Genomic DNA, 144,179 nt, shown 5'->3' with positions numbered 1-144,179 from the left:
TTTCTGTAGACAGTGCAATCCACACATATTCTATGAGAACAAGCAATTATGTATAGAATATGTATCTCAGTGTCATCCATAAGGAGAAAAATCTTGGCTGTCAGATCCAGATCTCCATGCCAACGCACTGATGTATTTTCAAAGGAAAAAGACAACGCAGGACTGATTTGCATGAGTGAGGAGTTGCTCCAGGTCTGAAACGACTGGATATGATCCATGGTTCAGAGAAACAGGAAGTATATTCATCAGATACTTGTATTTATTGGTGCTTTTATAACACAATATCGAATTCTGGTGTTTCTGAATGGTTGAAATAACCATAGACTTAAAATAAAGATGGAATATATCCATATATTTCTGACCTGTTGACTTTTAGACACTGTCCAATCTCTCATTCGGGCAACAATAGGAAAATAGTTTGGGTTGTTTCTTATAAGAGCTGTCAGATATTTATAATTACTTCATGCACAAACTCTTGTGTCTGTGACTTTATTAATTAATTGTAATTTTCACACTGTTTCAAACTGTTAAATTCTTCCACCACTGCAAAACTGTTGAAACTGTTTTAACGCCTTTATCTATCTAACAAACAAGGAAATTTGCCCACCCCACCCAAGACCTTTTATACATTGATCACTATCCAGTAACAATTGATCAGAACATTGTTAACGACTCACATGGGACCTCAACAACTGTCAAGATGTTATCAACCTCACAAGAGATAAATTCCCAGAACATCTTAAAGAACCTCACATATTCAGAATATCACGGTGATCACAGACATCTTTTCTCTGCGATATGCAGATGACACCCAATTATATGTGCCCGAAAAGCTGGCGAATGACACCAAATGTGTGGTAATTATAATCTTCTGTGACCATTAATGATCTCTCCTTTTGGAGATAAAAGGAGATAAGTGACTGATTTTTTTATTTGTTCTCTGGTGCTCAGGTGACCAAAAGTGATGTAGATCCAGTTGGACTGCCAGCCCAGGTCAGGTGATTTCTCTCCTCTGCGGTTTTAGGAATGATAATCCAACGTACTTTATTCAGGTATCGGTAGATGAAACATCAACAGACTGCCACTGATTCAAAACATTGGTGCCAAGCTGTCCATATGTACTAAGAGAAGCAACAACATTACACTTCATCCTCGCTGCTTTTCAATGTCGTCCTGTGAGTTTATAGAACTAATTGGAAGATTTTGCCGTTTGTTTTTAAGCATCTTGCTAGCATGTGCAATCTGCTGATTTGATCACCACTTCTGATCCTCTGGCAGGGTCAACCAGTCCTCCAACCCAAATAGTATTCAGATATGGCCAATACAAGTGTCTCCTGATATAGCAACCTGGGGAAGAATGCGTACCAAACTTTCATTGTCTTGGTTACAGCATGTGCCCTGGTTACTACGATAACAATATGGTTATGGTTTGGAAGAGACCGTGATTTGGGTTTATATAGGTACTTCCTCAACATTAGACAATCTTTGTTGTGTGATTGTTACGATATTAATAATGTTAATAATTTTGTCAAACTCTCCTGTCATAATTACTATGCCAAGTAGATGTCATCTAGCAACAAAACATAAGAAGTCATGAAAACCTACTGCACAGCCGACATATGGGTTCATTTTTTGGCAGGACAGTTTCAACAGGGTCCTAATTCACAACTTGTCACCAAAGGTGACCAGGCCGTCGCCAACTGAGCCCCTCAGCAACCAAACTCAGTTTTTCTTTCATCTTTCTTTAATCAGATGTCTTGTGCTCAACTACTGGTATTGATTGAGCTCTTGAGATTATTTTTTATCTTGCCTGTATCTTAAGATCTTGCTTCTTAGTTTCCATTGAAAGTGTCATTGTGTCTTTGCAGCCTTGGTCTTGAACGTTTCAATATAGATGGTTTATTATTATTTTACAGATATTATTACTACTATCAAGCAGACACTGACCTACCTTAACATTCAATTTAGTCATGTATGTGTCCATTTATGGCCTGAAATTTACACTTAAGCGAACTTGTCCCCACAATACAATTGTACTAAACAGATTCCTCTTCCTCTTCTTTCTTCTTCGTCTTTTTCTTCTTTGGTGCGGCTTGAAATTCCTTTTCTAAATCACATTAGCTCCTGTGTCATTGTTGTGTCCTCTGCTCTGCCCTCATGAGCCACACTCAGTTAGTATCAACACACTGATGAATCTGTACCATGGCATGTTGAAAAAATGTCATTCTCAAGGCCACTTACTTTTAATCATCCGCATATTAGAAACATGTTTTGCCCAGTGCCATGGCAGCAGCGATTGAACCACCTGATAGCAAAACAGAACACACTACAAGGCTGATAGGGCTGCAGGTTTAGTGTAATGACAGCAGATTTAACAAGCAGGTTTTGTTTTTGTCATACAAACTTAAAAATATATATATATATCACATGAGATAATCTATAACCAGACTCCTTTTTCCTGGTCGCTTTGTGTTCATAACACATCAGGTAGTATTTGATTTGTTTTTTCATTCATTTAAGCAAGCTAAATGAAGAGTATATTCTTCACTTTATTTATTATTTATTTAACAATAATAGCTTATCATTTTACATGACAATACAGTATGCAAGTTGGATAAGTACCACTGTAGGTAGGGACTTAATGAAAATCTGCTCCACCTGAACAGTTAACTATATCAGTACTAGTCACCTTTAACACAGTTCAGTGTTGTATAATTATTATATTAAACAACTACAACAAAACGTCTTTATGACCTTGAGTTAAAAAAAATCAATCTCAAAACTCTACCAAAGTCAAACTGTTTCACCTTTTCAAACCATCACATTAGAAAAAAAAACAAAAAACAAATCAAAAATCATTACAGGTATTGCAACATTAATCCGTTACAAGCTGGTTCAGGACAATGGAGAGACCTGTAAGACTCAGGATTGAAATAATGACTCCAGGTGAGCAGCAGATGCTGTGTAATGTTGGCGTAAGACTGCCCTCTACTGTAGCCACACCATCTGACTGACACTGAGTAACTCTCTGGGAGGCTGTGACCATTATGTGTTGTTTGACATGTGTTGTTAATGGGATGTTTTAGTCATAAACACTAGATGTGACTAGGTATGAGCAATGTCCATTACTGACAATCTTGAAATCTGTGTTATGTTAAACCTGCTTTATTCTACATCTGTTTAAATATAAAAGCCTGTGAAACAGCAACATGAGACACCAGCACTTGTTGATGACAGCACATAAAAGATTTTAATACAAGCAAACAAATTGAACAGTGTGAAATTAATTATGGCTACTGAAATATTCATATTAAAAACATTGTCAAATTAGAGTTATTATATTTAGATATCAAAATCTATGAAAAATGTATGTACAGTCAATCAAGCCTGAATTTGCCGTCAATCCCTGTTCTTTATCTAGTCTAAAGATGCAGTACGAGTTTCAGAGTAAAACTTGCTTTTCTAACCAATCAGAGATGACCAAAGTCAGAAGGCAGGAGTTTACAGCTGTCAATCATTATGTGAACATGTGTCTGGTGCCCCATGCAGGACATCACTATAGCTGACTCACGTCCTTTTTAAGATGGAGTAAGGGATTTTAATTCAATATGCTGGTGGTCCTGAAGACCAGTCAATGAGAGTTGCAGACATTGCTTTTGGTTCCCTTTGATAGGTGGTAACATTAGCTTTGCCAATAGGTCAGTATTGTTTGACCTAACAGACTTATTAGAGGTATGTCTTTAATGCCTGCCTTTGCATTGGTCATATTTATTAGTACAAAGCCTGGTTACTGATGCCTTCTCTCTCTTTCTCCCACCCTCTCTCCTACTGTGTCTGCTCAGTGTGTCTAATAACATGTAATGAAAGTAGTTTCCACTCCATTGTATTTTATTGGAAGCGCTCCCCCGCTGCCCTGCAGTTCCTAAGCAGCCAGGAAACCAGAGCATCAGTCAGTCAGTGAGGGACTTGTGTGATTATGGTGATGGCCCTGCTGTTGTGGTCCAGCCAAAAAAAACTGATTCAACAGCCCTGAGTCCTAAGGTTAATTCTTGATAAATGCAACTATGACAAAGTTCTTTATGTATATGGCAACTCAGTCGTCTCCTTGACAGTATTGAACAACTTCCAGGGTTGTGCTCAAAAGGTGGGGCCCTGTGTGTCTGTCAAGACGCCACAACAGTCAAACGGAGGTCGTTGTCTGTGAAGGATTTTTGCTCCCTGCCTGCCAACTAACCTCCCTGACAACATACGACTTTTCTCACAAAGACTGGACTTTTCAAGGCTTTGTTAATCAATTGTAACATTAGCTGTGGCGAAACCCAATACTTGCATTTAAAAATGTGATTCTCAGGCTGTCTTAACTCTTCTCTCTGGGCGTTGTTTGCTTTTATTACCAGCTCATGTGATTCATCTTTATATCATTTGGTTTTTCCCAGGTAAGATTGAACCCGCTGAGCTAAATTTTGTTTGAATTCAAAAACAGTAAAAGAGAGAGAAAAAAAGATAATACAGATATATAAATATAAATAAAAGGTTTGTTACTAAAGAAATCATATAATATTGAGTGATTTAAAAGTACATTGCAATTGTAACAGTTCAATTCCAGTGACACTCTATTGTGATAGTGGAAGAAATGTAGGAGCTAGATGCTATTCCTCTGTCTTCAGTGGCAGTGCAGTCTTCTCAACCACAATAACACTTATGCATAAGATGACCACTGAATATTAAATGCAAATACACTTCCTGCAATTGCGGTCAAAGGGCTGGGTAATTGACCAGCCAGCTAATTGATATTCAGAAGTGAAGCCTCATCGGCAGCCGATTGACATTCATTCTCTGCTGCTTGAGAACCAGCGCAGAGCAAACAAAGCCACTGTAAGGCTACATCCCTACGAGCTTCTTGAATAGCCTCATGTCCCGTACTCTCACTTCTTTTTTTCCCCTTAAGATGTCTTTTAATGTATAAGAGTAGGGTTTTCTACAAAAAAAGATCCAAAGGAGCACCTGCGTTTGATTTCTGGGCACGCAATTTCCCTCATTAGCCGTATATTCAATTAGGCTGCGTGGCCCCTGTATTGTTGGGCTGAGATGTGGGTCAAACACTCAGGTCACTTTGAAGAGATTGAGTGCTCTATCCTTGGCCTTCTGTTTGATACCAGACAACTAGCTGAAGATTACCATCAAACACTTGTGACTGATCTCGAACTAAATGAGTGACAATGACTTTCTGATTAAATGTTCCTCGTCCTCTGAGCTGCTGACCTCATCTACTCATCCTCATTGTGCCAGATGTACCAGTCTGCATCTCAATGTTGCTCAAGATATGAGGAATGAACATCAGGCTGAGAACATCCTGTCAGGAAGTTCAAGACATCTTCATCAGCTGAGAGGCTCAAGAGTCTCATCAGAGCAGGGACAAAATCAAAAGCATGAAACGCTGATGAAAGCAAGTCAGAAGATTACAGGGAGATCAAAAGAGACTGCATTAGCTTAACAGTGTCCTTACTCTTAATGTTAGTGTGGACTGAACAGCAGCAACAGGTTAAAGCTGCCACTCTGCAGCACAGTATATGAATACAGACCCTTTTATTCAAATTGCCTTCGGTGAGCTCCATTGTACTTTGTAGAAAGTAAAATAAAAAGCAGTATTAATACTTTCAATCATATTGCACAGTTTTTTTTTTCTTGTTCCATTTTTTTATGCAGTTGAACATATTTTTTTTGATGTGACCCAAAGGTTTCTGAAGAATGATGTGGGAGCTGAGAGGAAGATGATTAACTGCTGACATCTTGGCAATGCTGTGTCCTCCTCAACCCTCGGTAACACTTTACTTGAATACATGTTCTTAAGATTGACATAACACTGTCATAACCATGACATGACACCTGTCATAAACATCAAATACTTATTACAGTTGTCGTTAATTTCTGTAAGTTATGTCACTTTTGATGCAAAGTTGACATTGTTTGAGATGTCCTTGTTATTGACATAAAGACAACATAACCTGTCATAGCAGACTTAATTGTGAAACTTTAAAAATGATGTCAAGTTGTCATAACAAGGACATCTCAAACAATGTCAACTTTGCATCAAAAGTGAGATAACTTACTGAATGACACTTGTCTTAAGTATTCATTGATGTTTATGACAGGTGTCATGGCATGGTTATGACAATGTCAGTTTTATGAACACGTATTCAAGTAAAGTGTTACTCAACCCTCTCTCCCACTTCACCAAACAAAATAAAGTAATGTTTTATTTTTAAATATGTAGTAAAAGATTGGATGGGAGACCTAGTTGCTAAGGGTAGAGCCCTTTTGTTATGTACCTTATACTCCACTATCAGGTCACCAAACACCCTTGATGAAATAAGGATATGTGATGTTAAATGGGGTAAATTAGGCACTATTGTGTCCAATAAATACCTTTACAGATACATGATTGGGCAAAACCAGAAAGAAAACAGAATAGCAGTAGAAGGAAACACCTCATATTCATATCCTATGAAAGAATATACATTTTCTGGGACTCAAAAAAGATAGTGAACAATTTAAGAAAACTTTAAGAAGAAGGCGTAAGAGTGTATATGCGACAGGAAAGTCCACCAGGTGGTTCAGCTCACATCAGTCTATAAAACTCTCCACCACCCTCTGCAGCGTTAGGTCACTTCCAATAACTGCAGAGTGACCAGAGCTCCTGTAGGAGAAGCAGTTCTCTGTTTCACACCTGAAACGGATGCACAGGGTGAGAAGAGAAGGGGACAGGACAGGACGGTCCACCGTGGAGGTCCAATACTGACAATACCAGGACAGTCCTTTTCATGTAAAGATAATTTATGTGGGTTAAATTAAAATGGGCTGTACCAACTCAACAACTTTTTGTTATAATATTATTATTTTATCAAATTTAAGAAATGAAAAATCGCATTGTATGCAATAATACACATGTTGCTGGTCATATGATTGTGAAAAAAAACTGTGGTTATAGTTTCATTGTTGCAATAATAATTAGATAAATAATTATCATAAAATGAATATAATGCAATGTTGTGGGTTTTACTGCTGTGGTTCAGTCTTGGTAAAAAAGCGGAGGCAAAAAAGAAGATGAAGGGGGTAAATTTGAGAGAAAAAAAAGGAAATAAAAAACAAGCAAATCTTTGAAAGACCCCAAAACAGAACAAACAGTGATCTATACCCCCAAACTACATGAGAATAATCTTTCCGGCCTCCACGTTCGCACGAGAGAATAAAGCCAAGCTCATGTGGAGATGCACTTATTTGCAACACTATATTGGTGAAATGAACCTTTATTAAATGGCAATATTCTCCATATACCACCTGCTAGTCTCATAATGAGAAAGGATTCAAATTAGGCAGAGGCGCTCCTCTCTTCAATGGCAGCCTGTTTCTTTTCATCAGTGAGCGCTTCAATAGAATGAAATGATGGAGCAGAGAGGAGGAGAGAAGGGAATATAATGTACAGCACAAAGCAACCATTTTTCAGTGTCAGCTCTTAACAAGGTGGAATTTTCTGAAGCAATAAGCACGTTAAATACAGAAGAGTCGTCCTGTTGTGTTTTCAAAAGAGGAATGAGAGACACAGGTCGACCACAAGACAAAGTCAGAGGCTGTGAAATGACTGCATATTAATGTCTACATCAGAGCCGTGCGAGATGTAATTATATTAGTAATCAAATATGTAATGCGAGGTAGCCTACACTACATATGAACACACGCAGTAAATGAGAGACAAATTTTGTCCTAATAAACAGAAAGGTGCTGCTAATGCCCTGCCCCCCCTCTGAGGTCACAGAGATTTAACAGTTGGTGGAGAAAAAAAAGGGCTCAGTAAAACCAATTCCTGAAGTGAGGGTCCATCTTCATATTAACAAACTGCAGGAAGTCAAATCCAGCAGATTTCAACCAATCAGGTTTTATTTCTAATATCCACAAAGACCTGAATCAACATGACGAGTGGTCACAATCATTTTAAGTATATGAAGCAACAATCTGACACAGATCATTAAGATATGAGGACAATAATCTGAGCAGTCCTCACACACATTAAATATATCATCTATAGACAGAGTCGAATTTCTCTCCTTTCTCTTTGGAATAATACATTTTTATGTCAGTTTGTCTGAAGTTACATGCACATACAAGAAAACAACAATACAATTATGAATCGGCTGATTCACCGCTGTCAAACTCTCTGTTTGTCCAGCTCCTCCACCATCGGACATTTGACATAAGGCAAGTTGTGTTCATATCCAGTCTTTTGCTGAAATGATACTTTATATATCCAAGTTTGTGGACTTTGAGCACGTTTCAGTTTACTCACATAACACAACGAAGGCCTTCAAGCTGTTGTCTGACACAGGGCACCTCCATAACACTGGGAATTAGCTCATATGCAAATTGCATGAAATACTACCTCCAACCCGCCCACCAAACGTCCGCACGGTCAACACCCTGATGCTCCTACGATTTATGTCAGCTCCACAACAGACAGACAGAAAGAAAAAAAGGAGGGGATAAAAATAGAAAAGTGATAAAAATAGACTCAATCAAATATTTTGTCAAATGAGGTAAAGATGTGACAAAAGTGAAGGCACTGGTTAGCACTGAGCTATTAGCATCAACTCACTGTAGCTTAGCTCTATGCTCTACAAGTAAAACATTTATATTCAATATACATAATTTTACACTTTTCCACAAATGATCAAATTGTATAGAGTCCTGCTCCCTCACACACACACAATTACATTTGCACCAGACACACCTCCACTCACTCACAGGACTGTGCCCACTTCCTGTTACATACATTGCCATGTGCTACAGGTCCTTCTGACAGTTATATGTTGCTCACCGTGACATCTAATTTATCCTATATGTAATCGCAATTCCCCCTTTACACAGCCTCCCCTTACACAGGCCCTCCTCCCCTCCTCCTCTCCCCCTCCCCCTCCCCCACTTCTTTCCACTGGCATCCCTCCATCTCTCTAATCCTTCCAGTCCTGTCATGTCAGATCTTGGTGGACGCCATGGGTCAGTGCTTCACTTTCTGAAGAGACTCCGGCGTTCACAGAGGAGCGGGGAGTGGGAATTTACATCTCATGGCAGAGTTTTCCCCTCCATTTGTTATAATGTCAGGTCACTGCACTGCTCGGCTGGCAGAGAGGGAAAGATAATGGCTCCAGCACACTCCCTCCCGATTTATTACACACTCACTGCTTCTGACCTTGTCTGCAGCTTTGGGGTGCACTCAGATTTTTTTGTCAGCCTGCACTACTTTAAGTTGCCACATAGCCGGCTGATGGTGACGGCTGCTTTCTGAGACCCAGACTGCCTCTGTCACTCCTTGGCACCGGAGTGGTTTTAATTCAGCCTGCTGATTTTATTTCAGTGGGTGGACCTGCTGGATATTTAGCTGTAACAAGACCAATAGGTTTAACTTGCAGGACTGGTGGCTTTTAATTTATACATCACAGTACTGGTTTGGTGACAGCATGATCTGTGCCTTATGTTCAGTGGCAACATTTTGGTTTTTGGTTTCAAACATTCAACTTGACTCAAAGACAAGCTGATTCAATTTTGGTGGTCCAAGGCCAAAAGTCAAGGTCTCAGTGACCATTACTCAAGACTTATCTTTTATATATTACAGTAAAAGCACATAGGATGCTGGTGGGTGAGTGGTTTCTTTCCTGTCATATCTCCACTGTCCTATCAAATAAAGTTAAAATTGCCAAAAAAGTAACTTTGAAATATATATATAAATTCTTATTTGTTAATATTTAAACTGTCTGACTGTTATGAACCATTTAAAGATGATGACTTGTGACAAATAATTCATAATATTTACTAAACAGAGGAAATCAAATATTACAACTAACCATAACCCTTGGAACAGTAACAACACAGATCAGAGACAGTTGCAATAAATGAGAAATACGTTTGTAGTAGTTTGAATTACTTTTTCAAACTAGGTTTTTTTTTTCAGTCAGAGGTACTGAACATACACACATACAGTAGTTCACATTTCCTGGTCTCTTTGTATTGGTGTGTTGTCATTTCCTTTTCATCCTGTAATCTTAACTTTTTGACAACTCCATTAACTTCAGTGCTGGTTACTTCTAAACTACTACTACTGAAAATTACAAAAGTTTAAGTATGTTAATTAACAATACCCCTAAAGGGAAAACAACAAGGCATCATGGGGGAAAGATCCAAGCGGAGGGTCTGTCCGTGTCTCATCACCGGTTGTAGATGAAGACAGGCCGGTTGGTTTACTCCGTCAGGGACGAAGGCTGCTGCTGTTCAGGAAATTATCTGGTCCCTTTGATTCCAATCAGTCCCCTGTGTTTACTTTGTTCCTCCTAAATGAGTGTGAGAGTGGTGAGTGGAGAGAGGACCCCCCCACCCACACACACACACACACACACACACACACCAAGTGGGTCCACGGGATTAATGACCTGGAAACGTCTTATCTTTTCATCTGATTAAATAAAACTGAATGGATTTTTACATTTTATAATAAAGTGACTCCACAGGGCTGAGAGGACATTGTGACATGCTTGAGAAGCTCTGTGCGCGCGCGTGTGTGTGTGTGTGTGTGTGTGTGTGTGTGCGCGCGCTTTGCATGCATGTGTACACCCATGAGTGCATGAATGACTGCATGTATTCTCATGTATTGGTGAAGGGCGTATGCAGAGGTGTGTGTTTGTGTGTGCGTGTGTGGATGAAAGTCTGAAAGTGCTCCAGGCTGCTGGTGTTGTGAAGCAGAAAACAACAGTTTGTCATCTCTCAGTGACACTACCTGCCACAACCATTTGAATGCCAAACGAGCCCTGCTGGCAGCATGACCAAACTTTCTTTTCAATTTCCTCACAGTCTAATTGGGCACTGGAGCATTCTTGTGTGACACTCCATCTTGTGTGCGTATGTGTGTGTGTGCACGCTTACATAAGGATGTCCGTCGTTCATTATGGCGATGTTCCAAAGTGACAGCACACACTGCTGTGTGTTTGTTCATAATGAAATGAAAATCTGGCTCCTGTCACGTTTCTTTATAACAAAGCCTGTAGTTTATTTACTGCTGTAAACATCACAGAGGGTAAAGCAGAGATTATTCAACGAACAAACCTCCAAGCAGGTGGTGAACCATTTCCTGCAAAGCTTTTACAATCTCTAAGGCAGGTGAGGAAAGAAGCAGATGTACAGATGTGTGTGTCTTTTGTTTGACCACCATGGTTCTGGGTAAAGTAGTTAGAAGTCCATGGTTTTATTTCTTATACAATGAGGAAATCGAGATGAAGACATGAACAGGACACTGACTGATCCTCACATCATAATGTTCACCTGTTAAAACATGCAGAGTGGCATGAAGGATGCTCAGTAGAGGAGACGATCCTGAAGGACTTTGCAACAAAGAAAGAAGTTTCAGGATAGTGTGGACTGTTTTCAGTGAGTCAGGAGAATCCAGTAATGTCTGTATGGGTTGAATAATTTATCAAAATGATAAGATGGATGTGCACTTAACCACAAAAGTGATTATTTCACAGGAATCCACACAAAAATGAATCAGTTGATCTGCTGTGTTATAAGTTTGTCACCATGGAATCACTCATTCGTCTCTATTCCTTGTTGGATTAAAATTGTAGGTGTTGGTTTCTAACAGGAATATTTGTGATTTTAAGAACCAAAAACCATTTCAATACTGACGTTAACGCCTATCAACATCTCCTCTCTTTGTTGTGACATCATAAAGTTACAGAGGTTCTGACGGCAGGTTATACGGCTCAGTTTCTGGATACAGGCTGTGTGTGCGTTTCCCTTCGGACTGACGCTTTGATACTTTCACAGTATTGATAAAGACCCTAAACCTGATTTATGACCAAACTACACATGGACCTCTACATTTAAACTTTATGAGCCTTTAAAACCATGATCAGAAACATTTTTCATCACATTTCATCAGTTTGAAAAACATAAGAGAAAAGATGAACAAAACATGAATAAAGTCATTCATGTGATTTCAGTTTTTCACAGCTGATTTCACCAAATAAAGTGACCAGAACATTATGGAACAGAAGTGAACGGAGCTGTCACCCTGCTCTCAGCGGGAGAGCGACAGACCACTCCAAGATTACAGTGCACTGCTGAGATGGTGTCGCCACGCCCTCTCCTGCTCCTCCCCTCCCTCATCTCCTCCTGGGGAGTCCGACGTGAAGTCAGAGATATCAGGCGGGTGTATAGTCAGAACAAATACCAGACGTTCTGTAAAATGTCAAACCCAGTAAAACTTGAGGGATCAGTACCCAGATTTCCAATATGATGTCATGGTTTTCGACAGTAAAGTCAAGAGGTCATGCTTTTGTCACTGTGCATATAGAGCTTATCACAGTCATTCATTGTAAAACACAGAGCATTGTGGGTTTTTTATCTGTGTACAGGTAGAAAAATGGTTATTGTGCATGATCATCCATAAGCTTCAGTCTTATTTATAGTAAATCTTGAACGTATGTGTCATCAAAACAAGCTCTTTGACAGTATTTATTTTGAAGGAGGTTTGGAGGTTGGATGAATGGATTTCTCTGGTGTTACCACAAACTGTAGGAAAATAACTTTATACAAACAATGTTATATGCTGCTGACCTGCAGTCACGCTATATATTGATTGATTACTTGATTTCTTACGATTTTATACACCTGCAGCCTTTGAATTTTCTTGTCCTTCCCTTTAGCCTCAGCATATTCATGTGGAAAAATGGAGCACAGAGTGACAAGTTTGTTCTCCATCTTTGTGGAAGAGAAGGTCTCTACCTTTTCCACCACCTCCAGTGCAGGAATAACTACCAACCTTCCTGGGAGCATCGATCAAACACTGTGCATCACTGCACTTTGAGAAGAAGGTCTCTCCTCATCAACATCAAACCTATTTGAGCAGAAAAACTGCAGTGTCCAAATGATGTTTACACTTCTGCTCTGATGTCCCTACTTAGTGATATAGCTGCTCTATCCACTGTATTTCCTTCACCCAGCCTGCACAGGAAAGATTAATGATTCTGTGCTGCCAGAGCCCAATAACATTATGTGACATTTACAGAAGGCTAAAAAGCAAAGGCTTAAACACAGCAATTTTCAAAGGTCAGCCATTTGTGAGTTTAGAGGGAACACAGCTCAGCGAAGAAAGAAAAATCTCCATTTTCAAAGGCTCACTGTTACGTCTTCATCTGTCAGTGTGCAGCTCTGCTAATCTCTAGATCCTCTGGCCGTCACTTCGTTCACTCATTCATAGTGAGCTGTAGATCATTATGAGCTCATACCAACTTCATTTCATACTGTAATAAATGATATATATACTTTAAGGATATTGTAATTAACTATAGACTCATCTGCTCATAACAAAGAGAAACACTAATTTAGTTTCCATTTCTTCTCATTGTGCCAGTTTGGTCTCATCATGGAGCTGCATGCACCAACATCGATCCATATTCATAGATGTATAATTATCCATTTGGCACAGCTCAACTTTTGCTCACTCAGGGATGTGAAATATAGATGTAAGATTAACATACAGTAGATGAAATACCCAAACTCAAGTGTGTTTATGTGTGCATATAGCAATACGAAATGGTTTAAAAAATGAAGGTGTATATGAATTCTAAATGTTTATATCTAATCATAACTTAATCATATATCACATTCACTCAGACTTTGATCCAGCGTGGATCAACACTAAAGCTTCAGTATGAGACTTAGGCAAATCTGACTGTCCTTCCCAGACACAAAGGGTGAGACTCTCCGACACCTACAGTGCATATTTCCTGACATGTTTTTTGCATGTTTCATCATATTTGAACAGGTAACGGCGTGCAATGGGACTGAAGGTGCTGTGCAACCTGATGGCTTAATGGCATCCTGACAAACAGCTGCTCGTCCTCTCTCAAATATTTGTTCACTCTCACTATCTGCCATGATGTCCCCGTATCACTACACAAACAGCTTGTATAAACACCTTCAGCATGACCCACAGGCTGACCACACCACTGAGGATGAGCTGTTCCACTGTGTCCACTCTTAATGGAAGCAGGACGTTTAACAGGTCAGAGAGCAGCGTGGGTTCATGACAGCTGCTCCGATTGGATGTCTGGATGAATCCCTGAACGGACACAAGGCTCAGGCTGCAATTTATTCACACCTATAGTCAAGGTGTGGATAAGCGCTACAGCTAGGGTGACCAGGTTTTCATCCCTTGTCCCACGTTATGTATATTGAGACAATGTCCGGCATTTTGATTAGCTTTTCAAACAAGCTCTACATAGTTTTCAAAAGACAACACTGCAAGACTGATTGTTTTAATAATAATAATAATAATAATATGTTTTGCATATTCTGTGCTATCAAACTATTTTCTTGTCTGTATACAGCATCTGGTAACACTTTATTTTAAGGGGTGCTTGTTCCTGTGTATCTACCTAATTAATTACAGTGTAATTACCTATGTAACCGTATGTAATAACATGTACTTACATTGTAAATACATAGTGTATTTTGGTGTACTTACAGGTCCTTGTTACACTTGTAATAAGAAATGCTTGTGCAGAGAGAGGCCACTTTGGCATTTCTTATTACAAGTGTAACAAGGACCTGTAAGTACACCAAAATACACTATGTATTTACAATGTAAGTAGCCTACATGTTATTACATACGGTTACATAGGTAATTACACTGTAATTAATTAGGTAGATACACAGGAACAAGGACCCCTTAAAATAAAGTGTTACCCAACATCTATTGCACATCTGCCCATCCTGGATGTGGGATCCCTCCTCTGTTGCTCACCCTGAGGTTTCTCTTTTGTCCCTGTTAAAAGGGTTTCCTGGAGTTTTACCTCAGTCGATGTGAGGGTCTAAGGGCAGAGGATGTTGTTATGATGCCATGTAAAGCCCTTTGAGACAAACTGTTTGTAAAAACAGGCTATACAAATAAAATTGCCTTGCCTAAAATCTCACTGTAATGGCTGTGAAGAAAGAGAGACGGCTTTTTTTGCATGAGTGATGTCATCATGTCAGTCAATTAGTGCACACAGTAGAAGCATGGAGTAGCCCATCACCCCCCTCGCCTGTGCCTCCTTGCCATTTTAGTAAATTTGACAAACTTTAATGACTGAAGCTATGACGAAGTGAAATATAGATACAGTTGCATTGAAGAATGGGAAGGTAGTTAACAGCTGGATGAAACCAGAGGAAGGATAGTCAGAGATTGTTTTGTCTTCTCTGCCAGACTGCCTTCTCAGTAGATAATATTTCACCTCTACACCTTCATATTTTAACTTGTTAAAACTACTAACAAGTAGTGTATAGCTAAAGAGGTGTATGACACTATAGTTGTGAGGATCAGCAGCTGTGAAACATGAGCCTTGTTTCCACTAATTAAGTTCCTGGTAAAATTTATTAGGAAGAAACTTTACAGGAACATCCTCTCACTCGACCCTCAAGGCAACTGTGAGGCATCATAATCACTGTGGAACTGTTTCGACCGTCGCGTAATCCTGTGGTTAGGGTTAGAAAAAAAATCATACATCTTGTTTTCTTTTACTGCTCCTGTTGTTGTTGTTGTTGTTGTTTTTTGACAGTGTAAATGCTTTACACAAATGTTTCTCTTCTGTCGAGTTTTAAAAATACTGCTTATTTTGCGCTTTCTGTTGGCGTCACATCCCACTCTGAGCATACCCAATCAGCACCAAGTAAACCTCAAGCCCCACCCGCGATTGGGGCCGCTCAGAGTACCTGCCATTGGGTATGGTTCCTGCTATGACATGCACCAGTGGAAACAGGCCTATATGGTGTACAGTATATACTGTGTAAATTGTGCCATTTGTGGTTAGCACTCTCACCCCCCCACAACAAGAAGGTATTGGGTTAAATCCCAGGCCTGGGGCCTTTTTGCCGTCCTCTCCTGGTTCTCCAGCTCCTTTAACAGTCATGACATGCTCAGTACGTTGATGCATAACTCTAAAGTGCCCATAGTGCAGGGTGTAGACAGCCCTAGCCCATGTCAGCTGGGATTGGCTCTGCCCCCCTCCCCACAGCTCTGCACGGATAAGCGGTATAGCCAATAGAAGAATGGATGGATGTCCCATTTGTATGAGCAGCAGTGCATCCTGTCTCATGTTGTCTGCACCACATGTGAAGTCTGAGGAGGTCCCTGATTTCAGCTTTAATCCTGTATCATCTACAGTAGAGCTCTGCAGTTCACAGAGCAGCCATCTGTTCCACAGAAACCTGACCTGGACCAGACAACCCGGTACACTGGTCCCAGAGGTCGCGACTCGGAGCCGCCTGCATGTTCTGAGGCTCATTTACAGAAACAAGAGGGATTCAGGGATCTGTGTTTTTATAAATCACTGGAAAGCAGAATTATCTGGTTGACTTCATTCAATATAAATTTTGCTTGACTTGCTTGACTCACTCGTATTTGTATAGCACCGTGCAGCATCAGTGATGTAGGGGGTTTTGGATCTGGCAGCCACAGACCCACCTTTCCCAGTGACTTGGTGCATTGATCTGGACCTGACGTTCTCCCTCTATCCAAACCCACCAGATGTTTTTGTCTGTGGTTTCAGTGCTGGAATGTGTGGATCCTCCTCCTCTATGGTATTAATGCACCGTTAAACTGACTTAAGAATTGCTTTAGTGCCACCAAAATGCCAAAAGGAAAATATGCATATATTAATCATTATGCAATTTAATATATAGAGAGACAGGATTCCTACACAAGACATATTTGTACTAGTGCTGCCAAAATAATTAGAAATATTTAAGTTTTTATTGTCCATATAATTCATGAACGTGCATAAAAAGGTTTAATGCCCTCTAAGGTGATTTCAGGTCATTTTAATGACCTTGATGGATTTTAAATTCAACTGCCACTTTACAACATTTAGTCCTGGGTTTTGTTATTATTATGTTTAGAAATATTAGAAATATATATCAGATATATGGCTTTGATGGTTTCATTGAAAATGTGTGGTTCACAGGAGATAATCTGCGTTCAAAATTAAAAAAAGAAATAAAAAGTATTAAACAAAAGTATTTGGGAAAAAAAGTGATTAATTGCGATTACTCAATCGTTTATAAATCCATGACAGTCCTAATTGTGTACATGTAAAATAAAAACACACATGTTGAAATTATATATGAAACCTATTTAAAGTTGGAAGAATTTTACATATTGACATACTGTCTACCCCCATATAATATATGTAAATTGTACAATGGGTATTTTATATATCCAGGGGATGTATATACCATATGTTATATAGGTGACATCACTGTTGATGTCAGACAGAACATGTGTAATGATTTTTGCTCCATACCAGTGAATCCTACAGATCTGCCTCTGTAAACATCCAACACCCCCACCCCTCCTGCTCCTGATCTCTCCCACTTTAACCTGCACATCTTCCAGCCATCAGCAACAGATGCTGCTCCACTGTCAAATGGCCTACAAAGCAAACTGCACTACTTTAATCCTATGTGTAGCCAGCATTAAAAATTGGATTGAGACGGATAAGATTAGATTATGCCTGCAGGATTTAAAAAAAAAAAAAAAATGTAAAAGCCTCATTTAGGCTTTAACATAATCTCCTTTCACTCCCGGCGAGCATCAAGCCTCCCAGCAGATGCCAGATACACTTTGTGAGGATGTTGTCTTATTTTATCTGCTCTTCTTTCAGGATTTGATCCTTTTTTTATTATGAGTATTGTAGGTTTTCTTTTCATTCTGGACTTTGCAGATTCATATTGGAAAACGCTTTCAGGCAACAAGACCAGGCCTACACCTGCTACAGTTCTGGACCAAAATCTGCCGGTATAGGTTTGACATGGTGTTGTATCATCATTCCTACTCATCTTAGCTGGTTTCAGCTCTTTATCCATTATCTGTTTACAATACATGTTCTCATTTATACAGTATGTTTGCCTGTTTCAATGGGACACGTTTGAAATAGTGGCCACTGATGCTAAAAAAAACTTCAGGGTGTTTGACCTCCACAGAGCAGGTCCTCTGGCTGGAGCTGTTACTCTGATTTATATTTCTTCACAGCTGGAAATCTGATTCATACCCAGCATAGCTACATCGCCTGTAACCAAATAAACCTGAGTGCTTTTAGGAGATTGCCCTCTCCTCCATCAGACAGCAGCCTGCACTGTGGGGCTTTGTGTCTGGCTGAAATACTATGTTCATTTCCAAGCAGGTCTACCTCAAGATTCACATTGTGTAATCCTATAGTCAGCAGAAATGCGTCCCATATTAAGTAGATGTGCATGCATAGTTGGATTATAAAGCAGATATAGGTGCTATATTAATACCGTGAAAGTATCAAAGCCTCAGTTCATGGAGAAATTCACACAGATTGAATTCAGAAACTGAGCCTTAAAATAAGCCATCAGGACCTCTGTAACTTTGTGATGTCACAACAACGCAGCATGCCCCCTCCCCCCAAGCCCCGCCCACCTGGACCCACCATCCAACCATGGAGGATTTGATTGGATCACTCAGAAAACAATCGCCCAATCAGAAGAGAGGATCATAGCATGTATTCTTAAATATTCTAATTGTTACAGATTTACTGAATCAATAACATAAAAAAAATAGTCAAAATTAAATTAAATACTATTTTATCAATTTTGAAAGTTACTCCACGCAAACATTACAGTTTTGGTCTGATTAAAAAGCAAAGTTTAAACTCCTCCAGACCAAGCATCCATTACGATGGGCATCAGATATTTCTGGAAAACTCTGTTTTTAAAGAATTATTATCATCATGATATCAACTGATGGCACAGTTGGCAAAGACGAGGAGACAGGAAGTGGAGCAGAAACAGACATCTCTGTCTTAAACAGTAAGAAATATTAACAGGCTGTATCCATCATGAAGTTAATTTAGATTAGATACCCCCAGTGTGGAGAACACTGGATTATTTCAGTCCACATCAGGCCTGAATGATGTAAGAAGGTGGCCATGCAGTGACATCATTATGTAATCTGTGGGTTTATAAATGTAGGACAATCATTTCAGCCATGTAACATGTTGTTTTGCACAACAAATAGCATTTCTAGATATTATCAAGTTACACGGTGAAATGTTATTGGCTAATAAGACCACACCTACGACTCCAGATGAGGTCTGTCGACTCCTTTATACTCTGTAACGTCTAACTGACCTAATGAACAATCTTGAGCAACAATGATCTGCTCTACTGACCTTAAATAAACAACAAATAAGATTCTATATTTGAAATATATGCAGACGAGGTACATATAGAAAAAAAAACATATGTAAAAATTACATTTGAAACCGATGTAGCATGTAGACAATGTTATTAATTTACATTTATTTGTAAAATAATTTGTGAATGACTATAGAATAATAGAAACACCTGTCATGAGATTGATACTGTGTGTGCGTTGTGTGTGTGCGTGTGTGTGTGTGTGTGTGCGTGTCAGATTACAGAGCTGCTTTCATTCCCACACCAGATCTTAGGCAGTTATAAGAAGCTCCAGTAGCTCTTAGCAGGACCATGTCAAAATGGCCTGCTGGTAATGCAGTCAGCACACAGTGGGACAAATCTCTCTATCTCTCTCTCCCCTTCTGACACACACACACACACACACACACACACACACACACACACCAGGCAGTCATTTGTTGTTCAGGCCTTAGCTGGTGCTCTTGGGTAACATCTTTATCCTTCCAGCTCAATCTGCCCTGCATCTGCCAGGGAGGCATTACACTGCCCCCTCACCCCACCCCCCTCCTCATCCACTACACCCAGCCCAATCTCCCACCCCCACCCGTGCCTCCCCTGCTATTATACCCATAGATATGTACTTCTCAGAAGACCCAGAGTCGCTAACATACTGTACATGTCAAACACCACATGATGCTTTACACAAACCTCTGGTCATGACAGAGTAAAACAACAGGGTTCAGTTTAGAGATGTGGGGACGAGGATAATAAGGGTACTGGCGGTAAAAGAGCCCATATAAACCACAAAATGTTTGCTATTTACTATTTATATAGGCTATACGTATATTCAATGTTTTTGTTATAATTTTTTTTTGCCATATTTTAATGTTTTCATATTTTTCTACAGAGTAAACATGAGAGCACTATGACAAATGTGTAGCATGAAGACTAGGATACCAAAAAAAAAAAAAAAAAACGACAGGGGACCAAGCTGTTGCCTGTCCTGTATATTGATCTTCACAAATATATAGAATGGGATATGATATATGGGAACTGCTTCCTGGCTGTTGAAATCATTCATAACAGACAAGGTCAAAACAGGTAGAATATCAGGAATCTGACAGCAATACGCCAACAAAAGTTCAGATTTAAGTGACATATAAATTAATACTGTTATTATACTTATACAAAAGGTTTTTGTTTTGAAGAGAGAGGAAATGACCAGAGGCTCCTATCTACCTATTTCAAAAAGTGTGTTGGAATAAAGTCAAGAAACCATAAAAGTACGAATATGATCACATGCTAAATTATTAATCAAATACACGTATAGATATTTTCAGACACTGTCTGAAAGGCCTACTTACACATCACAATAGAAAATAAGCTCTTGCACAATAACAACACACTCAGCAACTTTATTTGTTGATAGTTTTACCTAATGACAAAGGAAAAAAATCCTTATACTTGCATCTTCAAGTTTAAGAAAGACAGAATTTAACTTAGGTGAAATGAATACATCCTGGTGTGTTTTCCAAAAACTGAAAGTGTGTTTTTGATTGTGACAGAATTTCTCAGTAAGCCTGATCTGAGATCTGAAGGATTGGGGTTAGTTTTCAGGAGCTTTTCTTGCAGCTTGATATGAGCCGGGATAAATATATCCACACTTTCTCTCTTCGTCTATAGCTGCTAATCCACCAGAAGCTCTGCCATTTAGCAGCACAGGGCCGACCTCTCAACCTGAAGAGCAGCATGCTGCGGAGGGACAGAGGGGAGGGGGTGTGAACAGCTGCTTGTGGAACAAGACTCTATACACACACACACACACACACACACACACACACACAACACACACCACCACCCCCATAGCAAGAGGCCAGATGACAAAACCTCAGCCAGGGTCACAGTGGGTACTGACTTATCTGTTTTCATGGGTCCACTCATCAGAGGATTAACACCACATTGTTTATGTTTTTATGACAGTGTTTTTTCAGTTTGACACAGGAGCAGCATGAGGACTTAGATCTTCTGAAAACACACAAAACATCCTCAACAAAAGTACAAAGAACTACTTTTTCTGCTGCAACTGTCTAACGTTATCCATTGGTATATGTACTATTCTTTCAAGGTTTACATCAGATACCCCCAAAGCCACTTGGTTCTGATATCAATCTACAAGTCCCAGACAGACAAATCACCCTCATCCTTACGTAAATCCAGGGGTCTCTACCAGAGCTCAGACCTCTTCCACAGCCTGATCCTGCTATGCCGTCCCAAATCTTGTCACGCTTGACACCAAGCTGGACACAGTCAACACAACTCTGTGGTCCGATAGCAAGCGCTGAAAAATATCCCTGATCAGGTTTAGGGTTACACACCAGCTCTGCAGACATGTCAGGTTGGTGAAGTCATGTGACTGTTACCACACATACAGAATCTCGCAATCCTCAAGCCAACGAAGACGCCTGGTGTTCTTCCAGTCGGCGCCCTGTTCCAGGGAGTTCAATCTGACCATGGATGTGTCCTGTCTCTTACCAGAGAGGACAACATCCCAAAACAAACTCACTGCCATGTTCACTAAGGGTGACATGATCATGTACCTTCATGACTCAGTGAAGAGCCACAGTTAACGATGAAGATGGATGATAGATAATGGATGATATGTTGGTGATAAAACCCATCCATGACCAGAGGAACTTTACCACCATCTGAAATCAATCAGCATCTCATGAAAGTTAAAGGGATACTTCACCCAAAATCGATAATTCACCAATCATCTACTCACCGTCATGCCAAGGAAGGGTTCGGAGAACTTTCGGAGTCATACTGTAGCCTACATCCAATGGTTTACAACGACGAATGAACATCTCTCAGCAAATCTCGCACATGCGCACAAACATCAACAGAGCCACTGGAAGCTACTACTACAACAAGGCTAAAAACAGAGCTCAAATTAATTTTTTCCGAGCAACTTTTTCATGTCGCAGCTTCAGGACACTTGGGTCAGTACAGACGAGCAGTAGATATTTGGATGTTTCATAGTGTGTGAGTGTTATGGAAGATTCAAAAGTGAACTCTATCCGCCGCCATTATATGAAAATCCATTGCCAGCCGGGGTGGGGGGGGGGAGTCATCAAAAGCGTTTTGATGACTCCGAAAGTTCTCCAAACCCTTCCTTGGCATGACGGTGAGTAGAAAATTGGTGAATTATCGATTTTGGGTGCAACTTCCAGCCTTTCTTGAAAGACTCCCATGACTGTGGGAACACTGATCTCCACACCGTGTAAAACCCTAACGTGTTACCCATTTGTTTGCTTGTAGACAATTCATGTCAATATACATGTTACAGGGTGCATAGTGCTGCTGAAGGCATCGAGCCTGAGCTAAGAGGATTTGAACCACTCAAGACATCAATGATCCAACAGGAGTGTTGGAGCCTCCTGTGTGTCTGCAACTTCTCCTGACACTTCATCGAGGACCATACAGAGATATCTAGACCAACACAGAGCTCCTTCCGAAAGATCGGTTCTTCAAATGGGGAGAACCTCTGTCAGATGAAGAGTTCAGGTGATAAAAAAAAACCTCCCAGGACGTCTGACCTGCTGCCAGTTAGTATCTTCTTTATTCTGCTTTGCACATTTCTCCCTTGCTCTCTCTCTCTCTCTTTTTCTTTTTTTTGTGCAGATAGCGTGGTAGCATCCCCCAGTTTGCCCCAGGACACATGCTGGATCACATCTGCCTCTTTTGTCTTTCACTTCCTCCCGTTCAAGTCTTGTGGTTGAGCCGCCCGTGTTGAGCTTGACTGAGCATCTTCATTCACATGCTCTCTCTTTTCCTCTCTCTCTCTCTCTCTCTCTCTCTCTCTCTCTCTCTCTATACACACACACACATACACACAAAATGTATCTGCTGGTTTGTCTTCTCTTCGCCTTCACTTTTCATATGTTAATACCGACATACATAAGTGAATACACATTTAAGACTACATAACAGTTTGGTTCTTGGTCCTTGATATTAGAGGGGTGCCCTGTAATAATTAATTAACAATAATAATTTTAATGATTATGGTTGAAAATTATTAATAATTCGCTAATCATCAAACTCCTACCAGTGCACAACAGTAAATCTTTATCCGCTCATACAAAGTCATGTATAATGAGGACTACAGCAGGTAAACACAGTGTGATCCTGTTTTAGCCAGTGTAAGTCTTGATGTCATCCACAGAGATATCAAACAAGCTGCTCAGATTAATAACAACCTGTCAGTGCGACCAGATCCTGGATTTATGGGATGCAGGCAGAGCAGAGATGTTGCCTGTGGCCATCGGTGCACTGGGAGCGCTGCCATTACTTTGAAGTCGATCTTGCAGAGAGATTAGTCCTGGACAAAGACCAGCGGCCAATGGCGACGCGTCCCACCGCTGCCTCAGTTGTGACAGGCAGATTTCTCCTGTGATTAATCACTGCCTGTTAGCTGACAGACAGGCCCTGTGTGCCTCTGTGCAGGATCCTGTTCACAGATTCTATCTGTAATAATGAGAGCTGCACACACCATCCCACAGAGACTGATACCGCTGATAGACCATAGAGACTATGTTTTGTTCCAGTGCACAGTACTATTAAAATCAATCAGTGTTATTAATGACTTGTGACAGGACACAAACTCCAGCTTCCTGCATGAATCCTCTGAATAAATAATGAGGTCCAGGACAGTCCAGTCTGAATGTTGGTCCTGAGGATCTTTGGACATTTCATTATGACATAAGTTTAACTTTCTGCTGGCACTTCACTGGCACCTCCGTACAGTTATCTTCATATATATTTTAGTCTGTGCTGAGTCGTGACCACGTCAACACACCAGCATTATGCTGTGTGAAGGTCCACAGATGTGTTTTCTTTATGGAGCCTGAACATTCAATCAGTTTCATGAACAGCTACTTGTGAGGTTATGAGGTCAGAGCAACACAGGCAACTATCAGTAATACAGATGTGTGTGTTCAGGGGAAGACTTGTATGATGGCACAAACACATCTAATAGGAGAAACCAGCTGCACATTCAGAAACGATGCAAAAACGGACACTCTCTGCAAATGCAACTGAGGTTAACCTTAACCCTTTTCGTTTGCATTTCTTTGGGGGATTTGAGTGTTTTTGTTTCCATGTGTTTTTGCATCTGCATTGTTTTGGGCCATTGCAGCAAGTTTGCCCTTGTCAGCCATGTTGGTTTGACTTGACTGAGGCACTAAAGGACAACTAAAGATGCTTTTGCAATTATGAGTATCCACCGAATTTCATGACTGGTCACAGTGAAGATATCTCAGTCTGAACCAATGAGTGAAATATCAGACTGATGCTATCAGAGGAGAAAAACACTCCTGAATTATTACTAACCAGGAAGGGGAAAAAAACTAAATTATTGAGCGCACACATTATATATGCAAAATTATCAAGACTTTACCAGTGAGTGTGGTCAGACCAGAGCATCCATGGATAACGTGACTGGCCTGTGAGCATGCAACATTTAACAAAGGCCCAACTTCTCTATCAACCCAGCGCTGGAAGTGTCTGCCGGTCAGATCAATAATCACATCCACCCAGCTGGAAAATTCACTCATGTCATATTCAGACAGGGCCTCAGACTGCCTGGACTAACTTGTCATTTCAATTTAATCTTAATCTGAAATTCACAGCCACTGGCTACTGCACAATTATTCTCATGGTGAACGGCGAACATCAATCGCATATGGTTTTTTTAAGCATTTTACTTTTTGGCTTTTACACTTGTGCTTCTGCATCTTTTCTGCATGAATGTGACCAAACCCACACTAAGATCATTATTCAAGAACAACAACTACAGCAAAGTTACAAATCTGGACACCTAACATTTTAACGTTTTTGTTTGTTTTTTTCAACCAAAGGACAGAGAACATGTTGCTCTTCTAATTTCGATGGAGAAATGTCCTTATTTCAAATACATGAACCTGCATTTATGTGAAACAGGCATCAGCTATTAAAATCGAAATCCTTTTGGATAGATAGGTAACACTTTATAATAAGTACACACTATTAAGCATTAGTTAACCATTAAATACTGAATTCTATTCATTTATAACACATGAATACTCATTAGTATGTAGTTTATAAACACAGTTAAAAATGTTTTACTCGTCATTGATAAGCACTAACTATTTATAAACTATACTAATGAGTATTCATGCATTATAAATGAGGAAATCAGTATTTGTTAATGTTTAACTAATGCTTAATAGTGTGTACTACTTATTATAAAGTGTTACCAATAGATATCTTATTATTATTTCATTTATTTTACCAGAGCGTTCCTTTGAGATACAAAAAACACACTCAAGTGAGACCTGGCCAAGACAGCAGCCGTACAACCAAACTTATCACACATTAAAATAAATTAAAGATACATAAAGTGGCAGTGGCACAACATGGAATTTGACCTTGATGGTTTCTCCAGAAAAACAACCAACATCTCATTCACCACATTCAGTGGATGCAAACTTTTATTCTACATTTCATCTCTCTGCCAAAGATTCCTCATCCAAGGTTTTACGTACAATAAGAAAATGCAGTTTTCAGAGACCTGGTAAAACTGCTGCTCATCCATCACAAAGCAACCAGCAACCAGAGGAGTGTAGCTGAGAGCTGCTGAGGCAGAGGAGGGTGCAGGGGTGAGCTGCAACTTTACCCAATATCATTTTGTAAATGAAAATAAAATACACCAATGCTGTTGTCTCAAAACGTACGTTTTAGTAAAAAGCATTCTCAGTCGTCCACCTGCTGAGCAGCAAACAGCTCACAGACACAGGCAGAGAGCAGCTGGAGCATTTAGCAGCTACAGATGCAAATATTAATCTTTTTATCCTTATTATTTCAGATTTTCTTTATTTTCCTATTTTCCATCTGTTCTTCTCCTGCGTTCACATTCAAGTGTAAATTCCTGATCAATGCATGTGTTCCTCTCTGTTTATCCCTGTGATGATTTCCTGCAGATTTCACATGTTGTGCGTGCCCCATGTTAATTATTACCATCAATGTAGCTGATTTGCAGACAAATTGCTTTGCGCTTCTCCACCTTCCCGTCACGCTGCCCCATTTGCAGGTTGTGTTTATGAGCAATGATAGTGGAAGGAACCTTGATGTGTGCCGTCACAGTGACATGCAGTGAATCATTGTTGACCTTTGTGTTTACCTGTGTTTTAGCTGGAGCTTTTAAGTAACGTGGTACAGTCCAAGGAGTGGAGTCTTGATTGATGCCATTACTGAAACAGTCAGTGTACTGAGACTTTCAGAGAACGGCTCTGGACTCGTGGCTGGAAGCTTCTGGAAGCCGTCCAACCAGCCAACTTATTGGTGAGAGAAAAATGAAAGCATAACCAGTATTTCTTCTGGTCTTAAAGAAACAAGCCCACATTTGTTTCTCCATATTTTATGGCTTTGTGTTTTATGGATTGTAGTTTGTTTGGTTTTTGCTTTGTTTTTTTCAATTGTCAGGCAGCAATTAATCCCTATTTTGTTTCAGAACACAGGAAATGAGACAGGGTCAGATAAAGTACATAAATAAGAAGCTAGTTCATAGGCCTACTATATAGCCCATACACATACAGTATGTGCCAGTATATTGTTTCTATGACATGAGTAGTTACGTAAGCCTCACATCCATACACCTGACACGAGTTTTACTGTATTTTGTAATTATTTTTTCATCTGTATGTGTTTTACAATTATGATATGAGTGAGAGTTCATTTTTCATTTTCACTTACAAAAATATATAAAGGACTGATGATGTTATACCAAACAATTATGTTCCTTTACATCTGGAAAATATGATCCATATAGGCAAACGCATCTCTAGCAACACAATAATTCATTTATGGCGTGTTGTTGTGAAACATTTTACCTACAAAATAAAAAGAAACTGCGGTTAAATGATTTGTTTATTGAATATTGTGTTTCTGAGTTCTATTTTGATTGTTTAGCCCTAGTTCCTTTTCTTGTGAGTAGTTGCTGCATTTACCTGGAAAAGAAAAAGCAATTCATACTTACTGTTAAAAAACTGTGTCAATTCGAGTGTGTGTGTGTGTGTGTGTGTGTGTGTGTGTGTGTGTGTGTGTGTGTGTGTGTGTGTGTGTGTGTGTGTGTGTGTGTGTGTGTGTTGGAGTTCCCCTTCATTACCCCACAAACTGCTGCAGGGAGGAATCATCCTCCTCTCTCTCCCTACATGGCCGAGGACGTTCAAAAGAGAGATGCCTCCAAGGGAAATGTTTGAAATCCACTCAAACATACTCCGATACATTAGACGATAAACATGTGGCAACCATCTCTATTCCCTCACCCTCCTCAGCACACACTGGCTCTGTGGGACACGAGCCTCCTGCTAGGTGTGGTGGGGTGCTACTGCCCCCTCTTGGTCACAGGCGGAACTTCAGGACTTCCTGCAAAGGTGAGCAATTTGCTGATGAACAAACAGCATGATCACAAATTGCAGCTTGTGACACTTGGTTTCTGTAATTACTCTGTTTATTAGTTTTCTCACTTCAGCTCATCTGAAAGCTTCATCAGCAGCAGGACGTGTCAGCGAAGGCGCAGACCAATCACACAACACCAACTCCATTAAACCAATAACCAGCGGAGCATCAGGGCTCAGTAATGAGAGAGAGAGTGAGTGGCACGGGTACATGGGCGTGTGTGTGTGTGTGTGTGTGTGTGTGTGTGTGTGTGTGTGTGTGTGTGTGTGTGTGTGTGTGTGTGTCATCAACATGTTCATAACTGATGTTTTAGTAGCTGTAGCATATGTAAGATAAAGTGTATATATCTTGTTGATCAGTGATCAGTTCAGGCCACGTCCTGCTCCATCACTGGTGCTGCTGTGGTTATGACTTATGGAAACATTAAAAAAAATATGAAGTATAATCTATAAAAACTTGTTATTCTTGGCAAAGTTAATATTCATGAGCCCAAGAAGCCCAGAGAGGTAAGTTTTGCCTATTTTTTTGTCAGTATACAGTATATATAGATATATATATAATGATAATGTCTTTTATCTGATTTTTTTTGGTGGGAAGAAAAAAACACACTTCAATTCAATTCAATTCAAAGAACTTTATTTGTCCATTAGGAACTTCATCTGTGAAGAGCGACAGTGCATATTTAAACAAAATAAATACAAATAGATCATTACAAATGTTAAAAAATATAAAAACAAATGTTAAAAGAGAGAAAAGGTGAGAAAAAAAGTGAGAGATCTGTATCTCAGACCTGAGGGTGGCTGTGCAGTGTGTGAGTGTTATCTGAAGCTATCTGGAAACCTTTTTGTTTAGTCGTTCTGTTGTAATGCTGAGAAGTGGTTCTTGTGCCAGTCCAATTATTTTACAGCATTCGATAGACATAACCCAATCTTGAAGAACCTCAATCTTCAATTTTTTACATTTTTAGTGTATTCTTTTAAGATACAATGGTATATTTATTATAATTATTTGTTCCCTGGTTTTACAGACACATCTCCATCCTGTGTCTCTAATACAACTTGATGAAGATGGTTTGTGTTTAACATGTCAGAGGGAACAGGGCTAACTGAGACTGAGCCACTTTCCAGGAGACCAAATGCAGATGGAAATGCACTCAGTCTCCAGAATTTCTGACACAGTACACTACATCCTATATTCTGTTTCATTTCTGTTCAGCTCTTTGTTGTATTGACTCCTGAACCTTTTGCCTATTATGCTTTTGCTCCTATTTAAGTTTCAAATTTAAAGATGCTATGTTAATTAGGTAATTTTGAATAGTATCAGTGAAGCTCCTGTAGTGTTTTGCACTGAATGAACAGCAGGGCAACCGATTACAGACGGTAAATAAAGGTGGATGTATTGTCAGTGACGCCACCCACACGTTTCAGAGGAGCGGTTTGTTCTGCATCTGCCTCACCATGTTGACAGCGTCCCACTCTGACCCTGTATGAGGACCTGAGACTTAAGTGCTGTCATCTCCCATCATAGCTTTAAGCCTTAATAAAATGTAAACAGATGAGTTATATTAATAAATCATCGCAGCACAGTTTTCATGAAGGAGGAAATTGGCTGTAGAGACCAAAACTGTTTTCGTAGCAGGCTCTAAACATGTTTATTTCTGCTGTAAAGTTGGTCTTTTTGTCATGGGAGTCTATGGGGACTGACTGACTCACTGTTGGAGCCAGACTCTAGTGGCCCCTGCTGGGTGTAAGGCTTCAACAGTGAGTACTGAACGTTAATTGACTGAAGATGACACACAGGACCTCATCAGTGCAGCTAATGCAGCTTAAATCAGTAAATCAGTAATATTTTGACAACATGAATTACAATCAGATACTGCAATGCTCTGTTTGTTTTCTATGTCCCTGTATGTGAAAAAACATCACGTTAAGACAAGGGCACACATATATGGACATTATGGACATCATCATAGTAACAAGTGATGATATATGTTTGCAGTAGTGCAATGGAGAATACATGAAAATGATGGTTAAAAATTATATTTATCTGTTTATGTTTAGCCATGACTTAAGTTCAATTGTATCGTCTTCGTTAATATGTCATTCATATCTGAAGGCACGCCCCCAGTGTAATTAATAAAGCAGAAATCACCTCTTAACCATGTTTCCATATAATTATGAGCAAGTGCAACTAGCAGTATCATGAAAGTATAATAATGTTTTGTACTTTTCTTTCAGAGATGAGTCATGACCAGAACGTATGAAACAGTCACACTGTAAAAAAAAAAAAAAAAAAAAACTGGTTCATTTTAGGCCAAAAACACTGGACACCATATCCCAAGGAGGACATAAAAACATAAAAACAGGAAAACATGGTTCATAATTTGTGGTTTGTTAACATTGTTGAAGAGAGAGTAAAGAGAAGGGATATAAAAAAAAAAAAACATTACATTTTCTGCTCATCGGTTATATTATTAAAAGAAAAAAAAGAAAATGTTATGTCAAAATGTAAAATGAAAAAGAAAAGATTATGATGAAGATAATTATTCTGTGGGTAATGGGGGCGGGACTAGATAAGCTTTTGCTTCTCCCGCTTTCCCTTTCGGCCATGTGTATTGTATTATTTGAACTAAGATGAAGTGTGATGATGATGATTTAATTGACATGCCCGAAATAAACAAATAAATGAATAAATAAAAAGAAATAGTACCCTACCCAGAATTCATTGTTTCACAGTCAGGCTCAAGATAGTCAAGAAACAGGTTTCTGCAGCAGATGAATTCAGACATTCAAGTCTGACTGTGTGTTAAATCAAAGCCACAGTTAAAGTCTGTGATGTCTCAGCCTGATGGTGGACAGTAATATGCATTGTCTCGTAACAGAGGACGGGGGGACAGGGGGACGGAGACTGACCTGTCCCGTACAAAGCTCTACAGAAAGTCGGGCCCCTGTGGAACTGTTTGATTCAGTGGGCCTCTCTCCAGCTCCTATTGATTTATTAATCACTCCACCAATGAACTAACAGATACTGACCTTTTCATAGTCCCTGAGAAATCCCCCCACCCAGCCCCCAAACCAGCTGAATCGATCATTTAATGGAACATCAAGGCCGCACAGATTATATGTCAGCATTTTGTCATGCATGCCCCCATATCCAAGATAAGTCAATACATTGACCTTCCCTAAGAAGAAGAGTGTAAACAACAACAGACGAGGCTGAGTGCCATTATTAACCTCCGTCATCACGTTTAGCAGCTATTTAGACCGTAGGCTAACAAGGCCCGGCCAGCTCAGGGGGGAGGTGGAGGGGGGGGGGCACTCACTGATGGATAATCAACAATCAGTCATTAGTACACATTTGTTTGTTTTGTTTATGAGATCATCAATATCTGAAAATAAACTTCTAATGAATACACAGTTTCTCTCGTAGTGTGTTTTTGTCAAGAACAAAGACAGGAAACTCACAACTGGTGTTGTTTATTGTACATCACTGAGGTCTGAGATATCAATCAAAATCAAAATCAGGTTTATTTCAAAGTATTTTCACAATGAAGGAATAAATTGCTTTGGTGTCTTTGGTAAGTAAGAGGAAAAAATATAAAGATGAAATAATGTACCCTACTGCAGGTCAGGTGGATGAAATATAAATAGGTAAAATGTACAATAAAATGTTTGGAAAATTATGTAATATAATGTAAATGTGAAAAATGTGCAACAGTTACCAAGTGGAAAACAAGAATGCAGGAGAAAAGTGCAAGTGATCTAAAGAGGATCAGGCTGGGGAAGCTGGGGTCACTGCCAGCGACAGTAATTATATAAGCTGATCCAATATAGTTCAAAAAATATAATATATATGTTTAATGCGTGCAAATGCATTACTATCAAAATACAGCTGCACATCTAACGGAAATACTATCAAAAATTCAAAACATCAGTGTAAATATCCAGAGATGGGGTTTTCTGATGAAGGAATAGTTTGTTGAAAGCAAAATCGTGACTCATATCACAATTTGCCAAAGTATTTGGAATATGATTCTTGTTCAGCAGTAGGACACATTGTTACTGCATCTTAATGAAGTTTTACTTTAGTAACCAAAGAGCAATATCTTTCTGTCTTTCTGTCTTCCTCCTTCCAGTCACACGCTGAACTTTTCCTCTCTGTCAAATCATTTAAACGGTGCAACTATAACTCATATCATCCTGTAAACATGACGTAAACAGTCTACAGTAAATCCTTCTGATGTAGGTAACCCAAGTCTGTAGTGTCCTAAAAAAACAAAGTGGAAACAGGCCAGCTGGAGCTTACTGTGGAGCACAATGGCCACTATGAGGGCTTGGAGGCTGCAGTATTGTCCCCTGATTACTGCAGGCATGAACTCGACTGGATGCACAAGGAAAAGAGAAGAGGGGAGGGGGGGGACTGGAAACAAAACAACAATGCGGCTGTATCCTACTCGGAGCATGCCACGCTGGCCCTATCAGCCAGCCTGTGTCAGAGAGCATTGGCTTTCTCAATGGATGTCAGTCACTGCTCCACTAATGGCGGATGACATGGAACATAATGCACCAACTAGATCCCGGGCCGGCAGGAGTAATGGCTCATAAATTCAGCAGCCCCGGAGCAGGGATCTGTCAAAACTCAGCAGTGCATTGTGGGTTAATGTTTTTCATACACCTCCCCTCACCCCACAGTCACTGCAGTGTGCCAATCAGCTTGTGTTTGTGTGTGTCTGTGTGTGATTGTGTGTGTGTGTGTGTGTGCACCACCCCCTCCCCCTGCTCTCTGCTGCTGCCACTCTCCATGCAGCCAGCCATACTAAAAACCATTTTCTTTTTAATTAATCACGCCAATACTATGCAGCAGCTTTGGTCGTGGTCTGGCCGTGAAGCTTAAGCTCCAATCAATGGTGTTGGGTTGAGAGCTCAGGGGAGTGTCAATATTTTCCGAAAGTGCAAAAAAATAAAAGTCCTAGAGGCGCCGGCTGCCCCAAATAAAGTGCCCTGGGGAGGCAGGCGGCCCAAAAAGCCCCTGACTGCTGCAGACTGAGCCCACCGTGCTGCTCTGCTCTTTTGTTCCTACTGGCTGCTGGGTGTGGAGAGGGGCAAGAGGGGCTGTGACCCACAGAGCTGAGGTGGGTCTGCCTGTGGCCTGCCTCTCAGACGCACCCGCGGCACATTTCAACTGACACAAAGAGCACGAACAAAAGTCACATTACGACACACTTACTTGCCTCCATGTGATAATGAGGGATAATGTGACATTTAAATGGAATTAGATGTTAAACTCTTGGATCCTGTTGCACCACTCTGACTCCATCTTTACAAAACAACAAATGTCCCAACTCACTGAATTATATATCATTATATACTAACTACATTGTTTATATCTATAATTATGTTTTAACTTTGAGACAAAAAGTTTCTATAGACACTAAAAAGGAACATCTGTTCTCTATGAAACATGTTTATGAATATATTTTTCACACTGCAAGGTAAAAAGTCAGTTTTAGGGACTGGTTATAAGTATATAAGCTCTTTATTTCAATATGTTACATAAGGATAAATGCAGTTTCAATTGCTTTACTTAAGAGTTATTTTACAGAAAGAAAATGTACATAGAGTTGGGTTTGAACATTGCAGGTTTGGACAAAGCAGACGGTGTGTGTGATGCTGTCAGTGTATTAGTAATGTTTGGGGTTTTTTCTCACTTAAAAGGAAATCTAAAAAGGGGGGTTAAATAAAAGGAATGGGGAAAGTATTTGGGCACTAGTGATTTCCAATGAAACACAGCTGGTGATATATTTTCCCTCCAAAGACAATCACGAGTTTCCACTAAAAATAATCACATAATAGTCTCCTGACAGTTTCCTTCCTGGCAATTCCAAATCAGTCATTTCTCCTCACTAAATGCCGCCAAACACTGATATTACCAGCACCGAGCAGCAGCATACAGTAAATTGCCATTTATAAATGTGTTTGGTCATCGGCCTGAACTGCTGTGGCTGCTCACTGCTCATTCTGCGTATCCGCTCGCTGTCAGTCCAATTCCCAAAACGCCTGCAATCAGTGATGCTGAGCGCTTCAAGGCCTAAAGATGCAAATGGCTCCGATGGCTCGTGGACCATCCCAAGTGTGAAAAGCTTTGCCATTATCTAAAGCTAATGGGGCAGATGTGGCCAGTGAAAATGATCCAGTGGACACGGTCCTTCACTTCACATCCTGTGTATCAGTTAAAGAACTGTGCAGCTGATTAAAGGAATCCAGTCGCTGCTGGTGCGACTGGTGACCTGTGATGATCCACATTTGTCTTATTGACTTCGGAGTGAAGCTCGGTCGCATCACAACTGGTGAGTATGTGACCATTTGTTGGTTTTGTGCATGAGAGTGTTTACACACCAATTTGAATGACCTAAGACAAAGGTGTCAAATGTGCAGCCCGTGGGTCAAAACCGGCCTGCCAGAGGATCCAAGTGTGAATCCAAGTGTGAAAATTATGTAGAAGACAGTAGTGGCATAATATTGTTGCAATTGCACATATTTTTCTCAAGACATTTCAAGTTTTTCATAATATGTTTTGTAAAATACATCATTTACGTAAGGTAAACATCTTAATAATGTACTTCTTTGCACTAAAACAAAGGGAAAGTTTAGAGTTCTTGTTATTTATAGGATATTATGCTATTATTTTACCACTTGAGATCAAATTGTGCTGAACTAAAATAAGTTTGACACCCCTGTCCTAAGACATTTGAACCATCAATGCTTCCATGTATGTTGGGCTACATTTCATATATTATTGGTCCGTGTGTGTGTGTGTGTGTGTGTGTGTGTGTGTGTGTGTGTGTGTGTGTGTGTGTGTGTGTGTGTGTGTGTGTGTGTGTGTGTGTGTGTGTGTGTGTGTGTGTGTGTGTGTGTGTGTGTGTGTGTGTGTGTGTGTGTGTGTGTGTGTGTGTGTGTGTGTGTGCCTGCGTTGTGGACTCTTGCTACAGCACGTTTGAGCTACATATCTATCATGTATGGAGCTGTTGATCCAGTATTTGAGACAGTCCTATTGTGCGGAGCGAGGATTAAGAATAAGTTAAAACTTGTGAAAGACAAGCTGAAGCATTGCGGCATAGTGGGTGGTGAATTTGAGTGGGTTTGAGCGACATCTGTTTAAATTTAGAAAAAGAACCAGTGGGAGGAAAAGTGCTTCTAATCACAGCTGCCATCAGTGTATTGTGTCTTTCTTTCTCTCTCTCTGTTTCTCAGCGTGTCTTCTTGGATGAACAGATTAACTTGTTCTGAATGTGTTGTTTTTCTAACTTCAATAGATATGGATGTTCATTGTAATTTCATTGATGTTTGTTTTACCTTCCACACACAGCTCTGCTCACTATCCTGCTCTAGACAGTGGCCTTCAGCACTAGTAGGCTATTATTCGTGACATGTATGTCATAAAACTGTTTGTGACATAAAAGATTAAAGATGTGACATAATTTTGGGCATTTTCTAGCTATCTCTTAGTGGATATGCAACATATACCTGAGTATCATCACATAGATTATGGCAGAGAGAAAGGTCGTAGGGATAGGATATCTTTCTTATTGTGACTCTCACACTGAGGTCAGCCTCTCTCTAGGAAATAAATTGCTGCGGCAATAGCTAATCTTAAAAGTCCAACACTGCCAACCAATGGTCAGATGTGGACAAAGTCACACTCATACAGATCCTAATATATGACGCCAATAGGAATTTCAGTCAAATTTTTACACAAGTACTGTACTGGAGTACTTGATTGATTTTAGAAATACTTAAGAATTCAAAAACACATTGTCTAAGCTGCATTATTCCATGTTTACAGAAACAAATGACTGACTGACTGTGAAATAAAAAGACAGCAGGATATGACACGACAGTCTATAGAAACTGTCATAAAAACACTATTGAATGAACAAAAGGCGTCAATGTTGTTTACATGTATTTGTATGTCGGGCAGCGATAAAGTTTGGTTGTAATAAACACAGCAAACCTTCAAAATAAGATGCATTTCTAAAGCCTAAAACAGACCTCAGATCAGATCACGGTCTCTGGTGAAGAAGTTTCTGTCTCTTTATCTAACATTTTATCGTTAGGACACTGACAGGGTCAAACATGACTGACGGTGAAGGAGCTGGCTCTGATACGGTTGATCACACTTTAAAATAAAAGTTAATTAATTATAATAAATCAAAAAATGTAGAGCAGGCAAAAATACAATAATTTTCTTTTAGGTGAAGTGAAGTCACACGTTTCTAAATACATACATACAGTACAGGGTTGTTGTATAGGGGAGAAAGGTGATGATAATTCTAGGGGCCCAGCGCCCAGTATGGCCCACAAAAAACCACTGTAGTCTAATCTTTGAATGACTGAATAATCTTTGAATGACTGAATTATTCTGCATAAGACCCTGACTAGTACTCATAGTAATGCTGCATAGCATCAAAACAAAGTAGGATAAATAAAAAATGATAATACATAGGCCTACGTAGTCTAAGAAAAAAAGTGAGGGGGCAGGGGCCCACTTTAGTATTCTTTCAGGGGGCCCAGAATTCCTAGTAACGGCCCTGATACAGTATAAAGCAGCAGCAAACACACCAACAAATCACTGTTTAAATTTGTCATCCATTGTTAACTTTATTTTTAATAAGAAATAGCCATTGATCAGTTTGAATATCTGTGTTTTTGACAAAAAGGTTTAATAAATAAATATAAAATACCCTTGAAAACTCGGAACAAGAACATGGGGCTGATTACAGTATCTGTGCATATAAAGATAATACAAGGTAAAAGTCCAGAACCAGGTCCAGGTCCAGTCAGAGTCTGGATCCCGTCAGAAGCTGCATCCTGAATCCTGAAAAATCTCTGACTTTCTGAATCTGAAAGACTCTCAACCTGAGCAACACAACGCTTCATGAATGGATAAGCGCAGAGGATTCATCATGATGGATTTCACTGTAGCTATGTACAGTATGTGCACTGACAGCAGCCACTCTCGTGCTGTAGACAAACACTGCCCTCTGCTGGTCACTTCCTGTACAACATGCTGTCGCTCAACCTCACTGTCATCTAGGAACAGTGAAGACAGTCAGGTCCAAGCAAATAACAATAAATAAATAGATAAATAAATATTATATTGTTGGTGGCTGAAGCCGTGACTGAAAATAGTTATCTTAGATCCTCATCTGGAAGCCAATCAAAAAAAACACCTACTTCCTGAAGTTTGATGATGAAATTATCCAGGTAGCTGGCGCTAGGAAAAAATGAATATGTTTGTCTAACAAACACTACCCCCCTCTTTCCTAATAAACACATGCGTTCATTGAAATGTTCTTGTTCATTTGCAGACAAATGAAGGTTTTCTTTTTACCATTACGTTTCCTATGGCTGTCATCCATCTTCGTCAGAAACTGGTGACGCTTCTGATGAAGACAGGTGACAGCCTTTGAAACATGTAAAGGTAAAAGAAAACCTTATTTTGTCTTTGATAAATGAACATTTGATAATCCCAAAGACATAATGAAAACGTTTCAGTACATGAATACATTGGTAACATGACTGGACAGACTGTCACTGTAGTTGATTTTTAAAACTGAACTGGGATTTTTCTGACATCAGTATCAGCTTGTTCAGAAACTTCCTCTCAGGTTTGGAAACTGTCAGCCAACAGTATTTTCTGGTGTTTCACGTGTTTCTCTTTATATGAATGTCATAACAAAAACAGTTTGTCAGATATTTGTGGAGGTGGATGTCTCAGCTTGTCCCTCCTCAGCCTGTCTCTACAACCCTACCTCCATATTTGGGTGTTTTGGCTCAAGTAAACTTAAAAAAAAAACTTTAAAAGTCCATTATTGTCCTTATGGAAATGTGTGCTGCACAGCAGCTCCGCACATTTCCTCTCATCGCAATTCATACATTAAAAAGAGAATTTGGTTTACAACAGATTGATAAAGTAACTGTCAAGGCATGTAAAACGTCTCAGGGATCCTGTAGCGTGTGAGTGTGTGTGCATATGTGGTGGTGGGTCAGCGCAGCGAGTACCTGATGGGACAGCAGAAAGTTGTCAGGGTGTATCCCCTCCGTCTTCCTCGTGTCTTTCACAGTCACAGGAAATGCTGCCTGAGGTCTGGACTCTGGTGGATCAGGACTCTGACTGGTCTGATTGTTGGATTTCACACCCACAGCTCTTGCTGTTGTGGTTAGAAAGGTGCTGGTCTCTGGTCTGTGATGAGTCTGACAGCTCCTGTGGTTCAGTCCTGGGCTCAGACAGATGTGGTGGTTGCTCTAGCAGCTCTGATTGTTGCTCTGCTTGGACGTCGGACTGTAACGTTTGATCTATTTGTTGAGACTTGTTGAGGCTTTGAGTCTTTGAAGGGTCCTGTGGTTGCTTTGATGGGATGCTGGACTCTGGTTGATGTGACGACTGGCAGTCTGAGTCTCTGTGCAGCTGTCTCTGTAGCTCCTCTGCACTGTGAGCTAGCATGATGCTGACCTTCCTCTGGTGGGCCAACTCCTCCTCCTTATCGTTCAGCTACAGCAGGAAACACCAAGTCAGAGCATTAGTTCCATCAAGTCCGCCAACAATCATCAGGACACAGCAGTGAGTAAAATTATAGATCATGAGCCCCTGACTGAAGATGCATGAATTTCTTCAAATTTGGCATAAATGTGCACTAGGAATCACAGAAGAACAGGTTTGATTCTGGTCACCGCACCCTGTAACTCCTCTTATAAACAACCAAGATCATCCCCATTAATGTTCCCAATTAGTACAACTGATTGTGGGACCTGTGACTGTGGGACCCAGGAGGCAGTGGGATACACTGAAACTTTGTGATCAATTTGCTGAGGCTAACAGGAGGAGACTCAAGCAGAAGCAGGGGAAGATTTGCCATCATGTATAGCAATTTAGCCCCTTGGAGGTAAGGAACTAGTTAATTTAAAGAGGAACTATGCAGGATTGTTTAGCTTAAAGCAGATATCAGCTTCACGGCCGTTTCGGCTAATGCTGCGTTCAAGGCAGGCTTTTGAAACCGTAAGTTACAGCTTCAAGTCACAACTACGACTTGGTAGCGTTCCAGGTAACCCGTAGCTCGTGTTTTTACCATCCTGTTGTCTGTGAAAGTTCCCTATAACGGCCACTCGTAACTTCCGACCCGTGAACTCGTACCAGATCGAACTGGTATGACTTCACAGGAAGGAAAAACACAAAGTACGAGTTTCTTTGAACGCACCATGAGTTAGCAGCCCCCGCCCTTGTCAGGCATCAATTGGTCCTCGTGCTACGTCACCACATTCACGCGCATCCCTTGGCTGCACACACAGCCCTTCATGCCGTTCTCTCTCCTCATTGGATAACACTTGTATCCCACAAGGAAAATTTTCTCCTCGGGTTACAGCAGAGCAGAGTGACGGAGAGACTCGTGTTTAGGCTGAAATACTTCATGTAAGTGATTGCTGACGGAAAATAGGACTATTTAGGACTTATATTAACAAAAACATTCCACTGATATCTGCTTTAACTATGCTACATTTTAATTTATTTAAACAGCTTTGGAGTAATTGTGATGGTTTCATAAATGACATGTAAATTGTTAAGAGGGAGAATAGAGAGGCTCTCTGCCAAACCACGTGGAGTCTCTTAGCTGAAAAACAACTTTGAAAGATCGGGGCCCCGGTGTCCCAGCTCTCGTCTCTGCGGCACGACGACACAAACCCGCCCTGTGACCTGCAATCTTTTGTTTATCACAGATAAGACGACACAGATCTAACATCTTATATGATATATAACGTCATGCACCGTTCTACTGACTGATTTCTCGCCAGCTTCGTTGTAAACAAACGCACATGGCCAGGAGGAGGGTTGGCAAAACAGCGTAAAAGCAACCGGACTGTTAATCTGTCCAGACTTTAGTCCATATCACTGCTCTTTTATTGCATTTACACAATCAGCAGACCAAACTGATCCATTGAAAGGCTCATGACCCAAACACAATAAACACTCATTAGAGGATACAGACCACCTCGGGCCATGATCCTGCAGTTAAGCGAGCAGCTACGACCAGATGTGGTAACAACAGGCTCAGGTAGGATTATTGAAGTGAGTCAGGATGTGCTTCTGTGATACCAAACTGAGGAAAATAAAACATCTGGCGTCCATGTTGCACCTGCAGATATCTAGACTACAGGTCTGTAGGTGTTACGAGTTACTGACCAAGTCCAGCAGTCTGTAGAGCGTTTCCAGAAGATCATCAGGCATCTTCAAGTCCAGACTGGAAGGCAGCAACCCTTTCAGTCTCTGGCTGACATTCATTAAAGGAGTCTTGTTAGCACCTGGGAGGAAAAGACAGATGCTTGTCAGATGGGGATAGTGAAGGAACTCAAATCAAGGATTACTTGCAGCTTCAAAGACATTTTTAAAACAACGCTACTTCCTATAGTACCTATAGTATACGCACGTTTAAGAAACTCTATCCAAGAAAAAGCTCACCTGAGTCCCTCCTGTGTTTTACTTCAGTGACATGTCTCCATCATCCTTTCACATGTAGTGAAAGTGTTACTGTTCTGTACACCAGAATGCATTTATAAATGCTATGTCATTTTAAAAACAACCTCAGTGATATCATAATAAGTCTGTGACTGAATTGCCTTGTTGTGCCTTTTTCTTTTCCATCAGAAACTTAGCAAATCAGTTAAAGCTAAAAATACACATTCATTCAAATGATACTGAAGTGGAGGTGATATGTCTCCTTACATCTGATGTCAGGACAGGGTTCTGTTTCATAAAGGATCTAAAGTTTATGTTTATCGTGTAATTGACTGCCCTCTAGTGGCAGCAGCGAGGTGTTGTCTCTTGACCACAGCCGTCTGATCTCCAGGTTCTCGCACCATTCAACTCAGGACTGGCTACAGGAGCCGCTGGATAAATGATGTGATGTAACAGACTCACCTTCACCCTTGCAGTGATGTGATTTCAGGATGTTGGCCTCAGCCAGCAGCAGGAAGTGTTCACTCCGTTTCCTCAGCTGCTGCTCGAAGGCGATACGAAAAGCATCCGCAACCATCATTGCCTCCTCTCTCCTGGACCGCTGAGCATCAAGCTAGAGAGAAACACACACATCTTAACATTAGATTTGTGCAACAGAATCGTCTCAAAAGTGTTCCTGTCCCTGATTTACTGTGTTTCACATAAATCTCACTTTTAGAAAGAGACATCAAATGTCTTCTTTTCTTCAAAACTACATACACCATATATATTGGCTTGTGGAGTCACAAGCCCAAAGGCAAGAAGTCACAAGAAAGACTTGCTTCTTGGCACTGACATGGGTTAATATTAATTAAAGATGACAGAAATACATTTAGTCCTTTTGCACGCAGATCAGAAAACAACATTGTTATTAACATCAGATCAGGTCTGAGTTAGTAGTGTTTTTTTGTGGTTCACCTCCTGTTGCAGCTGGACGAGCTGTCTCCTGCTGGCAGCAGCAGTTCGACTGCATGGACACGCTTCTGCAGCTCCAAGACAATGACAGGCCCCTAACACTGCAAGCTACAGAACACAACAAAGACCAGAAAAAAAAAGCTTTTTAATCAACGCCCCTGTACAAGTACAAGTTATAAATATATTTAGAAACACTCAATATTAATGTGAGAAATAAAGAAGAGTAAAGTAAAGTTTATTTATTCGGCACCTATCGCAGAGTCACAAGGTGCTGTACAGGTTATAATGCAAATATATGGTCAAGACATGTCATTACTCAAGCTGACATATTTTATTTGCACAGCTTTTGATACATTAATGATAAAGACTGAACATTCATTCATAACTAAATGTGGAGCAGGAGAAACATGTGTGAAGCACCACAGAGGCCCACCACACCACAGTGATTGAAAATAGTTCTTGAACATGTCCAAGGCTTTTAAAAAAGTCAAATAATTGTTTTAAAATTACATAATTTCATCAAAATTGTACAGCAGAAGTAGGCTACTGGCAGAGACAGAGGATGAACAACATGGATGTGCTTTGACATCACAGTGTGTGAGGTTAGTGACCTGAATGGTCCTCATTCCTGACCTGACTGCACACATTCCTCCTCTCTCTCACTTTCTGTAATGTTCAGTCTCTCACCTCCAGGACACTTGCATCTCTCTCTGGGCTGTAGTGCGGTTTGGTTCCTTGGTAAGTTCTCTGCTCCTTCACATTTAACATAGAAAGAAGCTCCACACACTGCCGACTCAGAGCTGCAAACACACACACACACACACACACACAGATGACTCAGACCACAGGATGCATTTTAAAATACTGGGGGGGGGGGGGGGGGGGGGTTTGTTAACTCAGATTCACTTCACTTCACAAGTGGAGATGATACACACAGACATGTTTAGGTCACTCCATGTTGCATCTACATTATTCAGCATTTACCATGATTCTCTGCACGGAGCTGCTGGAACTCACTCTCTCTGTCCTGCAGGTTGTCAGTCAGGATTTTGTTCTCACTCACAATGCTGAAAAACAACAATAAGCTTTAAATACCAACCAGGTGAAAATCCCACAGTCAGGGGTGAATGTGGAGTGAATCTGACCTGTTGTGTTTCTGCTCCCAGGACTGCTCAGACTTATTCATCTGGACCTGCGTGAAGCTGAGCTCCCACTGCAAACTGTTCACCTCCTGCAGGAGACAGAAACTCAGAGGGTCACTGAAGTTCACATTCAGTATTCAGATCGGGACTAATTGGTATTAAGAAGGAAATATTCCCTGGACTGTTGACACAAGGCAGGTCGGCTCCGCGGATTCAGGTCCAGTTGTTTACTGTATATATGAGCTAGCATACACAGCGTCATGTGAGGGAGAGGGAGAGTATCGCCTGAAGCAATGAAGCAATGGAACAACAACTACTCTGGCTCCAGCTGAAAGAGGTTCAGCATCGAGGCAAAGCTTTTACAGGAGGCTATACTGTATTTCACTCACTGCTGATGCTGGGTAGTAAATCTACACCATTTAACCCATGTCACTATCACCAAACAAAGTGAAGAGTTCATGTTGTAGGTCAGATATCACCTATCAATCAGTTTGATTCTGACCTCTTTGTCATTATTAATGCCTCATTTTTTCAGTTAACCTACAGACATATGGCAAAGACTTTCTAACTTTAGCCTTAAGCTACACTTAGGCTAATTAATGTTAGCCAGCTGATAGCACAGCCACTTTCATTTCCAGTGTTAGCCTGTCTTTTCATTACCAATGGAAAACAAACACTTGTGCAGTGAGACAATGGAGGATTAGTTGTTTTAGAGATAGTTTTGGCATTAATATATAAATGTAGCAAGTACATTTTGATATTGTATTAGCATCAAACAGTTACCTGATTTGTTTTGCTGCTTTTTTTGACCTGTTGCGTCACTGAATAATATTAAAATCTATGTTTGCCAAAGTCTCCGTAATTGTAGGCTTATTAGCAGTGCTGGAAAATAATCAGTACTAGGGTACCGTAATCAAGTACAATTTTATACACTTCAGTATTTCTACTCTTGCTCTTTTGCTAATGACATCACATTCATTTGCCAGCTTTAGGTAAACAAGATACCTGTTCACTAAAGCCCTGCATGTGCTATACTGTTTGTTTTTTTAACCTTGAATAGAAAGTTGACCCTCTGATCATCACTGTATAATTCAAACTAAAGAAAGGTATCTTTATACAACCACTTCTTGTACCTGACCGTTTGTCTTTGATAAACAGGTAAGAAGCAATTAGTTAGTGACTGTTAAGCAGGGACCTGCTGAAGCATGTGAAAGCAAACAAACCAAGCCCTTGTTTGAGCAGGCTGCACTGACTGGAGCAACAGACGACAGAGAAGCAGTTACCTTCTCCAGAGCTTTGGCCCTCTCCTCACTCTTCTGCAGCAGACTTTGAGTGTGAATCGTGGCTTTGTCCAGGATGGCCTGTGTGAGGAAGAGACACGTTCAATCAGTGGTCGACGAAGCAAAGACTTTAATCACTTTATATAATATTAATATAGGCTACAGGATATGACACTGTTGTCATTCTGACTCAACATGAATATGAGGTCATTAAAGTGCCCATATTAACAATGCCACGTCAACCAGATGATCATGTGGTGTCTGTATGTTTAACTGAGCCCAAACTGATGACAATTTTCTGTCCTTGTGACAGACAATAAAGTTTTTTGAATTGAATTGAATTGAATTGAAGATATCATATGATCAAATGCTCAAGAACATCTTAACAGATTAACTGATTGCTCTAACAAACTACTATTAAAACACATCAGTGAACTCTATAAACTATTATATATACTGTAAGCTTTTTTTGAAAAATGGTCACCAAAGAAAGACAAACTTGCGATTGGTTGTGTAAGACACAGCACTTCAGCATGCGTTGACCTACCTTTCCCTGTAGGATCTTCATTGCTTCGTATTTGCCTTCAAAGTAACGATGTGCCACCTCCAGCTCGCAGCATAACATGTCTATCGCCTGTCAACACAGCAGAGGCCTCGGTCACACTCTGCGAGGATTTCACTGGACAAACATCTACACACAGTTGTTGTGTTTGACTCTTCCTACCTCACTTGCTTCCTGCAGTCTGTCTCTGAGCTCCTCTTTGGACAGGTCATCCAGGGAGCCTACTGATTCAGAGAGAGACTCATGCATTAGAAGTCATACAGGGGGGACAAGATGTGTATAGCTTTTTGTTTGTGAGAGGCATCTGGAGCTTTATACAGTCACAATACAGCAGGGACAAAGGGACTCGTTATAGGATGTTCTTCGCATTAGTGCGGGAAAACACCCTTAGCAAGAGCCATCTCTGACTGAACACTGTTACTTTAGCTGTGATTGAAGATGAAGGACAAATTGAAGTTGGGAAAATTATGGAAAAAGATAAGTAAGAGTGTATTCAGACATGTTCCTCGTGGTTTATTAGAAGAACCTTTAGCAGTGAATGATTGCAGCCTCCAGACTTTTTGGGTCTGGCACAAGACACATTGCACAACTGGATTTGTGGATTTTCTGCTGTTACTCTCCAAATCGGTCACATCAGCAGACAGATGTTCAGGTCTCTCTCTTGTGTCCCAACAGCTTGATGCTGCCTCCACCACGCTGCCAGTCTATACCTCCCCTACATTCACCAGCTGCTCTCTTACTGACTGAGTGTGTTTGCTGCAGGTCACTTGGAGCCTTTTCTCTGACAGCAGCTGCTGCTGGAAATGATGAGACTGAACCTAAACATTATACATGATGAAAAACCAAAACTATGAGCTGTAGCTGCTAAAATGCTCAATGAGTCGACTCTGTGATTTGTGCATCACAACATGTAGTACACAGAGAGGAGTTAGGGTGCATGCAGAAAATGATCTGATCATGAAGACTATTTCATTTATGGAAACCATCTGTCAGTTATTAAAAAAGTAATGAATTTGAAAAACTATTTTATAGAAACATGTCAGCCCAAACTGTATTACATTACTTTTCTATTACAGAGTATTATATCTTAACATCATGTTGTGAACAAAAATAAAATATCCCTTTAATGATAGGAGTCTTACCGCATCGTGGCAGCGTCCATCTTGCTCTCTGCTGCGTGTCTGTAGTCTTCAGTCCAGGGATCGAGACCAGCTCTCCCGCCTGGCTGCTGCGTCTGAACAGGGTCTCAGAGAGACCGGTGAAGCTTTGGCTTCTCTTTCCGCTGGAGAGGGGTGCTGTTCTGACTCCCATCCCGTCACCCAGGTCTCCATCCACCATGTCATCGTCCAGGCTGCAGGCCTCGCTGACCTCTGGCGTCTGAACCAGGTCAGACATCACCTGGATTAGTTAAACCTGTCAAATCAACCAACATATTGATGTGATTTCAAATCAGTACGATTAATCTAAAACATGTATTTTCATGTCAACATCTGGAGCTATAGCATGAGATGATGCAAGTCACCCTCCATCACAGATTTTAAACATTGGGACGTTTTTTTTGTGGTTTAATTAGACCAGTGTGGACGGGACTGTTTCATTGTCATATAGCCTAAAACTTTGTTAAAATCTAATTCATTGATTTATATTAAGTTCCTTTGTTGTATTTTAAATAGTTGTCACCTTCTTCAGCTACACACAGATCAAGCTCCATTCAAATCATGTGCATAGTCCTTTCTTGTTAACATTTCTATGTTTTCCATATTCTGTGTTATGTAGGCCTATACAACATCTATTGCACGTCTGCACATCCTAGGTGAGGGATCCCTCCTCTGTTGCTGTCCTGGAGTTTTTCCTCAGGCGATGTGAGGGTCTAAGGGCAGAGGATGTTGCTGTGATGCCATGTAAAGCCCTTTGAGACAAACTGTTTGTAAAAACGGGCTATACAAATAAAATTGCCTTGCCTTGCTTTATGACGCAAAATACTCCACCCAAAAATTCATCATCCTAAATTTGGCTGTGATAGCCTACCTAATATCCTGTGATGACAGGATATTAGGCCTATAGGCTCCAGTGTTATTAGATTGTGTAGTTTAATCAGTTTGTCTCCTACAACAGTCTATAACCTAGGCTACTTTTCATGTTTCTTACGTTTATCATGTTTTGGTTTTGTTGACCAAATTATTTAAAATACCAACTATCAATGAGTTAGAGGGTTTATTGACCTGTAAAAAGCCGATTTGAAACCGTTCATTTCACTGAACATTTTCACAACATTTGTCAAATTATTTAAAAGAAAAGATTTATATTTCAGTTAAAACATCCAGCTGTGCTGTCGTATTGATTATTGATCACTAGCTACAATACCCTGTTGATGATCTAGATGAGGAAAGACTAAATGAATGATTAGCCTAAATATAGCAGTTATGTTAAGACGTGATGAAACAACGCCAACTTGAATAGAAATAACCCAAAAACTAATTAAAAGCGCTATTATTGCTCTTTAATGTAAAGTGGTTGTTTCCACTTCCTCTTACCGGCAGCTCTGAACTGATACACCTGTTCCTCGGTCCTCTCCGGTTTCCACCGACACCGACGAAAACAAAAGTTATTTAACTAAACTTTAACCACTAAAGTCTGAACTAAATAACTTCTATCTCGTGTTAATGTTTCTAATTAATCCGCTCAGAGTTGAGAAACACGCTCTGCTCCACCGGTCCAGCCGCGTACATCCTGAAGTCCTGTCGTCAAGCTAAACCAGCACCACGCGCCACTTCCGGTCATTGCCTTCAAAGTAAACTACCCTAAGTAACTATGTTTATAATATAAAAACAAAGCGCAGCGCGGGAATAACTTCATAACAATGTTTGATAACAACAAATATATATTTTATTTCTTATTTTAAAACTTAAAAACTTGTTAAACAACAATTAAACTATGAGGAAGGACATTTAACCAAACTTTTCACAATAAAATGTTCGTTCTTCAAATACAGTAAATTTCCTTTTTCTTTTTTAAGAGTTTATGGTAGTAGATAATTTGTTGAATTTACGTTGAAAGTCAGTTCAGGATCCAGTTGTTGTCAATCAGTGAGTCACTATCACCAGAGGGAAAGCTGCTGCATGTGAAACTGCTGAGTAAATATTGGATGTGAGGGTGTGTGTGCGTGTGTGTGTGTGTGTGAGGGGGAAGAGATAATGTTCAGGTAAAGAGCCACATGTTAAGCTTTTCACACAGTATTTTTTATTCACACACTTATTTGGATTTAAACATTTAACCCTTTAATAAGCATTAATTAACGTGATGTTGCCTGTCCTCCACCCACGAGACAGAGTAAAGACAAACATTGGCTACAGGCTGGTTTACAGGACAGTTCACCAAGAAACAAAACAAGAAGATGTACAAAACAAAAGGCTTGCACATGAAGACTAATAAATACTGACAGTTGGTAGAACTGAACTGTTAAAGGTCACTTTGCGAGATAATAAGAAAGAATCCCTGTGCGTCGTTCATTGTTACAGCCACTTAATCACATTCAGCTCAGGCTTGAAAAAAATGTCTACAAATGAAACCTCAATAAAACAGAACTACCTCCAGAACTATTATCACAGTCAGTAATGGGACGGAGGAAGGTCAGGACCAGGTGGAGAACCAGCTCAGTTCACACCATGACTAAAATTAAACTTAAAGAGGACTGTAACATTTCTCCTCACATCAAATACCTGATCTCAGAGCTCTTATCTCTTCACCTGGTGCTCACCTTCCTCCAAAACTAAACCACAACTCAGTGTTTAAAAAACTGGGCAATAGAAAAGTGAAAGTGAGTCACAGTATGACAGTGGATGTAAAGATGGAAAGCTGTGTTAGTCACTGATATACTCCTCTATGATCAGGTCCTCCTCCTCCAGCAGGACTTGGTTCGTAGTAGGTGGAGGCTGACTGGCGGGCAGACCCTCCTCAGCTCCACCCTGACCTTCTGCTTTCTCCTCCACCTCCTCACTGTCTGTGTCCAGCTGGCCTGAGTCTTTGTCCGTTAGAGCCTCCAGTTTTAATCTACACACATTAAAATTCAGGTTCAAAGAGAGAAATAAAGACAGAGCACGGAAGGTACAAATAAACTTAAATAAATACTTGCAACAGTGTATTGATGTATTAAAAAAAATCAAGAATAAAGCCATATCATTACGTAACATTATCATCATGAACATGAAATTTTAACATTAAAAGTTTATTCTCATAACATAAAAAAATGATGATTTGATTGTTAATATTACAACTTAATTCTCAGTTACAATATTATTACTTTATTCTGGATATATTTTTTCCCTTCAGTGGGGTCATGACTGAGGCTCTACTCCGTCAAACTTTCTGTTCACAGTGAGTGAGGACAGCCTGTCAGCAGCTTTTAGAAATTAAAAAAACAAGTGCAAATTCCCTACATAGTGGACCACAGAGGGCGACAGACACACCCTGTTCATTCTTTGTCATAATTGTATTGTGGGGGTAGATAAAATGTGTGCTGTACCTGTTGGCGAACCTCCTCAGTGGCATCTGACCCACGTCTTGGATGAAAGCTATCTGAGCTGGGGGACAGAGCGAATCACACAGGTAATGACATTAATACAACTGACTCATTTACGTGAGACCACACAGCTCAGGTGATTACAGAGAGATGCCATTATCACAGCTGAAGGTTTTAATAATCATTATTAATTAACATCAGGTAAATTGACATAATCTAATTCTAGTTTTAAGGTTAGAATCCGGTTCAGTTTACATTTGATGAAGTGAGGAAGGGGCTGGGTAAAGTGCCATGTCAGTGAGTGTCCTCACAGCTGTACTCAGACCAGCAGATGTGCGTTACCTTGGTTCCTCATGGGGTTGGTGAGCTTGGCCAGGTATGGCAGCAGCTCGGTCTGCAGGCTGACTGGAGACAGGCAGAAGCTGCTGAACAGACTCTGGGCCGCCAGGCAGTTCTCCCGGTACTGAAGGAACAACATCAGTCTCGTTACAGTTTATTTTTATAGTCTGTCTCACATGAGACACATGAGAAGCAGCTGAACAACAACAATCCAGACTGAGACGCTCTGAGAAAGTAACTGTGGATTAAAAATAAGTTAGTTGATAATTTGTTGTTAATCAGACAAAAGAATATATTTATATGTAATTTCATGTTAACAGAATATAACCTGAAACAAATTAAACTGAATCATACCAGGTATGGGGCAGGTAAGTTATACTTTGTGAAAACAACACTGACAACAAATCAAAGACCCAAGTCTCTTTTGACAGTAAAACCAGAATTAAAACAGGCTCAAACCAGTCTTAGAGGAGAATGTAAGCCACCATCAGGCTACAGCCTCGGTAGGTCTCACCTTTTTGCTGATGAGCAGCCAGCCGGGTTTGTGCAGAGGTCTGAAGCCGACAGAAACTTGCTGAGAGTTGGAGTGAAGGATCCCTCTAGTGGCCACTGAATACCCATAATGCACCATCGTGCTGCGGCTCTGAAAACAGCACAGCGCTTTAAACACACTCGATCCATCACTGACCATCTTGTTGATATAATTACACGGACTAAACTAAACAGATACATGGCAATACAGTTGTGTAAAGTCAGAGGCTTCCAGTCTGTGTGTTACAAGCGACTAAGTGGAGGGATAGTGAACTGATGGGATGTTATATGTATTTATGCAAAAGCAACTCCTGAAATATAACATCCAAACAACAGTAACACTACATCTAGGGAGAGACTGACCGTCCAGTCGGCAGTGAAGAGGTCTGCGTCAGACAGGTACTCGCTGGCCCGGTCCACGTCCTCCATCTCGGAGAAGAAGTCCAGGTAGTTCTGGTGGAGGTAAAGGTTGAAGAACTCTCCGGACATGTGTGAGCGTTCAACGACCAGCTGAGCAAAAGAGACAGGCGGATTCTGAGTGTGAGACTTAAAGGAGACAAAGTGTTTGTGTCCTGTTATGAGCTGCAGAGAATCATGTGTTCACCTCAGGGTCCACTAGTAACGTTTCTCTGTGATGATGAGACAGGTGAGATGCTAGAGCAGGTCCAGAGCTTCCTTCAGCTGCTTCACCACCTTCATGACTCCCTCCTGTTGATGACAAGCAAACCTGTATTCAGACTATTTCCCTTCATGTGGCTCAGTCAAAGCCATCACAACTTGGTTTGACTCTTCTGACCAGAGCAGAGGCTGGAAACTGGAGATCCGACTCACGTTTGCAATGCAGGATCTTTCCTAGAGCTCTGAACAGGAACAGAGAGGCATCTTTCCCTCCAATCGCCATCTCCACTTCATGCTCTTTTGTCTGTTTCGACCTCTTCTTCTGGTTTGTCCTGGACGTCACGGGTTTGTCTTTCTTTATCGGCCACAGCCTCTTCTCCAGCGATGTGTCTGCAGAGTTAAAATGAAGACAAACAGGTGTTTTTTGAGGTGAGCTGGTGAGACAACATCTGCCCTGAGGGGTTCGCTGGTGTGTGGATGAAACCTCTGACCTGGGAGCGAGGAAAACTGGAGGCTGTTGATGGCGCTGCGGATATCTCCTGAGCTTCCTGAACACAGCGCGTCCAATACTGTCTGGTCTGGGACACATATCCTCCCACAGCTCTGCTTGGATGAATTAGGAAAATAATATACTCTAGAAACATTTAAAAAAAAAAACATATCTAAATGTATAGTCATTTGGAAGATTTCCTCTCACCTTTGCTGCCTCCACAGTTGAAATACGGGTCAGGACTTTCATCATAGCAGTTGGAGCCACTGGATTAAAACTGGAAACAGAGAACAACATTCAGGAATACATCGATTTGCCACAAAATATTGTCTTCTAATAGCAACAGTGAAGCAACCAGGCTGTTGAGCAATGAACAGCTGCTTGACCCCCATTCAGATGTAAAGTCACCACAGGTTGCAAACTTTTGTTGAGAGACTTCTCAGACATGGGTTTCACTTCACGTCATTTCACTGTGCACAGCAAGGGCTCATCTACAGGGCTAAGGGATACTTCACCCAAATTCAATAATTCATCAATTTTCTACTCACTGTCATGCCAAGGAGGGGTTTGGAGAACTTTTGGAGTTATCAAAACGTTTTTGCAGTTCCAGGGGGGGGGGTCCGGCTGGCAATGGATTTTCATTTAAAGGCGGTGGATAGAGCTCACTTTTGAATCGTCCAAAACACACACTATGAAACATCCAAATACCTCCATACTGCTCGTCTGCACTGACCCAAGTGTCCTGAAGCCGCGACATGAAAACGTTTTTCGGAAAAAAAAAAATTTGATCTCTGTTTTTAGCCTTGTTGTAGCAGTAGCTTCCAGTAGCTGCACCAGATGCGCAAGATTTTCTGCGAGATGTTCTTCCGTGTTTACATCATACATCCGAACGAACATCTCGCAGAAAATCTTGCGCATGCGCACAAACATCAACAGAGCCACTGGGAGCTACTACAACAACAAGGCTAAAAACAGAGATCAAATTAATTTTTTCCGGCTTCAGGACACTTGGGTCAGTACGGACGAGCAGTATGGTGGTATCTGGATGTTTCATAGTGTGTGTTTTGGACGATTCAAAAGTGAACTCTATCCGCCGCCATTATATGAAAATCCATTGCCAGCCGGACCCCCCCCTGGAACTCCAAAAGCATTTTGATTTTGGGTGAAGTATCCCTTTAAGTTTAAGGCATGAGTTTGACCCTCTGAGTAGGATTTGACATTACACAAGTGTGATGTCTCTGGGGACTGATATAAAGGTCTAACATCCATGTCTCAGCCAGCAGTAAAGTAAAAGTGGGAACCTGATGCTGCTGATGTCCAGCTCCTCCTGAATCTCTCTGGGAAACAGAAGGCGTGAGCTGCTGTCTCCGCTCAGACTGTCTGACACAATGAAGACCAGGGGACATCGACCGGTCTTCACAAAGCGCCTGGAACACATACACACACACAGCAACACAGAGTCACACACACAGTACACACACTGTATAGTTCAGAGTACTGAATGCAGTCGGTCAATTCTGTCTTAAAGAAAGGTACACCGTGATTCTGACTTCACTGGTGGATTAATATCTGTGTCCTCATAAAGTGTCAGATCATGTGGTGTTAAGTTTTGTATGAAAGGTAGAAACCTGAGCTCCTCTCACCTCAGGTTATCATGCAGGCTACCTGGCTGCCTGTAGAACTGGTTTGGCAAATCCTGAGGAAGTGATGAAGATGAAGATGATGACGTTAGCTCAGGTGAACAACCAACTGAATACTAACAAACTGACACTGAAATGTTTAGTTTATTAAGATCCCAAAGAAACTATTCTTCCTGGTGTCTTTTCATTTTCATAAGTGACTATACATATCAAATACTTAATACATACAAAACGAAAATACATATAAAAGACACACACCTAATAGGCTCTATGCCGAGGGTCACATGACCAAACCGGAAAACGGGTAACTCCACTTCCGCTTAGATTCTGACAAGCACAACGCGCGGTAAAAACAAATCAAACACACCACAGCCAGCTACTTCTACGCGTTCTTTTGCTACAGGTAGTTATAACGTTATAGTCTCTTTTATGTTGTATGTAATGTATAATGTTTTTTATCGCTTTTATGTTTTATGTTTGAAAAATGTCGAGTAAAGACAGGGAAAAGAAGGTGAAGTGCTAGCAACCACAGCTTTTGCTGTGTTCCTGAATGCCCTATGTCAGGGAGATTCAACAGCTCTGTCAGTTTACATTCGTTCCCCAAGGATGTGGACCAAAGAAAGAAGTGGATTCACAATATTAAAAGAAAAAACTTAATAATAAAAAAGAGCACCACCGTCTGCAGCCGGCACTTCCTTCAGACCGACGTCATACAAGGAGGTTACAAGTTTAATGTTTTTTTTATGTTAACAATGGACATTGTTGAATAAACTTCATATTTCATTCCTTTGTGTAATCTTTTTTTCAAACTGGTAATTGCAAAGTATACAGAAATATAGAGAAGGCATTTTTTAGAGCTTTTAACCTTTTTACCATGTCCACAAGATGTTTTTTACATTATAGGCTACATTACATATGAGGAAAATAAGCAGTGGAAGTCTTAAATGTTTATTTCCATGTTGGAATAGCAGTGAACCGATGACAGGCTCATAAAAACAGATTAACTCAGCCAGTAATCAATCGTGAGAATTTGCAGGGAACAAGTAGTCTATAACCTGGCAGTACAGACAGCGAGAGTTAGCATTAGCACAACTATTAACATTAAGCTTGTCCATTTTCGTGGTAGGAGCTTTAGATATGATTCGATGGACGTCGGACATGCTCAGATTGGGTAATTCCTGCAGGCATCGTGAATAAAAAAGTTGTTGTGCCATCCTGGGAAGAGCAACTACAAAATCGTGGAAAAATGAAGTGGGTTTGATTAGTTTTTACTGCGCGTTGTGCTTGTCAGAATCTCAGCGGAAGTGGAGTTACCCTTTTTCCGGTTTGGTCATGTGACCCTCGGCATAGAGCCTATACATACAAATACACACAGAACACCCAAGTTGAACACTAAACATCAGAGTAACAAGCTCCTACATTGAATCATCAAAACATTTAATGTATATCCTGGCTCACAAAGATGCCATGACTCAACACTGAGATCAAGTATTTACAAATTACCTGTTTGTAAATTTGCACTAAAGGTCGAAAGTATGAGTTAAATAATAATCGCTTAGTTTTATTTTAAAACTTACTATGTTTTTCTGTTGTGTAACATAAATAGGAAGGGCAATCCACTCCTTCATAGCTCTGTATATATTACTGTACGTTGAGAAAGTCTCCTAGGTAAGATAAATAACCTCCAGCAGCATGTCGAGTAATTATGCGTCTCTGAACTAAAGGATCATTTTCTATGAAAAAAACATTTGGCATCTTAGTTGTGATAATATTTCCAATAAATACCACCAAAAAAAATATAACAATCTATTCTTAACATCCAACCAACAGAGACAAATGACACCCTGGGGAACACGTGAGAATAGATGTAGTACATACCTCCACCAGTATGAGCTTCCTGTCTGCAGCTCCTTCATCACCCGTCATCCTCAGGCAGTTATACTTGTTGGCTCTGAGGAGGAAGTCCTGGAACTGGGCTAACTGGGAGCTCGGGTAAAAACCATTCGTCCTCCAATCTGTGAACCCAGGACAACAGGACAGTGGTGTGGTTACCCGTGATTATTCATCACATGGAAAACTTCCATCTGCATTCACATGAAAAACATTAATCCTCATTTACAAACATTAAGTGGACAAAATGTTAGGGACACCTTTCAAAATAAAAACTCTGACACAGTCCAACAGAAGCGTTTTCTCTGGTCATTCAAGTTCAGTTTTGCATCATAAAGACCAGTTTACTTTATGGGTCAGTGACAATTTTTTTTAATAAATGAAAATAAACAAATTATAATTGTTTTAAAAGCATGGATCAGATTTGTTAAAATGTACATTTTGTATTCATGTTGGTTTTATGTAATTTGAAATTACATTTGAACCATTTTTTAACAAAATGCTCTGAAAATGTCAAATGGTGTAATCACAAAAGAATGATAAATATTAAATGTTTGATCCACCTATGCTGGATTTAAGTGTACTTATAAAAAGTATACTTTCTTCTGAAAAAATTCAATTGAAAGAGATTTTTTTGCTGTTTCTATATTAAACCACCTTTTTTTTCTAAATAATGTGACAGATTATGTAAAATTTGTCAAGAAACATAGTGCTGCATTGCAAAAGTGAATTACATTTATTCCACATTTTATGAGTCCCGATTTATTTTCCTGTATATAATCAGATTTGTATGAAAAAATACCAGTTACACCACTTGACATTGTATTGCATCACGTCATTGACCCTTGTATCACTCGGTCTGACGGAGACAGGTACGACAGACAGGGATTCTCCTGACCGTTCTGACTGCTGCTGTACGTCTCCAGGTTCGTGGGGTTGATCCACTCCTGAATCCTGAAGCCCAGCTCCCGACACAGAACCTGGACGGTAGCGGTCTTTCCACAGCCCGATGGCCCCGTCAGCAGTAAGATGTCACCCTGCTTATGACAACAGAGAGGTGATGCTTTATCCTTTTACATACAAATTGTAAACTGCAGATTTCTGATTCATTAGAGCACAGCTTAGTTTTCCACTGGTTATAAGAAATAGATGAGTTTTTATGACATGACAGTGCTACAGATTAGTGAAGTTTCCGAATATTAAAATAACAAACACTACTTACCTTTGATGAGTTTGTGTGCACTTTCATCCAATTCTCCACCTCCTCAATCTTCTTCTTGTGCACAGCCAGCTCAGCCTGCAAACACACACAGTGACTAGGGTGATGAGCATAACACAACCCTTCAGACCTTTCAGTCCCTCTGAAAGGCTGCTCACATTTGTCTTTACACCTGTTGTATGTGATAACTAAATGTGGCAACGGAGAGAAATGTGCAGAGAAGAGCCATCACATTCAGAGTGGCTGAATCCAAATGTATTTATCGATACCAGAACAAGTGTCTAAAGTACTGATGCTGACCTGTGAACGGGGTAAATATCTGTCCACCCAGGGCTCATCCTGGTCGCTCTGGACAGACTCTTTCAGTAGACAGGACGTGTACGGGTCTGAGCTGCCGGTTTCTCCTTTCCTCTTCCTTCCCCCCCTTTTGGATTTAGCTGCAGCACCAGAAGCCTGGCTGCCTTTTCTCCTCCCAGACAGAGAGAAGCTTTCCCCGGTCAAATCAATGAAAGATGGATCCACCCAGCGGTTCACCTGTTGTAAATAAAAACAAAACTGATTAGATATTCAGCACGAACAGTTTCACAATGTTCTTGCTGCCACGTTGTAAAAGACACACAGACACATCCTTCAACACCAAATTATTAATGCTCAGTTACATCAGATGTGCTGTAGACAATATGTCATGAAAGCAACTCTGTTGACACAAACTACACTTTGTCAACAAACAGGAAACATGTTGCTACTGATAGATTGAGATAAACCGTGGGTTTCCACTGCAGCATTGTGTTTAGCCCATGTTTGTTTGCATTTAGGAAAATGAGGTGTAGTGAATTATCAGTTTTAAGTTCCTGTTCTGTCTGAACCACTGAGGAGCTTCTTCTCTCTCTTTGTTGTTTTTTTTCTCTCGTTTCTGTGTGCAGGTGTGTTTATTTGCAGTAATGTTCATGTCGTTGTGCTCAGCTGTGACTGACTTTTAGATGTGGATTTTTGATGACTCAATGACAAATGATTTAGTTTGAAGAGCAGTTTAAGTGTCTTGATACGATAAGTGAATAAATGTAACTAGTAATTTAAGACATACGGAGCTCTCAACACCTTTGACTTTGTTAAAGAAGGAAAAAAAAGTTGGAGAGCTCCATATTAGAGAGACTTCTTCAACAGAGTTGGTCCAGTGCTTTGAACAAAGCTTGATTTCCAATGCAGAAAGAACAGAGATCAGATTACTGCGTTAAAAACATTGCGTTGTTTAATAACAACAGGCCTACAATAAAATGAAGGCGATGGTGTTAACCTGCGTTAGAGAATGGACAGTAGTTTGTGTTGCACTGTAATGTTTTGAGGTAGCTATGTTATGTGGCTCCGTATTGATATCAATACAGTGAACAAAACAGAGATTCTGATCAAGGAAGAAAAACAAACACGCGATGTAATTATCGCTTTACTGAACTTACCCTGCTCGAAGCAGCTTTATCTCCCAGAGAGAGCTTGTTCATCCTTCACCGTGGTGTTTCACATGGAGGGGAGCAGCTCAGCGGGGACCTGGGGACCTGCACAGCAGCGGGAACAGGGGGTGATGATGATGATGGTGGTGATGGAGCTGATACCAAGACAGGTTGGTGGGTGTTTCGGGTGCATGTTGCTTTATTTATCTGGGGCTTTTGAACTTTTCGCTGTAATTGTGCTTGAACTCAGCTACAAACATGTTAAACACATTATGTTAAACTTTTTAATAAGCCAATAACGGGGCATTTTTAACCTGTGGACGAGGGGGAAATGTTGTGAAACTGGCTACAAAACACAAAGTGACAGTGAGGAGTCGGACAGTGAACTAGTTTGAGGAAAGCTAACATGATGTGTGTATGTGTTAACTCACCGTGCTCCACCATCTGGTGTGTCCGAACCGGACCGCGGTGGTCTCGTAACTTCAATCCCCGGTTCGGGTGTAAATAAACAGCGGACTTGTGACTCAAACCGTGAGTAACGTCGCAGTTAGTCAACAGTTAAACCATCGCATTTAAACTCCGTGGACACCGAGTGCCGCAAAGTGGCGCGTCACTGACGTAAAAGCGTCGCGAAGCCTCGGGTTGGCGGTAGTGTTTGTGTATGTATGTGTGTTGGTTGATCCGCTGCTGGTACTGCTGAGGCCACTGTGACGACAAACGGCGATTTATAGAAGTATCTTAATTTCTTGTCAGCTTTTTGTTCAGGTTTGTTTTTTTTTAACTCATTTGATACGAACAGTCGCAGTGTAAAATGGCGGAAAGAAATATAACAGGGCCGCTCTGTGTTTTCAGGTGGAGTCGTCCAGACACGTGCTGCTGCTGCTGAAGAGCTATGAAGATGAGGAAGAGACCGAACATACTGCTCACAGGTGACACACCTCCGTCCTCCCCACCAACCAGCCGATAAGATTACATTTAATTCAATTACAGGAGAACAAACCAGTCACTAGCCCTAAGCAGACGTCTTAATTAATGGCATCAACCGTCACGTCATGGTGGCGGAGATGGATGTGAGTGACGTATCACGTTGTCAGGGCAACTCTCTCCTAAAGTACACATTAATCTACTGTAAAATGAAAACAGCTTACTCCTTCAGTGTTGGCTGCTTCCTTGATAACACCAAAGTCCAGCAAACAAACTGTCTCCATAGTATTTCACTGTTTTAAATTACTTAACTTAAAGGGATAGTAGCATTTTTTTGTGGGGTTGTATGATCTACAAATAGCCCCTATAGCTTGTTTTCAGTCACGTGGTTATGATGACGCGAAGGGGGCGGGGCGATGTCAGATGGAGGGCAGGAAGTGGAGAGCGGTGCCTGAAAATAATGGAAAGCGAGTACTCCGAAGCTTTTGGTCGAGCCTGCACGTAGCAGGTATCACCAAAAATTTGAGAAATATATCGGATACGATCCATACAACCTTAAATCGGGAGAAAGGAAGCAGTGAAACACACCGCCTCGACCAGAGCGATTGATATAACAGAGTGGCGACACTCCCATAGGACTCCCATAGAAATACAGAGTAATTTTAAGTCATAAAGTGGTAATAATCTTTGCCATGTACAGTAACCATGTCGATTTAACAAAATAAAATTTATTAGACTGATCGGTTCATTGTAAAAACATTTATTCATTTACGTAAATGTGGTGATTTCAGTCCGTAGCCCAGAAGCAGCCCTGCTCACTTTTCATTCAAACAAACTAATGCCACTGCCACAGTTAAATTTCATCAATGAGACCAACATTAATCTCCGAAAAATAATTTAACCAGCCAGCAGTAAACCTCTAAAAGCGTGCGGATACGTTACTTGGCTCGTTTCCTCCTCCGGGAGGAGGACGGTCGGCCCCGGCAGATCAGCTCAGTAGAGCGGCTGCTGCTGCTGTGACAGCCGCTGCCCTGGTCCCCGGTCGGGGCTCACACAGACTCTGCACTTCTCCCAGAACAAACATCGGAGCAAATTCCCCAGCGTTATAAACTGACCACAGACTCTGGATTAAACGGTGACGTGTTAACAGCGCTAAAGCCACAATTAAAACAGTTTTTAGCAGCTTTACTGGCTGTAAACTGCATGCTAATTTCTGTTAGCCCGTCTATGGTGTTTTACATATACGTTAGCATTAAGCTAGCGGGCTTTATATGCTTAGTTGTGACACTGGCTGTGTGTGTTTTGAACGTTGTTTCAAACTATGTGGGTTTGGCTGAACATCGTTGATGCTTAAATATATATTGCCGCTTAATATATTGCTTTACTCCTCTTTCTATGTGCCAGTTTTACTGTAGGAGGCTAGAACACCGTTTGTTTACTATGGTCACTTCCGTCCCTCCCACACACCGTTTTACGGTCAGTTGTTGAAATTTGAGTCCTTTATGTGTTACTACCTTAGGAACTCTCAAGTAACTTTTTTGATTTTCCCGGTTTGACCGTTTTGAACAGCCGTAGACAGAGCAGACCGTAGGCATTTTCCTATTGTTTTCCTGCGGGCAAAACACTTCCTGCCCTCCATCTGCAGTCGTGACGTTCCACGTGACGTCATCTGAAAACCACTAGAGATTGCCAAGACACGTGACCAACTGGGCGGCAACGTCATCAGAAACGCAAAGGATTGTGGGTATCTTTGGCCAATTTCCCCCGATCTACATAGCGCGCTAGACACGGACGATTGATACACAGCGATTTCCTCGAAAACCACACAAGCTTGAACCGTCAGATTTTGTCACTATGTTCAGCACTCAACACCGACCAATCCTGGGAAAGCTTGTGAAATTACGTCACGCCATTCAAAAGTTATTAGCGCGAACCTGTTTTTGACTACGGAAAGTAAAATGTTAGGTGCTGTAGTTTTTTTGTGATCAAAAGTTGTATTGTGTGTTTCATGCAATAATAATATGACCTAACAACAGATGAATTCGTACATAAACAGGTCCTAATGTATGCAATGTCATAGTTTTGAAGTTTAGAGGCAAAACAGGTTGAAGTGTCAGTAGTCGCTGCAGGGACGATTGATACAGCTGTTTCAAATGTCCCTCACGCCACCGTGCGTAGTGATTGTGGTCACATTGCGCGATCAATATCTGTATATAAATCACCAAATTAATACCCTAACTGTTTTGCAATGAACAACAACCGATTTTAATGAACAACATGTATTTTTAATAAACACCACATATTTTTAATGTTCGTGTTTATGACGTGAATCAACAGATATTCAGCAAAGTGAGGGGGAAATGCCGAGGGTAAAATGACAATATGTTCAACTGTGTATCCATAAACATGACTCAGGACAGGGAAATAAGTAAATGAAATGAAAATGCAGTTGTCCAACAACTCGTACAAAAGAAGAAAGGCGAGTTTAATCGAAATGCGGATCTTGACAATTACGCACGGGACAAAAATATTTATTTGACCTATTTATATTGTGAGAAATTATGTGACATTTTGGCAATAACTAGTACACTAGTATGTTGTCTGATATGCTGCATAAAAACGAGAGTAATGTCAGTAGTTTCTGTTTAAAACATGCTGTTTCAACCGTCCCTCCTCTGTGTCTCAAACGACCCGCATAGGTGGGGCGTTTGAGACAAATGTCAACTTACGTTCAAAGTTATAAAACAGCGCGATCATCCAACATATGTGTTAAATTACACTTGTAATTAAGAGAATACACATGTGAGTTGTTGATCACATGATAAAAATGTTTGTGTACATAACGTCATCTTTGAAAAAGACGTCTAAATGAAAAGTGTATCAATCGACCCGGCGCTCCCCTAAATAATAACAAAAGTACAATAAAAAAAAACAGAATTAACTGGCACAATGCAGCGGGCAAAGGGAAACAACAAAGAACCATACCGCCTAAAACTAAATCCAGCCGCAAAGAAACGATACGAGGACAAAATAAAGACAATCAAAGGGCTGGATCCCTATGAACATAAGGTGTGGTCCGCTGACATTAACCTGCTGCCCAACTTTCCATGCTGGTAAACAAAAAAACGAAAGTCCATTGCGGATCTTTTTGCCCTGTCTATCGTGCGAACGACTGTTGCAATTCACAACACAGCAGGTTGACGGCATCTTCAAACCAGAGCAGTAGATATTTGAAACTGGCGTTCTTGCCTCCACAAATTCAAAGTCTGGCGCGTTTGTTTGTGCCATAGATTCCCACAATGCTTTGCGTTCCCCGCCGGGAATACGTCATGATGACGACACGCTGGCAATCTCTATACTTTAATTGCAGTAGAAGACTCTCTACACTCCTCCCGTTAGCAACGCCAGCCCTAGCCCTGCCCAGAGATTTACAACATAGTACATTGTTGTGAATGGACCCAAAGAAACAGCCTATTTTCGGGGCCTAAAAGCGGTTTTACTTGAAAAGAAATACACAGTTCCATTGTTCGCTATAATATAATTTTTTCCAGCCCTTCAGTGCAGGAAAAACGCAGTTTTTATTTGGACCTAACCAACTCACGTATCCCTCCGCCCAGGGTTAGCGCCTGCCGATCAACAGTTGGGTAGCTGAGCTCCAAATAAAAACTGTGTTTTTCCTGCACTTTGAGCGGCTGGAAAAAAATATTTTATAGCGAACAATGAAGCTGTGTATTTTTTTTCACGTAAAACCGCTTTTAGGCCCCGAAAATAGGCCGTTTCTTTGGGTCCATTCACAACAATGTATGTTGTAAATCTCTGGGCAGGGCTATGGGCTATGGGCTGGCGTTGCTAATGGGAGGAGTGCAGAGAGTCTTCTACTGCAATTAAAGTACTTAGGGGCTATTTGTAGATCATACAACCCCACTTTAAAAAAATGCTACTATCCCTTTAACCTTAACTAAAGGAGTTAGTGGTTTTGTACCACCGACCCCTGTATCTTCACACCTGAGCAACACGATCCATCTATAGATGACTCAATATAATATGTGGATACAGTCAGTCCAAATATAACAACAAAGTATTGTAACAAGGGGTGTTTTTTATACTTTTTGATCAAATAAAAATGATTGTACATTAAGGGAAATATGACAATATCCACTGTTGTCAGATATCATTCCTGCTGCCATCAAAATGCACAATGCCTTTTGTTAAGTTACAGGCCTACCATGGATCCATGGGTTATACAAGTTTACTTTTTATATCATTTTCTATCATTTATATCATATTGTGCTGCTGGACAATCTGAATTTCCCTCCTAGGGATTACTAAAGTATTTTCTATTCTATTCTATCTGTCTAGGCATATGGACGGCAGCTGGAATGATTTGTTCTTGTCACTCTGGTTTCCTCCATAACATTGGGATTTTTTTCTAGTTATCTTTTGGAATAATACAAACGAGGCAGGAGTCATTGGCAGTGTTCAAAAGCCTGATCAGACCTCACCAGATTATGTTGCATGCATGACCTCACCTTTAGTCCTACTCCAATATTTAATGTATCTCACAGGAACCCCTGGTGTTGGAAAAACCACCTTAGGGAAGGAGCTCGCCCAGCGGACAGGACTTGAGTATGTCAACATAGGAGACCTGGCCAAGGAAGGTAAATACTTCAACTGACAGAAACACATACTGAAGTAAATCCTATTGTGAAACCGCTACTGGTCATTGTCCTTGTGCATTGTTGGTGTACAAATGAATGCAGATTAAAGGATGATCCTGATTCTCTGTCCCCAGGAGAACTTTATGACGGTTATGATGACGAGTACCAGTGTCCCATTCTGGACGAGGACAGGGTGAGTTAAATAACTCTTTGGGTTGTGACACGTTGATCTTTACTGAACACAAACAGAAACACACTGCCAGAAAACAGGCACTGTGCCGGTCCAGTTCTGGGCAGATAAGACTATCACCACAACTGAGCAGCTGAGTCCATGTGGTCTGTGAACTGAGGTGTGTGTCTTTTTTCCCAGGGCTGAGTGGATTTAAATGTTGTAACACTGTGACTTGCTATGATCCCTCAGGTGGTGGATGAGCTGGATGAAAAGATGATAGCAGGCGGTGTCATTGTCGACTATCACGGCTGTGACCTGTTTCCCGAGCGCTGGTTTCACATCGTCTTTGTTCTGCGCACAGACAACACTCAGCTGTTCACACGGCTAGAGAACAGGTAACCTCATTTCAGTGTGTGTGTGTGTAGAGTTTACAGCACTTAGTTAAGGGTCAAACTCTAGCCAGGATGGAATATTTCAAATATAAGTTATATAGTTATATAATAACAGGACTGATAAGATTGATTATACGCATAAATAATCATTCTCCAGTCAGTATAATGACTTTCTAAGACATAATATACATATTAATATAAACATTTGATGGTATGTTATTTTAAGTCACACTCAACTGCGGCATATTTATTTGTATTGTAAGTTATACATACAACAATATACAAAAAAAATGACAAAAACAATCCACGATAACATTGGGTGTTATTTAACACTACTAGAGGATTTAAAGGGGTGGTTATTGACTGGAATTATATTTTTAGCTAGTTTTGCATGGCAGTCAAATTTCTTGTTTACCCTAACGTAGTCGCTACCTGCTGATGAAAATGACTGTACATTAACTGACCATAAGTAGCATGACATTTTTACACTAACAGACGCCAGCACCAGCAGATTTGACAAAAATTCACTGAACCAACTGTGGCATTGGCCACTTTTTAATCATATCATCACTTTTATTTCCATAAACTGGAGAGGTGCTTGATAAATCCCATCATTGTACCTGTTTTTAATGGTGGTTAGTTATCACATAGTCGTTCCAGTTTGTCTCTCTGGTCCTGGTCTGAAGTGGACTCTGTCCTCTGTGTGACTGACAGGGGTTACTCTGGGAAGAAGCTGCAGGACAACGTGCAGTGCGAGATCTTCCAGACCATCTACGAGGAGGCCATGGAGGCCTACAAAGAGGAGATCGTCCACCAGCTGCCCAGCAACACTCCTGAAGACTTGGACCGCAACATGGAGCAGATAGTGCAGTGGACTGAGCAGTGGATGAAGGACAACAACTAGAGGCTGTTGGCAGAACTGTCAACAAACACTATTTGGACAATTATACATGAATTGTTATTTTCCAATCTGCATTTATTTTCATAAATTTTGACGACGGATGATATAAAGTATGAGCGCTTTCTTCAGGGGCCTGTTTTCCGAATCTGGAGCCACGAGGACCAGGACTTTGTTACACTAGCTGATCATTTACCTATTGTATACATTTTAAATTGTGAAAGCTGGTGTCATATCAAAATATCACACACTGCTGCATGTTTGTCATTTAAATTTGTATAAATAAATGTGCAGTGAGAAAGAGTGTCACTCTGGCTGAACCTCACTGAGACAGTACAGCACAGCCATTTGTTATTACACAGACATAACACAAGAATTGCCTAAACATTATTTACCAGAATGAATAAACCGATAATAACACTGGATCGTACCGTAAAATATGGGGCCGACCTGTATTGAATAATAAAACGCGGCTGTCCCTTACTGAATCAGTACAAGATGCTCACCCTACTATGATGCTACACCAGTTTTTCACATGACTGGTATGACATTTAGAAACAAGAAAACCAAAAGTTTCATCAGACATAGGAGTGGAGGAGTATTACATCAGAATGACAGGCATGTTGTCGTCTGTTACTGTCACTCACCGCCATCGTTGCCCTGGTTGAAATGATTCAAATACGATAATAGTTTACAACAAAGTGGTGATGAAAAGTTATTTTTTCTTCAACCAAGCAATTCATACCAATACCAGTTGACCGGTGAACCCACACAGACACAGGGAGAGTATGTTATCTCCACATAGAAAAGTCTCAGGCCCTAACCTTCTTGCAGTGAGGCACCAGATATACCACCATAGTGCCGCTAGATGACATTTGTGTGACATGACATTGATTGTTTTGGCCTGTCTTTGCTTCCTTTGATCAGGCTCTTCTGCCTGACCGGCCTCACCTGTTTAGAAACAATTTAATACATTATTTTTAGTTTTATTTAGCCCTATCTAACACCTACACTACACAACTGACTATTGACGTAATGTTTTCCAGTTTGCGTTTGGTTACCTCTATTAATTGAGATCTCCTCACTGTATGGACCTCTCTTCTTTGCTTATGGAAGCCCTTGTTTCTTTTCTTTTCAGGCACGTTAATTAAATAAATAATATGTTTTATTTCGATCTGGAGAAACTGAGTGTTGGTCGATTTATCATCAATTCTTCTAATACTATAAATATTTCCCAAGCATGACTTACTGATTATTTTTCTAGATTTGACTGCTCAGGTTTTCTCTTCTCCAGCCACCTTACGTGACACCTGTCCCCTGGACTCCTGATCACCTGTTGAGAGATAGAGAGATCTCTGTGTGCTGGATGTTATGTTTTGTTTTTTTTAACAGCTGTCAGCCTCTCAGGCTTTGTTTTGTTGACACAGCCTCCACAGAATTTGCATTGGCCATTTATGGTCAGGTTGTGGGAGTGTTTTCAAGTTGATTATCATTTATAAAGAGTAATTTCTATAAAGCCTGTGTGCACGGGTTAATACATCTGATCAATCTCTTTCTCTTTAGTCTTTTGTGCTTCTCTAGGTCTCTTGTTTTCCTCGTGTTCCTGGTTAAAGGCCCCTGGCTGCAGGTGCTGGATCCGTGTGACCAAGGAGTCTCCAAGGAGTCGGTGACGTGCACACTTGAGGGAGGCAACATCTGTACAGTACACATGTAGTAGCACACAGTCAGCACTGAGCTCAGTGTTCAGTGAAGCTGTGCCTGTGGAAGGTATGTTCAAAACCATTGGTGGTGTTTAAGGTGTTGGTGCATGTCGTCATTGATCATGTTAATGATAGCTCACTTTTAAAATGTTTGACTTTAGTGCCTCAGGTGTTCCGGGCTGTAGTGAGACAACCGGTTCTCGTGAACATTTCTTCTTATGAACCCATGTGGTTTGTATGACGTAAATTGTATGTTCTCCCCGGCGAAAAGGACAAACTTTTAGTAACTTCTCGAGAGTAACGCGAACAGTTGTCATTTCTGAACAGAACGTGTTACGTCAACTTTCCGTTACCATTCTTTTTTCTTTTTCTTTTTTTTCAGAATAAAAGCTTATTACAGTGCTGCGGTCCTACCACATGTAGCCTACAGTAGTCGCTACAAAATGGTGTTTCATTTTTAATCATGTTTTTAAAAAAATCACACGCTATGTAGGCAATTTATTCAAAAGTTCGATTCAATAAATAGGATTATTAAGAGCAAATTAAGTGATTATCAACTATATCAAATCAAACATATCTTTATGCGGTAGAGACAATTACACTAAAGATATGTTAACATATCAAGATGCAGTTTTGTAGTTTTATATTTTATATATCCTAGCCTACCGGTATAAAATCTGAAACACTACACTGTCGTTTTATTTTGAAGGACAGGAGCCGCCGCCATGTTTCTTTCTTCCAGCAGAGGGCGTCGTGTTGTAGTTAACTCCAGCCTCCACTAATGCGGGTTTGCTAGTCGGAAGTACTGCTAATTACTGTCACTGTCTCTGTGGCGTCGGACATATGGATAGACGTGAGTGATACAATGGGTAAGACCGAGTTTTACTTCCATTTGTTGAGCAGACAGGGTCGAGTCCCTGTTTAGGTCCGACTTGTAGCTGTCGATGGTCTGTACAGTTTTAGCCGGTCTCTCTCTCTCTCTCTCTCTCCCCTCCCACGGTGACACTGGGAGGAGGGCAGAGAGCCAATGTCGTCTCAAAAATGTTCACGACTATTTAAATAAATGAGAGTGGAGTTGGTTTAGCTCCGTATGAACTGAGGACACATGGTTTGTGGAGAGGTATTTAGATTATGACCCCATTATTGTATCACATGTAACGTTCACTGACCAAAATATAGTCCAGAAGACCAGCTGCACCACTTACAACAGCTTCATAATCCTTTGACATGAAATGTTACAACAATAATAATGATAAAGTAAACAATTATGTTGTATGGAGGGTGTATATTGTTGCAACTACTACTGTTACACTCGATGGCTATAATGGTCAGACAGACATCCACCCCGGATCCCGCTGCCGGTCAAGTTTCACCTAGTGTTTAGTTCAAGGACCCGATCCGATCCGTACTTGGACCACATGCTTGTTGTGTCCTGGCCCGGTATACAACCGGTTTCACGGCCCCCAAGACTGGCCCCCCATGTACAGCACGACTGTCAGATGTTACTTCCACATCTGGGCCAGCCAACTCACACAGAACATCTGACAACAGCCAGCCTCTGCCAGATGTTGGAGGTTATTGAATAGGCTATATGGATAATACTTTGATTCCTACTGGATAGCATTTTTTCATAGTTTCATTCATAATTGTTATAAGATGATGTTTTGGGTTAGACAGATTTAACATAACAAGTGGTTCAGAGGGGACGTCAGTGACACTTTATATTAATACTTCAATATCAATTAATAATGTTTTCTAACATCCATTTACACATTTGTTCACTGTGTATTATCAAATGGCAGCCCTTTGTTTTGCACTGTAATCAAAGTTGCATCTTAGAACAGTATTTGCCTGATAAATTGCCTTATTTTTGTATCCTGCAGCTTAAAAAAAGCAGAAAATCCATACCTTCCCTGTCACTTACGTCAGCCAAATTTCCACTTTAGGTGACTTTACATGTCAACTGCATAATGGAAACATTGTTGTTACTTTAACAATGAGTCATTAGTCAACAGTTACAAGTCACATGCATGTGTGTGTTGCATCAGCTGGTTGCTGTTAACGGCCACAATAAAAAGTGGTGAACAGTGGCATATCTGTTCTCAGTTTGTTTCCCACCTTGGCATGTGGACAGAGGGAACTGAGGATAAAACACTTCTTAATTTCATTTCCTGCGGATCCTCCACAGAGACCAGCAATTATGCCACAGCCCAGAGTGAAGCTGGTGGTCACAGGAGATGATTTCGGCTACTGTCCCAGGAGGAACCAGGGAATCGTGGACTGTTTCCAGGCTGGAGGCATCTCCAATGTGTCACTGCTGGTTAATGCCTCTGCCGCCAAAGAGGCAGCTGATTTGGCTAAAAGGTAGAGTATGGTACTAAACTGGTGGTAATATACTGATACAGAGATGAGGGGATAAGATCCATGTGTAAATTTCTAGGCTCAGCGTTTAGACGTTTACAAGCCATGCTCTTGTTTTTTTGTCCATTTGCTTTAACAACTTTGTTTGTAAATGAAAAGCACAGTAAATACAGAATTTCACAATAAAAGCACTACCAGAGCACTAATTCATTAAGGTGCTCACATACATTTATCTAATCGCACTCTATATTTAAAGGAACAAGATTCATTTTTTAAAAGCACAGGGTCCTTTTTGTCAAAACTGTGAAAATATGAAGTTGTAGAGCTTGTTAGATACTTGTTCACACAATATGATGAAGTTTTTCTTTTTTGTTTCAGACACAACATCCCCATCGGTCTCCATGCCAACCTGTCAGAGGGTCTCCCAGTGTGTCAGAGCCTCCCGGCCTCCACGCTGATAAACCAGCGGGGCTTCTTCCTTGGGAAGATGGGTTTCCGTCAGGCCCTGGAGCGAGGGCAGCTCAGCATGAAACAGGTACACTGCTCCAAAGCCCGTTACATACATGTGTTATATTCTTTGTTGTTTTACGCTGTGGTGCAAATGAAAGAAAGACAATAATGAGGTCTCATGTGTAGAAATCAATAACAACAAAGAGCTATTCATTTCACACTATAAAAAAAATACACTGAACAACAAGAATGATGATGATAATCTTCATTGATAGCTTAAAAGGCATCATAAATCAGGAAGCAGTCAGTGTTCAGTTAGTTTGTTTTTCAGCTCATTTGTGTTATCTCAACACTTGGTTGAATAAACAGAGAGCTTCCACTCAATTCATTGTGTTTACTTTATTGGCAGAGAGCTTTTTATTTCTCTGGATGGATGGATGGATGGATGGATGGATGGAATAAAACAGAATTTAATTGAACTGAAACTTCACCATTGCTAGTGTGACAGTTGAGGTTCCTGTCACTATGGCTGTATTCGAAACCGCATACTATACTGCTAGTACGTACTGATTTGGCCAAAATGTAGTATGTAGTATGCAGTATGCGAACAAAAGCGAAATCTGCAGTATGCGAAAAGTTCCCGGATGTCGTACTGATTCGGAAAATATCTCCAGTATGCATCTGACCAGTCTACATCGCCTACTGTATCCCACAATGCAACGCTCCCCTGCCGTCCTAACGTAACCAGAGCGTAACCAAAGACGGTAGTGTAGCCGTGTACCGTAACTATAGTTTAATAAAATAAAACTTCATGCAGACTGATCGGTTCATTGTAAAATATTTATTTATTTTTGGTAAATGTGGTGATTTCTGTACGTAACGTTAGGCTCCAGAGCCCCGAGGCAGCGCTGCTTACACACAGGAAGCTTCACTTTACATTCAAACTAACTAACTTAATGCTACTGCCACAATTGAGATTTCATCACTGAGACCAACATTTTTCTCCTAAAAATAATTTAACCAGCCGGTGGTGTCTTTAAAAACCTGTGGGTAAGTTAATTAGCGATGGTTTTCTCCTCCGGAATGACGTCGTAGTGCTGGCCGGCCGAGCAGCTCTGCAGACCGGCTGCTGCCTCTGTGATGTCCCGGTCGCTGCGGAGCTTCACTTCTCCGAAAAACATCGGATCAAACTTTTAAACAGCCGTCATTTGGATAAACTGGCCGTATATTTGGGGTCTTAACAGTTACTTTCTCGCATGAAAAAATATTAAAACTTAACTAGAAAAAACATTTCCAAGAATGGAAATGGTGTGAATGCTGAAAGCAATGCTGAATGAGCTGAAGAAATTGTTGAAAGAAAGAAAGAAAGAAAGATTGAAACAAGAGAGAAAAAAAGAAAAGGACAGAAAGAAAGAAAGAAAGAAAGAAAGAAAGAAAGAAAGAAAGAAAGAAAGAAAGAAAGAAAGAATCAAACAAAGAAGTAAAAAGACAGAAATGGAGTGAAAGAAAGAAAGAAAGAAATGGAGTAAAAACAAAGGAAAAGAAAAGGAGTAGAAAGAAAGAAAGAAACAATCAAACAAACAAAGAAGTAAAAAGACAGAAATGGAGTGAAAGAAAGAAAGAAAGAAATGGCGTAAAAACAAAGGAAGAGAAAAGGAATAGAAAGAAAGAAACAATCAAACAAACAAACAAAGAAGTAAAAAGACAGAAATGGAGTGAAAGAAAGAAAGAAAGAAGAAAAAGAGAGAGGGGGATGATAGATAGAAAGAGGTAGATGGATGGATGGATGGATGGATGGATGGATGGATGGATGGATGGATGGATGGATGGATAGAGAGGGAAGGATAGAAAAAGTTACGTAAAATACAAATGAAGGAGTAGAAGGAAGAAAGAAAGAAAGAAAGAAAGAAAGAAAGAAAGAAAGAAAGAAAGAAAGGAGACAGAGGGGTTAAAAAATAGGGAGGGGTATAGGAAGAAAGAAAGAAAGAAAGAAAGAAAGAAAGAAAGGAGACAGAGGGGTTAAAAAATAGGGAGGGGGATAGATAGATAGATAGATAGATAGATAGATAGATAGATAGATAGATAGATAGATAGATAGATAGATAGATAGATAGATAGATAGATAGATAGATAGATAGATATTATTTAAAGTGCAAAATCACCATGGTACATGGTCTCAATACACTTTACAATAAAAACAAGTACAATAATAACAACAGATAAATAAAAAAAACATTCGAAAAAACACCAGAGGAAAAGGATAAAATAGTTAAAAGTTTGTTTACAATAATGACAGTCAATAAAACAATTGTAAAGCCAGAGAAAAATGCTAAAATAAGTTAGTTAATCAAAGTATTGGGTAAAAAGGTACGTTTTAAGACGGGATTTAAAAATTGCGATTGGATGTGGCGTTTCTAATATCTTGTGGGAGGCCGTTCCATAAAAAAGGAGCGCTGTAGGAGAAGGCCCTGCCACAAGCTGTTTTTTTATTGACGGATGGAATGACCAGGAGGTTTGAACCAAGGGAACGAAGAGGACGTGACGGAGTGTAGGGAGTGAGCAGTTGAGACAGGTACAGAGGTGCAAGACCATTCAAGGCTTTATAAGTTAAAAGAAGAACTTTAAAATCCGCTCTAGCCTGAATGGGCAGCCAATGTAGTGATGCTAAAACCGGTGTTATGTGATAAAATTTACTTGTTTTCATAGATAGATAGATAGATTTGACACATGTTAAAAGCTGCGTCCTATATCCTAGGCTCCACCTGTAATTACACTACTATTTATAGAGGTGGAAAGGTTAAATGTCTGAACTGAAATTCATGAGAAACAAATAAATTGTTGGAGATGTTTACATCAAAAGTATAAAATCATTGAGAGGCTGATGAATTTGAGCTGAAAACCTATGTGTGAGTGTGTGTGTGTCTGGGTGTGTGAGTCTGACGGTCTCTCTGTCTGCGTGTACATGTGCAGAAAGTAAAACTGTTGATAAGCGCCACAGAACTCCTCTCTCCCTAATGATCTGATTGATTACACCTGCGTGGCAGCCTGCCCTCAGAAGTTACCATGGTGACTACCATGCTTACATTTTACTGTGTGGAACAGTGTTGTGTTTGTGTGTTTGTCTGTTTGTGTATGCGTGCATGTGTGACTGTGTGTGAGTGTCTGTGTGTGTCTGTCTGTGTGAGTGTGATGCCTGTGTTTGTGCGTGGACATCCTCTGTCAGTCTGGTTTATCATGTGTCTGTGTGGGGCTGTGTTTAAAAACATCTTAACGAGCGGCCAGGCTGCACCTGCACTGTTCTATTTATAGACGTTGATAACGAGCTGGCCGCTACAGCTGCCACTGCACTACACAGAGCAGAGCAGAGCAGAGAGATTTGGGCTCTGAGCAGCTTCCGAAAACAGCCCAGTAAAAGAGAACCGTACCTTTTATCAGAATGTGGCCATGACTACTGGGGCAAGGAGACCTTCCTGAGCACATTGATGTGCATTAAATGTTTGTAGGGCAAAAACTTTTCTCAGGGTCGCAAGGTAGAAAAGGGGGGCATTTCTGCTTTTCTAAAAAAATCAGCTCCTACTTTTATATTGAAGTGGATGAGCCACTGGAGCGGGTCTAGCTGCACAATTAGGCTCATAGAGACAATTCTGTAAGTCTGTCTGCTGTTTTGAGCACATCAAATGAGAGACGACAAGTGTGGTACAAACCGGTGAGGAAATCATGTGTCTAGAGTTTAATTTGTGGCCGTGCTGGCAATTTATCCAGAAAAAATCCTGAATGTTTTTTCGATACCTCTCACTCTAACGATGATGTCACTCACTCTAAGCCCTGCTCGTTAAGCGCAATACACAACCATTATAAAGTTGGATTTTGTCGAATATTTTAATGATTTTAAAAAGGCCACATATCAGAAACTGTTGAAGATATTAATAAGCTGAGTAATATGTGAATAGATTACAAGTTTGTCTACAATTTAAAAGACAAATGGAGTCTGTGGGAGAAAGTATGCTGAAGCTTTAGAGGTTCAAAGTAGTAAGAAGATTTTAAAAGTTTGAAGACGTTTTCAATGCATTCCTATGGGAAAAAATTTGCAATAAAAGTTAAATATTTTAAAAAGTATAAATAGTTAAAAAGAGAAAAGTAATGCCGATAAAGTTCAAAAAAAGCTGCACGTTTTGATATATGAATTGTTGAAATCGCACAAAGTATGAAGGACTAGTTTAAGTCCGTAGAAAGGCGGAAAGTAGTAAGAACTAGAAAAAGCATTTCCAAGAATGGAAATGGTGTGACTGCTGATAGCAACTGAACGCTGTTGCAGAATTAGCAAATAGTGCAAGAAGTGATGACCATACAAATTTTTTACCAAGGTCGGAATCGAACCCACAACCTCATGGTCATTAGACTTCCACTCTGCCTCTAGGCCACAGTGCACACACAGTTAACACCAAGAAAGCTTGAGAGTCAAGCATGAATGACTTAGAATGAAAATTTCTGTGAATTTCAGGCTGAGAGCAGCAGTTTCAACATGAAGCAAGTTATCAGAAGTCAACAGAGGACAACTGGGAAAATAATTCACTATAATTGTTGTTGAGGCAAGATTTGAACTAGCAACCTTCAGGTCTCCAGACCAGCAAGCTAACCACTAGGCTACAGACAGAGACAGTATGTGAGGGGTAAAGAAAACCTTTGATAAGAGGATCACTGGCTTCTGCTTAAAAAAAAAAGTAAGGAATCGTGGCAGAAAAAGTTAAATATTTTAAAAAGTATAAATAGTTAAAAAGAGAAAAGTAATGCCGATAAAGTTAAAAAAAAAAGCTGCACGTTTTGATATATGAATTGTTGAAATAGCACAACACCTAACACACTAACCATATGGCCACAGAGAACCTGAGTTACAATGAGCTTTATACTATGAGGAATCAAAGACTGTCCAATGACAGCTGAATAATTGGAATCAAAAGTCAAGCAATGATGTGAAATGACTGAGGCAGGAATCGAACCCATGACCATATGATCACTAAACCTTTACTCTGCCACTCAGCTACAGAGAGCACACTGCTTTCAAGACTGTTGTCATTCATCGTAATGTGATGATGTGCTGCAAACTGGTATGAGTAATCAAGGAGATAACAAACACCTGTAACCAATTGAAGGCGGTGGAGGAGAGCAGAATTCAACATAACATAACAAGAGTTCTTCCCTTGGATTCGAACCAGTGACCTTGGGGTTGGCAAGCGGCCACCCTACCCCCTACACAACAGTGGAGTTGTGGTGAAGAGAGGTTGAGACTTTGATGAATGTGAGATTTTTCAATGATTCTTAAAATAAAGAGAAATTAGTATAAATTAGCCACACCAAGCAAGAAGAGGACTTTTTTGTGACCTGTGACTATTTTTTGGTGAATTAAAATGAATTAAAAAGCACTTAACAGCAAGTTACAAAGTTGAGCTCCTTCTCCTGCTGATGTGAAAAAAATACATTGAGCTGAATGAGAGCAGAGAGCTCCCTGGCTGCATTTAAAAAATATTTAAAATTATTATCTAAGTCTCTTTGCATTTTTGACCAGAATTTTAGCCAGAAGACAAGTGTGGCTACAAAACTGGAGAAAATAATTTGTCTAGAGTTTAATTTGTGGCCGTGCTGACAGTTTAGCCAGAAAAACTCTAGAATGTTTTTTTGCCTCTATCCACTCTGACACCACTCTGGCTCTGCTCGTTAGACGCAATACACACCCATTATAAAGCTGAAAAAAATCAGAAAAAGTTAAATATTTGAAAAAGTATAAAGAGTTAAAAAGAGAAAAGTAATGCCAATAAAGTCCAGAAAAAGCTGCACGTTTTGATATATGAATTGTTGAAATAGCACAAAGTATGAAGGACTAGAAGAAGACCGTAAAAAGGCGGAAGAAAATGGCCAAACAGAAGAACAATAGTGTGACTGCTCAGCAGTCACACTAACTAGAAAAAGCATTTCCAAGAATGGAAATGGTGTGACTGCTGACAGCAACTGAACGCTGTTGCAGAATTAGCAAATAGTGCAAGCAGTGATCACCATACAAATGTTTGACCAAAGTCGGAATTGAACCCACAACCTCATTGTCATTAGACTTCCACTCTGCCTCTAGGCCACAGTGCACACACAGTTGCAGAGACTGTTGTCTGTTAATGATCTGCACACTGTCAACATCAAGAAAGCTTGAGAGTCAAGCTTGAATGACTTAGAATGAAAATTTCTGTGAATTTCAGGCTGAGAGCAGCAGTTTCAACATGAAGCAAGTTATCAGAAGTCAACAGATGACGACTGGGAAAATAATTCACTATAATTGTTGTTGAGGCAAGATTTGAACCAGCAACCTTCAGGTCTCCAGACCAGCAAGCTAACCACTAGGCTACAGACAGAGACAGTATGTGAGGGGTAAAGAAAACCTTTGATACAATGAGCTTTATACTATGAGGAATCAAAGACTGTCCAATGACAGCTGAATAATTGGAATCAAAAGTCAAGCAATGATGTGAAATGACTAAGGCAGGAATCGAACCCATGACCATATGATCACTAAACCTATACTCTGCCACTCGGCTACAGAGAGCACACTGCTTCCAAGACTGTTGTCATTCATTGTAATGTGATGATGTGCTGCAAACTGGTATGAGTAATCAAGGAGATAACAAACACCTGTGACCAATTGAAGGCGGGGGAGGAGAGCAGAATTCAACATAACATAACAAGAGTTCTTCCCTTGGATTCGAACCAGGGACCTTAGGGTTGGGAGGCGGCCACCCTAACCCCTACACTACAGTGAAGTTGTCAAGACGATTGTTGTCTGTTAATAATCTGCACACTGTCAACATCTAAAAAGTTAAATATTTTAAAAAGTATAAAGAGTTAAAAAGAGAAAAGTAATGCCAATAAAGTCCAGAAAAAGCTGCACGTTTTGATATATGAATTGTTGAAATAGCACAAAGTATGAAGGACTAGAAGAAGACCGTAAAAAGGCGGAAGAAAATGGCCAAACAGAAGAACAATAGTGTGACTGCTCAGCAGTCACACTAACTAGAAAAAGCATTTCCAAGAATGGAAATGGTGTGACTGCTGACAGCAACTGAACGCTGTTGCAGAATTAGCAAATAGTGCAAGCAGTGATCACCATACAAATGTTTGACCAAGGTCAGAATCGAACCCACAACCTCATGGTCATTAGACTTCCACTCTGCCTCTAGGCCACAGTGCACACACAGTTACAGAGACTGTTGTCTGTTAATTATCTGCACACTGTCAACATCAAGAAAGCTTGAGAGTCAAGCTTGAATGACTTAGAATGAAAATTTCTGTGAATTTCAGGCTGAGAGCAGCAGTTTCAACATGAAGCAAGTTATCAGAAGTCAACAGAGGACAACTGGGAAAATAATTCACTATAATTGTTGTTGAGGCAAGATTTGAACCAGCAACCTTCAGGTCCCCAGACCAGCAAGCTAACCACTAGGCTACAGACAGAGTTGTGGAGAACTCTCAGCATTGGGCTGAATGAGAGCAGAGATAAATAGTTAAAAAGAGAAAAGTAATGTCGATAAAGTTCAAAAAAAGCTGCACGTTTTGATATATGAATTGTTGAAATAGCACAACACCTAACACACTAACCATATGGCCACAGAGAACCTGAGTTACAATGAGCTTTATACTATGAGGAATCAAAGACTGTCCAATGACAGCTGAATAATTGAAATCAAAAGTCAAGCAATGATGTGAAATGACCGAGGCAGGAATTGAACCCATGACCATATGATCACTAAACCTTTACTCTGCCACTCGGCTACAGAGAGCACACTGCTTTTAAGACTGTTGTCATTCATTGTTATGTGATGATGTGCTGCAAACTGGTATGAGTAATCAAGGAGATAACAAACACCTGTAACCAATTGAAGGCGGGGGAGAGGAAAAGGATAAAATAGTTAAAAGTTTGTTTACAATAATGACAGTCAATAAAACAATTGTAAAACCAGAGAAAAATGCTAAAATAAGTTAGTTAATCAAAGTATTGGGTAAAAAGGTACGTTTTAAGACGGGATTTAAAAATTGCGATTGGATGTGGCGTTTCTAATATCTTGTGGGAGGCCGTTCCATAAAAAAGGAGCGCTGTAGGAGAAGGCCCTGCCACCAGCTGTTTTTTTATTGATGGATGGAATGACCAGGAGGTTTGAACCAAGGGAACGAAGAGGACGTGACGGAGTGTAGGGAGTGAGCAGTTGAGACAGGTACAGAGGTGCAAGACCATTCAAGGCTTTATAAGTTAAAAGAAGAACTTTAAAATCCGCTCTAGCCTGAATGGGCAGCCAATGTAGTGATGCTAAAACCGGTGTTATGTGATAAAATTTACTTGTTTTCATAGATAGATAGATAGATTTGACACATGTTAAAAGCTGCGTCCTATATCCTAGGCTCCACCTGTAATTGTACTACTATTAATAGAGTTGGAAAGATTAAACGTCTGAACTTAAATTCATGAGAAAAATATAAATTGTTGGAGATGTTTACATCAAAAGTATAAAAGAATTGAGAGGCTGATGAATTTGAGCTGAAAACCTGTGTGTGAGTGTGTGTGTGTGTCTGGGTGTGTGAGTCTGACGGTCTCTCTGTCTGTGTGTACATGTGCAGAAAGTAAAACTGTTGATAAGCGCCACAGAACTCCTCTCTCCCTAATGATCTGATTGATTACACCTGTGTGGCAGCCTGCCCTCAGAAGTTACCATGGTGACTACCATGCTTACATTTTACTGTGTGGAACAGTGTTGTGTTTGTGTGTTTGTCTGTTTGTGTATGCGTGCATGTGTGACTGTGTGTGAGTGTCTGTGTGTGTCTGTCTGTGTGAGTGTGATGCCTGTGTTTGTGCGTGGACATCCTCTGTCAGTCTGGTTTATCATGTGTGTGTGTGGGCCTGTGTTTAAAAACATCTTAACGAGCGGCCAGGCTGCACCTGCACTGTTCTATTTATAGACTTTGATAACGAGCTGGCCGCTACACCTGGACCAACTGCACACAGAGCAGAGCAGAGCAGAGAGATTTGGGCTCTGAGCAGCTTCCGAAAACAGCCCAGTAAAAGAGAACCGTACCTTTTATCAGAATGTGGCCATGACTACTGGGGCAAGGAGACCTTCCTGAGCACATTGATGTGCATTAAATGTTTGTAGGGCAAAAACTTTTCTCAGGGTCGCAAGGTAGAAAAGGGGGGCATTTCTGCTTTTCTAAAAAAATCAGCTCCTACTTTTATATTGAAGTGGATGAGCCACTGGAGCGGGTCTAGCTGCACAATTAGGCTCACTGAGACAATTCTGTAAGTCTGTCTGCTGTTTTCAGCACATCAGATGAGAGACGACAAGTGTGGTACAAACCGGTGAGGAAATCATGTGTCTAGAGCATAGACTGTAAAAAGAATGGACGTAGCGTCCGTGACGTCACCCATTGGTTTTGGGGAGTCTGTTTTGTGCCGCTACTACGGGGGTTAGAACCGCGCCATGTTGGATTCTACTTGCCATATTTGGAGCGGTGCGGCCGTTGGCCGGCCGAGGACCCGCCCACTGGCCTCGTAGCAGCGGTCGCCGGACCTGTCACTCAACGGTTCTGCGCCCTGATTGGCCAGAACTTTAACCCTAATAATAGTAAAACGGTAGAGTTTAAAAAAAATTCACCCCCCTCAGAGTGTGTGCGGGGGTAGAAACTATCGATTGAGACCAAAAAAATAAAATGTACCAGGCTGTAAATATGTTTTTTTAAGCTGTAAAATCGGCTATTTTAACATGGGGCTCAATTGGAGTTGCTCCCTTCTGGAGCCAGCCCCCAGCGACAGCCGAGGGGATTGCAGCTTGTTGAATGCGGAAGTGAGCTTCACTTCTCAGACCGACAACTGCCCCCTTGGTCTAGAGTTTAATTTGTGGCCGTGCTGGCAATTTATCCAGAAAAAATCCTGAATGTTTTTTCGATCCCTCTCACTCTAACGATGAGGTCACTCACTCTAAACCCTGCTCGTTAAGCGCAATACACAACCATTATAAAGTTGGATTTTGTCGAAAATTTTAATGATTTTAAAACGGCCACATATCAGAAACTGTTGAAGATATTAATAAGCTGAGTAATATGTGAATAGATTAAAAGTTTGTCTACAATTTAAAAGACAAATGGAGTCTGTGGGAGAAAGTATGCTGAAGTTTTAGAGGTTCAAAGTAGTAAGAAGATTTTAAAAGTTTGAAGACGTTTTCAATGCATTCCTATGGGAAAAAATTTGCAGAAAAAGTTAAATATTTTAAAAAGTATAAATAGTTAAAAAGAGAAAAGTAATGCCGATAAAGTTCAAAAAAAGCTGCACGTTTTGATATATGAATTGTTGAAATCGCACAAAGTATGAAGGACTAGTTAAAGACCGTAAAAGGGAGGAAAGTAGTAAGAACTAGAAAAAGCATTTCCAAGAATGGAAATGGTGTGACTGCTGATAGCAACTGAACGCTGTTGCAGAATTAGCAAATAGTGCAAGCAGTGATCACCATACAAATTTTTTACCAAGGTTGGAATGGAACCCACAACCTCATGGTCATTAGACTTCCACTCTGCCTCTAGGCCACGGTGCACACACAGTTAACACCAAGAAAGCTTGAGAGTCAAGCTTGAATGACTTAGAATGAAAATTTCTGTGAATTTCAGGCTGAGAGCAGCAGTTTCAACATGAAGCAAGTTATCAGAAGTCAACAGAGGACAACTGGGAAAATAATTCACTATAATTGTTGTTGAGGCAAGATTTGAACCAGCAACCTTCAGGTCTCCAGACCAGCAAGCTAACCACTAGGCTACAGACAGAGACAGTATGTGAGGGGTAAAGAAAACCTTTGATAAGAGGATCACTGGCTTCTGCTTAAAAAAAAAAGTAAGGAATCGTGGCAGAAAAAGTTAAATATTTTAAAAAGTATAAATAGTTAAAAAGAGAAAAGTAATGCCGATAAAGTTAAAAAAAAAAAAGCTGCACGTTTTGATATATGAATTGTTGAAATAGCACAACACCTAACACACTAACCATATGGCCACAGAGAACCTGAGTTACAATGAGCTTTATACTATGAGGAATCAAAGACTGTCCAATGACAGCTGAATAATTGGAATCAAAAGTCAAGCAATGATGTGAAATGACTAAGGCAGGAATCGAACCCATGACCATATGATCACTAAACCTTTACTCTGCCACTCGGCTACAGAGAGCACACTGCTTTCAAGACTGTTGTCATTCATTGTAATGTGATGATGTGCTGCAAACTGGTATGAGTAATCAAGGAGATAACAAACACCTGTGACCAATTGAAGGCGGGGGAGGAGAGCAGAATTCAACATAACATAACAAGAGTTCTTCCCTTGGATTCGAACCAGTGACCTTAGGGTTGGGAAGCGGCCACCCTAACCCCTACACTACAGTGGAGTTGTCAAGAAGACTGTTGTCTGTTAATGATATGCACACTGTCAACATCTAAAAAGTTAAATATTTTAAAAAGTATAAAGAGTTAAAAAGAGAAAAGTAATGCCAATAAAGTCCAGAAAAAGCTGCACGTTTTGATATATGAATTGTTGAAATAGCACAAAGTATGAAGGACTAGAAGAAGACCGTAAAAAGGCGGAAGAAAATGGCCAAACAGAAGAACAATAGTGTGACTGCTCAGCAGTCACACTAATAACTAGAAAAAGCATTTCCAAGAATGGAAATGGTGTGACTGCTGATAGCAACTGAACGCTGTTGCAGAATTAGCAAATAGTGCAAGCAGTGATCACCATACAAATTTTTTACCAAGGTCGGAATCAAACCCACAACCTCATGGTCATTAGACTTCCACTCTGCCTCTAGGCCACGGTGCACACACAGTTAACACCAAGAAAGCTTGAGAGTCAAGCTTGAATGACTTAGAATGAAAATTTCTGTGAATTTCAGGCTGAGAGCAGCAGTTTCAACATGAAGCAAGTTATCAGAAGTCAACAGAGGACAACTGGGAAAATAATTCACTATAATTGTTGTTGAGGCAAGATTTGAACCAGCAACCTTCAGGTCTCTAGACCAGCAAGCTAACCACTAGGCTACAGACAAAGACAGTATGTGAGGGGTAAAGAAAACCTTTGATAAGAGGATCACTGGCTTCTGCTTAAAAAAAAAAGTAAGGAATCGTGGCAGAAAAAGTTAAATATTTTAAAAAGTATAAATAGTTAAAAAGAGAAAAGTAATGCCGATAAAGTTAAAAAAAAAAAAGCTGCACGTTTTGATATATGAATTGTTGAAATAGCACAACACCTAACACACTAACCATATGGCCACAGAGAACCTGAGTTACAATGAGCTTTATACTATGAGGAATCAAAGACTGTCCAATGACAGCTGAATAATTGGAATCAAAAGTCAAGCAATGATGTGAAATGACTAAGGCAGGAATCGAACCCATGACCATATGATCACTAAACCTTTACTCTGCCACTCGGCTACAGAGAGCACACTGCTTTCAAGACTGTTGTCATTCATTGTAATGTGATGATGTGCTGCAAACTGGTATGAGTAATCAAGGAGATAACAAACACCTGTGACCAATTGAAGGCGGGGGAGGAGAGCAGAATTCAACATAACATAACAAGAGTTCTTCCCTTGGATTCGAACCAGTGACCTTAGGGTTGGGAAGCGGCCACCCTAACCCCTACACTACAGTGGAGTTGTCAAGAAGACTGTTGTCTGTTAATGATATGCACACTGTCAACATCTAAAAAGTTAAATATTTTAAAAAGTATAAAGAGTTAAAAAGAGAAAAGTAATGCCAATAAAGTCCAGAAAAAGCTGCACGTTTTGATATATGAATTGTTGAAATAGCACAAAGTATGAAGGACTAGAAGAAGACCGTAAAAAGGCGGAAGAAAATGGCCAAACAGAAGAACAATAGTGTGACTGCTCAGCAGTCACACTAATAACTAGAAAAAGCATTTCCAAGAATGGAAATGGTGTGACTGCTGATAGCAACTGAACGCTGTTGCAGAATTAGCAAATAGTGCAAGCAGTGATCACCATACAAATTTTTTACCAAGGTCGGAATCAAACCCACAACCTCATGGTCATTAGACTTCCACTCTGCCTCTAGGCCACGGTGCACACACAGTTAACACCAAGAAAGCTTGAGAGTCAAGCTTGAATGACTTAGAATGAAAATTTCTGTGAATTTCAGGCTGAGAGCAGCAGTTTCAACATGAAGCAAGTTATCAGAAGTCAACAGAGGACAACTGGGAAAATAATTCACTATAATTGTTGTTGAGGCAAGATTTGAACCAGCAACCTTCAGGTCTCTAGACCAGCAAGCTAACCACTAGGCTACAGACAAAGACAGTATGTGAGGGGTAAAGAAAACCTTTGATAAGAGGATCACTGGCTTCTGCTTAAAAAAAAAAGTAAGGAATCGTGGCAGAAAAAGTTAAATATTTTAAAAAGTATAAATAGTTAAAAAGAGAAAAGTAATGCCGATAAAGTTAAAAAAAAAAGCTGCACGTTTTGATATATGAATTGTTGAAATAGCACAACACCTAACACACTAACCATATGGCCACAGAGAACCTGAGTTACAATGAGCTTTATACTATGAGGAATCAAAGACTGTCCAATGACAGCTGAATAATTGGAATGAAAAGTCAAGCAATGATGTGAAATGACTGAGGCAGGAATCGAACCCATGACCATATGATCACTAAACCTTTACTCTGCCACTCGGCTACAGAAAGCACACTGCTTTCAAGACTGTTGTCATTCATTGTAATGTGATGATGTGCTGCAAACTGGTATGAGTAATCAAGGAGATAACAAACACCTGTAACCAATTGAAGGCGGTGGAGGAGAGCAGAATTCAACATAACATAACAAGAGTTCTTCCCTTGGATTCGAACCAGTGACCTTGGGGTTGGGAAGCAGCCACCCTACCCCCTACACTACAGTGGAGTTGTGGTGAAGAGAGGTTGAGACTTTGACGAATGTGAGATTTTTCAATGATTCTTAAAATAAAGAGAAATTAGTATAAATTAGCCACACCAAGCAAGAAGAGGACTTTTTTGTGACCTGTGACTATTTTTTGGTGAATTAAAATGAATTAAAAAGCACTTAACAGCAAGTTACAAAGTTGAGCTCCTTCTCCTGCTGATGTGAAAAAAATACATTGAGCTGAATGAGAGCAGAGAGCTCCCTGGCTGCATTTAAAAAATATTTAAAATTATTATCTAAGTCTCTTTGCATTTTTGACCAGAATTTTAGCCAGAAGACAAGTGTGGCTACAAAACTGGAGAAAATAATTTGTCTAGAGTTTAATTTGTGGCCGTGCTGACAGTTTAGCCAGAAAAACTCTAGAATGTTTTTTTGCCTCTCCCCACTCTGACACCACTCTGGCTCTGCTCGTTAGACGCAATACACACCCATTATAAAGCTGAAAAAAATCAGAAAAAGTTAAATATTTTAAAAAGTATAAAGAGTTAAAAAGAGAAAAGTAATGCCAATAAAGTCCAGAAAAAGCTGCACGTTTTGATATATGAATTGTTGAAATAGCACAAAGTATGAAGGACTAGAAGAAGACCGTAAAAAGGCGGAAGAAAATGGCCAAACAGAAGAACAATAGTGTGACTGCTCAGCAGTCACACTAATAAAAAAAGAGAATAAAAATTGAGTGAATAACAATAGTGTGAATGCTTCCAGCATTCACACTAATAAAAATAAAAAAAGAGAATAAAAATTGAGTGAATAACAATAGTGTGAATGCCTTCAGCATTCACACTAATAAAGTTACATAATTACAGCGCTAGAGCGAGAAATAAAACAGCTTTTAGCCTGTTTACAGCTGCTGCTACCGGTTGCCGTGAAATGCATTCTGGGAAACTCGTATACTGCATACTGCGATGATAACGGCGTCGGTCTGCTGAAGCAGCATACTGAATCCCACATTCAGTATGCAGTATACAGTACATATAACGCAGTATGTAGTAGGCAGTACGGTAGTATGCGGTTTCGAAAACAGCCTATGCCTCCAATTGATGATGTGCCCTGGCTACTTAGCCAAGGGGATGTCCCTTTGGGTGACTGGCAAGCGCACATGACTCTTACCCGGGAGGTGTGGGTTCAATCCCCGCCCGGGCCCTCTTCACCTTGCCACACTAGTTTGGAAACTGGAGATTTTAGGTATTTCTTGAATCAGTGATAATTTTTTGTTTGTTGAACTCTGGACTCTTTATTTTGGTGAGTAACCTCCATACTTTGTTTGTATATGACACTGGGTGGTCTGATTATAGAGTTGTAGCCTCTTTGGTGGTTCAGATTTAAGTGGCCTCATGAATCTCAAAGATTTACATGTGAAATGTCAAGGTTCAATGTCTCTTCAGCTCTCTTTAGTTGGAAAGCATGTTAATCTTTATCAATATCGCAAACACAGCATCTTTAATGTGACGAATCAAACTGTCACAATGTGTGCTGTGTGTATGTTGAGTCATATAGCATGAGAAGAAAGCCACATGAACATTGTTTAGTTCTGTATTTGACTTCCAAGTGACTCAGTGTCTCTGTGGTTTTCATGCTAAACAACAGCTCATCTAGTGACGTACCTCATGTTGCCTTTCAGCAGAGAGAGAAGAGAAAAACTCAGCTTCCTCCATCTCCTTTAACATTCAGGTGTGTTTTTCTTCCCCAGGTGGATTTGGAGTTGAGGGCCCAGGTGAGGCTCTTCAGGGAACTGACAGGTCACCTGCCGCACCACATGGACGGACACCAACACGTCCATGTACTGCCAGGTAAAAGACTCAACTCTAACTGTTGCTCACTCTTTCACTGATGCCAATAAGGACATGATTTAAATTCCACTGTATCTCCACTTTCCTCACTGAATGAATGAATGAATGAATGCTTTATTTCAAACATATGAATAATATATCACACTTGAAGCACTTTAGTTGATACAACGCGTATGTTTGAAAAGGAGTAGGAAGAAGCATTAGCTTATTATTCACTAACATAACACTCACTGAGCATAACACCTGTACAAGCAAAGCAAAGTTTATTCATATAGCACTCATCACGTAAAGTGCGTCACAATCATATTAATGAAATAAAGTGAAAGAATGAAACGATGAACAAAATACAATCAAGAAAAATACAGGCTACTGGATAAAAAACAGAAAGAGGACATCGGTTTGAAGCATAAAATACCATATGCTGCCTAAAAGCCTGTCTTGAGCCGATGTCCTCTGGTTTTTTTTACACTTTGTTTACTACTGCATCTCTCCTGATGTTGGAGTCGGTCTGTCATTCCCTGGTTTGTGTTGTTCTGGGTGTTGCAGAGGTGCGCGAGGTGTTTGCACAGGTCCTCTCAGACCTCAGGATCCCGTACACTCGTGTCCCAGTGGAGCCAGGTTTACACAGCTGCCCGTGGCTGCCGGCGCACATCCAAAGATTCTACACACAGGTGGAGAAGGACGCTCTGGACTCCATCCCCGTCTTCACACGCTACGGAATCAGGTCTGTTTGGGTGTGTGTTAGTGTGGACAAGTGATCAATTCTTTGATTCTACTTCTGGGTCTAGATGTTTAATGACATACTGTGTGAAAACCTCTCCTGAATGGTATTCTTTATGCTGCATTCACGTGGAATCGGGCAGACGACAGACGGACGTCAGCCGCTGCACAGAACGGGATAAACAAACAAGTGGACCGTCAGAACGGCACGAGGCAAAACGCACATACCCCGTGTGTTATGGCGATGTCGTATTGTTTACTTCAACCATGCTTTACCAGCCTTCTCTCGTCGACTAAAATTACATCCGGTTTGTTTGCCGACTGCCGTCTGCCTGATTCCACGTGAATGCAGCGTTAAGTGTCACCATCCTTTCTCACACTACACCGCGGTGAGGGTTTTCAAACAGACGCCACCTGTCTTCTCCGGTGTCTCTCTTTGTGAGTCAGTGTTTCTGTGGTCACCTTATGGTCACACACTGCCACTGAACATAAAAGATGGCGGCACAACATGGCAGCCAGCATTAAGCTCTCCAGATCTATGTATATAGTATTCATGGCAAATTCAAAGCTTACCAGAACACTTCAGTTTGTTGATGGGGGTAATTACTTGTTAATTAAACACACTTTTGAATGAAATAATCAAATTTTGTTAATGGACAACATGGACTGGCGAAGATGCCCGCACACTTTCTTCTTACTTGCAATATTTCTTATTGTTAAAAGGCCAACGTTTGGGTTGTTTAACCTTCTTCTGGGTGTCAACAAAACGCCCTTTTAACGTTGGCCTTTTAACAATAAAAAATATTGCAAATAAGAATAAAGTATACGGGAGTTTCTTCGCCAGTCCACGTTGTTCTCCTCCTCCGACACACCTTTCTGTCAACCAGTGTGCAGAAGTGTTTTCACTGCAGTTAATGGGCAACATGAAATGTTACACACAATAATGCATCTGCACAAAAACCAGGCATACACAGGAAGAATTTGCAGTGAGAATGTACACACCTCACAGAGAGCAGCAGGACAACAGCTAAGAGTAGACGTCCGTCAGTCAGCTGTTGTACTGAGAGGTCTAATATAGTAGTATAAACCTTTTCCATTGTCCACAGGTGGCCAGATGTGTACCTGGGACTGACCACCATGGGCCAGCACATGTCCGTCCCCAACCTGCAGAAGGCCCTCAGCCACGCCCTGGCCGCGGGGCCTTCGGGCACTACCTCCAGCAGCGCATCGGGCTCCAACCAACCCGTGGTCACTGCAGAGCTCATGGTCCACCCTGGTTACCCCAGCCACCCGCAGGAGGGAGGCTGCGGCGAGGGCCCCGACGACTTCTCCCAGTCAGCCGATAGACAGCACGAGCTGAGCGTGCTCAGAGACCCGTCCCTGCTGGCCCTCTACAGCCAGGAGAGAGTGCAGCTCTGTGCCTTCAAAGACCTCTGACCACTGCACAAGCACCTATTTATACTGTAGTGAACAAATTTGGACCAAGATCTGTTCCAGTGGTTTTAAAAACAGCATCATTCAGAGTGAAGCTGACATTTGCAATAACACAACTAGCTCTAACAACGACAACCCTGTAATTATGATGAGCCATCTGTGATGTGGGAGCTATTGGGAAATGGTGAATTTTCTAACAAATAAAATAGTAATATGCATTATGCACACCATTTCCCATAATTATGCCCAAGACACAGGTGACAATTTTCAGACAGTGTTCACTGCCTCACTTTTTAAATGTTACTAATGAGTCGCTGACTTATTTAAAATCATGAAGGACCTAGGAACACATACTAGTTTTTCATAATAATAATAATAATAATAATAATCGCAAAGGAACCCTCAATGACAGACTGAACTGAATCAACTGAACTGAATCAAACAGGAAGTAGCATCACAACCACAGCGCTCTGTAAACAGGAAGTAACGTCAAAAATGTAGTTCTCGGTAGACAGGAGGTAATAACGGGTCTATGGATCTCAGTAGTACGTGAAATTCTTCTGCTAACTATTGGATCACTGCATTTGAGCCCATTCACATCGACTGGTGACCAGCTGAAAGAGAAAACACTACAAACAACAGTAGTGACCTACAAACTGGAACATGTTGAGAGGTGAACAGGTGTTTGTTATAGAAGCCATACTTACTGTTGTAAGTGCTGCTGTACACAGACCACTGTACTGCACTACTTATAATGACGCTCTTTCCTTATATTTATACTGTAGTTTTGTCCGTTATCATCCACTGTGACTGCTCTGTGATCAGTCTGACCCCTTTAATGAATGATGTCACCGTGTTTGCACATCTGAGCTTTAACTTGGTGATGGAAACATTTCTAATTGCTGATAAATGGAGTTACAGAAAAAAACACTTGTGTTGTAATAATTTCCTTTACTGTGAGTTATTATCTGATCTTGAGGTGCGTGTCTCAAATGACCACACAGCAGTTTGGGGTCAGACGATCCTGCGACATAGAAGAATGGTCTCTGCCTTAGGGGCCTTAAACAGGTTAATGAAGCCATGTTGTCTTTGTTGGTTGGAGGTTGGAGGGATGGTTTCCAGTGATCTCAGGTCTGTGTAGCACAAGTAGCACTGAACATCTCATCACCTACCAATCACATGTAACAATACAGTTTATGTGTAATATTTATAGCCATTGTCTGGGTATTTAAAATTTTATATTTTGATTCAGTGTCTGTTGAAACTTTTTATGCGCTGCTGTTTGAATGAAAGGTTATAAATGAAAAGCTTAAGACGGAGTGAGCTAATAAATGATGTCAAACTAATGTCTGATCTCTCTCCTGTTGTTTTATTTTTCAAATCTACTAACTCAAATAGCAGGAAAACTCTGGATTTTATTACAAGCATCAAATTAGTTTCTAAGTTATCTGTTCTGAGTGAGGCTCTCCATCACAGTGACCACAAACACACATAATAATGCTAATTGCACCTCATGGCCGGCTGTAAAAAGTGTTGCGGTCATGTTACACCAGTAGAAATAAAACATCTTATTTCATTATTGAAAATGTGTTGTTCCCTGATTCTCTAATAACTTGAAAGGATGAATTATGTGTGTGCTAATTGTCAGGGAGGCCTATGACTCATACTTTAATTTCCCAGTTACGAGTCAGGCCTGACAAGGAAATGTTATGTACTACTAAGTCTAATCATCAAATATCTTAATATAGATTTGACAGCATATTTTAGTGTAGTTGTGGGGAAAACAATTCTTTCTTTTTAGAGGGAAATGTTGGACCTTTTCATTCCTCACTATAGTTCCTGGAGTGTTTGCAGTAAAACACCTCTAATACACAAATGCATCAGTATTAACAATCAAATAATAGAAAACTCAAATGGCTGATAACAAGTGATTTCATTTTCACTTTCACCAACTTAGGTACTTTTTGCTGACATTATCACCAAGCATACTCTTTGATACCATTTTGACTTTGGGCTTTTAACTGTAATTAAGTATATAATATAATGTGTTTCTGTCAATATTCCTCAGTAATAACTTCCATGAGCTGAAGAATCTTCTGGGCTTTTATTCAGCTTCATCTGACCCATCATCAGTTATTAGAAATGACTTCAGACCTTTGTGTTGGATGGATCTGAGGCCACATGTGACCCTTTTTAACCCGGTCTCTTCCAGATTTAACAGGATCCTCACTCACATGTAGTATCACTGTAAAACTACAGCGGACTGGAAATCCTTGATTTTTTTACCTTGTAAACTCAAGGTCCAACTATCTTTCACTCTGAAAACGAGACGCTGTTAAAAGCCCCCCCCCAAAAAAAACTAATAGGTAGCTCATGAGCTGAGGTTTGGAGCAAGTGTATAATTGTGACACCAGGTTAAACACCTTTGTAATGTTTAGTAAAAGTTAAGTTAATCTGGGATGGAGCTTTAAATCATGTGGGTGGGTCTGTGTTAGCTCTGCTCTGTCCAGTCAAACAAGCCAAACATGTGAAGATCCAGTTGACCAGCAGGCAGACAGTGAGGCCAAATGGTTAGCCATCTTTATTATGAAACAATATTGGGACCAGATCAAACAGCTGTTACATGGTGGAGTTTTGGCCACTGCAGTCCCTTCCCATGTCCTGACACATCCCCGGTCAGCCAATCCGCTCCCAGCTGCCTTCAAGGTGCTTGCCCCAGGAGCCGCGCTCCCTTTCCAGCCGAGCGCCTCTTCCTCCAGCTTCTCCCTCCCCCTCCCGAGGAGCCGGGTCCCTTTCAACCGGGCAGCTGACAACCTGCTGCTGGAATATGTCTCAGTGTGGAAAAGGGCTCTGCCTCTGATGTGACAGGTGGGTTATACAGGTGGGAGAGGAGACATGCGTGGGAGATTCAAATTAAATGAACAGGTTCTTCCCACAATCCCATCAATTTAATACACCAAGTGCCGAAAGCAAAAACATGTGGAGGTGGATAGAGGAGGAAAATTATCATTACTTCAGGGAAAGAAAGTGACAGCAGCCGTTTGTGATGCAGGAAACAGTTTAACAGCATCTCAACGTACATCTGAGAACGTGTGAACATGTGGACGAAACTGCTGCTGATGAGAGCAGCAGGTTTGGAAATGGAACTGATTTTACTTCGTCCGTAGCATTTTCAGCGATAACTATTTAATTCACGGTATGTGGCTTGTCAGAGTGTGTTTCTGCTGAGAGGATTACAACCTGTGTGTGTAGTTGTGTGTGGGGGATTGTTCCACAGAGAAGAACAGTGCAAGTCTAGAAGCAGAGGAGGGGAGGGAAACGCCTCCAGGTCCTAACTACAGCTTCTAACGTCGGTCACGTTTGATCATTGGTGATGGGGCAAAAAAAAACAAGAGTAAATCAATCACTTCTCCTGCTCTGCAAAAATAAAATACTTGAGAAAAATCATGTCTAGTGAGATCTATTTAACACAAGAGCTGTTTATATGAAGGAAAAGCCAACAGAAAATCAACACATTACTCTGAGTATTTCCATCTAACTTCATCTGAACATCGTGTTCCCTTAGCATTTCAATTTCCATTTTTCACTTTAAGAAAAGAGTAGAAAGTTAGAAATGGTCTGGATATTTATGGCCGAGGAGGAGAAGGAGGAGGAGGAGGAGGAGGAGGAGGTAGAGGAGGAGGGAAGAGGAAAGGGAGGAAGCTGTCTGATCCACAGAGAGTCCTGGATGGGGAGGCTGCCGCTTGCCGGGCTTCAGCTGGGCAGCTCCTGGGCTGCAGGGAGGACTGGTGTGGGGCAGTGGGGTGGGTGGAGGGGAGTGAACGAGGAGGGTGGCGAGGTGTGGAGGGGGAGGGGAGCGAGAGAGGCGAGAGGAGGTTTGGTATTTTGGTCGGGCAGGTGAGATAAGAGGAGAGGGGGAGAAAGAGACAGAGAGAGAGAGAGAGAGAGAGAGGGGCTACACGCTCGTCAGGTGATCAGTCCATTGGCCGCTTTTCGCCGTGTTTCTTTGTAAACTCTTCAGCGTTCTTAAAGAATTTTTTACGGTCCTTTGAGTATTCTTCTGCTAGGTCTGCCCTCAGGGGGTGCTCTGGCTGGGGGTCATTCACCAGCGCGATGAGGGACTGAATTACTGCAAGACACACACAGCCACAGAAACAAGTCAGATAGGAACCATCATTAACGTGAAAAAACAGAAAAGGCCAATATGGTTCAACAACCATCTACAAGAAATCACAAGAGGCCAATGGGTGCAGGTCATTTTTTAGTTACGGTAAGTCCTTTTACTGCCCCAATCAGACTGGATGCCCGCTCAACAGACATATTACACATCAGAACTTAATATCTCTTACACTCTTGCGCAGACTTTGGCCATGGTCACAGAGCAACACTACAAATATGGTCCAAAAGTCATAGCTGAACATTTGAAGTATACGTCTGTGCATGTAATAAACACCTGATAACAATCTGCTCAACAGTGAAAAGAGTCCATGAAATGACACTCGCACTTCTTAAGACAAAAGGTGTCGCTCAGTCAGTGAGCAGCGAAACATGAGCAACATTTTTAAACTATTATTTTTAAAAGTGACTAATGACTAGATGGAAACCTCTTATAGTGATCAACACTTTCAATAAATGACTCATTGTAACCCAGTACTCAGCTAACTGTGTTCATTTTTGGTCTTATCATACATGAAAACATGAGGAATCAAATTGTTCAAATGTAATTAACCTGATTATTTTATTATTATACACTATGGCCATATTCAACTTACTGATTTAGCTAATTAGTTTGTAATTCAAGTAGGGTCTGATGTTCTTTCAGCTGTCAGTCTATCATAATAAATTAAAACCTATCATCTATCTGATAAAAACAGGCGCATGCTGAACTCCGGCAGCAGATATAACAATCAACACAACAAACTTTGCTTCAGTCTGGGGGTTAAAAGCCGAAGTTTTTTCCTGGAGCTGAAATCAATCATGTCAAAACAGACCCAGGCAAGAGGGGGCGGCAGTGGCCCAAACTCAGCAGCCTCTGCCTCCTCAGACAGCTGCTGCTGCTGGAGAGGACGGGACCGTGTGTAGCAGCAGCAGCAGCAGCAGCAGGGTCGGTCAAAGTCGAGCAGTGATTGAGGGGATGAACCTGCATGTGTGAGCAGCTGTGTTGCCCTCCTGCAGCTGCATGCCAAAGGCGACGGCTGTGTTTCCCTCCTCACTGAGCTGCTTTGGCCACATGAGTTTCATAAGGAAAACTCTGTCCAATCAGAACTACTCATAAGTGGGACATTATAAATGCACAACTGTGTTTTTGTGGGGAATTTTAGGTGAATGTCTCACCTGGACGTTTTATTTTGAAAAGAACTTGCTCTCGGAAGTGACCGTCACCAATAAACGGTGTGAAAGCAGACAGTAGTCATTTGGCTGTAACGTGAAAACCACTGGTGTGACGTTAAAATACAGCGTTCACAGCGCGATCCATCAGCACAAACTCATATTTATCTCCTCCATCTATCAGCTGAGAGTAAGAAACACATATCAGTACAATTACCTTCACTGGCTAATTTCAAAGGTTCATAATCCTGGAACAGTCTACAAAACATTTACTGTCAGACCATGAATAGTGTGATGACAGTTCCTACTGTATGTTATAGGCTGGTACTATTCTGCACTAGTGACTTGTGACCTTGGTGCAGTTTATTCTGCAATTTCCTGAACACCACTTGCACTTGTAAATGAATGTAGATAAACAGCACATTAGTATGACACCAACAGCTGATAGCTGTGTATATATCTGCATGTTCATTGTCTAACCAAGCCACAGTCAGACACCGAGTATAGTTTCAGTTTCATCTTATTCCCTCCTCTCTACCCTTCAGTGAACGTGCGGTAGCCATGTTGGCAAGTGTGTGCAGATCTCTTCACAGCATTGTTACCTCCTGTGGGTGTGTGGATGCTTTTGGTTTCACCTTGTGAGTCTGTTTGTCTGTCTCTCTGTGTGAAGAAATCTGTGTTTTACATTTAACTTAATGCTGCACGACGATCTGTACACAGATGAGGCTCAACCCTGTTTTGACTATCAAATTTGATCTTGTCTCATTTCTTTTATAGTGGGTTTCATTTAAAATATAGGTTTAATTCCTGATAGGACAAGGTATCTACAGTTTGTCTTTAACTCAGAGTACTGGAATACACAGATGCTTTTGGTATTTGTTCATATATTTCCATTTTTTAATGAAAAATGGTTAATCATGATGACTGACTGCTGACCACCAGGGCATCTCTATGTGTCAAGCATGACTCAGCTTTAAAAAAAAAAATGTTTTAAATCAGTTGACCTTACCAAGTGGAAATGTCTAACTTTGTTATTAAAATTAAAGCTTGCATTAGCACCATTATGGAAGAATTTCAAAGGCCCGTTCTGTTGACACAAATGTAATAATGTGAGCTGTAGCAACACCTTACCTCAGCTGTGGTATACAATGCTAACACACCCACCTTGGTCAGTTTTGGTAGCAGGCTTCCAGTTCTCTGCACTGATCACAGGCAAGCACACCTGCCCCTTCTCATCAATGTTGGGGTGATAGATCTTTGTCTTGAATGTGATCTTGGGAGGCTTGAAAGGGTATTCAGTGGGGAAAATGATTTCGATCCTGAATGCTCCTTTGTCATAGGGAGGGTTGTCCTGAAAGTGAGAGGGTGGATGTCAGTAAAAAGGAACCCGTTGGCCTATAGATTTGTCCGGCATGTCAAACAAGGAGGAGGAGCGGTTACTTACAGGAACGATGAGCCCTTGCCATGACAATAGGTTTGACTCCTCGACTTGAATGTTTCTGAAGTTCTTCATTCCAGACCTGCGAATCTCTTCAAGTTCCTGAGGAAAGAGGCAGACAGTGAATATTACACATACAAGCAAGACAGCAAAGCAAGACAGAATAGAGACATAAAATACCTGCTTTTAGTTCATTTACAGTCCAAGTCCATTTAGGAAATAAAAAAATGGTAGAACTTTTACTCATTTTATTTAGCGTGACGTTGGTATAAAAAAAAGAGTTTGGGAATGGTTTAAAGTCTAGCACCAGGAATTTATATTAAACATACATTCAGTAGTGCTGAAAAACAATGAAGTACTGGAATAGACATGCATTAGCCTATCAAATTCTGTGATCAGTGGCATTTATACTGTGATGATACAGTCTAACAAACAGCAGCCTGATAAGTCATCAAGACACTGGTGCTGTGTGGGACACCTGCAGAATTACACACTGTAAATCCTGACATACTGGTTCGACCAATTCCTACAAACCAAAGTTGCGTTGTTTAAGCCTGATCTTCAATCGGCTGGATGAGTCTAAAGTGGCTTGACACTAGTCTAAGTCAGTGCTGCTGATAACTATGGTCATAATTTCCTCATGCTTTAAGTTTTTTTGTCAGGCTGATTTCCTTATTGTATTCGGGCAACCAAGTTTACAAGCCACATATTTTATTGAGTGTATCATCGGATTCAAAGTAGCTTCTGTGCAAAGTGTCACCGTCGTGTCTCAGTTATGACACATCCTGCGTTATGATCATCATCGCACACATAAAGTGTATGATACTTTACCAGAGTAATCTGTACTAATCATACAGCGTCTATGAAATCAACTTTCATTCTCTAATCTATAAAAAAGGAAGTATATTGGAGTAATAATGGCAAATCAAAAAGAAGTGGAACGTTAATCATTAACACAGCTCTTTGTTTCCTGCTTCGATGGCAGTGACATTTCAATTGACTTTTACTTTCACATACGACCGTTCCCATTCTGTGGGTGGCAGCTTTAGCTTTGTGACTGAAATAAACACTATAATGTTCAAACACTGTGCGCTATAACTGTGTAATTTACCGACTCTGGTCATTGTATGTGGCCTACAGGGAACAAGGGGCTGAGGGAGAGGCACACAACACCCGACGTTAATCACATGCAAACGGGTAGGATAACGCGGACCTTGCGTAATGTTCTATCGTCGTTCTTTCGAATCGACGTTAAACCGTTTAATGAATGTCGTTTAGTGTGTAACGGCCGTGACTCATGTTGGAACCGTGTGGATTTACACCACCGGGCTCGTGCTCAACCGCGCCTTGACGACGGTCTCCATGAAACCCGGCTGCCTGTGAGAGTTCTGTGGCTAACGCTCGCTGGCTAGCTAGCTGGCTACCTAGCTCGCTAAAACGCAGCTAAGATCCGGGGCTAGCGTGTTAGCTGATTAGCAAAACGCCTTATGCGGTGGAAACGCGCCCAGGATCTTTTGTTATAGCCACATCTTGACCCACTACATCGATCATACAACCCTTAGCTGCCTGGTAGTCAGTATTGGTCGGTACAAACGAAGCACCAACACGGCGGTTGTTGTTTTTTTACGGAGGGGTTGACTCCAGACTAGACTCTCTGGCCTAATTTGCCGGTGCTTGGCTTCCTACCGTCGGCTGGGTGAGCAGTAGTGACCTCTCGTTTTTAACAAGTTTTCAACCTAGAAACCGCCCCCAAAACGCGTCTTCATTCAGTAACATTGCTTTGTAAGAGTTTAGGCGAATGAAGAAAGTGGCGTAGAGCTGCCAACCCGTCTAGACACTGAACAAATAGAATGAAAATAACAAGATCGGGAGATTTACCTTGGCCAGCCTCCTGCTCGCCGCCATCTTGAAATTACTGTGTGTTCCCAGAATACACAGCGCGGGGAATATGGGTCTGGTCCATAGGTCTGACTGTGGGGCCGAGGATCGGCCATTAGCCCGTCAACTAGATCCCTGAAATGGACATCTCGGGCAAACGCCCAGTTTTCTGTCACTAAAAAGCCCCATAAGAAAACCTTTAAAGTGAATGTGTTTTATGACTCCAGACTGCTTTCAGACTTTTGTAATGTAAACTCTACAGTTTTTCCTATTAAAGTAGAAGAAAACAGTTGATAAATTTACAAATTTCTGCCATGGCTTTCCCTAGGAAGTTTTAGTCCTGTTTTTAGCATGGTGAAAATGCCATTTTCACCATGCATCACACCATCCCAAATCTGATCTAACTGTAGGCTATTCTTCCTAAAGTTTTGTAGTTTCTGCAACAGGTTAGATTTTCTTAGACTCAGCCTGAAATTCTGGGAGAAATATATTTGTCAAAAAATTCCAAATTTACAGTGGTGAAATGTTCATGTGACCGTTTTTTTTTTTTAAATCACTGGTTGAGTCTCCAGTCCATGGAGTCAGGGGCAGTGTGGCACGGGGAGAGCACATATCCTGCTAAAGAAAACTCCCTATGAAATAATGACAGTGCGTGCTCAGTTGAGATAGGCCTACATGTTTAATGCAATGGATCGCTGATAAAAGAAACAGTTGGATGGAGACAGATAAAGTTTTCAAGCAGTAGCTTTACTTAGCTATACTTATTCTAAGGTCAAGTGTCACAAAACTAACCAAAGCCTAGGAGGACTAAATTCATGAGGTTACTGTGACAGTTTTTAAACATGCACATTTTAACATTTGAAAATGTAATGGTAAACAGTACATAATGGACTGTATAAATTGTGTAGATTTCTGACACATAGCCTACTATCATAATTAAATGTTAATAGCATATCCAAACCTTACACATCTGCCAGTGCATTAAGTGAAGCTGAAGCCGTTTTCAATTTTCTTCTGGTTTTGAAAAAACAGTCTGAGCCATCCTTACCACTGTTTGAGCTGAGTTACAGTAAAAGGACATGATGTGCCACAGCATAGAAGGCATCAGATTCGTGTGCAGTCCCTGCAAGGTGGTATTTCCTAGGTGACAACGGACAGTATTTTGTCACCTTGCTACATTACATGAACCCTTTTACTGTAAATGAATCAATAATCCAATAATCTCATTGGTATTCATGATAAAACATGTGGTACGGTGTTATAATGACTACTGATAGGGGAGGACACCGCTTCATGGGCGAGGCTGAAAATGACCACTGAGATTCAATTCAAGATTCAAGATTTTTATTGTCAATAAGAAGACAAGACTGCAGTGGCATGTTAGCTTGACCCTTTTTTACAGTAAATTCTGTCTTGTGCCTCATGGTTCGTGTATATTTATATAAAATGTTCTTTTAATGGCAATGACTTATGGTAGGCTACTGCACAATCATGTATTTCCCCCCATTCTCTGTCTGTCTTTTAATGTTCTTAATTGTCAGATGGACTATGTGTCTAAAATAAAGAATACAGATAGATAGATAGATAGATAGATAGATAGATAGATAGATAGATAGATAGATAGATAGATATATAGATAGATAGATAGATAGATAGATAGATAGATAGATAGATAGATAGATAGATAGATAGATAGATAGATAGATAGATAGATAGATAGAGTCCATGTCCATAGACCGTAAGAGTAAAACACATAGCCTACAGGAAAAGAAAACATCAGTAGCCTAATATAGGATACATTAAAAAACAAATAAAAAACATGATAATCTTTAGGAAACCTCAATATGAGGCAGGTGAACAGGAAATAGACAAAAGAAAATGCTGTAGTTTGGAGGAGGAGGCGGGCGAGGCAGGAGATGCCTCGGCAGTTTCTTTAGAAAAACTAAAGAAAAAGAAAGAACAAGAAGAAGCAGGAGGAGGAGGGAGTGGTGGAGGAGAAGGAGGAGGAGGAGGTACCGGATCTCCGGTGCGCAGCTGCTGTGGCGTCACCCGGAAGTGCTGCGCGCTGGGCGGGATGACCTGAACAACAAGATGGTGGAGAATGAGGAGTTTCGGGTAGGCGAAGAGAAAAACACTGATTGACACTTGCTTGTGTGAACACTGCGCCGTGCATCGATGACTTGTAACGAACACAATAATCTGTGTACAGTTTCCTGGGCCGATGGGCCGAGAGGACAGAGCACTGCCAGGACAGGAAAGGAGCTTTTTTTTTCCTTCTTCCCCACAACAACAGATCGTTTACGACTCGGTAGTTAGCCTCGATGCTAACAGTTACTTAGCCAATCGCCTAGAGACTGTTGTTGTTGTTGTTGTTATTAGCTCGCTGCACACACAGCTGGGATTACACAAAAACCATGAACTAGTTACTGCAGCCAGTATCTAAACACGTTGATATTTACTGTTGTTATTAACTCGCGAGTTATAAATCGACTTGTGTAGGGAAACCGAGGTCGAGCAGCTAAAAACACCATAAACACCTAGCTAGTTTAAAAAAAAAGAAGTTAACACAATGTGCATTGGGTGTCTGGACCAGCACAGTTTTTACAGTTTAAATTCATCGTTTTAGCTTTTTTTTTATTGATCCCAGTGCGCTGTCATGTTGAAAACAGTGTTTTTTGTGTATTTGTTATCGAGCTGCTGAGTGAATTGTTGGTGCTCCCACAGAGAAGTGGATGTTAGCAGGTAGTTAATTCAGTCATATAGTTGCACTAAACCAGAATCTGATTGATAAACAGCTGTATAACTAAGTCAGACAGTAGGGAAAGGTGGGTTGTTTTGATGTGTGTGCTACAAGGAGGATAACAGCTGCTCTGAGCTGGGACAGGCTCCTCGGGCGTTATGTAGGTTTTGTAAACACACGGGAGCTTCTACGGGTTGTAATAAGGGCCAAAAAGGGTTGGCGCTTGTTAAGTGGGAGTGTAAAGTTTGGTAAACCTGTAAGTAGGGGGGATCTGCAGGGCTGGAGAAGAAGGTCAAGTCTGAACATGAACATGAACACCTGCATGAAAGGATTTGCTGCAGGTGTTAACAGGACTGACACATCATTACACACCCAGATGTGCAGTTTATAGCTTCCCTCTGTGCTCAAGACAGGTTGAATCCAAGACCTTTACACTAAAGCCATTAAAATCCATGTTGTACCTTATGACAAGACAAATGTTTTCTAATTTATTACAGCAACAATTTGTGTGTTTTCTATTGGTGTTACGTGAGTTTATAAAATGTCCTGCCATCATGTACTTCTTCAGGGCAGACCAGATGATTCAGTGCAACAGTTTCTGAAAGTTAGTCCTTGTAAGCGTGGTTATCAGTAGAGGAAAGGTTTCATTTGTTAAGGAATCAAGTTTGATGCTGAAGTAACAACCTTTCTTATAGACTGTATGTAACTAGCTGTTAATGCTGAAGTTAGCTATATGGCAATTTACAAATAAAGGGCATAAGTATTAAGATTATTTGATATGATTTTTGAAATTTAGCTTAATGTATGGGATTTTAACAGATGATTAAAAAAAAGGTGAAGTTTGTATACATAGGTGAGAGTTTTAACACACCTGATTTCAAGTTTGCTTTGACGATAGTAACTGTGAGTGAATATCTCTTTTAGCAGGAGTCAGTCCTGTAACGCAGACTTGAGCCTGTTGACCGGTGAAACAGCCGCTTGGCCCAACATCGAAACCAGTATGAATCTCCAGCAGTCGACCCCCCTCATCCCCCCCGTCCACCCTGATGTGCAGATGAAGCCCCTGCCCTTCTATGATGTGCTGGACGTCCTGATCAAGCCTTCAAGTCTGGGTCCGTGCTGTTTCCTCTCTCTTCTGGTTTAAACTTATTTAACTCTATAGGTTCTGCCATAATGGTGTTGTTGTAGATATGGCATCCCAGTTGTAGATGGATAACAAACGTTATGTTCTCCAGCATAATAGCTTTTGTATTGAGTAAAAAACATTATTTTTCAGATATTTAATAATGTTAAAAAAAACAAGTCAGGACTTCATAATTACAAGCTATGGACTAGCAACAGCTTTCATATCAGCTGTCTCAGTAATCAATAATATATCCTCCTGACATGATTGTCATTCACATGGGAATCTTTTCTGTCTCTGTCACCCTGTGATGTGAATGTGGCCGAGCTGTTTCCTAGGTCGTTTTATCTTCAAGTGTTGGTCAGAGAAGTCAGCAGGATGTAGAGTCAAGGAAATTAACCGTGTCCTGTTACTACAATGTTACAAAAATGTAAAACAAGTACATACAGTATATGAACAATATACAAAAAGTCATATTGCAGTTGTTTTGACAGATACAGATATTTTTTACATTTCACAGAAAAAATATACAGATATGACTATAAACATACAAACAGTCCTGATGATATTTAATTAATTGTTCAGCTCTATCTCTGTATAAACCACATACAACAACGTGTATTACCACCGCTGATCAAGGAAGAGGCAACGCGTGTGGGGAGTGTTGGTGCAGTGGGATCTATATAAAGGGAAACAATGGTGAATTACAATCTGACAAGGTTTAATCTGAAGTTATACCTTGTGGGTTTGTGTGTGGGTCGTGGTAATTCAGTTGTGTGAAGAGCAGCGGTGTGTGTGTGACCCCTCCTGGTTGTCATGTGTGTCTGCAGGAGCGAACACTGCACAGAGATACCATCAAGAAAAATATTTCATCTTTGCCTTGACGCCACAGCAGGTTCGAGAAGTCTGCATATCCAGGTAGGACTGGTGACGGTGGATGTATGACGATCACTGAGGAACATGTGGCTGTGTGTGATGGAAAAGACAACACAGTTTGAACCATGTTTGTTTTACAGGGACTTTCTACCAGGAGGCAGGAGGGACTATATGGTTCAGATTCAGCTGAGGTGAGATTTTCTGGATCTTTAAAGTCTTTGCAACTTCAGATGATGCATCCTGAGAGATAGCTTGATGAATGTTTTCTTGTTGAATCTGGTCTGAGTCAAAACACTTAAAGGGACAACGAGGAGTTTCTATTTGGTCATAAAAAAAGTCTCACGTTAATGTGGATGAATCTATGCTACCCACACTTGTTGATGGCTCCATTTTCGATAAATATATCGTTTTGTCTCTATCGTTATTTTGTTATTTTAATTAATGGTGGAAATGCTGGGCGAGCCGACCAGCGTTTCCTTACTTTCGATTTCGCGGACGCCGTTTATGGTCGGAACTACGACGGTAACTGAACCTCTTTGAACCTCTGACTTTAATTCTTGATGAATGAAAACATGAGTCCGTCTTGCGCCGGTCGAAGAATTCTACGGTGCGCGCGGAGGCTCATAAATGTAGTGTGAAAACGCTTCGCTTTTCCAAAACTCCTCGTTGTCCCTTTAAATCTTTTGTTAATTTAATTTTAGTGAAGAGTTAGTTATAAAATGTATTCAGGTTCTTAAATGTCCCTCTTTGTCATCAGGTTTTGTTTGTCAGAGACGAGTTGCCCCCAGGAGGATAATTACCCCAACAGTCTGTGTATAAAGGTCAATGGGAAACTTTTCCCTTTGCCAGTAAGTACTTGTCTCACAGACCAACAATAACACCAGTCCAGCGTCAATGCTTCACAATGAAGACACTAACCATGTGTTATATTCCTGCAGGGTTACGCACCGCCGCCAAAAAACGGTGTGGAACAGAAGAGACCAGGAAGACCCCTGAACATCACCTCCCTCGTCAGACTCTCGTCCGCAGTACCCAACCAGATCTCAGTGACGTGGGCACCTGAGATTGGAAAAGTGAGAGCACACGAACCTACCCGAATCTATGCAGCTATTTGTTGTTGTTTTTTTGTGTGGGCTCGGTAACAGTTTGTGTGACTGACTGTTTTTCAGACCTACTCCATGTCCGTGTACCTGGTGAGGCAGCTGACGTCTCCGCTGCTGCTGCAGAGGCTGCGGATGAAGGGCATCAGGAACCCAGACCACTCCAGAGCACTGAGTAACTACACAGTCGCCTGTCACCAACACACCTGACTAGAGCTGCAACCATTAGTTTTTTGATTGATAAGTTGATCAACAGGAATTTAATCGGGTACTATTTCTATGACTGAAAAGGCAGTAATGTCAGATATCAGCTGGTCTCAGTTTCTCAGACTTGAGAATTTGATGCTTTCCTTTATTGTAAGTGAGAATAAACTCAAAACACAACAGGAAGACAAGATAAAACCACAGACTGTGGGACATGATGTCAATATGTTTTCATAATAGATTTAATCAGGAGGATAATAAGCATATTATGGGAAAAAAAAAAAAACATTTACAAATCTTCACGAATCTAAAGATTTTTTAGAGCATTAACATTACATAATACTGTAGATGTCACTCAGGTCACATGCACTAACCTGGTTCCCCTGCATCTTATTTTGAAAGAATGTACTTCCTCATTTTAAGTCTCTGCTGTAGTTTAGTGTGCTTTAGTGGACAGCACATGGGAGTCTTCCTCACATTCATACCTGCGTGACAAAAGTCAGAAAACATAAAGAAATCAGGTTTCACTAATTCCTTTCTTTAAATATAGAAACCAAGTTTCTCACATATTGGTTCACAACATTAGTGGAGGCAGGTCCTCTGCGTGTCGTTATCATTTATCAGTTACTTTCTTTTTGGTGCCGTAACTTGTTTTTGTCAGATGAAATGAAATGTTTCCTCTTCCTGCTTTGTTCCAGTTAAAGAGAAGCTGACAGCAGATCCCGACAGTGAGGTCGCCACAACGAGCCTCCGAGTCTCACTCATGTGTCCGGTAAATGAAGCTTCTGTCTCATGTTCATCTGATTATAGTTAACGCTGTTGCCTGCTTGTGTCTGCGTCTATACGGTTATGGTATTAGGTAACTCTAGGTGTTACTGTTTATAGCACTTTTCGCTGTGTGAATAAAGGTGTGTGAATGACCATATTGACCCAAATATAAGACAGTATTTTCCCCCCCTCGAAAACACTCAAAAAAAGTCTCAACATTTATACATACAAACCAACGGGTGACGCCAAACGACTTCTCACTAAGCAAGTCAGAGCTTTTCTTCCTCTCACTCACACACGCCAGTGATCTGGAGAGAAGCAGCCGTGACACAAAGACCCACTGGGAAAAAGTGGTTCAAAGGTCGGACAAGTTAGCAAACAACAGAGGAGTTATGATGCCAATTTTAAGAATGGTGATGATCAGTGTTTGAAATACCCCGCAAATATTTTTCTTGCGGCACACACGCACACGCTAACCCTATAGCCCAAGGCAGGTAAACAGTCTAACTGGACGGAGGTTCAGATATGGTAAAGTCACATTAGTTTTTAACCGGCAAGAGGAATACTACGTATATTACAGTTACAGTTACATAATGGTATTATAAATATTTCAACCACTGCTGATTTATTGCAATCTACCAGTTGTTATTTCACTGACACTGAAAACATGAATTTAAAAAGATTCAGTTCATCTTTGATTTTGTCTTAAAAAAGTATTTTTTCCAAAAACAGATTTTTAAAAAAGGCTGGTCGTCTTATATTCGGGTCAGTACGATAATTTCAGCTCTTGTGCTCATGCTAACCTTAGTGTGTCTCATCCTCCTCCAGCTGGGTAAGATGCGTCTGACGGTGCCATGCCGGGCGGTGACCTGCTCTCACCTGCAGTGTTTCGATGCCGCCCTCTACCTGCAGATGAACGAGAAGAAACCCACATGGATCTGCCCTGTGTGTGACAAGAAGGCCGCGTACGAGAGTCTCATCATCGACGGGTACGTTTTCTTTACTTCACACCCCTCTAACAGAATAGTTTGGTTTTATAAAACTACCAGACGTGAAGTGATCAGTGTTTATAACAGTGGCTTCACACATTAATGCATCTACATCTGTATATCAAAAGGGGGAAAGGCAGGAGTTCAGTTGTGCCATCAGGAAAGGAAAGGAAGGGGGGATGATATCAGTAAATACGGCCCCACCTCACCAGAAAACCAAACTGTATAGACAGTGCAGACATGTGGTGTGATGGTCGACCACTGAACACCCAGAGCCACTCAGTATTAAAGGGCTGGACCATAGCTAAAATACTATATACAATAAACAGGTTTGAATTGATTAACTTCTGTAGAATTTCTTCATGTTTATATCAAACTCCTCTGAACTGAGGGACTCGCCAACAAACTCAGGGCCTGTCCCATTTCTCCACACTTGGCTCAGTGCGCTTGGTTACGCACACACTTTGGTGACGTTTTGCCGGCGGAACGTATATTTGCATATAGTGTGCAAGCATGGATTAAGTGGCCAAGCGTGTGGGTGGAGATTTAAAAGCAATCGGGACATACTTGACAAGTGCAGCCTGTGCCATTGCGCACAGTAGCACAACTACGACACACACACGCACACAGCACAGCAACAGCTTTAATAAACAGTGCTGCTGGATCACAGTCTCATCTACTCCTAAAGTGTCTCTATGCGCAAGATTCAAATCATAAATGTATAAGCCCAACTATGTAAGTAAATAAAACAAACAAGAAAAACGAAGAAATAAAAACATGAATAGAGCATGATGAATATAAAATATGACATTAAAAAGTCATAATTATGAGATAGAAAGTTAATTTCATTTTATGGAGATTAATTCAATCGCATTTCCTACGTGGCTTGTGCCTCCCAGTGACGGCGGACTTCACCGTGGTGCATTGTGGGATTTATACTTGGCCAAATACCGCTCGGATGCGGTCTTACCTTAAGTGTGGGTTGTTGGAGAAATGGGACACACTTGCGCACTGACACTAAGCCCATGAACGCGCACGCCAAGTGCCCAAGTGTGTAAGTGTGATCGAGTGTGCATATTGGGACAGGCTCTCTGTCTTCCTGTATGACCAGTTCAAGTACACTGATGACTGATGTGTTTTATTCCGTGTCCAGTTTGTTCCTGGAGATCCTGAACGACTGCTCGGATGTGGATGAAATCAAGTTTCAGGAGGACGGAACCTGGTGTCCCATGCGGCCAAAGAAGGAGGCGGTCAAGGTCCCGTCTCAGTCGGTTCCTAAAGTGGAGGGTAAGTTTATCATCCTGATACCCATCCACCCCTGAATCATCTGTACCGCTTATCCGTGCAGGGACGCACTAACCCGGACTCTAACCTTTGCTTGCTTGCTTGCATCCTGCTAACATGTTCTGTGTTCTCTGATAAGGTTCATTTCATAACCCCACTGCAAATTTAATAAAAAACATCAGTGGGATATGCAGAGGCTATAGTCCTCCTTGGGAAAAAAAGCTATTTTACATTTCACCAGAAGATGGCAGCAGACCTGTGGCTGCACTCTGGCCGCACAACCCTTGACCCTTTCCAGCCCATTTCTAATATAGTATATAATATAATGTGTTTGTTTAAGCTTCCTGAAAGTTTTTTTTTTCCAGACAAACTTTTTTCTTCATTTTATGTGGTCTTCAAATATGAAAAGCAGAGTGATTTCGGTAAAAACCTGTTTAGATTTACTTATATTCCATATGAAGAAATGAAAAGAATGCCATTTGCAATAAAAACATGTATTAAATAGTTAATTTGTTATTGGTTCAAAGGATGTCAGACTGAATGGTCGGCCCCCAACACATTTTCAAATCACCAAATCTGGCCCTCTTTGCAAAAAGTTTAGACACCCCTGTCCTAAATACTTTGAAAAACAGTCCTCCTGTTTAAATAATGCTTGTGAGAAAGAAGTGACTGAACATATAAAAATGAAACTCTGCATTTGCGTTATTTTGATTAATGTAGTCATCAATGGAAACCAGTGCCTTGTGGCTGAAAGTCAAGCATAGAAAGTCACTCTAACGGATAAAACAGCAGATTTATCCTTTAACCTTTGTCTCCTTTTACTTCAGCTCCTATGCGCCAGCTGTCGGTGGTCCCTCACTCGACTGAGCCCAGCTCCACCAAGAAGGCTGACGTGATAGATCTCACTCTGGAAAGCTCCTCCTCCGACGATGACGACGACGACGACGAAGAGGACGCCGACCCTCCGCTGAAGAAACGCTGCGTTTACATTACCAAGAGCGAGGAGATGCATGCAAAAGGGTGAGCAGGCGCTTCGCTGAGGTTCTGTATAGCCACAGACAGATCTGCACCACTCACATCCATGTGTCAGTCTCTTTGGTTTTCTGTCAGAGGTCACACAGCTGGTTAAAGCAGAAGTAAGCGATCCAGTCGTTTTGGCTAACTTCTTGTCAGCCGATGGCGTTAGCAGCCCCCGCCCTCGTCATGGATCTATTGGTCCTCGTCCCTACGTCACCACATTCACGCGCATCCCTTGGCTGCACACACAGCCCTTCATGCCGTTCTCTCTCCTCATTGGATAAAGCTTGTAGGATACAAGGAAAGTTTTCTCCTCAGCTTACAGCAGAGCAGAGTGACCGAGAGACCTGTGTTTCGGTCCAAACACTCTATGTAAGTGATTGCTGTCGGAAGATATAACTATTTAAGACTTATATTAACACAAAAATATTGCTTACTTCTGCTTTAATGTGGTGCAGTAACAGATGTTTGTAAGCGAAGCCTCCGAGTCACCGCTCCGCTGTCTCCTCCTCAGCGTGTTGACCTACCAGCCCACTGTGCGCATGCCAAACATCCAGTCTCTGGACCCGTCGTTTCTGACCTCCACACTGGCCGACTATGCAGTTCCCTTCCACCCCTCCACCCTGGCCTCCATCCCCACGGACATGCAGAGTGAGTCAGCCACACAAGGAACGACTGGGAGCTTTCTGCTACCTCACACGCTGCTGTGCTGCTGATTAACTGCTTTTATGCTCTTTCACATGCAGGTCTGGATTTGTTTTCATTAATTCAAGCAGATCCTCAGGTATGTTTGTTTGTAATGTGTGTGTTTGTTTTCTCTTTCCATTGAATATTACAACTTATTTGTAAGACTATGACTTTTTTACATATTGTGATTTTATTCTTCACAGAACTTCATTCTCATATGTTTTTCCCCTCAGTGCTTAATCTCAAAATGAATAAATAAGGAAAGGATAAAAAAGAATTCACAAAAACATTTTCAAACACCCCTCCTGGGGAGGCACTCGTGTGATTGGCTGTAAAGGAGAGACATCTGATTGGCTACAGACGATCCCCTCTTAGAAAAAACACATTTGTGAATCGAGTCATGTCAGGGGAGTCTCAAAACGGGCAAACACAAATGCAGGGAAGTTTACAAATTAAAAGCACTTAATAAATGCGGGTTTGACAGTTCATATATCAGTGCAACAACCTCCAAATATGTATTTGATGAAGATCGCAAATACTTTTACATGTGTACATTTGTGGATTGCACATATTTAAAATAAGAAATATTTGTGTGTGCATCACAAATATGTTTACTAATCTTATTATTTAGTATATGTCCTTACAATGAGATGAAACATATTTCTGCGTGCATTGAAAATGTTTTTGTGTTTTAAGTCACATATACATATAAATCCCCAAATACATTTGTGACTCCTTTTTTTGTGCATTCATGAATTTCTGTGTATATTTGTTCATTTTGAGCTTTCTTCAGTTTAAGCTTGTGGACGGTGGTGTAACATGTTGATGAGTTCACACCGTGTGTTCCTGTGTGACTGAGGCCATTAAATATTAGCTGATCAAATGAGAAAATGAATATTGTAGATGTCCCGGTGTGTGTATGTGGTAGTTCACGGATGATCTTGGTCCTGATCGGTGTGTGTGTGTCTGTGTTTCTCCCCGCTCAGCATTACCGGCCTCAGATGTTCCTGGACAACCTGACCAGCAGCATGCAGAGCGCCGCCGCAGCCAGCACCAGCTCCGCCCTGGTCTCCTCCAGCAGCCACTACGACACCAGCTCCCACGCCACCAGCTCCATCCACGAAACCCGGGTCATCACAGGAGGAGGGGGAGGTGGAGGAGGAGGGGGCGGCGGGGGAGGGGGAACGGACAGTGGCATCTCGGACATCATTTCTCTAGACTGAGCCACGTCTCTCTGGACCTTTTCAGGCCTGGTTTCCGTGGCCGTGTTTTAACATGGAAGCATCCAAATTGGTATAAATGAGCTCTTTGGTGACCCGAGCAGCCGGAGCAGGAGCATCTCTGGGGTTTTTATCCTGTGGCAGGATGGTGAACGGTTTGAAGTCGTGAATCATGAGGACAGCTTTCCCAAACGCCTTGTTGTCATAACTTTTATTACAATGCAGCGAGACAAAGGTTTCTGGTGGTTCTGGTGTGGTTCGACCTGTCACTCTTCACCTATCGCTCGCTGATGCGGAGCAGACGAACCCCTCCCACGTCACGTCTGTGTTCATATCAGAGCAGAAACGTTGCCTTAACCAGTCGGTCGTCTCCCTTGTGTTCGGTTTGTACAGTTTCACAGTGACCACGCAGCCGCTCCTCAGACATACAGAAACACCGTAGTAACCCATCCTCGCAGTCGCCTCACGAGAGGTCAAGAGCTCCTCCCATGGCATGAACTCTTCATTTATACCAATTTGTTTTGCCTTTCACGTGCGAATCTGACTTCAGCGTGTTCAGGCCGTGGTCGACCGAAAACCCCCGGGCCTCATCGTTACGGAGCAGAGTCGGGGCTCGAGGGACGAAGAGCTCGGAGCTCGGACTCACGGCATCTTTGCATGTGACTGACTGACTGACTGACTGACTGGCTGGCTGGAAGGAGGAGCTCGTTTTTACAGGGCAGCTTCTCTCTGTCGACACCAGTGTAAAGTTTGTTCCTTTGTTCCGCTGTAATTTAGTCAGAGCAATAATAATTTAACTAGTGTTAGTTTGAATTAACGGTGTAAATGTAGTTCAGATACTGGTCCGCACCACTCTGCCTCCTCCTGTTTCTCTGTTCGTCCGATACGTCGATACGCTCACCTGCTTCTCTCTGAGTCACATGTTCAGATATGAGTCCGTGCAGAGCGCTGGGGGGTCAGGATGCTGTTCACCTGACTGGACAGGACGCACAGGAGGAAACGGTGAGGTCACAGCTACACCTTAACGTCATCAGATTATGCTAAACTAGGCTCATCCTGGCTCCATCTTGTGAAATCAGTGAGTCCATTTCCCAGAGTATTTAACTCGTCTTTTGATTAATTCCCTGCACAGACAGTTCAGAGGATTTTCAGTGTAAAGGTTTGTTTTCTCCCTGTGTGACCTCTGACCTCTCTGCCCTCTGTGGCTCACGCTGTGTGTTGCTGATGTTGGTGATGGACATGAACCTTTTTTTTTTTTTTAACGCCATCATCATCCTTGTTCTTCGTGTTGCAGCTACAGTGTCATAACTCTCGATCTCAGGGACCCACACTCCTCTGTTCTCACTCACCACAGACGCTGATGTCGAGGTCAGGCCGGCCGCTGTCGGTTTGATTCAAACGTCGTGTTGATATTTATGAGTTGACGTTGAGACGGTAATAAGACAGAGCCCTCCCAAATTTTAAAATTATAATTTTGTTGTGAGTATGTTTGTTTTTTTTAACTACAGATTTTATTTCTGAATTGAAAATGGAAACAAATACATTTTAAATCACAGTTTGTTGTTTGTGTTTCAAAAATCTGGACAAATAAAACCAAAGTATCAGTATAAAGAGGAGTCAGCGGTGGGTGAGAAAATATGCTTTTGTCATTTTTGGTTCAAACCAACATTGAATATGAGGTTAAATAAAGTCGAACACAGCAGCTTCAGTCATGAGAGCAGAGTGTTTCAGGAGGTCGGTGTCTCTGTGACCTCAACTGTCTCTCTCCACCTGCAGGCAGATGTTGGTGATGTGGATCCACAGGGTCTCGTGCCATCGTTTTCTTTTATTTCTTTCTTTTAATTTTTTTTTTTTTTTTACTCTTCATGCTTTGTAAACAGACTGGTTTCTCTTTGACTCCATTTTCACCAGGTTCAAGTACAATCGGTTCAGTGCAGACTTGTCTGTTTTTCTGTATCTGTGAACTTGAAGCAGTTTGAATTGTGTTTCCATGTGTGGGTGTTTTTTATTATTATTATTATTATTATTATTATTATTAAAATGTGCTTTTTCTATTCCAACGAACTTGGTTACTCTTTAGGCAGCATGCCCCAAAAGTGTAATTATGATAAACCTGTGTCTGACGCCAGGTGATGTGTTCAGGGTCTGTGGATTGTGTCATACTAATTTCTCCAAGGTCAACACAACTCATTATGAAGAAACAGCCAACCAGATTAAGTATTGTCCACCACTTTTCAAAAACATTCGTAATGTTTCTCTGCTGTGTGTTATTCTGAAAATATTCAGGGATTGGATGATTTGATCAATTTAAATTGTTTGAAATCGCCAATCAATATATATTAATGACATGAATGCATGAAATGACAGAAGATTGACTGGACTCAGAATCAGAAATACTTTGGGAATAGTTTGAATACAAAAAACTGGGGCATGAGGAAGAAGGAAATCACAAGACACCTCAGAAAATGAAGATGAAAATGTTTTTTATCAGTGCAAAGCAGTTCAGCTTCTCATCCACAGGGGGCAGTACAACCTCAGTCAAAAACTCGACACGGCTCAGACTCAGAGACACTGGCCATGGATCTATTATAATATATCTATTGACACTGGCGGACAACTACAGGCTCAACTACACATAGTGATGCCGAAACGTTTTACTTTCAGTCCAAAAGAAAAACAGACCTCTGACCAGATCAGCGGAGATTGACAGCTGTCATCCTCACTCCTCCTCATCCTCACCTGAGCATAAAGAGACATCTGATGGATGAAGACAAAGCTGCTCTGGACCAAAACAGTGCAAGTGGGTGTTTTTGATTTGTTTCCTCTCCCTTCTTAATAGACTATATATTTATAGATTAAATAGAATGACATTGCCTCATGGCTTGGGAATTAGTTTCAGCCCTACAGCCATGCACATGGACAAAAACAATTTACCGGCAACTCAATTAACTTAACTTATGACTACGTGGTCAATAAGAAAAATATAACCTGTAGCCTACCACTCATCAAACTCTTTTCTGACGTCCTAAAGAAATCCAATCTATTTTAAGAAGTATCCTAACTAATGTGATAAGAAGTTAGTCCTTGGGCCAGACCAGATATCGGTATCACTTAAGTGGGCAAAACCTTACCTATACTAAATTGTTTTTAGGGTCAATATAATTAAAATATGATAGCCAGGGCTTGAAATTTGCGGTCGCCACTCGCCATTTGCGACCCAGATTTCTCTGTGGCGAGACAGATTTTTAGCTGCTAGGCGAGCTAGAAAAAAAGAGACTCCCAATCTGTTTCCAGGGTTTCCCCCAGTGTATTATAAACTTATAGTCACCTGACAACGTCACAACTTCGTCGCGCATAACGGGACACGTGACGGACATCATGCTCATCAGACCGCTGCTTCACAGCTGACCGAGAGGAACGCACCGAGTCCCCGTTAATGTGAGCCGAGCCGCGGCTCCAAAGGGCTCAGTCAGCTGCTGTAGCACAGCTGGTAGCTGGTAGCTGTTAGCACGCTGGAGTCGGTGGTCGGACTATCCGAGGACGGGGGGGTGGGGGGTGGTATTTGAACACTGTAGCCTACAATCAGCGCGATATAGCGCATTTCCGAGCGGCAAAGTGCCAAGTTGCCAACTGTCCATGCGCCCTTCTTTGTGTGTGTGTGTGTGTGTGTGTGTGTGTGTGTGTGTGTGTGTGTGTGTGTGTGTGTGTGTGTGTGTGTGTGTGTGTGTGTGTGTGTGTGTGTGTCTCGTGCGTGCGTGCGCGTGCGTGCGTGAGAGACGGCAGGTGGACTGACTGACAGACAGAGATGAGAGTTGGTGAAGCGCTGTAAAAATTATTAGGGCCACGGGCAATCGCACCGGGCACTGGTCCCAACAGCTATGAAATAGCTGCAGGGACCAGTGCCCGGGCGAAGCCCGGGCACTACTGTTATTGTGTGGATTTTTTCCTAGTTTTTATTATTTTTCATCTTCCGGACGCTTTTTCGATTCACGACTAGTCCTGCAACTCGAAGAGTTGCAGGACATATTATATATCAAAACGTGCGTCTTGATCGGGATCGCTATGCTATTACTTTTTTCAACAGTTTACGAATTTTTCGCGACGTAAGTCGCGAAAAACTGCGCAAAATTTTGCATGTAAGTCAATGGGACGGGCGGGAAAAAAAGAGCGAAAAAGACCAATCATTGGAGTTTAACAAACGTCTACTGCTCAGGCATACTTTCACCTAGAGACTCCATTTAAACTTTAAACAGTAGACACAAGTCTTGTGTATTGTCGTATTACTCCACGTTTTGATCGGTCATATAGTTTTTGATCAATCCCTGTTCAATGACCATGATCATTTTTGGAGAAATTATGAGATTATAATGGGTGTGTATTGCACGGAATGTTCGTGTCAGAGTGCGTGACATCGTCGGTTAGAGTGGGAGAGATGCCAGAAAAACTCCAGATTTTTTCTCTTTCCAAACTCGGCCCGGCCACAATTTACACTCTACACACATAATTTTTTCAGAATTTGTAAGACAAACTTGTCCTGTCACTCATCATCTGCTCAAAATATCAGAGAGACTTACAGAATTTAAACTCTGAGCCTCTAAGTGCGGCCACGTCTGTCTCTGCTCCTCATTGAGTCCAATACAAATATTTTCTGAGAGAAGCAGAACGGCCTGATGTTTTAAAACTGCCAGCGTCGCCAAAATATTTACTGTAGAAACACCAAATCGTACCAAAATTTTCAGTAAGTCCTTAGAGCAACGTTGATCTGTGTTTTGTTCTGATAGGAGTTACCGTTTTGTCATGCTAAGCCTAAATGTGAGACCGATGCAGAGGCAGAAAATGGCTCTTTTTCTCCACGTTTCTGTCTGTCTCAGCCTGCGGGGGCCCCTATCGCCATGGTAACCACCTGGAGTTGCTGTGGTAACCAGGCCAGAGCTTGTTAACTTCATAAACAATCCACCTGGCGCTCGTTTAAATGTTTATAAACAGAGACACAGCTAAATCAGACTGACACAGGATGCAGCTACTAACTAACTATGTGTCAAGTCAGTCACACACACACACACAGACTCTAGAGCCAGCTTCATGTGATTACAGTTACACACACATCAAAACACACAGGTAACATACAAATGCGCGCGGAAGCGCGCACTCCTCTCCCACACTCTAACACACACAGGTAACTTCATGTGAGACACACACACACACACACACACACACACACACACACACACACACACACACACACACACACACACACACACACACATAATGTGATTACAGCTCCTCCATATCAGTGCTTATAGAAAGATGATCATGTGTCTGTCTGTTCAGCTCTGTCTTGACCTTAAGATCGTGGGTTTGATTCCCATGTTGACAGAGATGGCACAACCCGCAGTAGCTCCCGTGGCCCATTCAAAATTTCCCGAGAGGAAATTTTCTAGTTATTATTCTTCTTCTGAGTGGGGTGGGATTGTGGGAGGGATAAAAAACTGGGGGAATAACGGAAGAATGAAAGTCTTCTCTGTCATGTTGTAGGCTACTGTCATGTTGCTACCTGTGAAATTGCTTCCATTAAAGAAAGTCATAAAAAAAAAAAGTTTCTGTGAGAGCCTGGCAGGCCGCCACACATAGCTAAACTACTATTCCAGAAAAGTTGAAAGGTCATCGTCTACAGAGCACAATTGATTGAGAAGAACAGGATGACTGTTATGGTACTTTTTTTTCTTTTCTTTTTTTTTTCATGTGCCACCAGTTTTTTTTTTTTTTTTTTTTTTTTCAAACTTTATTTAAAAGTTCCAATCACAGTCAGAACATTGACCGTGGACAATACAAAACAGTCAGGCATCAAGGAATTAAATAAACAAATACAGTATGAGACATAAAGTGGATGAAGTGCATAAGTCATTACAATGGTAACATAAATATACTGTTATATGGTACTACTATGACTGCTATATAACTAGTGACGTTGAAATACAATAGTGAAGCAACTTGTTGGTTTTGGCTAGTAAAAAATCTGTCTGGCGAGTAACTTGTCAAAAAGTTAATTTCAAACCCTGATGATAGCCTTTTCATAGGGGCAGCTTTTTAAAAAAATTCCGCATTTTGTTATTTTCCCATATAGGCAGATTGTCATTAATTCTAAAAAGAACACAGATAGCCAATAAAACATTAAAAGTCATTTAACACTCTTTTTGGACATCACACATCATGTCACAGGGGACCCCAACCATGGTCAAGAGAAACCAGTACCTTTGTAAACACACCCACACAGGTACTCTGGTGACCACAGAGGTTAAATACCTGGGTCTTACTCCACTGTCTTTGTCTAGCTAGTGCGGACTAGTGAGACTTGTTGCGTATAACTGATGAAGCCCCTTGGATAAGAGGCGAAACATCTTCCAAGATAAATATAAGACCAGTTGCCTACGATTCAGTTTGCCCAGAAAAGAACGATGAACCTGGATGAATGAGAATATCCATAGACATCACACACAGTTTTTTCATGGTCCTTCGAGCCGGAGCGAACACCCATGCTGGAAAATGGACCCATGACCTGTTCAGCAACATGATGGGAGAGAGCAAGGAGAAAGGCCACAGTGGGAGAGAATGCCTCCAAGATATCTACAGACTTAACTTTATGGCAGGCCTCCCCAACAACCACAGGCCAGAGCAGCACCTGTATCACAGCCTCCTGAATCTGAGGCTGGAGTGGCACAACTATAATGGTTGGTATGGTTCCAGTCTTGATTGACAGAGTTGAGCAGTATGAGCAGGGTTACTCGGAGGGAGATACAGAAGAGGAATGTAATATAGAGCCCCAACAGACACCATATGCATCTAACGACCCCTACTGCCCCCCCAATGTGAGAAAGCCCAGTCTGAACCTAACCTATCTGAATCAGCACCTGTACCTGCTCCGAACCCCAGAAAGGTTTCCCTGTCTTCCAAACCATTTGCTTATCACCCAAGCAGTGTTGTTCCATATCAGTTCCATTACATGCCCCCTCAGCCTGCACAGCAACCTCAAGGTCAAGGTGCTGTGTCTCAGCCAGCTCCACTTTCATATGCCCCACCCTTTACTGGAGCTTTCCCCCTGCTAATCCGAGCTTCTCTTTACCTGTGGCTCCTGTGCAGCAAACTATGGGCTCCAGGTTTTCAACATGAGTAGAGGGATCTTCATTCCCATATTTCAACCATGATGACCCTCATGGGTAGGCTACTGCTGAAGATGGCTCTGACTAACTTGTTGCCAACAGAGGAACCTGAACTGTAAAAATTGTATATCCTATTAGATTAGTTACAGCTCCTCTCTGCTCGCCATATTGCCCTTTCCTATGCACATGATCCACAACCATTCACTGTGGCATTAGCAGCCTTAGAGTGACAGTATATGGTCAACCACACCAGCTGGCCCTGAGAGAGATGCAGACCATTTTAATCTTCCTAGAGCAATTTCTGGAGGCTTTCAGAATTTTGCAGTCAGAGTGAGATCATTGGTGGGAATGTTAAAATCACTATGATCAAGAGAACGCATCGTCTCAGCATTCTGTGTACCTGTGATCTCCCAAATGCATTGTTCTTTGCATTCTTGGTATTGAGAATTTAACATTGTTAAAGTGAGACTCTCTAGCAAGGACAAAACCTTTGATACCTATGCCATCTTAGATGATGGATCTGAGTGCACAATGTTGTTACCTGGTACAGCAGAATATCTGGGCTTGGAGGGGGAGGCTGAGCCACTTGAGCTTCGTACAATGAGGCAACAGACTGAGAAACTTGAAGGAAGAACCTTAGATTATCCGCTGCCTCAAGCTTAATTGACAGCGCTTTCACATCCACCACCTTTTGTTCACATTTTGTTGATCTGCGTTCATCATTGTTCAGTTACCAAAATAAAGAACTGATCCAATGTTTTAAAGTGCACACCACATGGTTGTTCTGTGAGCCGGCACCACCACCACCACCCCACCCAGCAGTTTTTTCATTGTCAATAAAGGTATCTATCTTAATAGCATAAAATAAGCTGAAATATGCAAAAGATGGGTCGGGGGGAGCCATAACTAAATTTACAAAAAAAATCGCCAACAGTATAGTGTCCGTGGGGCAAATGCGCATTTGTCTTTGTTATGATCCAAGCCGGCCCGGCGCTTGCTGCGTTAAAATGCACTCGGAACTCGCAAATCCGACCTCCGAACCGGACAAATATGCAACAGTAAGTAGGCTAATGTAGCAGTGTTAGGGTGCTCACAGTCACTGAATCGCTGGTAGAACACTTTGTCTCCACGTCCCTGTGTCTTTCTTCAGCTGTCCTCTCAGCGTTTTAAGGAGGAGGACGTTTCAGTTGTTGTTGTCGTTGTTGTGGTTGTGCGCGACGTAGAGCTGCCGCTTCCACTAGCGAGTTTTCTTTTTCCCGCGATTGCACGTTCATTCGGCCTGGTGAGGGAGGAGGAGGGGGGAGGGAGAAGGAGGGGGGGGGGGGGGGGGGACTAAACGAGGCTGCTCTCTCTCTCTGACAGCTGCCCACTTGTTTATATCTGATAAGCTCCGCCTGGCTCCATCTAGTGGCCGAATTTTGCGATAATACTCCTTTAAGTAAAGTGCTAGAGATATTTAGGCCTATTTATCATTGTGTAATTTACAGTTGCAAAACTACTGGGTTAAAAGTAGGTTGAGAGAATTTGCTAACGCAGCTTGGTCCAAAAGGGTCTGAGCCAAGGCTGGGTTATTTATACCGAGCACGTTACAGAAGTTTTTTACTCAAAAATGGTTAAAAATAATTATTTTTTTGTTGGCTTGAATCTATGAAGAAATTGGTTAAAAAATCCAGCCCTCCTCCAACCAAAGTCCCCTCCTGCATCAAAGAATTTAACCCTAAATCCAAATTGCAGATAAAATAGCATATGAAATGACGAAACAACAAAAACACAAAATCTTCCAACCTTCCTTTTTTTGGCAAAGCAAGAAACATCAACTGCTTCAAAGCTGTCCATTAGGCAGGATTCTCCTCCGCAGCATGCTATTGTGATTCAGTCCTCCCTGTTAGTCTGGATCTGAGTAAAAAAACAAAAAAAAAGGGGTCCTTGTTCCTGTGTATCTACCTAATTAATTACAGTGTAATTACCTAGGCTATGTAACCGTAGCTATGTAATAACATGTAGGCTACTTACATTGTAAATACATAGTGTATTTTGGCGTAGCCTAGCCTATGAAACGCAGGCTGCGATCTGTTCATCCGGCCAGGGTCTCCTTCTTAAAGCATGCGCACGGGGCGGGGCGTCAACAGTTGGCCTATAGGACAGAGGAGGAGAGACAGGGTTTTAGAGGGAGGGGGGCTGCACGAAAAATGCTGCAGGACTCTGTCTCCTCACTTCACATCTTTGAAAGAAATATTCTGTCATTGTCCTGATATCGAAAAAAAAGGATACTCTGTATCCTTCCGTGTCGTTGCTCTGAATAGCTAATTTCCACGGTTTTATGAACAGAAGCAGTTTTGTTCAAACTCTGCTTGTGCATCCCTCGATGTTATAATCAGCATCAGCGTTGAGCTGTCGAGAAAACAGCGAGCTGCCAGCAAAGTATTAAGCCTATCACATATATTTCACATTTACTACTTTTTTTTCAACTGATCAGGATTGTTGGTCTAAAATGATGTGCTTGATTCACGAGCAAGGATCACACAACCAATCAGCTACGTTTGGAAGATTTATTGAACTATGATGGGAATGAATGACATGATTCTGAGAGGTCCGTTGCAGCGCCCGGGCATCAACCCCTAGTGTCCCAGAGGAGAGGAGAGGAGAGGAGAGGGAGGAAGGGAAGGAATGCGAGTGCAGGAGCGAGAGACTGCGGGGGAGGGTTAGGTCCGCTCATAGGAGGCTGGAGGGCTGTGGTGTGTTTTCCTGCTCCTGCACTGTAAAACCAAATGTTTAAGATCTGAACACATTGTTAAACACTTATCCGTAACACTTTTCAAACGCGTCACGGTGTTTAGATAATAAACACGAGAACATGTTTATTCACGGTAACACTTTTTAAACACTTTTACATGTTTATTCAGGAAAATGTGTTTAGGTTTTAAACACTTTATTTATATTATAAAATGATATTATATTGTATTGATCTATTGATTATACTGTAAAAATTGACTGAAAGGAAACATATGAACACCATGATTCCTTTGTCCTCCTTTTCCTCCTCTGCTGCCACCCCCCTTCAAAAGCTGTAAACCTATAGGGAGACACTGGAATAATGGAATAATACAGAATATTGTACTTTAAACATCTTTATTTTAACTATTATTATTCTATGTTACATTTTATAAAATAATATACACACATAAAAATATAATATTAGCCTATATGAAGAACACATTCATACATTACAGGAACAAAAAACAAGTGAACAGGTCATCTGAGAAGTCCTCGTTCAGGCCATAATCTTTGAAAAGAATCTGAAATGGAGAAAAATGAAAAAGAGATTGTAATAATACTATACATCAGTGGGATTTTGTATAACAGTAAACTGTTGCTGTGTATGAAAATAATGACCTGTATTTGGTTGATTTCGGGCCAGTGAACGGGTCCCCAATCGTGTGGTGCTGGAGGAACCTGGGAGTAGTTGGGCTACACCTTCGGATAGTTGAGATGGCTCATGTAGGACACCCCCAGGAGGACAATGTGGCATCCAGGACGGTTTCTGCCTGGGTGAAAATGAAAAAACCCTCAGTCACTTCAGTTCAACATCAGTCATATTTGCCATGATGGCAGCAAACAGGAAACAGTACAACCTGTAAGTTTGGTTGTAAAATTAGTGAACAAACCTCAGGGGAAGTAGCAGCCTCCAAACACACGTCAAACTGCTGTCCAGCAACACAGAGGTCTTCGTCTTCACCCCGCTCCTCTTCTTCCTTCTGCTCACGTGACTGTACGTGCGACCTGCAGTCCATCCATGCCTGCAGTGCGTCTGTCTGTAAAGCAAAAATAGCGTTTTACTATTTAATCTACAAGCATAAAAGACAACTTACATAAAGATAGTTTAATAGCTATTCTACAAACTTTGTAAGGTCTGTTATTTCTATTTAACAGGCCGTTGCTATGTATAACAGACCGTTGCCAGGGGCCACTCAGCCGTTACTATGGACGCATAGCAACAGCTGTTTATAACTGCTACATGCAGTTTTTCTTTCAGAGGCAATTTATAGATCTAAAAGATCGCTTTTTAATCACAATTTGTCTTAAATTATTCATTTCACCCGTAAACAGCATTGCAATAACCGAGTAGCCTAATGAATGAGCATAGCAGGTTATCCCTCACTTAACTAGCAGTTAGCCGTTGGTTAGCCTAACGTTACCGTTGCCGGCCATTAGGGTTCATATTAGAGACGATATGGAAGAAAATAAGCGAAAAGTAAACAGTACGACATGTAAATTTAGTTGTAAAATTAGTGAACAAACCTCAGGAGAAGTAGCTGTCTCCAAACAAACGTCAAACTGCAGTCCAGCAACTCAGACGTCCTCTTCTCCCCGCTCCTCCTCCTCTTTGACGGCTCAACGGCAGACTGCTCACGTCACCGCGCGTAAACGTGCCCTGCGTCACGTCTGTCAGGCGAGCTACTTTACTGAATGAGTTTGACCCGTGACCTGCGCTGTGTCTGTCAGGCTGCATAACCTGTCTCACTTACTCAAATGATATTCATTTAGGCTAGCAGAAATAAATAGGGTAAACTGGGTCAAAATAGCTAATCACCATAGACACATTTTATTTCTCATTTTTGAGGCCATGTTTTTTTATTCTGTCAGATTTGGACTCAGCACCCCTCAATACCCAAAATGCCAAAACTTAGCACCTACTAAGCACTTAAAAAAAAAAAAAAAATTCTGCCATTGATTTACCATCAAAGTTGAGCTATACATTGAACCAGGAGAAAAATACAGATATGTAGCCTAGTTATTGTGCATCGTATCAAGTTGAAATCTAAATGCCAGTCCCCATTCACTTTCACCAGTGCAATAACACATGTGTTTATAATCAGAACACTTGTTGGTTTGAGGCGTTCTCAAGGTGTTAAAAAATAGAAAAGTCTTGGCTGAAACATAAAAAAAACACCAGTGTTGAAGAAGAGAACACTTCTGTCCATAGATAAACACCTGGTGTTTAGGTCTTACACACCGGTGTTTAAGTTTTAAACGTGTCACATGTTCTACGGATTTACAGTGTGAGACTGCGCTTTAAGCTCCGGTCTTGTCAGAAGTAGGGGAGACTGGGGACAGTTGCAACAAGGGACGGTTGCAACAAGCCGTATTTCTCCAATCAGAAACATGCTAGAGTGAGTGATGACACTCACACTGCACATGCACAGTTAGACCCTCTACCCACCAAGAATAGAAAAGACATATTCAGCATCTGCTCCTGCTTGTACTGAGACAAAGTTGTTTTAAGGGTATGAAAGTAGCTTTTTTCATGAGCTGTATTTTTGTCATACTGTCCTGACCTTTTGTATGAATTAATCCAAACATACCTAGTTTGAATCACTGTTTTGTTGACTATCAAATGACATGGTTAGCATGTGTCAGTGTCATTGTGTCTAGCTAGTACATGATGTTTTGTCATGGCTGACAGGGTGGGGACGGTTGCAACAACTGCCATTTGAATATGGAAGCACATTATGCAAATGCAAATGTATAAAATGAAACATTTTTAGCTTAAAATAGGCACAATATATCTATTTTTTCCCTCATGATGAACAGAACAGCCAATTATATTAAACCACGAGAGACTAAGATTTCAAAATAATTCCCCAGATAACTTCCTATAATGAAATATGCAATAAAGCGATAAAGACTGTCTTGTTGTTTCTAAACCTTTATGTCATATTTCTATAAAAAAAAAAAAAAAAAAAAAAGCTGCAAAGCATTTCACATCTTTAATATTTCCTTTCTTCAACGGATCATGATTGTTGGTCTAAAACCATGTGCATAAAAAAATATCTTTTTTCAACCGATGTAAGTAAGTGTAAACAGCTTAAAGATTTATTTAAAAAAAAAATTAAAATAATTCTTTGAGTTAAAAGCAGAATACAAAATTCCCAACTCAGATTTCAGAGCGTTTTACGCTCACTAATGAAAAAAATATAGCTTTGACGTGTCTGACCTGGAAGTTATAGCCTACTCATTAAATCAGATACAATTAAAGGCAAAATTAGAGAAATATATACGATATTTTAATTAAAGGATGCCAATCAAGTTTCCCTATCTTACTAAAAAAAAACTGCGAGACGGACACAGCAGCAAAGCTGGATGAAAATGCTTGCCAGAACATTTGCGAACGAATAGTAGGCTACACTTCCCATTTCCGAGTAATAAAATCAAAGAAACAAATTATAAATTCATTCATACATTTTATTTAACTCCTGTAAAAATGCACAAAATTTCAAAAGAAAACTTAATTGTTCACGATGTAAAACCAAAGAGGGAACATTTATGCACATCTGGCATTGCGACAAATTATAGTTTCTGGAACACGATTCATTTAGGCTATTTACAAAATCTGTTCTAAGGCTTGACTTTGAACTGTCCCCTCGCGTTTAGCCTACTAAATGACATTACCAACTGTCATGACGCAGAGAAATGCAGATTATTGATTAGGCTACTATCACTATTTTTGCGAAGAAATATTTCATTTATGGAAAAACGAATCACCTCCAACATGTTCAGCTCAATTTCTTCCCCTGGAAAAATTAACATTGTTAACCTCTGTAAATGTATTTATGAATTTTGTCACTGTTCATGAATTGATATTTTGTATTTTCCTTTACTTTTATTATCACAAGTATTACCTATTTATTATTTATTTTATTTTATTTATTTTTGTCGTTGTTTGTTTTGTTTGGGCGTGTGTGTTGACAATGGAGTGGGGTGGGATTGAACCACAAAGGTGTCTGTGGGGTTGAATGGAAATAATAATAAAAAGAATTTAAACACTAAAACCATGTGCTGATCTTTTCGGAAGAGGGATGATGCGGTTTGAAACGTTTTTGTCGTGGTCTCCTCCTCTTGCACTGTGCGCATCAAGTGGCGTTTTCGATCTTCAGACATCTGTTGTTTCCTCCTCTTCGTTTGATGACAAACGCCGTTTTGTTTCCACGAGTTTGACAGCTCTGCAAAGATGCACGAAAAATGCTGCAGGACACTCGGTCTCCTCGTTCACATCATTGACAGAAATGATCTCTCCTTTAATGTTTAAAACTCAGTTTAGAGAAATCACACAACCTGTGCAGCGCTAGTTTACCTTAGTGACTCTGAGCAGACAAAGGTGAACAGTGCTGATGTGCACTCTGATGTCCTGAGCTCGGAGCTCGGAGCAGGTGAACAGGGGAGTCGACTTTCCCGGGGTCGGACCATAGACTGTAAAAAGAGGGTCGGACTCAACACTCAGTTCACGACTGTGCGACAATTGTTGCCGAAAAAGGAAACTTTGATCTTTTCAGTCCTTCGATCAACGCGCTGTTTTCTTACGAGTCTGGTACACAGAGAAATGCTGCAGGACTCTCTGTCTTCTCACTTCACAGAAATATGTTTTCTGTCCTGATATTGAAAGACCAGTTCAGATTATCTGTGTTTTCTTCGGTTTTGTTGATATCAGTGTTGACATTAAATAAAAAAGAACAATAGCAGCAGGATTTGATCCATATTTATTAACAGAATTAAAGAGGTGACAGAAACAGTTTTTACACAGGTTTTGTTTGTGCATCTCTCAACGTGATAATCAGTGTCATTTTTGAGCTGTGGATAAAACAGCGAGGTGCCAGTCTCCGTGTAAACTGCTCCACAAATCTTGTCACATTTAATTTTTTCAATGTAAATCTGAGCATTTTAGAAACAATGTCAGGGACACTTGGATGAGTGGTTCGTCTCTTGGTCTCACATCCACCCACAGCGCTGGTTATTGAGTTTCATCGGGTTTTGACGAATTTTACTTTAGTCTTTTTTTCAATAGGTGCACAGCCACATAAAGCTGTGATCGCTCTCTGATGTTGCTCCTCTTCGTTTGACGACAACGCCGTTTTGTTTCCTCGAGTCTGACAACTCTGCACAGCGAGATGCACGAAAACTGCTGCAGGTCACTCAGTCTCCTCTGATGTCCTCTCTCTGATGCAGGTGAACAGGGGAGGACTTCTTCTCACACACTGCGAGTGTGCTGCTGTTGTTGGTTTGACGAATTTCTTTCATCTGCTGAAGTGAAGATATTTGAATCTTCATAATTTCCATAAGCCACTGACTGACTGCATGTGGTAAATCTGTGTCGTCGGATCTTGAATTTCTAGCACTGAATTGTCCCTGACATGTCTCCAAAAATTCAGTGTCTTCAAAAATTCAGTGCTGTTGATCCATTGTGTCGTCCGGACCAGCAGCCAGCTTGTACAGGTGTATTTCTGCCCTGAACTTTCTAGCGTAGGAAATGGTCAGAAGCAGGCAGTCAGGCTCTTGGAAGCTCAGCTGGAGAGAAAACTGAGTGATAATTCTCAGCAAACACTGCATTGTGTGTCGCATTCCTCCGTCTGCATCCATAGTGTGATAATAGAGACCAAGCGCTCTGAGGCAGTAAGAGTTGCAGAAGTCACCACACCGCTGTCTACAGTGAGGAGCTGGTGAATGACTCTGAGTTAAGTAGCAAGTCTATGCAACCCAGTCGCCAGAAAGAAACGTTCACTATGGACTATTCTGCAAACTCCAGAAAAGTCCAGGATCAACGTTTCCGAGCGAAAATACGTTATACGCCAACATTACGTTGCCCATTCATTTAACGTGAGCCAATTGCTGCGTTCATTATCAACGTTTTCTACATGTGGCTGTACAACGTTATTTTTTCGCTGGAAAAACAACATTTTAGGATATATTTGGCATGGTTTTGATGACTTTTTTAGCGAGAAATGTGTGTTTTAGTTTCCAAATGTATGTTGAATTAATGCAAATAAGCTTCTGTTGGTAACATAAACTGCGAATTTGAAAATTGAAAACGTATATATTCAACATTATTCATTAAGCTTTCTGGCGGATAAAATGTGATTATTTGGCACTATTTGAGGACATTTCTCGCGAGAAATGTGTCTTTTACTTTACAAATATGTTGAATGAATGGAAATTAAGTTTTATTTGTAGCCTAGATGTAGATTTTTTCAGCTTGTAGTTGCTGTCCTGGTTGTTTTAAACGCTATTTTATGAATGTAATTTTTTTTTTCATTATTGTGGTAGGCCAACGTTTGGTGCATTATTTTAATCATAAACGTTATATTTATTGAGTGAATGTGTATTTCGTTTGTTAGTTATTACGAAGATTGCTCAGATTTCCATCGTTGCAAGTCCAGGCAATTTAGCTCATTTTGGACCCAAAAATAGAACTAATTGTCACAGAAGGTTTTTCACCATACATAATTTCTATGAGGTGTCTAGAACAACATACTAAAAGTCCTAAGAAATCCTAGTTGGGGAAATATGTTTAATTTGCATCATTATTTACTGTATAAAGTCTATGGTGCCGACAACAATACACCCCAATGGGGCTATTTTTTTCCTTTACTGCTATCACAATGAAACTTTACATGATGAAAGTATCCATGAAATGTAACATTTTTTGTATTACAAGTTTCTTTGAAAATGAATTTGAATATGCAAATGAGCCTTACACTAATCAAATATGCCCAAAATACACCCGAATAGGCTTCTTTTTTTCCTTTACTCCTACCACAATGAAACTTTACACAATGAAAGTAGACATTAAAAGTAACATTTTTTGTATTACAAGTTTCTTGGAAAATGAATTTGAATATGCAAATGAGCAATACACTAATGGAATATGCCCAAAATGCTTATGGTCAAGAAGCCATAAAACCGCAAGCAGCAAAAACAGGGGCCAAATAACTTAGTTCTTAGTCCCACTTATATGTTGTTGAACATAACAGCATATTTAATATAACATCACACACAGTCGTTTAAACGACTTTGATGATTCTGACTTTCTTCTAAAGTGTTCTCTGCAAACTGGGAGGAAAGTCGTTAGGTAAGGCTTGTTCGCTAATAAAAAAAAAAGAACTGGAGACAAGACTGTGCAATTAATTCTTAAGGTCAATATAGGTCTTTTAAGTGTGGCAAGTGACATGTGTGTATGCATAAGTCAAGTGTGGCAAGTGACAGCACTCAGTGCATAGGTGAACTTATTGAATGGACATGAATGTGTTAGTTATTTGGCCCCTGTTGCTGCTTGTGGCTTTATGGCTTCTTGACCATAAGTCAATTAGTGTTGAGCTCATTTACATATTTAAAATTAATTTTCCAAGAAACTTGAAATACAGAAATGTTACTTTTAATGTCTACTTTCATTGTGTAAAGTTTCATTGTGGTAGGAGTAAAGGAAAAAAAGAAGCCTATTCGGGTGTATTTTGGGCATATTTGATTAGTGTAAGGCTCAATTGCATATTCAAATTCATTTTAAAAGAAACTTGTAATACAAAAAATGTTACATTTCATGGATACTTTCATTGTGTAAAGTTTCATTGTGATAGGAGTAAAGGGAAAAAATAGTCCCATTGGGGTGTATTGTTGTCGGCACCATAGACTTTATACAGTAAATAATGATGCGAATTAAACATATTTCCCCAACTAGGATTTCTTAGGACTTTTAGTATGTTGTTCTAGACACCTCATAGAAATTATGTATGGTGAAAAACCTTCTGTGACAATTAGTCTGTCGTAAAACGCTATTTTGCCTGGACTATATGGTTACAGTGAACGATCAGCTGATTTCATTGTGACTGACGTAGCTTCCGGCAAGTCCGTCATCGTCTCACCGACAGGCAGCCCCCGTTCAGGTAACGTAAACAAACAACATGGAAAATTGTGATTAAATAATTAACAATTAAAGCTATTTTACCTCCAAAAACCAGCCAGTGTCGTCAACCACAAACAAAGTTTGACATGTGGTTGATCAAAGTTGTTAAACTGGCTGACTTTACTAGCTGCACTGTTTGATGTAGATTTTAATGATTAGGCTAACGTTAACATAGCTAGGCTAACATTAATGCTACATGCCAGCCCTCACTGTACTTTTCTCACTGTTTTACAGGTAACAGATAATACCTACAATGGCTACAGCTGAAGCTGAGTTCAATGAGATGCTCAGTAAAACGAAGAGCCTGACACAAAGGTAATTTAAATATCTTATTCCATGCATGGGGATCAGATATTATGATGCATTTGTGCAGGAAGTCTGTGTGGTTAACTGCATTACTTTGATTATATTGTGTTGTTTTTTTTAGGTCAAAAAAGAGGACAAAGGCATCAGACCTGCCACGATGGAGAAAACGTGATGATCATCTCTGTGTCCTTGAGGAGAACGGTGTGGAGATGCTTGATGAACAAGAGCCAGGATTTGGTATGTGATCGTGATAATTTGTGCATCATTATTCTTATTTTGGTAGAAAAACATCATGTTAGGATTTCTATGCGGATGTACCAGTCCAAGAAGCTTTCTGAAGTCGACTACAACTACTACAGACTTCAGACTTCAGTCTACGACTACAACTACTACAGACTTCAGAAAGCTTCTGCACACCTCAACATCACCATAATACTTCATTTAGAATGTGATTTTCACAGGGCCTGATTTAAGCCACAGTACCACCTGAAATTAGCTCAGTGCAGCATCACACCGGTGCTCTTACCAATCATATTTCCAACACACGCAACATAACACCACCTGAGAACTCTCTCCTAAACTTCATATGGATGCTGGCAGAAAATGGAGTATGCCAGGGTGGGCTGGCTTATGCAATATTTACAGTTGCCACCTTTTAATTCTACATATAAGTGTATTTTCAATTATTCTGTCAACAGACTGGCAAAGTGTGTTTGAACACCGTTTTACCAGAGTTTTATGGAGTGGGTGATAAGCTCTTTCAAGGTGGACAAGCTGTGCGCAGAAAGAGGATGACACTTGTTGGAAATTCCCACGGGTCACGTGATTCCCGCGGGATGGGAGTCAAAGTTTTATTAATCCTGTGATTGGGACGAGACGGGAATAAAAATCAACGGGAGCGGGCAGGAGCGGAAACTCCATTAATAGATGATGATTTTCAGCCGTGTTAAACTACCAAAAGGACAGATGCGTCCATTTTTGGCGTCATCTTTCAGTGAGCCAAAACTATTTTGGCTTGCATTAGTTAGTTAAATGGGGAGTGGGCGCAGGAGACACACAATAACAACAAAATGCAACATTTTTGCAACATGTTTGGGTTCATTCAACTGAGATGGACATAAATGGACATGGTGTGACCAATGTACTGTTTTTATTTTTTATTTTCTCCAGCTCTGAGGAAGGGGGCTACTTTGACGGGTGCTTCTCTGCAATGATGATGACTTCCAAATGAGGGCCAAGCATGTACAGTAAGTGTTTTTGTGTATTTTCCACATAGATTCTCATTTAACTTCTTGTACTACTTGAAAGTTTATTTTTAAAATAACATTAGAAACTTTTTGTCTTTGTATGCACCAGGAAAGGGCATCTGTGGTCGGTCTCAGCTGAATGCAGCAAAGGCGAGGACAACGAGGAGGAGTAGCTCCAGCCTTGATGAGCAGGTGTGTATCATATAAGAGTTATGCCATCATGGCATTATTCTTTGTGCTCTAAATATGTATGTATATCCACACATCAGCTGACCCACACTATAGGCCCAGTTCCAATCCGCCCCATAAGACTCAGGCCCTGAACCCTCACTGACTAAAGTGACGTCAGATCTAAGACAGAGTGTGAGAGACTGTGAGGGTCCAGATGCTGTAAACATGACTGGAACAGCACGACACGTTACCTTGACAACAAAATGTTGTTGACTCCGGTCATGAAATGATAATTTACTGTAATTTCAACACGCACAAAGTGTGTGAGGGGAACGGACTCAAAACAAAATGTTCCTGGATCAGATCTGATCAAATCATCATCAATACTCTGCAGTACTACTACCGTCAGTATTAACGTGTGCAAACTGCACATGTTAATACTGACGGTAAACTTCTTTTTTTTATTTTTTTGTTGCCCCTGTCCATTAACAATAAAGAGAGCGGCAGAGCTCTCTCTGACTACGTTTGTTTATTTGCTTTTTGCTTTTTTTTTGAACACTTGCGTTCCAACGGCATCACCATGCATCGGTGCTAACTTACGGTAAGGGGGCAGTAAGGGCTCATTCACTGACTCACTGACTTGATGATCTGACAACGGAACAGCCCTCACACACTCACGGAATTCCCGTGAATGCGCCTCTAAGGACACACTCACACTAGGGCCAGTTGATCCGTGCCGTGCTGAAGCCCGAATGCCCCCCCTCCTCTGTCCCCCGCTGGCCCGCAATCACACTACCTCGAACCCAAGCGTGCTGAAGCACGGTTGCCTCCGACACATACGTCATCGCGTTGATATACCAACACGGCGGATGCGCTCTGACTGCAGAAAGAACGGCGCTTTTTAATTGTTTGACCAGTTGTCATGGTAACATCTTGAAGTTTAATCAAAGCGATGTCAACTAGCTATGTTTATGGCGCGACGCAATCGTGACTGTTGTTTACACGCGGTTGCAGACACGAGGTGGAGAACGAGACCGCGACGCATTACTGTACGCATTCCTGGCCAAGCGTACCGTGCACACCTCACCAACCGTGCCGGGCCAGGGAAGTGTACCGTGCTCAGGCAGGGTACAGTTGCACTCACACTGGCAATAGAATCAGGACTTTAGTCTAGTGTGCCTAGTGTGAGTGCACCCTAAGTCAGTGTGTCCGTAAGGGCTCGGATTGGAATTGGGCCATACTCTTCTCTCCAAGTTATTTTGCACTTCATCTATTCACAACTGTACTACACTTGAATGAAAATCTGTCTAACTTTCACAGACTAACACAAACCCAGTTGAATGAATTTATCTATTGGGCTCTTTTTTTGAAACTACAATATTAGCTTCATCTTTTTTGTGTGACTGTTAATATGTTTGCCATCAGTACAACAACAATTACTGCTATTAAGGGTATACGCAACTATACTAAGTGAAGGCTGCCCAGAATGCAGCCACCTGACTGCCATGAAGTCCTTGTTGTCTGTGCTTTATCCCAAGGCATATGGCATCAAGTGCAATATCATTTTATTTATTATTCGTTTCATATCCAATTACAGTGATATTTAACAGTTCTTATTAGCTATAATTTGATGATGTTTACATAATTGTATTGAATTCTACAACCCATAAGACACAAGGTAATACATGGTTTATCATTATTGAAGGTGAAACTCAGCATGATAATGCTGACAGTCATTGGAAAGTTTCAAATCCAGTGAGCGTGCTGGATTACAACGCTCAAACAAACTGATGAATGTTCCACAGACTCAGACTAATGATGTGCACTGTTCTTTAATTACAGATAAAGTGGGGAGCAGACAACCAGGATGGAGCTGGATCTACGTTGGTGGAGGAAATGGGCAACTCTTTCCTCTCCAGGACTGCCATTATCACTAAGCTCATGAGTAAGGGAGGTTTGTTTTAGGCTGTTACACATTGTTATAGAGTTATGATTTACATTTCACTACATTTTAGCATTACATGACTATTGTATTTCAGGTATTTTAGTGGAATAGTCCGACTACATTGTTGTTAGTTACAGTAAGTGAGCACAACATGATACTAAAACAGTTAAAACCCGACTCAAAAAGTGACCAATAGGGGCTCATGAAAGTATTTAGCTTCTCTTTGCACCAGACACACCAGCATCTCCACAGGCAAAGGCAAAGCCTAGAGACCCACAAGGAGGAGATAAACTAATACATTCTTGTGAAACAGATCAGGCCAGGTGTATAGGGCTTTGTTTATTTCGTGACCATTTTTCATCACCACAGTACTGTGGGTTGTAGTCAACGACAAAGTAGATTAAACGTTTTTCCTCAAAACTGTAAAGGTTAGTACTTCCTATTGCTTGTTGTGAACTGTTTTCTTCTCTGTATACTATATGTCCTGTATACTCTATGTCCAACATCTATGTCCCGTCTGGCCGTCCTGGGTGTGGAATCCCTCTGCTGCTCATCCTGAAGTTTCTCCTGTTTTTTTTCTCTCTGAAGTTTTTCCTCAGTGGATGTGAGGGTCTAAGGGCAGAGGATGTTGTTGCTATGTAATGACCTTGGAGACAAAGTGTTTGTAAAAACAGTCTATACAGATAAACTTGCAATGCCGTAAGTGGTTAGATTTTCCACCACTAAATGTGTATGTGTGTATAAATATGTGTAGATGGTCTTACTTAACCATGTTTTATTCTAGTTGTAATGATCTGTGTATGTATTCTTTATCTGTAGTATGAAAGTTTTGTTTTTACCACCCTGTGTTATAAAATGACAATTAAATGAATTCAAATCAAATGACCTTGATTCCTTCACTTCTTGACCCTGCAAATGTACAGAAACGTTAGTATTTAAAACACAATTTTCTTTCTATCACCATATTCCAATATATATAATAATTTCATTTCAATAGGCTACACTGAAATCTGCAATCTTTTGTGTTTTTCACCATATTGCATTGGATAGATGTAGCCATCTTTTATTGATAAAATTGATATAGTAAAATATCTCCTCTCTGACAACTTCTTGTAACCTCTCTGTTGTGTGCCTTGGACACCTTGGGCTGCGTTCAATAGCTCAATGCTCTAATGTAAGCTAAACTGGCTATTAACCCATCTGGTTGCATATTTTTTTAAGCCACATTTTATGAACACAGTCTTCAAACAACACTCTCACTTTATAGCAACAAAAATGTGTCGAGGAATGATGCTTGGGTGTTCCGTTTTGAAACGTTGCCTAATCCTATTGCCTTTGAACGCATCCCGTTCAGACCGCGAAACAGCGTGGCAGAAATCACGTCTAAACTAGCACTAATACATTACTATTTTCATATTTTATAACATACAATCTCTCACGATATAAACATATATGTCATGGTTATGCGTTTTTTGTTAAAGAATGAGCGAATAGACGCTTTCTGAACCCTAGTGTGACAACCCCAACCCCAACCCAGGAGAACGACACAAGAACTACATGTTGCCATAGTGACACGTTGACTGTATGTGCGCTCCGCCATGTTGGTTGTAGTTCTAATGTGTTTTCCCTATTATGTTTGTCTAAGACCAGGAACATTGTAATCTTTTTATAGGTTTTCTGGGGTGCCGAGCACATGTGTTTGGTCAGATTTGATGTGTGTTCCTGTTAAAAGGGAGAGAATGTGTTTTGTGCCATATTTGACCCTATTCTTGACCCCTTCCTGCTGGTTTGCCATTGGACCTGATAGTAGAGGTCAAGAGCTTTCCAAAAATGTGTATAACTTGTCTGTAGCACATTTTGTTGCTGCTCTAGAAGCCTTTAAAAGTGTGTCAGGATCAAGGTTCAAAGGTCACTTGTGGGGAGCAAGAGCTGACCTCAGTTTTCATACTGACACATGTTACTCCCTAGGTCAAGACCTTTCCAACGATGTCTTCATTGTTGTCCTACGACAAAGTTTAATTTTCATCTTGCTTGAAAACTATGGCCCTTTGAGATATACGTTCCTAGCCCTATCTATGAGCCTAACTGGATGAAATCAGTCAAACATGTTTTCAGGGGTAGTGAGTGGCCAAAAATTGTTCAAGATGTTGGTGTCTGACTTATACACTGTTAGACTTTAAAATTTTGACCAGTTTAGACTAATTTTCCTCATAATCTACATCTACACAAAGGTCAGACAAGGAAGACCAGCTGTCCTCTCTCTAATTAGGATGCCCTGACTCTGAGAAAGGAGGTCAGCAGCAGAGAACAAAACTTTAAATAGCCTAACCAATCATTCTATACAATTTTCCCACTTGCCCTGATAAAAATCTATCTATAAATCTAAATTTCTCTTATAAATCTACACCAAATTGATACTGCAGTTTTGATTTGTGTTAGCCCCTCCCCCAAATTTAGGATATGTTACAGTCTTACAATCACAAGTGCACTGTATGTTGGATGGGATACCCCTCCTCCCCAAGTAGCCTATATAAAAAATTATTACATAACTCTGTTATAAGTCTGTTATAACACCTTATTCTATAATGGCTGAAAGCCATATGGTCTCCTCACCTTCCTTTTCTCCAAGGCATTAGTGAAAGGTATTAGTGATTGCTGTTTCATTTGTACAAAACACACACACACACACACACACACAAACCATTGTTTTTGTCTATAGTTATTGTCAGTATTGCAGTGGCTGTGTTTGGGAAGTTGGATCACTGTTGAAATATCCTCTAGCCATGAAGCAGTCAATCGTGTTGGTTGAGTGAGATCAGCCCTTCCTTCTTGGTCTTCTCTTCTTCCACTGATGGACTTATCAAGATGGGCTTATATGCAAATGCTCATAAAAACGAAATCTGAAAGATGACAGTCTAAGGCAACCTTTATTTAACACATACTACAAGGTAAACTGTACTCTGGAGAACATAGTGTTTCAAATGTACTACATTTCTTCAATTAACAGGCATGCATATTTTCCATTCGGGTTGATGAATGCAGATACTTTTATTTTGTTATCTGTGGGAAGAGATTTTCAAACATGAATACAGTATACAACTGATGAACTCATGGACTACCGTTTAAAAAATGATTAAAAGGACAAAAACACACAAAAACTGTACAATTGGATAAGCATAACTAACCAATCTATCAACTGATCCACCACTCAATCATTCATAACAATGTAACTATAATCATTAACCACATAATTGTACATTGTTTTAAGCTGTTTGTGTGGCACCCAGGAATCTCTCCATCATGTTGCTACGAGAAAGAAGAAATGGAAAAAAGAGAAATTCTTTTTAGTAACAGTTGCTTTAGTATCAATGAATCATGAATTAAACATGATGTTGAACATGACATACACACTTCTTTTAGAAATACTGTATGGTGTTACTTGCATTCAATGTTGATTGGTAACTACAGTGTTCTGAACTATATCTGTTACTCCAGCATGAATGTTCACCCTGTAACCCAGAAGCCTCTCATACAGCTACGCTTCATGGCAAAGTTGTGCACAGAATTTGAGATGTTGCATTTGTGGTAATGCATCTATGATGACACAACATACATACTGTACCTCTTTGAGCAGGGCAGCCATTTCACCTTCACCTCCCTTAAACCCCTGAAAAACAAGCAATAACCAAAATGACTGAAAATTAATACACAAAATAAGCAGAAATAATAATCTATAATAATATCTATTATAACATTAGCCTAGAAATCTAGACGCACCCTATCGGCAGCAAAAATATTGTGTTGACCAATCACAGCGTTCTATCTGTTTAGAGAGTCGTTGGGCGGCTTAACGCCATGACGACATACATTTTAATTGGCTTGTCAGGCTAATGTCATCCTGCTCTTTGCTCTGATTGGTCGTAGCGCTCAAGCACTACCCCATTACGTGCAGAGGCAGTTTGAAAGACAGCCTTCATCCCGCCCCCTGGATTGAGCCGAGGTCTACCGGTCGTTGCCAGACTAGACATTTTAATGATATAGTCTGGCTTGTCAGGCTATTATAACATAAGATCTTAACTTTAAACTGTGTGTGGTGAAATGGTGATTATAGAAAGTTTGCAGTAAATCTGTAGGGGAGACTGTGGTACGCAGCATAGGGCAAGCTGAGCCACCCCTTGTTGCTAGGGAACCATTAAGAAAAATAGAGCTTGTGACCAAATATTTAGGAGGACCGAGGAAGGCATCATTTCATGGAATTTGTGACGTAAGAACCACATGGGTTAAACGGTTAGACATCTATGTCCGAAAAAACATTTTTACTCTCGAAAGTGAATTTTTGTCAATCACAAGTTTCATGAGAATTGTGTTTAGACCAAAAGAGATTATTATAAATGTGTAGTATGCATCAGTTGAAACTTTTTAGCTGTGGGAAGTATTAAAGTCAATATGGTAACTGTGGGGTACGTTGTGCCACCTGCCCCATACACTACATGAATGTATTTTTATATTTTTCCTTTTTTTAGTTCAGTTGAGAGAGACAGGAAATGGGGAGAGAGAGAGAGAGAGAGAGAGAGAGAGAGGGGGAATGACATGCAGGAAAGGACTGCCCGATGCGGGATTCGAACCGGGGCCGCCTGCAGTGAGGACTGTAGCCTCTACATATGGGGCATCTGCTCACTTGACGCTCCTAAATGAATGTATTTTGTCTTTACTTGTCCTGATTACTAAATCAGGATTCTGGATGTTTATGATTACAATAAGTACGCTGCTGAAAACAAGCTGCTGTTTATGGTGAGCCATGTATTACTTTAAAAGAGAAAGATGAAGGATTCTTCCCAAGATGCAATGTAATCACAAAACTCCCCAAAGCTCAGTGAGTTGGTGGCTCAGCAGCAGGTCCCTGCAGTTTGTGTTCACCTGCCACCTGGACAGGTGGAATATGAAGTAAAGGGGGAGGTGGGAGCTGGTGGGGGTCGGGGGGGGGGGGGGACTCAACTTAGATGCTCCTATGCTCAACTTGCCCAATTCTCCTCTGCATGGTGAATGTGTATATTAAATGGTTCATGTAGCCTACATAAAACCCTGAAAAGATGAGAAGTGTTGGTAGAAGCCCTTGTAATATCTGCACACTAGTACACAGTATTCCACTAAAAACAACAGAAACAACAACCACCACAAGGACAACTTACTTTGGTAATCCTTTGCCCAACAATCTTGGAATAAGGGAAGCTCTACAGGTTTATGTGGACGTCACAGTCTGGAAATGAGTGAAAGTTTGTAAGTTTAGCATAAAAGCACAAAAAGCTAAATTACTGAAATGACTAAAACACTTGTTTTGATAGAGACATCCATGAATGACATGAATACAAATATTAATACTTAGAAAATAATTTGAGCAATTCTTAATGTTAGTGATGCTATCTACATAATGGATGTGTGTGAATGCATATACACCTGCCTGTACATGTGCATCCCTGTATACAAGATCTTGACCCTTGATCAACACTGATTTTCATTCAAGTGTAGTACAGTTGTTAACAGATAAAGTACTAAATAACTTGGAGAGAAGAGTATAGTGTCAGTCAGCTGAAAGTGCTGAAACAGTTACAGTTACCTCTCACTTGATGCCATATGCCTTGGCATAAAGCACAGACAACAAGGACGTCATGGTGGTCAGGTGGCTGTATTCAGGCTGTATTAGGACCAGTGCTTGCCAACTACGTCCATACAGAAGACTGGAGGACTTGAGAACATGGGATATGCGAAGATCTCTCCCCTGTAGGATTGCATACAGCATTAATAGCAGTAATTGTTGTACTGATGGTGAAAATATATTAACAGTCACACATAAAGTAGTAAGTAAAATTGCAATTAAACTCTTATTGTCTTCTTTCAAAAAACAAACAAACAAAACAAAACCAAAAGAGCCCAATAGATAGATTCATTCAACTGCTGGGTTTTTGTTAGTCTGTGAAAGTGAGTTAGTGAAACCTTAATCAATTATTCAAGTGTAGTACGGTTGTGAATAGATGAAGTGCAAAATGACTTGTAGAGAAGAGTATAGTGTGTCAGCTTAAACAGTGAAACATGTTGGTTGCATAGATTTAGGAGAATATAGTTTAGGACTATATCAACAAGAATAAGAATGTTATTATACGGTACTTGCCTGTACATATTTAGAGCACAAAGAATAATGCCATGATGGCATAACTCTTGTATGATACACACCTGCTCATCAAGGCAAATTGAATTATCATTTCATGACCGGAGTCAACAACATTTTGTTGTCAAGGTAACGTGTCGTGCTGTTCCAGTCATGTTTACAGCATCTGGACCCTCACAGTCTCTCACACTCTGTCTTAGATCTGACGTCACTTTAGTCAGTGAGGGTTCAGGGCCTGAGTCTTATGGGGCGGATTGGAACTGGGCCTATAGTGTGGGTCAGCTGATGTGTGGATATACATACATATTTAGAGCACAAAGAATAATGCCGTGATGGCATAACTCTTATATGATACACACCTGCTCATCAAGGCTGGAGCTACTCCTCCTCGTTGTCCTCGCCTTTGCTGCATTCAGCTGAGACCGACCACAGATGCCCTTTCCTGGTGCATACAAAGACAAAAAGTTTCTAATGTTATTTTAAAAATAAACTTTCAAGTAGTACAAGAAGTTCAATGAGAATCTATGTGGAAAATACACAAAAACACTTACTGTACATGCTTGGCCCTCATTTGGAAGTCATCATCATTGCAGAGAAGCACCCGTCAAAGTAGCCCCCTTCCTCAGAGCTGGAGAAAATAAAAAATAAAAACAGTACATTGGTCACACCATGTCCATTTATGTCCATCTCAGTTGAATGAACCCAAACATGTTGCAAAAATGTTGCATTTTGTTGTTATTGTGTGTCTCCTGCACCCACTCCCCATTTAACTAACTAATGCAAGCCAAAATAGTTTTGGCTCACTGAAAGATGACGGCAAAAATGGACGCATCTGTCCTTTTGGTAGTTTAACACGGCTGAAAATCATCATCTATTAATGGAGTTTCCGCTCCTGCCCGCTCCCGTTGATTTTTATTCCCGTCTCGTCCCAATCACAGGATTAATAAAACTTTGACTCCCATCCCGCGGGAATCACGTGACCCGTGGGAATTTCCAACAAGTGTCATCCTCTTTCTGCGCACAGCTTGTCCACCTTGAAAGAGCTTATCACCCACTCCATAAAACTCTGGTAAAACGGTGTTCAAACACACTTTGCCAGTCTGTTGACAGAATAATTGAAAATACACTTATATGTAGAATTAAAAGGTGGCAACTGTAAATATTGCATAAGCCAGCCCACCCTGGCATACTCCATTTTCTGCCAGCATCCATATGAAGTTTAGGAGAGAGTTCTCAGGTGGTGTTATGTTGCGTGTGTTGGAAATATGATTGGTAAGAGCACCGGTGTGATGCTGCACTGAGCTAATTTCAGGTGGTACTGTGGCTTAAATCAGGCCCTGTGAAAATCACATTCTAAATGAAGTATTATGGTGATGTTGAGGTGTGCAGAAGCTTTCTGAAGTCTGTAGTAGTTGTAGTCGTAGACTGAAGTCTGAAGTCTGTAGTAGTTGTAGTCGACTTCAGAAAGCTTCTTGGACTGGTACATCCGCATAGAAATCCTAACATGATGTTTTTCTACCAAAATAAGAATAATGATGCACAAATTATCACGATCACATACCAAATCCTGGCTCTTGTTCATCAAGCATCTCCACACCGTTCTCCTCAAGGACACAGAGATGATCATCACGTTTTCTCCATCGTGGCAGGTCTGATGCCTTTGTCCTCTTTTTTGACCTAAAAAAAACAACACAATATAATCAAAGTAATGCAGTTAACCACACAGACTTCCTGCACAAATGCATCATAATATCTGATCCCCATGCATGGAATAAGATATTTAAATTACCTTTGTGTCAGGCTCTTCGTTTTACTGAGCATCTCATTGAACTCAGCTTCAGCTGTAGCCATTGTAGGTATTATCTGTTACCTGTAAAACAGTGAGAAAAGTACAGTGAGGGCTGGCATGTAGCATTAATGTTAGCCTAGCTATGTTAACGTTAGCCTAATCATTAAAATCTACATCAAACAGTGCAGCTAGTAAAGTCAGCCAGTTTAACAACTTTGATCAACCACATGTCAAACTTTGTTTGTGGTTGACGACACTGGCTGGTTTTTGGAGGTAAAATAGCTTTAATTGTTAATTATTTAATCACAATTTTCCATGTTGTTTGTTTACGTTACCTGAACGGGGGCTGCCTGTCGGTGAGACGATGACGGACTTGCCGGAAGCTACGTCAGTCACAATGAAATCAGCTGATCGTTCACTGTAACCATAGCAACGATGGAAATCTGAGCAATCTTCGTAATAACTAACAAACGAAATACACATTAACTGAATAAATATAACGTTTATGATTAAAATAATGCACCAAACGTTGGCCTACCACAATAATGAAAAAAAAAATTACATTCATAAAATAGCGTTTAAAACAACCAGGACAGCAACTACAAGCTGAAAAAATCTACATCTAGGCTACAAATAAAACTTAATTTCCATTCATTCAACATATTTGTAAAGTAAAAGACACATTTCTCGCGAGAAATGTCCTCAAATAGTGCCAAATAATCACATTTTATCCGCCAGAAAGCTTAATGAATAATGTTGAATATATACGTTTTCAATTTTCAAATTCGCAGAATATGTTACAAACAGAAGCTTATTTGCATTAATTCAACATACATTTGGAAACTAAAACACACATTTCTCGCTAAAAAAGTCATCAAAACCATGCCAAATATATCCTAAAATGTTGTTTTTCCAGCGAAAAAATAACGTTGTACAGCCACATGTAGAAAACGTTGATAATGAACGCAGCAATTGGCTCACGTTAAATGAATGGGCAACGTAATGTTGGCGTATAACGTATTTTCGCTCGGAAACGTTGATCCTGGACTTTTCTGGAGTTTGCAGAATAGTCCATAGTGAACGTTTCTTTCTGGCGACTGGGTTGGTCTATGGGTGGTGGCTCCGCCTCACTTTCTGCTCCTGTAGTAAAACGTCACAGTCCGTGAGCACTAGTATTGGTTATAGCTACTGCTCCGGTAGCGACGTCCCTCTGCACAACCAGCATGAGCAATAGACTCTGGTTGTGCAGAGCGACGTCACTCTGCACAACCAGCATGAGCAATAGACTCTGGTTGTGAGGAAAAATTCTGGAAATCTCAATGGGGGGACGCTATGTATTTTTCTCATGGCTCAAATTACTCTGCTGGAGTTGCAATATTACTAAACAAATTTAATGGAGATATTCTGGAGTCCATAGTTTCAAACGAAGGCCGGTGGATTATTTTAGTTTTGAAAGTAGACAACTTTTGTTTATTATTTGTAATGTTTATGGACCTAACAGAACTGCTCAAGCCAAGGACACGTTTTCTGAACTTTCTTTAAAACTGGACATCTTAAAAGGAAAATACATTGACTCTACTATTATAATAGGAGGAGACTTTAATGATGCTCCAGACGATCACATGGACCGGCATCCTCCAAGATCTACGTCACTACAGAACTTTAAACCTTTAGGTGATCATTTTCTACTGACAGATGTGTGGAGATTTATGAACCCTGGTATCACAGACTACACATGGTCTAACTCCAGCAGGAACTTACGATCAAGAATTGACCTTTGGTTAATGTCACCACAAAATTTACAGTTGGTTTCAGATGTCTCTCACTCTCATGCTCCTTTGTCTGATCATAAACTGATATGTCTAAGATTGAGGGGATCAAAAGAAAAATCAAACATCAGAGGTTATTGGAAAATAAACAATAATATATTAGATGATAACAAATTTAAAGAAGGAGTAAATATACTTGCTGAAGATATATTTAATAGAAATGAAATGAATTCAATTCAAAAATGGGAATTCTTTAAATTTGAAATTAGAGAAGCGGCAATTAAACGCAGCAAAGAAATAAAAAAATGAAAAAATGAAAAAATGAATACCTTATTAAATCAATTGCAACTGCTAAGCTCCAAACAAGACATATCTGAGGATGAATTAAAAATACTAGGAAGTCTCAGTGAAGACCTTGATAGGATGTATGTAAATTTAGCTAAAGGTGCCTTCATTAGATCTCGAGCCAAGTGGTTGGAAGAAGGTGAAAAAAATTCCAGTTATTTCTTTGCACTAGAAAAAAGGAATAGAAAGAGAAATAATGTTACGTCTCTCAATGTAAGCGGTGTCATAAGTTCTGATCCTAACAACATTTCTAATTACATAACCTCATTTTACAGCAAACTATATACATCTGAATTTAGTCAGGAAAAGTGTGATACTTTTATGAAGCACATACAAAACTTTACGCCCTTGATTTCAGAAAACTTTAAGAAAGAATGTGATGCTACCCTTTTATGTTCAGAAATTACTGATGCTGTACACTCAATGAAATTGAGAAAATCACCTGGAAGTGATGGCCTTTCAGTAGAATTTTATCTTTGTTTTTGGGAACTAATCAAGGATCATATTTTATTAATGTATAATGAATGTATAACCAAGCAAGAAATGACAGCAACCATGAAGCAAGGACTTATAACCTTGATCCCTAAGCCAGGGAAAGACCCTTTAATAATAGAAAACTGGAGACCTGTTTCACTTTTAAATATTGACTATAAAATCTTAGCTCAAGTCTATGCTAGACGATTAAAAAAGAATTTAGAAGAGATAATAAGTGAAAACCAAAATGGCTTCATGGCAAAACGTCATATTAGCTGTAATGTCCGATTAATAATGGATCTAATAGACTATTCTGAATATATAAACTCTAAGGCATTGATGGTTTTTCTTGACTTCTACAAAGCATTTGATTCGATTGAGCACTCCTTCATTATACAAACCTTTCAAATTCTTGGTTTTGGTAATACATTCATTAGTAACATTGCCATGTTTTATAAAGACATAAACAGTTCAGTTATTCTGTACCCCAAAATGTCCTAAAGATTTTCTGTTTCAAGAGGTGTACGTCAAGGCTGCCCTATTTCCTGTTTCTTATTTTTGGTTGTTGCCGAACTTCTATTTTTAAACATTTCACACAACCCAGGTATTCAAGGTTTAACAATATTCAGTCGAGAGGTAAAGATTTCTCAGCTGGCTGATGACACGGTTTTATTTCTCAAAGATAAAATGCAAATACAAGCTGCACTACAGGTGACTGGTGAATTTTCAGAAGCCTCAGGTCTTAAACTTAATATCAACAAGGGTGAGATTTTATGTTTATATGAGACGAATGAACAACATATGTTTAATATTCCTGTTAAACAAACTGTTAAATATTTAGGAATTTCTATCACAAAAGATACAGAACTTAGACAGCAACTTAACTTCTTGCCTAAAATTTAAAAAACCAAGTCAATTCTTAATATGTGGCTGCAGAGAGACCTTTCCATGAGTGTTGTTATCAAAAGCTGAGGGTGTGTCAAGGTTTGTTTACCCTGCTCTGTCACTTTTTCTTAATGATACATTCTGTAAAGAAATCAATAGTTTATTTGTTAATTTTGTGTGGAAGAATAGACACCACCATCTCAAAAAATATATTATTTGTTTAGAGAGAGCAGAAGGAGGTTTGGAAATTTTAAATTTTTTTCATTTAAATTCCACCTTCAAGGTTAAATGGCTTAAAAAATGTTTGGAACTACCAGAGTCACTATGGAACTTTATTCCGCACAATATCTTTAAAAAGTTAGGAGGCTTAAAATTTCTAATGGGATGCAACTTCACAGTTTCAAAATTACCACTGAAGCTTTCAAAGTTTCATCAGCAAGCTTTACGCTGTTGGAAACTCTGTTATGTCCACAACTTTTCTCCACACAAAGAATTACTAGGGAACAACGGTCAGATTACTGTTAACAACAAAAGTATATATAAAGAAGCTTGGATTGAAAGAGACATAATATTTGTAACAACCTTGTTTGATGATAATGGGAATATTTACAACTATGAAGACTTCCTGAAAGCTAAATCCTTCCCTGTCAAATACAGAGAGTTTGTTTCTATTGTAAAAGCTATTCCCGCAGGTATGATTGAGTTAATAAAGTGTCACCTACGTTTTCAAAATGTTGAGGTTCTGACACCTTCTCTAAAGCTTGATGGGATTTATATAATGGATAGAAAATGTACAAACAAACACATAAGGAAGGTACTACAGACACATAATAAAATCTCACCAAGAGGAAAATCTTTCTGGAATTCACAGTTGGCTAATATTAACTGGCGCAAAGCCTGGTTATGTCCCTTTCAATTCTGTATCTCAAACAAAATCAGAGAGATTCACTTTAAAATTTTGCATTGTATTTATCCTTGTAACAAAATGATTTCTAAGTTTGCTGATGTAGATGAAATGTGCACTTTTTGTGGAGATGAACCAGAGACAATGTTACATTTATTTTGTACTTGCCCATTGTCATTTGTTTTTTGGAGAGATATGGAAAACTTTGTGTACAACAAATGTAAACAACACATAACAATTAGTAACAGAGATATTATTTCAAAGTTTGAACATGAAGAAAAATCAATTAATTTCATGATAAATCTCATGATTTTAATGGGAAAGTTTCACATACACAAGAAAAAATTCTCAAAGTCTCTTCCTAACTTTAATGTTTTCATAGAGGAGTTTAATGTTTATATAAAAACCTTGTCACTGACGCTAAACAAAAAAAGTGAACGCACACTGATATACTTGAACTCATTTTCACTTACCCCAGAATAGAGAGTGCCTTATCTTTATATTATTAACTGTTTTTTTTTTTACACAGCATATTTTTTTATTTTTATATTTCATTTATTTATTTTACTTATCTCAACACTGAAAAGTGTCTTTCAATGTCTGTTTCCACGAACATTCCAATTGTTCTCTGATTGTCTGTACTTTGCAAATATGAAATAAAGATTTCAAAAAAATAATAATAATGTAATAAATTTTGTTGTTTAAGATGTTTAAAGTAACGTCAAGCTGCCACCACCTTTGTTAACCCGGTCTGGTCCGGTATTAGAGGTCAGAGAGCACCCACCACAGACAGATATGTATAAAAATAGACAATCTTTATTTCCAATTAATTTTTAAGTTAGGGACGTTTGCACCCAGCAGGCCAATGAGGGCAGCTCCAGCAGGTCAGGCAGGTAACTCCACCATCCGGCGACACCAACACTGCACACAAGAGAACACACCCAAAAAGGGACACTGCACAGCAACTAGCACAGGTATCACACTACACACAATGGGAGCTCAAAATCACACTGGCTCCTTAGGGACCACTACAACATAAAGGGTCGAACCCCACTCTTAACACTAGGGGGAGATAGAGCGCTGCAAGAATAATGAGCTGCCCTTAACGGGGCCGCTGGCACACTGACGTCAGTTAATTAAAAACCTTTCTTTAAGAGGAAAATCATATAACACTCGGACATTAACTGACAAGACTACAAATACGTTTATATGGAAATCATTAAAATATAGGACTTATCCTGCGTCTGGTGACGAGATCCCCCCGTGGGGTCTAGGCAATGGAACTGGGCTGTGCACCGGAGAAGAGGCTGCTCAGCTGGCAGGCGTGGAGTCGTTCAGCGTGGTCGGCGTCACTGATGTGGCTGCTGCATGAGAGCACAGGTAAGGCACGGCTACTCCCCGGTCCCTCGCTACCTAAAGGAGGTTTCTGGCCTCCCCTCTTGATACAGGACTGATCGACACGACGAACTCCCCTACTCAGCTGTCTTCACTGCCGGCAGCACTATAAGCTGCGAACAGCACCCACCCGCCACAGTGCCACTGGCTCTCAAAAAGCTCAGGCCGACGGCTCTCACGTCCTCCCGTCTCTTCGTTCCTCTCGCTCTCTCCTCCGCCTGTTTTCTTCCCAGCCGCTGAACCCGGTGAGTCTCCTCCCCTCCTCAGGTGAACTGCATCAGCCCTTGATTGCCTCCCACTGCGGTGAGTTCCTCCGCCCCACACCACTCCCTCACTACAATAATAATAATTTAAAAAAAAAATAGACTCTGCTTGTGCAGAGCGACGTCACTCTGCACAACCAGAATTACCAATACCGTCTTTGCTCTGGTTGTGCAGAGCGACGTCACTCATGCCCAAGTCATGAGATCGAGAGCCTGCGTGGGAGTGGGAGGGCAAGGCCAGTCATGTTTGAGACAACAGTTTCAGCAATGCTTTCGGTTTAAACGCCTACGGCAGGGTTGGTCCGAAACAGTTTACAACATGGCTACGGGAAAAAACATGGAAATGTCTGACTCTGGAATCAGAGCTGATGAAGGCAGCTTCTGGTGGACAGACTGGGCCTTGTACAGGAAGGGAGAGCAGGCATGCTTAAAAAGACTATAGGCCTACATTCAGATAGGCTAATTAATAGCCCTGATAGTGTTCTCTGTTTTATAGCCTACACGTTTGAAATGTTGATATTTTTAACATTAGATAGCCTTGGTGGTGCTCCCCATGCTGCTCTGAACTGCCCCTGGAGAAGAGTTTGGCGCAGCAACTGGGAAAATTAATAAGAGACACACCTGAGACAGAAGGGTGAGAGTTGTGTGAGGTTCCTACTGAGCCTCTCAGTCCCACAATATCTCTGCTGAAACTAACTTTTGAATCTTGTTATTGTTTTTGGTAACACTTTATTTTAAGGGGTCCTTGTTCCTGTGTATCTACCTAATTAATTACAGTGTAATTACCTATGTAACCGTATGTAATAACATGTACTTACATTGTAAGAAATGCTTGTGCAAAGAGAGAGGCCACTTTGGCATTTCTTATTACAAGTGTAACAAGGACCTGTAATAAATATGGATCAACTCCTGATGTTGTCGTTCTGTTTTATTTTAAGTCATTGGTAACACTGATATCAACAAAACAGAAGGAAACACAGATAATCTGAACTGGTCTTTCAATATCAGGACACAGAAATAATATATTTCTGTCAATGATGTGAGGAGACAGCATTTCTCACAGTGGCCTCTGTGCGGATTCAGCAGCGTCTCGTAGGAAAAAAAGAGAAGTTTCCTTTTTTCGGCTACATTTGTGGCAGAGTCGAGTGAGTCCTCCCACCGGGAAAATCCGCCAGTGCTCATCCGAGCTCAGTTGAGCTCAGGACATCAGAGAGTGTTGAGCGAGAAAAGCTGCAGGACTCTGTCTCCTCACTTACTGTAACATAAGTGACGGAATTCCTATTCTTTCTGTGTCCTGAAATAAAATAAAAAATGAAAAAGTTCAGATAGGCTACTCTGTGAAAAACAGTAGCCTAATGTCCACGGTTTGATGAACAGGCGATGACAGAAGCCGTTTTGTGCGAGTTAATCAGCATCAGTGTTAAACTGTCGAGAAATAAACAGCAAGCTGCAAAGTAGCTATTACACGGATCTTTAACATTTCCTTTCTTCGACGGATCAGGATTGTTGGTCTAAAATAATTTGCTGATCTTTTCAGAAGTAGAGGGATGATGCCGTTTCAAACATAATCGTATTGT

General features: G+C 40.7%; 7 protein-coding genes and 1 long non-coding RNA gene across 10 annotated transcripts; 4 read left to right on the top strand and 4 right to left on the bottom strand.

The window, feature by feature from the left end:
• Positions 1-37,914: 37,914 nt before the first annotated feature.
• Positions 37,915-45,593, bottom strand: ccdc125 (coiled-coil domain containing 125; the record flags this gene model as incomplete). The annotated part of the gene is made up of 11 exons (XM_083978547.1): positions 37,915-38,304; positions 39,988-40,106; positions 40,723-40,873; positions 41,218-41,322; positions 41,902-42,014; positions 42,199-42,281; positions 42,360-42,445; positions 43,640-43,717; positions 44,184-44,270; positions 44,361-44,419; positions 45,341-45,593. The coding sequence occupies 11 exons, from the start codon at positions 45,591-45,593 to the stop codon at positions 37,915-37,917; spliced, it is 1,524 nt and encodes a 507-aa protein (XP_083834673.1).
• Positions 45,594-47,421: 1,828 nt separating this feature from the next.
• On the bottom strand, positions 47,422-57,465 carry rad17 (RAD17 checkpoint clamp loader component). The gene is made up of 17 exons (XM_083979725.1): positions 57,321-57,465; positions 56,899-56,994; positions 55,745-55,978; positions 55,448-55,522; positions 55,124-55,262; positions 54,214-54,350; positions 52,339-52,391; positions 51,997-52,122; positions 50,903-50,972; positions 50,697-50,808; positions 50,419-50,595; positions 50,192-50,295; positions 49,951-50,097; positions 49,571-49,699; positions 49,060-49,180; positions 48,721-48,778; positions 47,422-48,248 (listed from the first exon to the last, which is right to left on the bottom strand). The coding sequence occupies exons 2-17, from the start codon at positions 56,938-56,940 to the stop codon at positions 48,059-48,061; spliced, it is 1,914 nt and encodes a 637-aa protein (XP_083835851.1). The 5' UTR covers positions 56,941-56,994; positions 57,321-57,465; the 3' UTR covers positions 47,422-48,058.
• Positions 57,466-57,523: 58 nt separating this feature from the next.
• Positions 57,524-64,231, top strand: ak6 (adenylate kinase 6). Its single transcript, XM_083979729.1, has 6 exons — positions 57,524-57,654; positions 57,742-57,818; positions 62,379-62,471; positions 62,606-62,664; positions 62,893-63,038; positions 63,750-64,231. Exons 2-6 carry the CDS (start codon positions 57,782-57,784, stop codon positions 63,937-63,939), a joined length of 525 nt encoding a protein of 174 aa, XP_083835855.1. The 5' UTR covers positions 57,524-57,654; positions 57,742-57,781; the 3' UTR covers positions 63,940-64,231.
• Positions 64,232-66,419: 2,188 nt separating this feature from the next.
• On the top strand, positions 66,420-87,693 carry ydjc (YdjC chitooligosaccharide deacetylase homolog). The gene is made up of 6 exons (XM_083978868.1): positions 66,420-66,502; positions 67,822-67,997; positions 68,373-68,529; positions 84,155-84,254; positions 84,801-84,978; positions 86,081-87,693. The coding sequence occupies exons 2-6, from the start codon at positions 67,834-67,836 to the stop codon at positions 86,409-86,411; spliced, it is 930 nt and encodes a 309-aa protein (XP_083834994.1). The 5' UTR covers positions 66,420-66,502; positions 67,822-67,833; the 3' UTR covers positions 86,412-87,693.
• A 1,268-nt stretch (positions 87,694-88,961) lies between these two features.
• LOC310991612 (ubiquitin-conjugating enzyme E2 L3) lies at positions 88,962-95,175 on the bottom strand. The gene is made up of 4 exons (XM_083979399.1): positions 95,053-95,175; positions 93,181-93,276; positions 92,901-93,087; positions 88,962-90,537 (listed from the first exon to the last, which is right to left on the bottom strand). The coding sequence occupies exons 1-4, from the start codon at positions 95,077-95,079 to the stop codon at positions 90,383-90,385; spliced, it is 465 nt and encodes a 154-aa protein (XP_083835525.1). The 5' UTR covers positions 95,080-95,175; the 3' UTR covers positions 88,962-90,382.
• Positions 95,176-97,153: 1,978 nt separating this feature from the next.
• On the top strand, positions 97,154-109,039 carry pias2 (protein inhibitor of activated STAT, 2; the record flags this gene model as incomplete). Of its 2 annotated transcripts, none has more annotated exons than XM_083978407.1 (14): positions 97,154-97,167; positions 98,717-98,904; positions 99,746-99,833; positions 99,932-99,982; positions 100,549-100,639; positions 100,730-100,864; positions 100,961-101,066; positions 101,794-101,867; positions 102,692-102,852; positions 104,006-104,139; positions 104,964-105,156; positions 105,668-105,804; positions 105,900-105,937; positions 106,827-109,039. In XM_083978407.1, 14 exons carry the CDS (start codon positions 97,154-97,156, stop codon positions 107,061-107,063), a joined length of 1,647 nt encoding a protein of 548 aa, XP_083834533.1. In that variant the 3' UTR covers positions 107,064-109,039. The 2 variants fall into 2 exon arrangements, with proteins under 2 accessions (XP_083834533.1, XP_083834534.1); XM_083978408.1 differs by having other exon boundaries at positions 97,155-97,167; positions 98,720-98,904.
• A 15,844-nt stretch (positions 109,040-124,883) lies between these two features.
• LOC310990860 (uncharacterized protein) lies at positions 124,884-128,775 on the top strand. 2 transcript variants are annotated; one of them, XM_083978392.1, is made up of 5 exons: positions 124,898-124,926; positions 125,181-125,261; positions 125,374-125,489; positions 126,609-126,691; positions 128,513-128,775. In XM_083978392.1, the coding sequence occupies exons 2-5, from the start codon at positions 125,200-125,202 to the stop codon at positions 128,633-128,635; spliced, it is 384 nt and encodes a 127-aa protein (XP_083834518.1). In that variant the 5' UTR covers positions 124,898-124,926; positions 125,181-125,199; the 3' UTR covers positions 128,636-128,775. The 2 variants fall into 2 exon arrangements, 1 of the variants encoding a protein (XP_083834518.1); XR_014595597.1 differs by lacking the exons at positions 126,609-126,691; positions 128,513-128,775 and adding an exon at positions 126,423-126,500 and having other exon boundaries at positions 124,884-124,926.
• Positions 128,776-135,285: 6,510 nt separating this feature from the next.
• Positions 135,286-137,052, bottom strand: LOC310991555. The gene is made up of 4 exons (XR_014595635.1): positions 136,903-137,052; positions 136,568-136,648; positions 136,340-136,455; positions 135,286-135,406 (listed from the first exon to the last, which is right to left on the bottom strand). It is a non-coding gene; the product is annotated as an uncharacterized lncRNA (long non-coding RNA).
• Between the last annotated feature and the right edge of the window lie 7,127 nt (positions 137,053-144,179).

Source organism: Trachurus trachurus, assembly GCF_905171665.1.
Source record: "Trachurus trachurus genome assembly, chromosome: 9".
In the NCBI taxonomy this organism is placed as follows: domain Eukaryota; kingdom Metazoa; phylum Chordata; class Actinopteri; order Carangiformes; family Carangidae; genus Trachurus; species Trachurus trachurus.
The sequence above is the reverse complement of the archived record's forward strand: the minus strand, read 5'-3'. Positions and strand labels throughout refer to the sequence as shown.

Excerpts from the sequence above, each read along its gene's own strand:
- ydjc (XM_083978868.1), top strand. The coding sequence starts at position 67,834 with ATGCCACAGCCCAGAGTGAAGCTGGTGGTCACAGGAGATGATTTCGGC. Across the intron at positions 84,255-84,800 it reads ACACGTCCATGTACTGCCAG|AGGTGCGCGAGGTGTTTGCA; the intron begins GTAAAAGACTCA and ends TGGGTGTTGCAG. Across the intron at positions 84,979-86,080 it reads TTCACACGCTACGGAATCAG|GTGGCCAGATGTGTACCTGG; the intron begins GTCTGTTTGGGT and ends CATTGTCCACAG.
- ak6 (XM_083979729.1), top strand. The coding sequence starts at position 57,782 with ATGAAGATGAGGAAGAGACCGAACATACTGCTCACAG. Across the intron at positions 57,819-62,378 it reads ACCGAACATACTGCTCACAG|GAACCCCTGGTGTTGGAAAA; the intron begins GTGACACACCTC and ends TGTATCTCACAG. Across the intron at positions 62,472-62,605 it reads AGGAGACCTGGCCAAGGAAG|GAGAACTTTATGACGGTTAT; the intron begins GTAAATACTTCA and ends CTCTGTCCCCAG.
- LOC310990860 (XM_083978392.1), top strand. The coding sequence starts at position 125,200 with ATGGCTACAGCTGAAGCTGAGTTCAATGAGATGCTCAGTAAAACGAAG. Across the intron at positions 125,262-125,373 it reads ACGAAGAGCCTGACACAAAG|GTCAAAAAAGAGGACAAAGG; the intron begins GTAATTTAAATA and ends TGTTTTTTTTAG. Across the intron at positions 126,692-128,512 it reads GCTCCAGCCTTGATGAGCAG|ATAAAGTGGGGAGCAGACAA; the intron begins GTGTGTATCATA and ends CTTTAATTACAG.
- rad17 (XM_083979725.1), bottom strand. The coding sequence starts at position 56,940 with ATGAACAAGCTCTCTCTGGGAGATAAAGCTGCTTCGAGCAGG. Across the intron at positions 55,979-56,898 it reads ATAAAGCTGCTTCGAGCAGG|GTGAACCGCTGGGTGGATCC; the intron begins GTAAGTTCAGTA and ends TATTTACAACAG. Across the intron at positions 48,779-49,059 it reads CAACCCCATGAGGAACCAAG|CTCAGATAGCTTTCATCCAA; the intron begins GTAACGCACATC and ends TCTGTCCCCCAG.
- LOC310991612 (XM_083979399.1), bottom strand. The coding sequence starts at position 95,079 with ATGGCGGCGAGCAGGAGGCTGGCCAAG. Across the intron at positions 93,277-95,052 it reads CGAGCAGGAGGCTGGCCAAG|GAACTTGAAGAGATTCGCAG; the intron begins GTAAATCTCCCG and ends CTCTTTCCTCAG. Across the intron at positions 90,538-92,900 it reads TGCTACCAAAACTGACCAAG|TAATTCAGTCCCTCATCGCG; the intron begins GTGGGTGTGTTA and ends TGTGTCTTGCAG.